General features: G+C 36.9%; 1 protein-coding gene across 15 annotated transcripts; it reads right to left on the bottom strand.

Moving 5' to 3' along the window:
• Nucleotides 1-11,246: 11,246 nt before the first annotated feature.
• Mcf2 (MCF.2 cell line derived transforming sequence) lies at nt 11,247-85,436 on the bottom strand. Of its 15 annotated transcripts, XM_010640512.2 has the most exons (30): nt 85,268-85,436; nt 85,104-85,172; nt 79,794-79,908; nt 78,632-78,722; nt 59,061-59,180; nt 58,146-58,262; nt 56,225-56,374; nt 54,178-54,311; nt 53,738-53,867; nt 50,808-50,927; nt 49,851-50,042; nt 48,670-48,861; nt 47,307-47,478; nt 45,676-45,723; nt 42,670-42,707; nt 42,336-42,368; nt 40,394-40,482; nt 38,943-39,009; nt 38,147-38,262; nt 37,976-38,045; nt 36,292-36,384; nt 25,333-25,425; nt 23,846-23,971; nt 22,911-23,132; nt 19,155-19,247; nt 18,009-18,087; nt 17,421-17,487; nt 16,102-16,211; nt 14,472-14,584; nt 11,250-11,921 (listed from the first exon to the last, which is right to left on the bottom strand). In XM_010640512.2, the coding sequence occupies exons 2-30, from the start codon at nt 85,126-85,128 to the stop codon at nt 11,889-11,891; spliced, it is 3,048 nt and encodes a 1,015-aa protein (XP_010638814.1). In that variant the 5' UTR covers nt 85,129-85,172; nt 85,268-85,436; the 3' UTR covers nt 11,250-11,888. The 15 variants fall into 15 exon arrangements, with proteins under 15 accessions (XP_033616147.1, XP_033616149.1, XP_033616150.1 ...); XM_010640508.2 differs by lacking the exon at nt 85,268-85,436 and having other exon boundaries at nt 11,251-11,921; nt 53,738-53,852; XM_010640513.2 differs by lacking the exons at nt 58,146-58,262; nt 85,268-85,436.
• Nucleotides 85,437-119,770: the final 34,334 nt, after the last annotated feature.

A 119,770-nucleotide genomic window follows, 5' to 3' on the forward strand; every position in this document is an offset into this window, starting at 1 on the left:
AATTATGCTTTGTGCACAAAAATAACATGTGTGTTATTTCTGTAAGTATCTGAAAGAACTTCAGATTCTATTTGCTCAATTATAAGGAAGATATTATATTTTCAAAAACTAAATGCTGGTGACAGTCGCACATATATTCAGCTGTGATTTTCTAATCCATCGATGGACACACATCAAAACATATTTTACTAAACCACAAAATACTATTTGGCTCTATAACATGTAATGTGACAGTAACTCTCAATCCAAACTACTTGATATTAGAGCATTCAATCCAACTCTGTTGTGAACTATTAATCTGCCATTTCAATATAAATTATAAATGCATGTTACTTGAAAGTATCATATATCTTAATAATACTAAAAGTCAGAAGCTTCTAGAGACCAACTAGATCTTGTCTTCTTACCTATTAGCATACCACACCGAAAAGAAATAATTAAATACTTAGAATACTAAGAACATAATAATATATTATGCTTCCATTTTCCAGGTAGCTATACAAAAAAGGATATTGAAAAAGTACACTCCCAGGGGAAAATATTAGTATCTTGGAATTAATAATGTGATTTTCCTGAATATATGTATGCCAACAAAAGTATGGTTAGTCCTACACTTCCTGAAAAATAAGCAGAGGTCCAAATTAGATTGAAGTTGTTGATTTTCTATGTACTTCTCAAAGAATGCTGATATGCCCTAAGTCTACTGGGGCTACAGTAATGGAGTAATTTCGAATGAAAACTAATCAAATATGTAATTTATATGTCCTACAATAGTTAGCTAAACATAATGTAATTAATTTTGTCCTGAATTAAGTATGAGGACATCTGGCTCTACATTGAAAATGATCATAATACAAGTGGCAGCAAAATCTACACTGGATATTCTTAATGTTGAAAACAAATGTCAATACTATATGGCAGTTAGAAGAATACACTTGATGCTTTCACTTCTGAAACTTGGAGGTATGAGCACAAGAAAGATCATGATTTTATAGTAAATACCTTACATGTTATTTCATGATTTCACTGCTTTCAAATTGTTTCTAAGAAATTTATTTTAAAAGATGTATTAAATAGCTCTTTAAGCATGTATTTTGACTCATCTCCCCCACCCTCATTATCCATTCAAGTAAGCACAAAGCAGTTGGCAGAAACAAAATAGCACTGTTCTTTCACCTGGAGAGAAACAAAGGTGTGAAGGTGGCTTCTTGAGAGAAGAAAACAAGCTGTGAATGACGAAATCCACCTCTGTGCTGAGGAAATTCTGTGAATGTCATGGGTACTGTGGGACAAGCCTGACTATAGTGCTGTTCATCTCTAACACTTGTCGGCAACATAATCTAGTTCACATCTCTAATGTAAGTCTTATTTTTATATATACTTATTTTCAAACTTGACTCATCAATGCATATGCTACTGAAAGTTAATTTTCATCTTGACTGGATTCAGAGCCTCCTGGAGAGGCGCTTAGATCAGGGGGGCCTATCCATCGAGTTTTACAGCTGAATGTGCAGTTAGAAGGCGGGGCCCAGTCGGAGGTGGTCACTGAGGATGTGCCTTTGGAGAGCATATCTCTTGCTGGCATCTTCCCTCCGAGTTGTGCCTCCTGGCCACCATGAAGTGAGAAGCTTTCCTTGATCAAGCCCTTCTGCAATGATGTTCCTGCCTTGTAGCGAGCTGACCATGGTATGAATCCCATAATACTGTGAACTCAAACCTCTCTTGCTTTAAGTTGTGGGTGCCAGATATTTTGTCTAGCACTGGGAAAGCTGACCAGTACAATGTGTTAACACAGAATCAGGGAATGGGGGGTGTGATTCATTAGAAACAACTGGCTTTTGGAAGTGTTTAGTATAGATTAAGTATTTTATAAGAGGTATTCATTTCTAAAGTTGTGCTTAATTCAGAATGTGCAATATTTGTATTTGCATATTACTCTTCCGTTATTGTTTTTTAATCTAAGAAATTATAAACTACCTAAAGTCATAAACATATGATGTTGAGCTTGCTTTTAGAAGCTTTATGATCCTGACTTTTCTGTTTACAGCTATGATTCAACTCAAATTAAAATTATTTATTGAGTAAAGCATAGCAATGGAGGTTTCTTTTTCCATATGAATACCCAGGCATCCATGACTATTTGTTAAAACAGCTTTCCTTTGCCCATTCCATTGACATGGCACCTTGATTAAAAATTAACATTTTATATCAAATAATTTCTCTGTTGTGAGGGACTGAAAGTGTAAATAAGGACCAAATATGGATAAGGATATCTATTATACAATAGATAATGTGAAATATAAAGAAAAGATCCAAAGGGGAAGGGGAAATGGAAGGGTAGGGGAAAGGAAAGAAAGGAAAGGAATAAATATGAGAAAGGAAAAAAATAGAAACGAAGTCTTTGTAAATAGGGAGGGGTGGTGGGGTTGAATGGAGGGCAGGAGAATGGGGAAAAAATAAAAACAAGAAGGTACTAATTCCCAATAATTAATGTCAGCATATTGTATATCTAAAATTTACCAATAAACTTAATGAATAAAAAATTAACATTTTAGATTCCACATATGTGTGAAGTCATTTTATATTGCATTTGTGTGCCTGTTAACCAAAGACTGGAGAAGTTAGGAGGGCAATTGGAAAGATGTTGATCAAAGACTACAAAGTTTCAGTTCAATAGGAAGTGTAAGTTTAAAACATACGTTGTACAACATGATGACGATAGTGGATAGCAGTATTCTTTTTTTAAAAAATGTTGAGTGGATGTTATGTTCTTACCACAAAAATGATAACTATGTGAGATCATGCTTAGAACAATGAGCTAGATTTACTCATTCTACAAGTTTTAGAGGATGTTGTACACAATCTAAGTATGGTCAAAACTATACTGAATGTTTCAATTTTTTAAATTTATTACAGCAAACAACATATTGCCATTAATACCCCTCAAACACTCCCCTCAGTTTGAAAACAGTTATCATTGCCACTTTCTGAAGCATTTCTTAAAGGCCTCACTCATGATTTTCTTTAATAGATGTGACTTTTAAAATACTGTAAATGCTACTGAGTGTCATCTAATGGAAGGGCAGACTCATAAAAATGTTATGGTGTGCTCTCATCTGCCTTATTCACCAGACCTGGCACCTTGTGATTTCTGGCTCTTCTCCAAAGTCAAAATGACCACAAAAGGTAAACATTTTGAATCAATTCAGGACATCAAGTCAGCCATAAAAGCATAACTAAAAGAGACTCACAAAAGAGGATTTCCAGAACTGCTTCATAAGGTGGCAAGAAAAATGGGACGGGGCCCAGGATTTAGCTCAGCGGTACTGCCACCTGCCTTGCAAGATCAAGGTCCTGAGTTTGATCCCCAGTACCAAAAAACAAAAAAAGAAAAAATGGGATAAGTGTGTCTGAATTAAAGGATAGTATTTTGATGGGGATTAATGTCAATGTGTCTTTCACTATAATAAATTTTTAAATTTAAACACATGGCACATTTTTCAGTCACATCTTGTACATACAATTTTATCAGTCCATTTAAAAACAAGCAACATTTTAGAAATTAATATAGGACTTTTTCTGAAATCCCTATTTTAATATCAATGCCATATTGTATTGATTACTGTAGTTTATACTGTCTTGAAATCAAGTATGCAAGTCCTCAAAAGTTTCATGATGATTTTTCTGTTTTTGATCATTTCTTTCTCCATATACATCTTATAGTAACACTGTTTTAAAATATTTTTAAAGAGGTCTGGTGAGATTTCAATTTTGATTGCATAAATCTATAGGTCCATTTGTGGGAGATGGATTTCTAAACATTGAGGGTTCCAATCCATGAACATGACTGAACATGACATATCTCTTCTTTTTCAAAGCCAGCTTAAATATATCTTAACAAAGGTCTGGAGTTTTCAGTACAGAACCTTTGTTCATTTATGATTAGGTATATTCCTATTTATTTTGGTTCAGATTGCTAACAATTTTTTTGGAAAATTTTTTTCAACTTTTTGTTGCCAGTTTATACTATTACAATTTATTTTTGTAAAATGATTTTGTATACTATTGCCTCATGAAATTCACTTATCCGTTCTTGTAGGATCTTCCTGTGTGCAGATTTCTTCAGATTTTATACATATACATTATCTGCTAATCATGGCAGAGTTGCTGCTCTTTTTGTCTTTTCCTTGAGTTATTGCAGTGGCTAAGAATGCCAGTACAATGCTGAATGGAAAAGGTCACAGTGAGTATCTTTAGCTTGTTCCCAATCATAGGGGAAAGATTGCAACATTTTTCCCTATTAAGTATTATGTTAGCTGTGGTATTTAAAAAGTGTGTTTTGTCAGACTGAGGAAATTCCTTTTATTTTTGGTTTGCTGAGAGTTTCTCTAATGAATGAGTATGAAGTTTTGTCAATTGTTTTTCTGCATCTATTGAATTGATTGTATATAATTTTCTTTATTTTCATGTTAAAATGTTGAACTGCATTGATTGTAAATGTCTAATGCCGGTATTTAAAACTATTTGTTTCCATCCATTTCTGTCCCTCTTTAGCTGCAGTCGCAAATGTTAATATGTTACTTTTTTTCATTCAATCTGAAATAATTCTAATTTCTTTTGTGCTTTCTTCTTTATTCTATGTGTCATCTACATGAATAGTATTTAATATTCAAATACTTGGAGATATTGATTCCTAACATAATATACGGAGACATTATATGATTCCAATTTTTTCAAACTTATTAAGACTTCTTTTATGATATAACATATGGTCTTTAGTTACTTTTCCTTGTATTTTAAAGACAGTGGTATATTCTGTTGTTGTTGAGTACAAATTTCTAAATACTGTATATATACATCAGTTCTGATTCTTAATTATCTAAATAATTTCATAATTATTAAAATAATTCAATAATCATTGTTGGAAACCTTTCAGAGATAAACCTGATTAGATTACCTAGTATTTTCTATGTGACCCAATATTTACACTGAGCCCTATCATCTTTAGATTTGGTTTCATATTACAAATACATTTGGAACCAAATAAATTACTCTTGCTCTACTAGACTTACTTAAAACAATGTGCTATTAACTGGGATTCAAAGATGAGGCACAAAATAGCATTTTAGAGGAATTATGTGTATAACAATAAAAATCTTGTTCGCTTTTCCTGTGCTGTGTTTTTATACAAAGGTGCCACTTTCCCTATTTTCCCCAAAACAAGACCTAGCTAGAAAATAATCAGCCTTAAAAACTAGAGATGAAAAATGCCAGCCCCAAACATATATGCCAAACTAAGATAATAGTTGTTTATTGAACTTACCATAAACTAATTACTGAAAATATTTTGTAGGTTAACATTCAGATACTCTTTAAGTCAAATCTTAAAGCTCACTTTTTAGTAGCCAAATGCCTAACAATGAGAACACAAACTGTTTTAGTAAAATATAGAACTTTTGTCTTTAAATCTGGTTTTGTAAGTTTAACCAAGAGCATCTCGATATTGAGAACACCATATTGTTTTAAATATAGAAAACTCAACGTTTTAATTATAGCCAAAAACAACTACTTTAGATGACTCATCCTATCAGTTAACACTTTTTAAAGCTATATATTATCTTTGACCAAGAAAATCTCTCAAGTTATGGCACACAGACAATAATAGATATTGCATTTATAAAACCGATTTTTGGTATTGTCTTGGTTACCTAACAACCTGGATGGAAATGTTACCAACTTTAAAGACATCTTTACTCTTCCCAAGTGATTTAAATTACCCCACAGTTAAGCTATATGGACCACAGGTATTTGAGATAATGTCCTGAGTGTTTATCTAAAGACCAACCCAAGTAGAATTTTTGAAGGAAAATGTATACCTAAAAGTTATCACACAGAAATATACATATTAACTTAAATCATATTGTAGCCTTTATGTTATAAAAGTTTATGGTTTTAAGGCCAGGGATTTAGCTCAATGGTTTTTATTCCTCTGTAAAACTTGAGTCTGTCTTTATCTGATGTTTTAAATGAGTTTGTCTACCCTGAAAACCTTTACAAATGTTTTTCTGTAAACTTCAAAAAGGAACAAAAGAAAAAAGGAAAAGCAATTGTTGAGCTAAAACAATATTTTTCTTAAATGAAATATATATATATATATATATACATATATATAACAAGCTATGCTGTGAGTCTAAGCTTTAAAGTTAAGTTTTAAGAGTTATAACTATATATAAGTTTAATACATACAAAGTGACTAATAGGTGCTCTCTTTTATTCAATATATCTTAAGACCTTAAACAAAAAATAATCGTAACTTAACATCTCTTCAACTTTGGTACTGACATTTAAACTATATCTGTTGGCTTTGATTAAACAGCATTTTTGTTATTGTATAAATAAAATACACTTGTATATTGGATAATAAATCTATTTGCACCCATTAACACTGTTTCCTAAACTCATCAGAGCTGTGAAGATGTCCTTAATTCTTGTCAATATAGTTATGTCTTATAAAACCTGTAAAAAGTGTCTAAAATTTTTCATAAGAGCAGACACTAAATATGTAAAGATTTCTATATAGTTGTGATATCAATTATTGCTAAACTCATGGTATATTTGATATGTTTGTGCTTCCCAGGTGTACAGGCCTTCAAAGATATAAATCTGAAATTCATTTTATCATATGGGTGACTTTCATACTAAAGTTACTTATGGTGGTAAACTTTTTCAAGCTTAAGCATCTGGCTTTCCCTTACTTGTTTTCCAGCTACTCGTGATGAAATCTGCATGCCAATCCAAAATGAAACAGCTAGCCAGATGATGTGGATATGTTTTCAGGCTTGTGCTTGTGTGACTGTTATGTAATTGTGTATAACAGTTACAAGTACGTAAATACCGTGTAATCCAGACAATGTCACTAGAATGAGTAGAGACGAGCCATTAATACTCTGTAAAGTACATTTATAAACAATTACATTCCACTTAAATGTCACTTTGGTAACAGAAAATTGTTAAAAGATAACATTTTGGGTGAAAGTTTCTTTATGCCATTTAATATTTTGTAATTAGATAAAGGTACATGACTAAAAAGTTAATTTGTAATAAGTGAAGATTTAAATGCTCATAGATAACAATGTCATCATGATTGTCATGCTGAAATGTTGTATTGCCCTGGATCTCTAGTTTTCTCTGTAAAACTTTACAATTGCTATCTGTTCACATTCTGTGGGGATTCAACTTCTAAGACAACTATGATTAGCAAGGAAATAACAGTTCCTTCATCATGTTATATATTTCAACTGTCCTTGGTGTTCAACAACTGAGGTTTGAAGACCAGGGCCAGAAAGATAACTGGGCTAAGAGTACAGCCAATATTTTGGCCCTGGCCTTCCAAGGTCAACAAGAATCCAAGATATTAGGGAACCTTTTCTACAGGATCTTGAAACTTTGGTGAGTCACCCAACCTCAGGAGCAGTGAGATGGTTAGACTACAGAGAAAAGGAGTCAACCAATGCACAATGTGCCAGAAAGGGGGTCACCAAAGAGAAAAATGGTTTCCATGCTTCCAGAGGAAGCCACATGTTCAAGCAGGGTTGTGACTCATCCAGGAGGCTGACACTGACAGAGGAGCTGAGAGGCTCAGTACATCATCCCAAAAGTAACCCCTGAAGAGTCTTAACTGAACTTGTTACACAGCGAGGGGTTAATTTTGATTAACACAGGCCTCGCTTTATCTTGAGTCTTAAACACCCAGCAATAAAGCATAACCAAAAGGTATATTTTAAAACATCATAGTAATAAAGGCTATATAAAAAGGGGGCTCTAATCACTGACCCCTGCTGTCAGTTTCAAACTACAGTTGTAGCTATATACTGTTATAGTTCAACCAGGCTAGAAAACTACCAGTGGGAGCTATAAAAGCTGAGAAAGTCTTTAAATTCCTTAGCTAAAATTGTCTTTCAAAACTGCAGAGCGCTCTCTCTCTCTTTTTTTTTTTTTTTTTGAGACAGGGTCTCACTATGTAGTTGAGACTGACCTGGAACTCACTATGCAGCCCAGGTTGGTCTTGAACTCACAGTGATCCTTTTGCTTCAGCCTCCCAAGTGCTGGGATTACAGGCGTGCTCCACCATGCCCAGCTTCCATTTTCCTATGGCTAAAACTAGAGGGGCTTCTGCGTTAATCAATAAAATTTGTTGATAAATCAAATCTGGTGGAAAAAATCTTACAAGAAATATCAGATTTACAGATAATCTCCATCAATAGATAGGTCTAGGAGCCAGCTGGTTACAGTCACTATTCCAGTCCTATGAGGGCAGTGTCTGGATGTGGCTCTTTTCCCCAACCTGCCTTTCCATTCTAATGCTCCTACTTTGATTGTGTACTTTAATTTCTTGGAAAAATTTGTTTATTCTCACCTACAGGCTGCCAAACTCCAAGTGATCACGCAGATTGCAACAACAACAAGTGTTCCAGACTCCTTTTGTCAGGATCCACTAGATCAACCCGCTAAAGGGAGCTCCTAACTGCTAACCCCAACATGACTTCTACCCAAGGCACACTAGATTACCTTTCTGGAGAAGGCCTGTGAATACAGTCTCCCCTACACAGACCCTTCTCAGCTTGAAGCAGCTAGATTAAAACTATGCCCATTCTCCCCTAACCATTGTTAGGGATACCTCTTCACAAGGGAGAATATTATAGACAGCTAAGTTAGATAAAAATTAATAGAGTCAAAGAGACTCTGGGTGTTCAAGAAAATCACTGAAAAATAAAGACTTCAGAATTGTGACTGGAGGTGCATCTGAGGAAGGCAGGGCCTCAAGAGAAAGTCACAATGATCAGACATTCATACTTCCCTAAGGGATATGCAGAATTTGAGGCTGTACTGTAATTAGCACCATCCAGCCCATTAAGTCCAGGTATATATCAAACACCTGTGGATGCAGAATACCTGGCCCATCCCTTCCTCAAAATGTTCCCATTTTAAAAGTCATAGATAAGGCAAGGTTAATGATGCTAGCCATATAATCTTGCTATGTGCCCTGCTTCTCTACTGGATCCACATTAGCTAAATGGCTATACTTGTACCCTTACTGGTTGACTATAATTTGACACACATGGTGCCCACATTGTGACTTTGCTGTATAAATTACACCTGAAAAGGGCCTCAGTGGCAACCTACTTGAGAACCCTCTTGTCTCTACAAAGCTGTCTCTCAATAAACCTTTCCTATTCTCACAAAAAAATGCCAGCCTCAATCAGCCTATCCTTGCTTTACCTGCCAGCACTGTTCTCTTGCTTTGTGGCTACTCTATAAGGCTTGGTAAGGCAGGGATAGATTGATGATGGCTGGAATTTTTGATCTATAGTTTTCATGACTAATTATTTTCCAGTTAGGTCTTATTTTGGGGGAAACAGGATAGGAGAGAAATCTATAAGAATCATGGTTTTTATACAGAAATTTTCTGTACTAAGGGTTCGGTTATTATAAAGGAACATTAGATTAATTCTCATTGCTTCATGTCACTTTTGCAGATGTCCTGTGTGCAGATACAAGTGTGTGTGTGTGTGTGTGTGTGTGTGTCCACATGCACACTCTTGAGAAAATAGAAATGCACCCTGGTAAAGTATTCTTGGACAATAAGACTGGTATCTTAAAAGGCCATCCTCAGTAGTTAATCCTAAAGCATAAGACACCACAGTATCTGGAATGTATTTTAAGACTATCAACCTTGTAGAGAAAAGTGTAACAGATTTTAAAAGTTTTATTCACAAATTTAAATCTACTGATGAAAAACGTTAGACATTAGCTAGCATAATACATTTATAGCTTTACTTGCAAAGGCAGAGAAGTTTTTACTGTATGGCAGTGCTACATTTGGCAAAGATCTAGAAATTTTAACCTTCAAACAAATGTTGTACAGTTTGTTCATTTTATATCTGTAATTTCGGCATTCTGAAACCTACAGCCACCAATTAAAATCTATAAACTACCCTCTGGAATCAGACTTTCTTTTCTTCTGTTAAGATTTTTCACCAACCTAAATAATACATGAGTTAGTTGCCAGCAATGACAAGATAATAAAAAAGAAATCATACTTCAGATCAAATTTTCACAAAGCTATTGTATGTATTCAAAGACTTCATGACACGGCTTGGCCCCTTTTAGTAAGCTACGAAGGAATTAGGTTACTAGAAAAAATGATTATTAATTTACTGATCCATTATTAATTTTTACTCTGTGGCATTCCACTCTAGCTTTAGGGTTAAAGTATATCGTCAATATGGAATTTCAGTTCAACTTATTGACACGAGGAAGACAGAAATATTGCACTTAAATTTTCAGAAAAAAATACGGAAGCTTAATTCAGCTCACTTCAGAATATCTGGCAGAATCATCTTATAATTGGTGCTATATAAAGTCATATGCACAGCAATAGAATGATAAAGCTAAAAAGTCAATATTTGAACTGATAAAGAGAATTGTGACTATGTTATAAAGTAGCAAGGCATGATCCCTGACACTTTATGAGCACTCATTAGATATGTGATTAATGATTGACTTAACCAAACAGAATGTGATTTGTAGCCATTCCAAAGGCTAGATGTATTGGCTAAATCATCTGAGCCAAAGATAAATCACAAAAAACCATGCAGGCTCATAGCATTTTATTGTTTCAAAGCATCTTTCGCTCACCAAAGGTTAACATTCCTCTCAGTGAGCTATATAGGCATGGCTGAAGCAATGAAACCGAAAGCCATCCCTGTGATATCTCTGCTGTTGAAGACTGTACAAAAGAGATACAGATAAAGCAGAAACGTTTAATTAGCTACACATGTGCACCATCCAGAAGTCACTGCAAGCATTGCAAACATACCTATCACTGACCCTCAGCATTCTCACGGAGAAGCTAAATGACATCACCATTTCTAATCAGGAGGTCTTCTGAACCTCTCTTCCTGCAGCCTGCTAGGGCTTTATATTTCCCTGGAGACTGTGAAGTTGTTTTGAAAAATTCTATTACAAATTGGATTGTAAAACTGCTTTGCACCACTGCCTGCTCTCTATGACATAAAAGAAGTCACTTAACTTCAAAGTTAATGTGGTAGTTGAAACAGCTTTGCAAGAACAAACTTGAACAGTTCGTGACAGAAAAACAAAGCAGAACCTGGGTTTATATAACCTGAAGAGTTTATTTTTATTTTTAAAAAGAGAATTACAGCATGAAATGTACAGAAAATAATAGAGCACAATTAATTTGTTACATGAATTATAAGCATAAATCCAGAAAAAGAAGGAAAATATTAAATTTTAAATACAATTATTTGTAAATTACTCTTATGAAAATTTTATCTTGGCGCATACAAAAGGCGATAGCTTTGAACAGAATTTACTAAGGGCCCCAAAAGGGTTTCTGAAGTTTGTATCATTTTGCACAGGTTAAAATAATGGGCACAAAAGCTCTAGATCCAATAAAAGCCTGTTAAATAATAATGTTGTGCTTTACTTGACCTTAATCATTTTGCAGCCATAATTTTAACTTAGTTCATAATAAGCTAAATAATCCAAGGCACACGGATTGCATTTGGTTACAAAGATACAGAGAAGAAAGAATTTTAAATCCAAAAGTGTTAAGATGAGAATTTGTCCAGCAGAATATCTTATACATTGAATACACTATTTTAAAGATAAAAGAGTACCATAATTAAAACTGGTTGAAAGAAAAGAAAAAATGATGTGCTGTTGATTCTTTGCAAGTCCAGAAGAAATAACCTGAAAATAACATCCACGTCGTTTGGGCTGAACGTCTTTTGAGCAGTATTTTATCCACATGGGCTGAAGAGCGGGCAGGCAAGAGCTACTTGCCATTTGACATAGTAGCTTCATCAATATAGGATAGCCATATCCGACAGGGGTCTCTACAAGGGAAGTAGAACCCATTAATTCCTTTTTCAAGTTAATGGAGTGAAGCCCAAAGAGAGCAGCTCATTCCAACTTTATTTTGGGATTGGGGATACAATGCACCGCATTGCTCTTTTCTAAGATTTCCTTAGTAGCACAACTCAGAGCATTACTGGAAGAGGAAACTAACAGGTTTCCTGCATTCCCATCCCCTGTGATTAAAACATTAATTAGTTTTGCATATTTACTCTATTTTGTGGCTCTGTAGCTGGAAAAATGCTTACTGAAAGCTCATTTCTCAACAATACCTTCCTTCACAGGTCATCTATAACAAATGCTTAAACACAAACTGGCTTGCTCTGGCTTTTTGATCACATCTGAACTACCTACTACTCTAATCCAGTTCATCCTCAGATAATATTAATTAGGGAAATTAATCTCTTTAGTACTAGTCAAAACCAGTGGTCCTCAGAGTGAGGGAGGCAGATTCTAGGAGTTCCTGAGATCATTTCAAGGGATACGAAAGTCAAGCATTATTTGCTTGTTTCACAGTCATCTTCTCACAAACATACAACAAAAGTTTTCTACAGGCTGCCTGATGTGTGAAAGCTTCGCAGACTGAATGCAAAAGCAGATATGAGACTTTTACTAAACCAGATGCGAAAGGGATTTACAAAAGCATTTAAATGCCACTCTCCTCACTTATTTTTTTGTTTTGAAAACTGTTACGTTTAGTAAAAATGTTATGCATACACATTTACCATGAGTTTATTAATAGTGTAAAAGAAATAAATTTTTATTTCTCAGTTTTAATTTATAGTAAGGGAAACATCATTAGATGTAACCTGTATAAGTAAGAGTTCTTTGGTATTCTCAATTTTTAAGAATATAAAACATTCCTTTATTCAAAATTTGAGAACTGATGTTCTAGACAATTAACTGTACATATCTTGCCATCTCTGAGTCTTAGTTTCCCCCTTGTAAATTACAGGTAAGAGACTCTGGCCTTTCTCACACTAATACTGCTAATATTAACTGAGAAATCATTTGGTAAACTAGAAGCTACTTCACAAATATGTATTATGGTCATCATATTATCAGAAGAAAAACGACTATTACATTTTTAAAGAAAGGATTTCAGAGTCAATGCTGTGCAGTCCTGTGATTACCCATGCTGTTACTCTCTCACTCCAACATTAGACCTTCTGAAATGAATGGGTTCTTCTGAAAAACAACAAGGAGCAGTCCACTGCAAAGCAGTGTTTCCACCCTCCAAGCTGGTGCCTTCTGAAAAGCAGGAATTTCCCCTCAGAGGTCCAAACGCCCCTCTGATAACCCAGTAGGAGTTTAACTACTTGGAAACTATTTCTTCTATGAAACACATTTGCCCTAAGGCAACTTCCTTTAATTTTACAGAGTGCTCTGCTTGCTCTAATATGCTGATATTTGGCATCATTAGCACATTTTTTGAGAACTTGCTAAAATACATTCCCTAGAGGTTAGGAAGTCATTTTTGACATGTAATTTTTATTTCCTATATTTTCCAACCTGGAATCTACACTGATTTCTATGGTATATTTGAATCTTCTTTATTTTCTCATTCTCATTGTGTCTACGTGAAAAACACAGTACTGGATAAAATTACACAGAGCTACACATACACACATAAATAAGTGTATGAAAAACTGGTGAAGTCTATTTGTCTTTTGTTTTTTGTTTTTTTTTTGTTGTTGTTGTTTATTTTTGAGACAGGGTCTCACTATGTAGTTGAGGCTGACCTGGAACTCACTATGTAGCCCAGGTTGATCTAGAACTCACAGTGATCCTCCTGCCTCAGCCTCCCGAGTGCTGGGATTACAGGTGTACACCACCACGCCAGGCTAGTGAAATCTATTTGAATAAGGTCTGTGGATATTACCGATGTCAATCTCCGAGTTTTGAAAATTTACTATAATTATTCAAGACGTTACCATTAGGGAAACCTAGGTGAAGTGTATACAGGAATGCTCTGTGCTATTTTTGCCTAGTTTTTTGAATCATAAATTATTTTAAAATAAAAATATAAAGAAAATCTTACAGACATAAAGAGAAATACTGAAAGAAACACCTTACATTTATTAAAAAAGATAAGGGAGGTCAATTTATAGACATTTGGCAAGATTGACTATTTAATCATTTTCAGTGGAGCTCCCAGTATATAGCTCAGTTGAGTTCTACGTAAAGAAAGAAGTATTTAATGAATACTCATTATAAAATATGCGTCAAGTCAGTTGTGGTGGCGCATGCCTGTAATCCCAGCACTCGTGAGACTGAGGCAGGAGGATTGCTGTGAGTTAGAGACCAGCCTGGGCTACATAGTGAGTTCCAGGTCAGTCTCAGCTACATAGTGAGACCCTGTCTCAAAAAACAAACATAAAAAAAAAAAACGAAAAACAAAAATTATGCATCAAATGTTTTGGCTATGGGCTATAGTTAACGTCTTTAAGATACTGACAAAAGACTGCCTCTAGATGTCCCATCTATTTCATCAATAACACTGCCTCAACAATTTTGATGTCACTACTAACCATTAAGCGTCTTTTTCCCTCTTCACTGCCATCAAAAGTGGAGTAGAAATAGGTGCTTGGCCATTCCTGAGGCTCTTCAGGGTTTTCTGCAGATTGTGACTTCTCAGTCCAAACTACAAGAAAAATGTTGAGTGTAGCCATTACTTAAAGGTGCTGATTCACTATGAGGTGAAAAGTAAACTAATTGGAACACTCTTGCACTATATAACAAAATTGCTCATGAGATTCTACTATTTGCGAATTTCTGAACTTCTGAGAAAATGCCCGAACTGTCACATTCTCCTTTTATTTTTTAGAATGGTTGCACAGGGCTGGGGATTTAGCTCAGCGGTTGAAGGCCTGCCTTGCAAGCACAAGGACCTGAGTTCAATCCCTGGTACCAAAAAAAAAAAAAAAAAAGAATGGTTTCACACTGGGGTTTGTGGGAGAGTTGTTAAAAATATTAAGTTAACGGTTTAGAGAATATTTACCTTTTCTTACAAAATTATATTGGCTACATTCAAACAATGCTTATTAGCTTCTACCTGATATTATTATTTTGGCTTATCTCTCCTACTAGGTAGAAATCATGAACTACACATTAGATGCCCTCTAAAACCCTGAATTGTGGGTGGTACTTAATTTTTTTTTTAAAAATGAACTGACTTACATTAAGCAGTCTAAATTACAAACTACCAGAATCTCATCTTGGCCACATTAAACTATTCACATGAACTTGGAAAAGTCATGGCAATCTTCTCTGACTTGGTTTCCACACCTGTCAAATATATGCACTGATACTAGGTCCTCTCCTGAGTACTCTGGGGGCCAACTTGAAGGAAGTGACCTTTAAATGGATAATGGAAAACTGAGTGAGGTTACCATTACTTGTTTCTCAACTACTGGGAAACTCTTCCAGGTTAAGTATTGAGTACTGGGCACTCTGCTTGGCATTTCCCCTGAGGAGTCTATGCTGCTGATGCCAGTTGTTTAGGGGACCCTACTGTGTGCTTCTACTGCACCTGTACCTCCCTATTGGGACATTTAACACACTTAATCTGAATTGCTTGTTGAATTATCTTTTTACGTTCCTAACTTCATAAACATTTTTGCCAAATGTATTTTAATTAGACTGTATGCCCAATATTTTGCACAATTAGGAGCTTACAGATCATGTTACATTACCATTTCTTGAATTACATAAATGTTTAAAATCACTTCAAATAACACAATTCTCATAAGAACAATAAACATTCCAGTTATAAATGACTTTCTCTGTTAAAAAAAAAAGAGTATTGAAAAGTGTATTGCTTGAGACCAATGTATGTTTTAGTCATCTCTGCAACCTCTACTGCAAGGGCTACCATATTGAACACAGATCAGAATCGTATAGAGGTTGGTCCAAATTCTCATGGCTGGGCCTCAGGCCCAGCTAGAGTTTCTGATTGAGAAAGTCTGGGGCGGAGAGAGCCAAAGAAAATGCCTTTAACAATCAAGTTCCAGGTGATGCTAATGCTCCTGCTCCAGTAGCAACACTTTGACAACCACTGCTCTGTGGTGCCCATCAAATGGAAAGATTTTTCAAATTAGCAATGGGAAATAAGAACTTGCACAGCTATGAATCTCATCTTGGGATGACCATGACACATACCTGCATTTGCTTCTGCCTGAACTGACACGACAGTCTTACTGCGCTCCACCATAGCACCAGTGTGCTCCAATTCAGTTTCCTCAACACTTACAGAAGCTGCCTGTGGTTTTCTGAAACAGTAATGAATAACAGTAAGTGAGCTTCTATGCACTCTAAGAATAGTAAGAAGTTAAACACTGTGTCTTCCACCGATATCATGTGTAAGAACAATGTCTGAGAGTCCATTCAAACAGCTGCATGACAATAGCTCATGATGTACAAAAGCCTAAATCCTAAAACCCAAGCCAGCAGATTCTCTCCTACACAAAGACAGAATGAGGCCCTTCTAGATCCAAGGCAGGTATGTTGTGTATAATCCCCATGGCTCTATGGACTTTTATCTTTAATGAATTAGGAAGGTGTGTATAAATGAAGATTAAGCCTGAAACTGTGGATTAAACCCCATACTGTTGAGTTTGTACCAGCTACTGTTAAGCTAACTCCTGCATGCACTGTAAAATCTTTGCTTTATAATGTAGGATAAAAGAATAGTAGTGTCTTGGGTCCTCTTCACGCCCCAGATGAGCCTCAGAGTGGCACTTCCTCTGACATTAGTTACTTCTGAAAGATGACGAGGAAAAAAGGAAAAAAAAAATATTTCTTGTACGTCATTAAATGATCCCTCCATCATGTAGGTATTGCATGGTTGATCTCTTTGCCAGGACTGGAATCACTGTGGAAACCTTTTCTACATATACACAAGTGTTCTGTGGACATTCTACTTTCTAGGATTCCTAAAGGTAGAATATAAAGGCCATATCTCTATAAGCCAGCAGCAATGTGGGACCTTGTAGTTGTGTCTAAGCTCGACTCCTTCCCAGGATTTAAGCCACCTCTCTAAACAGGAAGAAAGGCCAAATCACCAGTATGTACTCTCCATCAAAGGACTGAAAGCTGGGAGCCAGTCCTTTATCTGATCTCTTTCTACATTCCTACAACTCTTTCTTTAGTCAGATTGAAGGTAACCAAAAATACCTGGACAAGAAATCCATGAGTGCAACCACTTTTACTGCCTGCCTATCTGCAAAGCTTCCTGTGATAATACTAAGAGAAGAAAGCATTTTAATAGATTTGAAAAACAGTCTGAGGGATAACTGTTTATGACCATCAGGCATCATTAAATACATGGCTAGAACTGGGATAACGATGTTTGTGAAATCAGATGAGTCATTGCTAAAATGGCAGGTCTTCTTTTGTCTGAGATACTGTACCTTGTTTCCGATTACACACAGAAAAGATAAGATTGTATGAGTGCTATTTCTTAAAGAATTATCACTTACTCATCATTCTGCTGAGGAGAAAGTTGATTGTGTTCTGTTACCTGATCCTGTTGCATCTGTCTTTTAACTATGAAATACAACAGAGCTTATATAAGTATCATTCAGAAGTCACACTTTTTACTTCCATGAAAGCCAATGACATATTCTCATTCATTTTCATGCTGTGTGTGCACGCTGCTTCCAGGGACTTGAAATAACCAGAGGGAAGGCTAGTCTAACGTTGGAATTGGGAAAGGTCCAAACATCGTCATACTTTATTCAAGAAGACCCAGTCTAGAACTGGGACCAGGTCTCTATCCCAACCTTATCAGGAACCAATTACGTGCGCTCCTAAGCAACTCGAGGGACTGGAAATTAACACAGTCAGATCACTGCGTTGCTTCTCAACTGCGAAGCACTAAGGTTTATTTTGTAGTATAAAATAATCTAAATTACGTTCTGAATCTCAATTTCCCACTTATTTCTTTAAAATCCACTCATTATAAATAGAATAAATATCAGTCCCATTATCTGCAAAAATTCCACAAAATCTGAGGCAATGAGCTGTTATTGTATTTCCTGTCCTGAAGAATACATATTTGAATTTACCTGCCATAAGCTCCTGTTGCTTCAACAAAATATTTCTTATTTCTTTTAACCATGACATCTTCACATCTATATTAGGAGCCTAAAGATGTAAAAAGGGTGTAAGGTACACTTTCTTTAAAAACAATGCTTCTATAACAGAACAAATGTAATTAAATATATCAAACATGATCTGCTCCCAAAACACCATATACAAAGTTTAGCATTTCGCTTCGTAAAACTTCTAAGAAGCTAGCCATCAGCTATCAGATTGGATGAAATAATACAATCGAAATCATTTCAAATTTGTCCTTAAATAGTGGAACAACAATAACTGGGTGAAATACAAAATATAATTTCATTAATGTTTCTCTTTTCAGGAAGGTTATTTTGAAAATATAAATATGTCTGTCTTATTGTGGTGAAGTAAAGCAAGCTCTATTATTCCTGAAAATAAAATTGAAGGCAAAGTAATCTTAGTGACTGATGAAACATGAATGCTTCCTTAAATATCTTCCCATTACTTACAGGAGAGGTTTGTCAAATCTTACCAAGTATTACATCTTAAAGCAAAGCAGAACAAATTATTTTTAGGGATTGTAGTCACTAAGTGCAAAATTAAAGAAAAAGCACTGCACATTTGCAACAGATGACAGCCGCTGGAGGAGTCACAAGGCACGATTCAAAGATTTATTGAATACTGATGGCAACAACTTCTTGCAATACTCTGATTCCTCTCACTTTCCCTGAAAGATGGGAGACTCTGCAGCTCTTCTGGACAGAGCTGTCACGTCCTCATGTCTTGTAATCAGGTGCCCTTTGAATGCTGAGAACAAGAGGAACTCCGAACCATGACAATTCCGTAACTCTAGAAACTTGAGATCAGAGATGCACCAGCTGAGCTGTCGGCTACAGTTGATAAGTCTCCCAGTGTAATTAGGAAAATGCCAAGCACCATATAACACCTCAAATGAAACTACCTTAACTAAAACAAAACATGCTATAGTAAAAAGTGTTAAGTATAGCACTAAAAATACTCAAATAATATGCAAGGGATCTATATGAAAAGAATGAGATATTTTGAAATATAAGCAAACTTATTTTTACCAACTCAAACTTTTATATCTCAATGTAGATTAAGGTTTCTAGAATAATTTTATGATGACCAACCTGTATGATATAAACTTCCTCCTTCCCGCCATACCAGATTTCAAACTTGCGGTTGTCACCTTTTACGTATTCTGTGATCCCAACTTCATCCATCTATAACAAATATATCAAAATTTTGATAAGCGTTTTATTTGGATTATGAAATTACATTACATCTACCACATCATACTCTAAATGGAACAGAATTTATCACAGGCAAAATACATTCATTGAATATTCAATGAATATGAAATGATAAAAAGAACACCTGGCACAAGAACTTAAGTGTTCTCATAGAACTACGCACTTTATAGTTTGGATTGTGAGCTCCATTGCAGTGACTGACACAAATGTTATAAAATCTAAATAGCCAAAGTAGCCCATCTAAGACTGAATCCTATTACAAATCAACTACACACTATTGTAACAAACTATTGTCAAACTAATTAAACATCAGTGAGAGAACCACCTGAAGTTCATTTAAATGATTTAGTTCAAGTAATTATTTGCAGATCATTAATCTTACAGATGTATCACTTATCTCTGTAGAATTCCTCTAAGTTAGATACAGCCATTTTATGGGACAGAGAAGAACCAACCACTATAGAAACTAAAACATCAATCATGAGTCAGTAATATCTTTTTATAGCCACTAAAACTTCTGTATGCATTCTTTCTTATCACAGCTTTTCTTCTCCATATGTTTGTGCTTTCTTTGTACATTCTTCTTCACCATTTGCTGCTGATACCTTGGTTAATTCCATTTGGGGCAATTTTACTTCCTTCTATATTCTCTTTTGCCTTTCTCCTTTTCTTCCAATTCCTATCTAATTATCCGAAGGATTGTCTCACTCTGCTCCACTCATTAGCCCCCTAAATGGCCCTAATTAAAACATAAGTATTAAAGGTAGTGTTAGTCGATTCTCTATTAAGGAAAAGAAAAGCAATTATGCCTGGAAATGAAAGCGCCTCCATCCTGAGTGTAGTCAGCAGTTACTTTGAAAATGTCCCCAAATAGTTTTGGGGTCTTACTATACCATTCTAACCTACTTCTGCTCAAATATTCAGATGTAAGATGAATAATAATGTCACATTCGATCTTTTAAAAAAATGGATTATGTTTCATCACACGGTTTTATCTTAAGTAGTTGGTAAGCTAGAAAGCACACAGGGTTTGGAGTGAGAAAGGGCTATGTGTCTCGCTGTGAGTTGCTGAACTTTTCTGAAATTCCATTTCCTCACTTATAAAATAAAAAGAACATGTTTCATACAGTTTAGAGAAGAATTACATAGCATCCACTAATTGTTCAGATCGCATAATGAGGTTTTCAAATTTGCTGTAGATTCTTTCCCTTATATAAACTGCAATATTTTTATTAGTTTTCACTGCTAACATATAGCATGTGATTATTAAGTGGATTTTGGAGTTGCTCAGGAATGTAGCCATAAGTGCACGTTTGCTAAATTAACGTAATAGGTAATAATAATAAAGCACGAACTGAAGAACTCAGCATATCCATCTGATTAACTCTGACCTTAGAGAGGGTTTTCATTTGCAGATAAGTGGCTCACTTAAAATACAACATGGCCTGATCACGTCCTCAAAATATAGAAGGACATGATCAGGCCCTGGGATTCCAGCACGCTGTGGTGAAGTCCAGACAAGATCTAGAAGACACTCAGTAGCGAAGGGTCTGTGCTGGTCCTCTCCATCAAGGCAAGACTCTGACATAAATCACCCTATCTGATAAGTGCCATATTGAGTAGTCATGCCAGAGATGGCTCAGTGCTGGAGTCTCATGATACACAAGCAAGAGGAAGTAAGTGCAGTAACGCCTGAGAAATATCCTACTTTCCATTTTTTACCACCAGTGCCATTTTCCTAGAAATCCTTGCCTAAAGCCTTGCAGGCATCATTGACTTTTTAAATTGAGGGTATTAGGAATTATCAGAGACTCAAGGAAAAAATTAAGCAGATTTTTCTGCCAGTATCAAGTATAATTTATTTCCTATATCTAATAAGTCACCAAGCCCAAGTTTCTACCTTCCACTGAAATATTTCTCACTCGTTTCTATGGAAACTACTACAGTTTCAATTCTCTCAACTTCATTACCCAACATTGGTCCCTCCTTGCTTTGTACTTGGGAAACATTCTGTTGGCATGACCATAACTATGTCATACTAAAGGTAAAATATCAATAAAAATCAGAAATGTTCCATTAGGCAGTAACTAGCCCCCCCCCACACACAAGTAAAAGGTGAATCTAATCAATCTGGATTAAACCTGCCTGTGAAGGGAAAGTACCTTCCCCAAAAATAAGTGCATGGATAAACCCTATCTGGAAGAGAGTACAACTTCTGGGTACTGAATCCATGTTTATGAGAAACATAAAAGACTCTTAGAAATTTGGGGGATTAGAGGTGGACTGTTAGTATTAAATGAGCAACTGGGTATTTTTGATGAAGATGGCTGGAATTTTAAAGCTGTGAAGCTGCTGTAGAATCAGAAGTGAGGTGGGGAGGTTAAGACAGTAGGAGGATCTGGCCCAGGGTGAGTGTCTTATTACGAGTAACTCAGGGCAGGTGACCATACAGGAAGAATCAAAACCAAGGCCAGTTTCTCTAGTAGCCTCCCTACACGAATACCTCAACCAACTGCAGGACAGCGTCACCCGTCCTTTTCAGAACTGCTGCTGAGAATTCTATCAACTCTTAAATATACTGGTGATGACAAGTATAAAAGAACATGCTCATAAAAAATGGCTACAATGATACAGGTTGGGGAAGTAAGGGCAAGTATTTTCGGTCTTTTCTGACTGTTCTCTAAAAAAATGTTATATCATCTTTAGAATTTAAAAATGGAAAGGTAAACTTCATTGGGTGTAAAAAAATATGAAATTCACCAGTTACAGCCCCACGTGAATGAGAAGTTCCTCGTGTCTGATGGCAAAACCAGCTGGAAGTATTACTGGGCTACCAGTGACTTCCTCAAATGGTACTGCTCTCGTTTTAATACCAAACTAATATTAGGACAGAATGGTAGTTTTTGGTTATAGGAAATAATAAGACAGTTTTGAAGGATAGGACAGAGCAGGTTTGGAGAGAATGTAGCTGTGAGTGCCTTTGGATACCCAGGAAGCATGGCCCTTGGGGATGGAGGAGGTACAGACATGGAGGTGACATATTCTAAGCACATAATATTTCTCCATTTTGAACTGCACTGAAGGAAAGTAGGAAACAATTTCCTCCTCGTGTCTACCGTAACATTAAAAGGCCCCTGGATGGCATGACCAAGAATTCAGTCAGTGCCACTGGCAAGAGAATGTTCATGCAGGAGGCTGGGACGCTCCTTGTTGTTTCAAACTGTGTTCTGCAGGACACTAGAGAGCCCCTTGGAGAATGCTTGGGACTGTAGGAAAAGAGGGAGGAAGGAATCAAAGTTCTGTGCTCCCCCCGCCAATTCAAGCACAGAAGTTCTGCTTTGCCTGACTTCTATATGACTTCTACTTAAGATTTCCTACAAATAAAGCAATGTGTGACGAAAGTATAAAAGCCCCTCATTAAAGAGAAAAATAAAAGAGAGATAATAGGAGAAAGAGAAATAGATCTTTGGCAAAAGGGAAAAGGAACAAGAGATGGGGGTGTTGTGGTTGTTAAGATGTGTTATGTGCATGTATCAACTCCACACAAGGAATGTAATAATTATGTATGACAAGCATGTGCTGATGAAAATTGACAAGTTTTAATATTACATTACACAGTGCAAAGTGTCTTACTTTCAAACAGTGCTTAAAACTGTATGACGGGTATCTATCAGAGCCTTCTCCGGTTTCAGTGCGCCTCTTACAAAACACAAGAGCTTTTTCATAAAGGAAAAGGTGTCGCTGCATTGGTTTGAATCTAGCGAAGTCCTTCATTTTTGTGGCACCTTTCCTGTGTGCTAACCAAACACTGAATCCACCTTGCATTATCATTTTGCCGAGCTCATTTAAATTTCCCTAGAATAGAAAAGCAAAGACCATTAGTACAAGGCAGAGTGACAGTCAGATTCCTGACATCAGCATTTCAGCGTTTCGCTTGACCTACTAAAACCCTGAAGCATAATTTGTATGAATTTATTATAACCTCTTATGTGATACACGCCATGAATCTCAGATGTACAAAATTACTGTGGGGAATGGAGGATAAAAGACTTGCTGTTCTCATATTTTTTCTTTTCCCTTATTTACTTTCCCCTACCCTACCAATAAACTCCATGCAGAGATATTTCAGCTAGACCATCTCTGCCCATCTCTCCACATTGGTGAGTGACATTCACCACCCCAAGTTTCCCCACTGGGTGGAGCCAATCTATTAAAAGGCTGCAAGCTCCGGAGATTTAATCTTTTTCTTTCATCTCTATCCCAGCCTAGAGCAAACAGCAGTTCTGAGACAACAGTCTCCTCAGGGGTCCTCAATACTCCCTTAAGCATGATCTCCCTAGGTCTAGACTTGGGAGTAGGCCACTGAGGACACGGAGAATGTTACAAAGCCATTTGGTTGCTGATCAGAAGCCAAATTTTCACTTAGCACTATTAGTAAAAACGCTAATATTTTGATCTCCATTTTTCTGTCTCTTACATGCTATTTCTCAATTGATTCCAGGAGAGTAAGAAACTGATATTGATATGCTTACTCTCTAAAATTCCCAAAATTATTAAGATTTACTTACAATGTAGCCATTTATTGCAATCTGATGCATAGAGTCATTAACTGACTTCAGTAAATCCAGCATGGTGTCAAGTGCCTCCTGTAACTGAGTAAATCCTTCAGAGTCTTTGCTGTATTTCAACAGCTCCTGTAATTAGAAGTCAGGCATTTAGGTTAATATTAGGCAGGACTGGGGATTTGTTCCACCGCCTGACTTGCAAGTGCAAGGTCCCAAGTTCAATCCCTGGTACAAAAAAAAGTTAATATTAGGCAAATATTAAAACAGTTTGAGAAATAAATGAAGTTGGGATAACATGCTTTCAAGCATGAATTCAAAGATAATGTCACTATTTTTTTTTTGAGACAGGGTCTCACTATGTAGTTGAGACTGACCTGGAACTCACTATGTAGCCCAGGCTGGTGTCAAACTCACAGCGATCCTCCTGCCTCAGCCTCCTGAGTGCTGGGATTATAGGCATACACCACCATGCCCGGCAATGAATCCAAAGATGATGTCACTTTTTTAGAGTAATTTCTTTCATATGCTCTTTGTCACATTAATACTATATTTAATAACAATGTAAAAAAATAGTGACTGAACAGGCCTTGCCAGGGATTTAGCTCAGTGGCACCGTGCCTGCCTTGCAAGTGCAAGGTAGTGAGTTTGATCCCAGGTACCAAAACAAAAACAAAAAACAAAACAAAAAACAAAAAACATTTGGAGCTCAGGAGTAGTAGTTATGAAGACACATTAGAGTTTAACTTTTAAGGCACATTAGCTTTATTACACATGTGCTTTTTTATCCTGAATATACAACCACATTCATTTCATGATACATTCATAATACATACAGCATAGAGATGAAAATACATTTTAAAACAAGTCAAGTTATATTTATGCTTGACACCAAATTTACTGATCCTTTCACATTACACTAGGGGAGTGCCATGTGCATTTTTCAATGAGAAGGTCAATATGAAATCGAATCTCAAAACTATAAAAATATGTTACTCTAGATCTTGCTATAATATCAAAAGTTCTTCAGTACAACACTCTGCATGAATCATTGCACCTTGTATAGAAAATTAAATAGCTAATGCTCAAGATATCTCTGGGTTGATACTTACTGCTGCACCTTGTAGTCATTGAAAATGCACAGTGCACTGATTTTACTGCCAACTCCAGCCTTCCTACTTATTGAGCCCATTAATTTCTAGTGCTTCCAGCCAATGACTTCCTTTTTTATTGTATACCTGATACATAATAGTTACATTTGTTTTGGGGAATTGGTGTACACACACACAGACACACAGAGACACACAAACACGCACATTATATCTTGTGTTCAATCCTTCTGCCTCTCTCTCCTTATCCTCTCCCTCTCCTCAATCTGCTTCCCTTCTCCAAAAAGCCAGTGTACTGGTTTCCCAAAGACTTCCGTTTAAATGGCTTTGTCACATCTGACCCACACAAGTAAGTAAAGAAAGAAACATGCTTCGTGTAATTACCTTTAACAGTAACTGATACTTAGTGATTCGCTGTACTGGCTTGAGTAAATAAGAATCCAGACCAAGCCTGTGATTTAATTTTCTTTGACGTTCCTGTCATTAGAAGATAATTATCAATAAATTTAAATTAAAACATTAAAACATGTACCTGTGAAAATGCCAAGTGTTCATTGATTAGAACCAAAACATGAATATTTCTTACATTTATTTCAAAGAACATCTGGTCAGAAAATCCTATTCTCTGTGGAAAGGAAATTGTAAGTCATGATAATAACTACAGCAAACACTTTCAAATATTTGGAAGGTAGGAAATTCAAGTATTTCAAAACTTTTTTGTATATAAGTTGGTATTGATGTGGAATAATTACAAAGTGACAAAGCAAGGAATTACAATATATTAGTGTGATTAAAAAGTTCTTCAGTATATACAAGAAAATTAATACAAGCCTCAGCTCCACAGCCAATGTCCAGAAAAGGAATAGGGTGTGCTAAATATAAATCAGACTAGGTATGAGAAGTGACTTTTTTAAGATTACAAGAAAAATACAGCCCTAGTCAACTGGTGCTATATTTCCTCCAACTGACTCACTGTACTATAAATATAAGGGTCATGACCCTGGGTCTAGAAACACTGTAGGGCTAATAATTAAGGCAAGATGGAGCTGCTTATGGAAAATGGCCATATAGGAAATGCAGAACACACAGAAAGTGGGAAAGGATATATTTGAATAAGATCCAGGACCCTCCAGTGCATATGAATAAAATCCAACACACAATCCAATTCAAATACAATGCATCAATTTATCATTAAAGATGGTGAAAAGATGCATATTTTTAGATCTCCTCATTCACAAAACCCAACTGAAATAACGGAAAATCTATTTTTCTCCAGGAAAAAGCCCAAAGAAGATGGGAAAAGAGAAAATACTGATCAAGTCTGGGAATTGAAATCCAAACTGAGAAGTGATAAATATCTGAACACGCTGGTGAAAAATGACTATCAAGTTAGCACAGGGGAAAGGCAAGGAATAGCTCAATTTATGTACAGCACATCTCTGCATACTCAGCCCCTGTGCCCTTCACGGAGACTCAGGTATTAGATACCAAATACCTTTGAAAGTAGAAGAAGAATGTGGGGTTAAAAAAAGACGAGTATTCAAAGTATGTTTAAGAAATAATTAGTTAATGACAAGTATGGGTGAGGATGTGGACCAGTGAATGCCCTCATATACAGTTGGTGAGAATGTGAAACAGGACAGTCACTGCAGAAAACAGTCCAATAGCTCTTCAGCTGCCTGCCTGCCTGAGATCACCTGGCTGATGCGCGAGCTCCCGGACTGCGCGACAACAGACCCAGCAAGGACCCAAAGACCCCATAGGGGGTCTCTTCAGCTGCCTGCCTGCCTGAGATCACCCAGCGGACTGCGCGACAACAGACCCAGCAAGGACCAAAAGACCCCAGAGGGGGTCTCTTCAGCTGCCTGCCTGCCTGAGATCACCCGGCGGGTGTGGGACCTCCTGGACTGCGCTACAACAGACCCAGTAAGGAAGGTAGCCACGCGGGCGCCCTTGAAACAACCCCACGACCTCCCCCCCACCCCCGTTCTCAAACCTCCTGATTGGGACAGTCCTTCGACCAACTCTGCAGAGGCATAGGTTCTCATGAAGGGTAGTTTTCTGAGCTCCCAACTTTGAACATCTTTAAAGAAAAGGCAGGGGAAACCTGTAATAGTACTGAGTGGAGTTCAACCCTGAGGGTAGGGAAACTCAAGTTAGGCCTTGTGGACTGTGTTCAGTCTCAGTCGTGGGGAACTGCCATTGGCTAGCTAAGACCAGGGGATTCGGTTCTGCATATGGCTGTACATGTGGTATAATATGAGAACAGAGACAGTCTGAAAGAGGCCCCTCAAATTCTTTTTTTTCCCTCTCTCTCTTTTTTTCTTTTCCTCATTCCACCCTAAAATTTCTTTCTTTTTTCTGTCCTCTCTCTCCTACTCAGTCTCTTGCTCCACCATATTGTCTCTCATCTCCCTTTTTATTCCGGCTCCTGCCCTAACTCAGACTTCTTCTTTTATTATTTTTTGTTTTTAGGAGGGGTTTCTCTTTATGTTCTTTTCTCCAGTCATTTTACCTCACTCATGGCTCTGTACCTTCAAGGGAAGGCAAGCGCCTGTTATTGTTAAGGGGATATATTCTTGTCCTTATTCCTGCACTCTCTCTATCCCCCCTGAAGTTAATAGCTTTGTAAAGATAGTAAGGTAATTCTACAACCTCTGGATTCACTTCAAACCTGCTCTAATTCTTTCACTTATCTAATCCTCTCGTTCTAAGTCGAACCCCCCATCCTAAATGGTAAAGATGCCATATTGAAAAGCATATTCACTGCAAACATACTATGAGCTGCTTCTTGAAATTAATTTAATTCACATGAGTTAAAGGTGATACATTAATGACTACCACAAGTGGTCAGTTGGCAAGCTGTGCCTGATCCTATTGGGCTGCTGAATGTATCAATTGGGACAAAGAGTGGTGATTGATTTAAAGAGTTGTTTTCTCTGATATTATGAAAACGAGAATGTCTATGAGTCATTAGAAACTCAAAAGCTAAAACGCAACTATATTAGGAAGATTTAAGTAATACCCAGAAATTAAAGAAGGACAACCCAACAATAAAAATAAAAATGAGAAAACACTTAAGCAAGACACAAAAACAGATATCCAGTTCACCAATAGCAAATAGTAGGACAAATGAGGATGAAAAGTCTGATAGTGAACCAACAGGACTCCCTGGACCCATAGCACAGGAGGTAACAAAATTGATCAATCAGGCTCTAGAAAAATTCAAATCAGAAATAATTTCCCAGCTAGCCAGAGAGATGATGAGCAAAATAGAAGTCATGATTCGAGACTCTAGAGCAGAAACTGAGAAAAAAATAGATGAGCTCAAGACTGTGATAGAAGCCATGAAGACTCAGCATAAGAAAGACATGGAAACAATGAATGCCCAACAGAGGAAAGAAATGGAATCCATAAAACAGATTCAAACAGATATCCAGGAGATTAAAAACTCTATTGAAAGTGTACGAAACAGAATAAAAGATTGCGAAGATAGAATTTCAGATATAGAAGATAGGATAGCAGTCAGTGACCGTGAAAAAAGAGGTCTATTAAAAACAGTAAGGGATCATGAGAAATCAATCCAACAACTCCTAGACGATACAAAGAAAAATAACATAAGACTGATAGGAATTCATGAAAAAACAGGAGAAAACACAAATGATATAAAAAAGCTCTTCACAGAATTAATGACAGAAAACTTCCCAAACAGAAGGGAAGAATTAGACATACAGATAAGTGAGGCATATAGAACCCCAACTAGCCATGATCAAAAAAAAATCTACACCTAGACATATAATAATCAAGCTTCCAGAAATCCAACAGAAAAACAAAATACTACAAGCAGTAACATAAAAGAAACAGATCACAAAGGAAAGGAAAGCAAAGGAAAGGAAAGGAAAATTTTCAACACAAACCCTTAGGTCAAGGAGAGCCTGGAGTGAGGTATTCCAAGTCCTAAAAGAAAAGAATCTCCAACCTAGACTTTTGTATCCTGCAAAACTCTCTTTCAAAATAGATGGGGAAATAAAATACTTCCACGACAAAGAGCACCTGAGAAATTTCATGAACACCAAACCAGCACTGCAAGGAATTCTAAACAATATCCTAGAAAAGGACAACGAAATTCACAATAACATGAGGCCCAACAGACCAAATCAAATAGGCAAGGCAAGAAACTAAAAGGAGATGGGAGAAAAAGTAAAAAGAGTCAACAAATGGACAAAAACATGACAAGAATAAGTCAAAATATATCAGTTGTAACCATCAATGTTAATGGCCTCAATTCACCAATCAAGAGAAACAGATTGGCAGAATGGATTAAGAAGCAAAATCCAACAATATGTTGTATACAAGAAACACACCTAGTGCAAAAGGAAGTCCATAGACTGAAAGTGAAAGGATGGAAAACAATTCTCCATGCGTCAGGAGTCCAGAAAAAAGCAGGGGTAGCAATCTTATTCTCAGATAAAGTAAATTTCAAACCAAAACTCATTAAGAGAGACAAAGAAGGACACTACATCCTTGTAAAGGGAACAATTCAAGAGGAAGAGCTGACAATCATAAACATATATGCACCAAATATAAATGCCCCCAACTATATAAAACAAATATTAAGTAACATGAAAAACCAAATAAGCACTAATACAATTGTAGTGGGGGATTTAAATACCCCACTATCACAAATTGACAGATCTACTAGGCAGAAAATCAACAATGAAATAATAGAACTGAACCAAGCTTTGGAACACATGGACTTAATAGATGTTTATAGAGTATTCCACCCCCAAAAACCAGAATATACATTCTTTTCGGCTGCACATGGATCATTCTCCAAAATAGACCACATACTGGCTCACAAAACAGGTCTAAATAAATGCAAAAAAATTGAAGTCATCCCCTGTTTATTATCAGATCATAGTGCAATCAAACTAGACATCAATAGCACAAGAAACTATAGAAACTTCACAAGCACATGGAAACTGAACAACACTCTCCTAAACAATCAATGGATTACAGAGGAAATTAAAGAAGAAATTAGACAGTTTTTACAAATAAATGAGAATGCCAATACAACATACAGGAATCTTTGGGACACAATGAAAGCAGTTCTACGTGGAAAATTCATAACATTGAATGCCCACACTAGGAAAACAGAGCGGGCTCAAATAAACAACTTAACGATGAAACTTAGACTCCTAGAAAAACAAGAGCAAGAAAAACCCAAAGCTCGAACAAGAGAGGAAATTATAAAGATCCGAGCAGAAATCAATGCAATTGAAATTAAGAAAACGATACAAAAAATAAATGAAACAAAGAGCTGGTTTTTTGAAAGAATAAATAAAATTGACAAACCCTTAGCTAATCTTATCAAAAAAAGGAAAGAAAAGGCTCAGATCCATGCAATTAGGAATGAAAAAGGCGAAGTCACAACAGATCCGAAAGAAATCCAGAGGATCATGAACACCTACTTTGAGAACCTGTACTCTAATAAAATGGAAAACACAGAAGAAATGGACAGATTTCTAGATACTTATGAATTACCAAAGTTGAACGAAGAAGATAAAAACATTTTAAACACCCCAATCACAATCAGTGAAATTGAAAATGTAATTAAAAACTTACCAACAAAGAAAAGCCCAGGCCCTGATGGATTCACTGCTGAATTTTACAAGACATTTAGAGAAGAACTACTACCATTACTCTTCAAACTTTTCAATGAAATTGAAAGAGAAGCTATACTTCCAAATTCATTCCTGGAAGCAAGTATCACTCTGATTCCCAAACCAGAGAAAGATACAACCAAAAAGGAGAACTACAGACCAATCTCCTTAATGAATATAGATGCAAAAATCCTTAATAAGATACTAGCAAACAGAATACAGAGGATTATTAAGAAGATCATCCATCATGACCAAGTCGGATTTATTCCAGAGATGCAAGGGTGGTTCAACATACGAAAGTCAGTGAATGTAATACATTATATTAACAAAGTCAAGGACAAAAACCATATGATCCTCTCAATAGATGCAGAAAAAGCATTTGATAAAATTCAACACCCATTCATGATAAAAACCCTGCAAAAAATTGGAATAGATGGTCTATACCTCAATTTAATAAAGGCTATTTATGAAAAACCATCAGCCAACATCATATTGAATGGCCAAAAACTGAAAACCTTCATGTTAAAATCAGGAACAAGACAAGGATGCCCACTATCGCCACTTCTCTTCAATATAGTTCTGGAAACATTAGCCACAGCAATTAGACAAGAGAAAGAAATTAAAGCAATAAAGATAGGAAAGGAAGAAGTTAAACTATCATTATTTGCTGATGATATGATACTCTACATTGAAGATCCAAAAAACTCCACCAAAAAACTTCTAGACTTAATTGACAGATTCAGTAAAGTATCTGGATACAAGGTGAATACCCAAAAATCAATAGCCTTTCTATACACAAATAACAGACAGACAGAAAGAGAAATAAGGGAAAAAATTCCTTTTACAATAGCATCCAAAAAAATGAAGTATCTAGGAATCAATCTAACAAAAGAAACAAAAGATCTCTACACTGAAAACTACAGCACTCTGAAAAAAGAAATCGAAGAGGATATAAAAAAATGGAAAGATATCCCCTGCTCCTGGGTAGGAAGAATCAACATAGTGAAAATGGCCATACTACCGAAACTGCTATATACATTCAATGCAATGCCAATTGAAATTCCAACACTATATTTCACAGAACTAGAAAAAAGAATCCAAAAATTCATTTGGAACCACAAGAGACCTAGAATAGCAAAAGCCATTATAGGCAACAGTCACATGGCACCAGGTGTAACAATTCCCAATTTGAAACTATACTACAAAGCCACTGTGATAAAATCAGCATGGTACTGGCAAAGAAATAGGCCTGAGGATCAATGGAACAGACTGGAAGACACAAAAACAAATGCAGATGTACTCAGCTACCTCATCTTCGACAAAGGAGCTCACCATCCTCAGTGGAGGAAAGATAGCCTCTTTAATAAATGGTGTTGGAAAAACTGGATATCAACCTGTCACAGATTAAAATTAGACCCTTATCTTTCGCCATGCACTAAATTAAAATCCAAATGGATTAAAGATCTAAATATTAAAACAGAAACATTAAACTTGCTGGAAAGTAAGTTAGGCAGAACTCTGGAAGACATTGGTATAGGAAAAGACTTTATGAACAAATCCTCAGTAGCACGGGAACTAGCAGAAAGAATCAACAACTGGGATCTCATCTTACTAAAAAGCTTCTGTACTTCAAAAGAAACCATTAGCAGAACTAAGAGACAATCTACAATGTGGGAAAAAATTTTTACCAGCTGTACCTCAGACAAAGGACTATTATCAAGGATATATAAAGAACTCAAAACAATCAGTCCCCCCAAATATAAAGACCCGATCCAAAAATGGGCATCCGAAATGAACAGACATTTCTCATACAAAGAAGTGAAAGCAGCAAGAAAATATATGAAAAAATGTTCCACATCACTGGTCATTCGAGAGATGCAGATGAAAACAACACTGAGATTCCACCTCACCCCACAAAGAATGGCTGCTATCAAGAAATCACACAATAACAAATGTTGGCGGGGTTGTGGGGAGAAAGGAACCCTCCTCCATTGTTGGTGGGAGTGCAGACTAGTGCAACCACTATGGAAATCAATATGGAGATACCTCAAAGAGCTTGGACTGGAGGTTCCATTTGACCCAGCCATCCCTCTGTTGGGTATCTTTCCAAGAGAACTAAAAGAATCATATCACAGAGAAGTATGTGCACCCATGTTTATAGCGGCACAGTTTGTAATAGCTAAATCTTGGAAACAACCTATTTGCCCATCCGTTGGAAACTGGATAAAGAAGATGTGGTTTTTCTATAAAATGGAATATTACTCAGCCATAAAGAGCGAGAGAATAGATTCATTCATAGGAAAATGGATACATATTGAAGATATACTCCTAAGTGAAATAAATAAGTCCCACATGTGTAAATACCAAATAGTTTCCCTGGTGTGAATATTCTGCAACAATGCATAAGATTCTAATAAGATTACTGACATTTAGAAATGGGAGGAAAGGAGCTAAAGGTGTAGGGAAGGTGTGATACGTAGGGGAAGAACAAAAAGGGAAAAGAAAAAAATGTGAGAGAATGAAAAGATGAAAATAAAGTGTTTGTAGATGGGGAGGGGAGGAGGGGGTGAAGGGAGGGCAGAGGTAAGGGGAAAAAACGAGAATCAAGACTTGTCATGTAGAGGTACAAGATCCCAACAATGAATGTAACTGCACTGTATCCCTAAAATGTACCAATAAACTCAATTAAAGCTGAAAAAAGAAAAAAAAAAGAAAACAGTCCAATAGTAACTCAATATTTTAAACATACACCTGACAATTTCACTCCATGTATAGAGTCAAGAGAAATGACAATAGGTGTCTAAACAAAACAGGATTATTCATACTAATCAAAAGGTGGAAATAACCCAAATGCCCATCAACTGATGCTTAGATGTATACAATGTAATATGTCCAGTCAACAGAACCTGATTCAGCCATAAAAAGAATGAAGAGCTAATAATAGAAGATACAACAAGGATGAATCTTGAAAATATTATGCTAAATGTAAAGAGGCAAACACAAAGATCTATACATAGTGTATTATTCCACTGACATGAAAAGTTCAGAATGGGTACATCCATAGAGACAGAAAGCAGGCTGCTAATTGCCTAGAACTACAGGAACGAGGGGATAGCACTGTTAAAAGGCACAGGGTGTTTTACTGATAAAACTGTTCTTAAATTGATTGCGATGGTGGTTAGACAACCTTAAGAATATTACAAAACCACTGCAATGTATACTCTAAAAGAATGAACTTTATAGTGTTTTACTTATATCTCCAAGAAAGCTGCAATCAAAAGAATTAAATGTGCATGAAAATCTAAAATAAAAATCCCTCCAATGACTGCACTACAATATACAATAGGTGGCTACCCACTCCTCCCCTGGAAGAATACATGTTTATCTAGAAAGACTGAAACTGGCTGCTGGATCCTTACACACCAGACAGCCATCTGGGGGATGTAACCAAAGAGAACAGACCTAAAGATACAGGTATTGACAAATACCCTAAAGAAACAAACATCTTGAAACAGACTAGGCAAGAATGAGAATCATGGTCAACAAACACACAAATGTACAGGAAGCTTCCATTGAACCTTTTTGTGCTTACTCCCAATGTAAGTGAACAGGTAGTTACCATCAGACATTTAAGGAAAGTATCTAAGATGAATGACAGGTACCAAGTGAAGGAAAAGAAAAAAAATTTGAATACAGCAGGGGCTATTCTGAAAGAAGATAACTATTTGTAAAGGGAAAAATCTATTACCTTCATATAGATAAATTAAAATATTGAATTTACGAAATAAAAATAAGGTTCTATTAAAAGGAGCTAGGAAACTTGGGAGGCAGAGGCAGGAGGATCTCTGTGAGTTCGAGACCAGCCTGGGCTACATAGTGAGTTCCAGGTCAGTCTCAACTACATAGTGAGACCTTGTCTCAAAAAAAACAAAAAAAAAATGGAGCTAGGAAAGAACAAAAAAAATGTTCTTTTCAAAATTGAAAACATAATGACAAAAATAAAGGCCTCAATAAAAGAGAATAAATCCCAGAAAGTTGAATAAGAAGACATAGAACTACAAAACAAAGAGAAAAGAAATAGAGAACCAGTCCAGGACATCCAACATCTATACAACTGAAATTCCAGAAAGAGAGAATGGGGCAAATTGGGTAGAGGAAATTAAACAAAATAGTAAGAGAAAATTTGGCCTGGATATTCCAAATTCAAAGGGATCACCACAACACTAGCATAATAATGCATATAACACCAATATCTAAATCTTAAGGATAAATTAAGTCCCCATAACCTTTCAGAGGACAAAATTATGTCTCCCACAATGGACCAAAAATTAAACTAGCATCAGATTTCTGAAAAGCAACACTGGAATTTAGAAAAGAATGGAACAAACCTTTCAATTTCTAAAGACAGTTATTTCTTGCCTAGAATTCTATACCCACCCATGCAGAATAAAGACATCAGAAGAAAGACACTGTCGAAAACTTGCCTGCTAAAATAATTTCTTAATAAACAACTGGAGGATTTGTCCTACCAAACAAGAGAATATCCATTTACCTAAACATACTTTTAAGTGAAATAAATAGAACAAATATATTTAAATGTTGTATTATTTCTCTTGTGAAAGTCAACGTGTAAATAAGGACCAAAATGGATGACAGATATTAGGAAGTGGAAAGAAAATGTTCAAATGGGAAGGGGAATAAGGGAGAGGAGAGGGGGAAGGGAAGGAAGAGAAAAGGAGAAACAGAAAATGGAAGGAAAACTGGTAACAAAACTTCCGTAAATAAGGAGGGTAAGAAGGGTTGAGGGGAGGGGAGTGGAATTGGAAAAAGAAGAATCAAGATATCTTATGTACAGGTACAAATTCTCTACAATGAATGATATCATTATGTTTTGCAAAGTGTACCCAGAAAATCAACTTTAAAAAAAACCAAGAGAGTGAAGCAAGAACGATCAAACACTTGACACCTAGGAAGCTGGAGAGCCTATTCGAGTATCTGCAAAGTCATACCAAGATCCTGAGATGAAACTGCAGCAGGCCTAGTGAGCCTAGACAAGCAGCTCACAAAACTCCAGAAGAGAGCTCTCAAAGAATATGAAATTTGGAGAAAATCAAAGTGTATAAGTACACTGAGAATAAATTATTGAAACTGAGAAAAGGTGGGGTAGGAGTTAGGATAAGTAACTAGAAAATTAAGTGAATGAACAGATAATTGCAAGAAAAACAAAAGGGAAGAAAACTATATATCACATGATGCACTGGAGCAAAGAAATTATACAGTATTAATAATTAGAAATGATGTCAATAAAGCCAAAATCCCAATATAGCTATTGGATTTTTGGAGGAAAAAAATTATATGTGTATATATGGTCAAGGGACATTGGGCAGGGAAAGAGGGGCTAAATCTTCATCTTTCATGAAGGAAGGGGTAAGACAGCATGTTATGTGGCGATACAGAGGTAAATACTGAAAGAAGTAGCTAAAAGCACTGAAAGTACTTGTATCTGGGGAACAGAAAAGGTTTGTGTGTGTGTATACGTGCATGTGTTGAAGTAAAACTGCTCTTTCATTTATATGCATATATAATTTATGCAAAGTAGAAAATTAATTTACAAATACAGTAAGATAGATCCTAATATCTTCCAGACAGAATATATACAATACTTGAATAATTACTATACCTTGAAAAAGGCACATTCTGAATACTTCTTCCAAACTGCCTCTGAACTGGGCTTATTCTGACAATATTTTGCATATATCTGAAAATCATCTTTCTGTAATAAAGAGCAAATTCAAATATATTACCAATTTGTGGGCATAAATTTTGTTAGCAAGAAAGGCTGAACAAGAGCAAGTATGGCCAAGCATTATGAGGAAAGTGACCCAAAGAAAGCCTCTTGGCATTCCAAGAACAGCTGGCCCCTTGGACCAGATGACAAAGATGCATAATTACCCAAGTAACTTCAGTACTTGTAGTTCTGAACTATGATAATTGCTTTTTTTTCATAACCATAAGCTAATAGGGCACCAAGAAACATGCTCTATAATCACTTAGTTCCCCATTGAATGAACTTGTAGCTAACTTCCAAGTTAGAGCCTGCAGTCCTTGGCTCATCACTGGGGCATGGCCCTTGCTGCATAATCCACCTGGGCACCTGCCTATGTAATTTTTGCTCCCTGGAATTTTCTCTCCCTAACCCTCATCTACCGGGCTCTTATTCATTCTTTTAACATTCAACTTGAGTTATCTCTTTATAAAGCCATTGTTGATACCTCTAGTCTATGTGAGATATTCCTCTTTCGGACTCCCATAAGTTCCTCTGTATATCTCTAACACAGTACAACTCATCCCATTTTTCCACGTAAACACTCTTTGGCTTGGTATTCACATTGCCTAGGACAGTGCTTGGTACATAGTAGGTGCTCATTAAATGAATTCTATTAAATGAGTGAACATAGCATCAATAAATATTTATTAAACCACTACTTGGTGCCAAGGGCCGTGCTAGCCTTATGAGACACACAGCAGAATATAAGATATGCACAGTCTTTATGTAGTACAATCTGAGGAAAAAATACACTGCTTTTGCTGGAGGAAGCTGGGCAAAAATTTGTGCACAGTTCATATGTATTTAAAGTTAGAACATGTTGAGAAAGATCATGACATAGGCCTTTCTTAGCCTTCTCATTTCATAAACACCTTCTGAGATATCTATTTTGAACTTTTCAATAATTGCTTCTTTCACATTCACTCTCAAATCAAGACCAAATTTACCTTTCAGGAAAAGAAGGAAGTAGATAAGAAGAACAGGGTAAGAAAAAATAATTCTGAAAGAAAACTCTACTGGAGTGAGCACAGTCACTCGGATATCTACTATACTAAGCACATTCTTGGGATGAGGAATAACGAAATTCCCTGAAAGATTTTGTTGAATAAAAGGAACAGTAAGGTCTGTGACAGACACCTCGGTGACTGCAAGCCAAACCAGATTCGGTTCTAACACTTCACATGGATTAGAGGGAAATACCGAGGCATCCTTTAGGCTAAAAATTAAACAAGCCCAAGAGTAGTTTTGCTTAAATGATTCCAATTGTGATTTCTTCATAGGCAGGATGGTCCCTGGATTCCCACAATGACCATTCCTGGGAGCTGAGGCACTGAAGCTTTTGATACCACAGAACACAGAGCGTGCTGCAGGACTCCAATGCAATAGTTTCTGCAATAAAACTTGTTTGGCATTATTTTCTCCAAAAAACATGAAGACATTTAAAAAAACAAAACTACTGTCACCAAATCTGTTCTTATAATGAGTTACTATTCTGGTGGTCCATCTTTATACAACTAAAAAACATCATTAGACTCACTCTTTCCAGGAAACACAGTCCCACTCTTTCTGGGGCATCAGAGCAATTTTCCAGGCTGCTCATGAAAATGCTGCAAAATTTTCAGAGAAAAAAATATGTATATGCAATATAATAAACTAGTTATAGCTCTTAAATTTTTAACGAAAAATATCCAATTGGGCAACTACATACTTGTTATGGAAGTCATATATTTCTGCCATGTTTCCAAAGAGAACATCCTTTTTTTTTCTCAGGAGAGGTGGCATAAGATCGAACATCTTTGGATTATCCATTTCTGCTCTGTAGCCCTATTCAAAATAAATACATGTATCCATTTGAAAAATATTCTCATTAACATTTGCTTGGGCTACCAAAGATATGGGTACAGCAGACAATACAAGGAAGTTGTGGGTAAAGATGTCTGAATTGTACATTCAACTCTCCTAGTCCCTAAATTTAACCATGACTTTTTTTAGAAGGCAGAAAAGGGAAGTCAAGGTTTTCCACTCAATGAGTAAACTAAAATGACAGCTCCTTGACCTTCAAGGTAGCTTGTGATGTTTGAAACAAAACAGAAACCAAATATGAACAATTACAATACAGGTCATCAAACTCTCTTTAAATTGACAATAAGTGTTCTGGATTTCTCAGACCAAATCAACATGATGGCATCTGTGTTAAATGAGTCTTATCCTAGTCTCAGTTCTCTACATCACAATCTCTAAGTAGCACCCTGGGAATAATTAGAACAATCTGCTGTATCCCTAAGAGAACAGCTTCTCTCCTCTGCAATAAATTCTGAAACAACCATTCCCACTACTGAGACAGAACACAAATATGCATGTTTAAATAGCATGCAACCTCAAACAACAGGAGAAATGCCTACTGCTGGAGTGTGACAAGGAAGGGAACAAATATAAAACTGCCTCAACCACTTTCTAATGAATGTAGCAAGGAAAATGGTAAAAGCACAATTTGAGTCACTTACCAACAAAGCAGTATACAGCTCTTGAACGTATACTCTTTCAGTCTGGATCAGCTCATTGAGAACATGCCTAAGATGAAAAAATCATATTTACTGGTTACTCTATCACTTGAAAACTGTATCGCAATGTTTTGTTAGGATTATGAATTGTTTAAGGTAAAAGTAGTTAATGCATATTAACACATGGAAACTACTAACGGTTTTTGTTTTAGCATCAAAATATGAAACTAATTTTATTGGCTGTTAGAATAACTACTACCCACAAGACTAAAATATATTTGAAAGAAAGGGGGATGCTGAAGGGCCATTATTAAGTTAAAAATATTTCCAGATCACTAAGATTAAGAATCAATTTGCTAAAAACTCACAAAACCTATTCCTAAATGTCTGAGGTTTTGGTAATTTTTCGGAGTATATCTAAAACATGAATTAGATTTACTATCCTGGTCTTTCCAAATGTAGAACATACTTAAGTTTCTGTAAAAACTTTTTCTACTGTCTCTATAAAATACATTTTCCTTTCGTTGTGGTTTCCAACTGTATTATGTTTTAAATTCATTTCTTTTCCCTTCATTTAAGTAATCCATTCAAGTCAATTTGTACGTTGGTCCCTGTTTTTCTATCTTGTTTACATTTTAAAGTATTTAACATTTAAAAATCCTTGAAAAAATGTATGTTTATACAACTTGCTGTAAAATGCTGGCAATTTATAACTCTGTGATATGAAATTTTAAAAAGGAATACTCTGAAGACTAGACTACTAATGAAATACTGTACAAGCAAAACAATGATCATTGTTAACATCTACAAAATAGCATCTATATAATCCTTCGTAGATTTGACAATTTCATTCATTTTCACTTCTTATTTTTTAAAAAAAAGTGACGATGTGGCCAAAGGGTATAAACTTTCACTTGTAAGTTAAATCATTTCTGGGCATCTTACATATAGTATGGTGACTATAGTTAATAACACTGTTTTACATACTGGAAATTTGCTTAGAAAGTAGGTTTTAGACACTTAGCTTTCTCACCACAAAAAAGGTAACTATGGTTAGGTGATACATGTGCTAATTAACTTGACTGTATCATATTGACTTCACATATACATGTATCAAAGCATTACATTGTATAATTCAAATATATATAATTTTATTTATCAGTTATACCTCAATAACACTGAAAAAAAAAAGCCCTTTCATTTTCCTTTCCAATCTGGAGAAAAAAGAAGAGATGAAAATTCTAAAAGGGGTTAATTTTCCTCAAATTGATCTACGATAAAGAGATCATAGCTTGGCCAGGACTACGTCCAAGAATTCTGACTTGTCACCTAGTGTCCTTTTAATCATAGCCACGAGGACCCTACTGTGAAAAATGAAAGTTCTAAGCACACTGGCCATGAGCATTGAACCAGGGAGATGTGAAGGTGAGTTTATGTTAATAAATAAAGAATACTTCTTTATAATATCCAAGCTATTGTCATTGTCCAGACTGGAAGATTGGCCAGGACTCCTCTTCTCCCGACAATCATGTACCACTTGTATCTGTAATAATGAAAATAATAGTCAAATTAGTGTTTATGTGTGTAAAGTTCTTCCTCAAGGATATCTAGTTCAAATTAAGTTTACTGTGGCCCCTAACTCTGCAGATAAATTGAAAAATAATGCAATTTTTCCAAAAATAACTTTGATACATACAGTACTACTAAAATAAATAATTTGAGTAGGGGCCGGGGATTTAGCTCAGTGGTGCTGCCACCTGCCTCACAAGGACCCAAGTTCGATCCCTGCACCCCCAAAATAATAATAATAATAATTTGAGTTACTTAGCAAGACAGATTTCAGATATAAATTGGAATTTCTTTTATACATTTTTATTTACTTTGTACTTTTGGGAAATGAAATTATTTCATAAAAGTTAATTTTTCTCAATAACTAAAGTTTATTCACTGAAGAACAAAAACAGCTTTTTGGCCTAAATGAGTTTTGTGGAAAACTTTGTAGAAAATATTACATTCATCCTTGAATTCTTCAATCAAGGACACACAACGTAATTAATCTTTTTTCCTAATGATGCAGTAGCATTATAAACTTGACTGTAATAAAATCTAATGATAGCCTCCAGGGCTAAGACATGTGGAATCCTCTATTCCTTCTCAAAATGTCTGTAACTTGTACATCTCTGTTTCTCCTGTGTGTCACATGTTAATTGTTGCTACAAATGGCTTCCCTGATCCTAAACTGCTGTTCTATTTTGCAGACTTTAAAGGACTTGGACTGGTCTACTGAGTCAGCTGCATGGGATTTATTACGGTTAAATGCTCTGCAGAAGCATTTGAAATGTATTCCTGGGATCGCAGCCATACTGAATAGTTGAGCTTGCCAAAAGCCTGACATCCAAAAAAATGTAACATTACTTTGTGACAACCAGAACCCCAAATGAAATGCAAGGTTTATCAGCTAAATAATATATCCATAAAATGTGACCTACATATTATGAGTATATGTAAAAAGGAAGAAGCATTTATTACTACTTTGTATATATTATGCAGGCATAATCCTAAGTGCTTAACACACAACTTTATAACCAATCCTTACAGCAATTTAGAAAGCTACCATGTTTTTTCCTCCATCCTATTTTATTTTATTTTATTGGTACTGGGAATCAAACTCAGGACCTTGCACTTGGGAAGCAGGCAGCAGAACCACTGAGCTAAATCCCTGGCTCTTTTCTTCCATTTTAAAGCTGGGGAAACTGAGGTTCAGAGATGCTTAGTGTTCTGCCTAAATTCACATGCTTAGTAAGTAATGAAGCATCAAGCCCAGTGTCAGAGTCCATGGTTTGGCACTTATGTTACACTCCTTCTTACAGGGTGTGCTTTGTTACGTCAAGTGAATGAACCTAATTACTGTCACCTTCATATTATAGCTATTAAAAATACTGTATACTCCACTTATCAGGTAGGCATGCACGATTTGCTCTTAACAGTTTTGTGAAATACAGGTGTTGAAAGATGAAGACAGTACTGAACCCTAAGTGTACACGTTTTTTTCCCTAGGCAAATGCACTTATGAAAAGTTTAACTTTTAAATTAGGCACAGTAAAACATTAGCAATAACTCAAAATAAAATGGAACAATTATAACTATCCACCGTAGCAAAAGTTAAGTGAATGTACTCCCTGTCTCTGTCTTTCTGTCTGTCTGTCTGTCTCCAATGAAATTTTCCATTTTATATTTTTGGACCCCCTCTGACCACAGGTAACTGCAGCCATGAGAGGCAGCAAACATATACTATATATATATCAAGAAATGAATGGATGTTATTTTCTGAGTCCATGGTTAGCATCCTTATGGTCCACTATTAGAACCCAGCCTCTGTCACTGTTTTATACTTACAGGAGTGGATTCATTCATGGAGCAAAGGTCCTTCTGTAGAAAGAGGTGACATTACTTAGGTTTACAAAGGAGGGGGGTGGTAAAGGAAACTGGAACTTATATGTGAAGTCCTACAGCAATGATTCTGATCTTTCATCAGGGCTTAAAAAACTGCTCATACATCTGGGCTTCTGCCAGTACTGCAATTAGACACAATGCAGCAGCAAATTTGTCTTCTAGATGAAATAGTCTTTTAAATGTACAATATTAGTGTAGTAAATGCAAAAATTTAAGCACCTATATCAATTGTGTAACTGCAGTGATAGATAATTTTGAATTAATTAATGATATTTACTTTTAAGTTGCTCTGATTTTGTCTCCAAGTCTTCTTCCCTAATAGAGAAATGTCAAAGAATTACAAGCCAGAATTAAAGTCAGCATTTGAATACCTGAATATTTATTAAAGAATTAGTTAATATTTCAACATGTTTAGTATTTTCAATGCACACTATAGAAGACAATGGTTAGATATTGTTCAATTTCAACATCTTATTGAACATGATTCTCTTCAATCATCGTTCCTCCAATTACTTGCCAAGCACAGAGCGAGGTGTTCGTGGTCATTATTATTTGCAGACTTAGTGTTCATTTTGACAGAGAAACATTTAATCAGATTGGAGCTCACTGAGTAAATCAAAATATTTTCAAAAAACCCAAATTCAACCTACTGATTACAGCATCTAACATTTATTTGGCACTTACTACACATGAGGCACTGATTTAAGCCCTATGAATGCATTTCCTTTTCAATCCTCAAACCCATTCCATGAGGCAGGTAACTTCTATTCCCACTCTAAAGATAAGGCACTGAGGTTAGTATCTTCTTCAAGAAGCAGCAGTGTATTTAAATCCATGTAGTCTAGGGCCGGGGATTTAGCTCAGTGGTGCTGCCGCCTGCCTCACAAGCACAAGGACCTGAATTTGATCCCCAGTACCAAAAAAATCTATATAGTCTACTGTTGGAATACATGTTCCTAACCAGTAAACAAAGTCTTTTCAAAGCATGTTAGAATGCTCAAAAAACCCCACTTTATCAAAATTCAAAAATTTATGTTTTAATGCCTAATTTATAAAGGTGAGCCCTTGTATTATTAAGCAAAGTGTCAGATATTCCTAAAAACCTAAGGACATGGCCCAATCAAAGATTCAGCTAAATTCCTAATTCTCTCAGCCACTAAAACACAGTCACCCATATAGGATACATGGGTTCCCTCTCTGTGTGAAAGAAATATACCTTTTGTCCTTTGTTCCTGGGCAGCAGCCCATGTCAGACACAGTCAGGAAAAAGATGTGCTGTTATACTGACTGTGTACTTCATTTTCATTTACTACAGATGAACATTATGCTTATATAATCATATATAAATATATATTAGACTTAGCAGGAATTACCATATAAAATCAGTTTCTCCATAGTGATGTGCACTATTTTAAAGAAACAGATGTACATAGATCTGAACCCATTACATAAGGTAACTCTGAGAACAATAGTTAGTTTTATAAATTAATTCTTGCCAAATACACTTAGATGCCAAAAGAATATATACATGACTTATGAGGAACACATCTTTTTCTGATGTATTCATTCTTTCAACAATGTAAATACAGTCAAAATGATTGAGGGCCTATAGGATACGCTAAGCTCTGTGTCTGGGGATACATGAAGACGAACTTTCAGTCCAGCAAGGAAGACAGAGAGCAGGCAATTGCACTAAAGCCGAGGAGACACAGGAGACTCGTTAGCATGCTGGATGAGTACCTGTACTGGGGGGCAGGGGAGGAGAGCAGGAAGGCCAAGCTTACCTGAAGGAAGTGGCCTAGAGACAGGAAATCTGATGAAGAAGTCGGACATGGCATGGGGACATGGGGACAGGGAGAAGGGAGAATGCTCCAGAGACAGACAGTTTATCTAAATCCAAAGGATGAGTAAGGTATGGAAGGAATGGAAGGAAAGGCGGGCAGGGAGTGTATGGGGAGACAGGGAGATTATTGTAGCCGTCAAAGCTACAGATGGTTTCAACTTGGACCAGCAACGTAGTGGTCAGAAAAGCAGGGGGGATGTAAAGAAGAGAATGAGTCATAGAGTCAGTGAGAAGGCAAAGATCCACAGAACACATAAAGGGTTTTGTTTGTTTGTTTTTGTCTTTTTTGTTGTTGTTTTGTTTTTTGGTACTGGGGATCAAATTCGGGACCTTGCACTTGCAAGGCATGTAGAGGAACCACTGGGCTAAATGCCTGGCCCTCAGCACAAAATTTTGACCAATTCAAGGTGGGGCAGGAGCAAGGAGGAGAGCGAGTGGGGGGATCGCAGTGCCATTCACTGAGATGAGGAAGAAAGTGTCTGCGGTAGAGACTGGTCATTTGCGCTATGCTGAGTCTGTGTTTCCTGGGGGAAATTCAAGGAGGTAAATTGTAAACACCACTTTATAAGCAAAGCTTGGCAGAAAGATCTAAACTAGAGATACATATTGCTAAGATCAAGTGGAAACTGGAGATACAGTTTTAGGAGCTCAAGTTCCGTTTTATATTTTATCCTTTCCTAGGCATGTCTTTCCATGACTTCCCTCTGCACTCTGTTAATTCAACAAATATTTATTACACCTTCTGAGCTGCCAGGCACTGTTCTAGGTGCAAGATTCTATTCAATGCAAAGAAAAAAAAGTAAACAGAAGCAAAGAACAACAAAAAACAGTTTGACTTTTCTTGTGAAACATTAGCCCAGTTTGGATTTGATCAGATCTTATATATATATTTGTTTTGGCAATTAAAAGTCTTAAAGAATGGGTCCAGAATAGACCGTTATAATTCCCATCACACACAGAGCAATGGGGTAAAATGAACAAGGTTTGTAGCATAAGCAACACTTTGCTTTCATTTACAAACCATAACGGGCAATGTAGGAAAACAGTTGTATTTCCACGCCATTTATTCTGCCTCATACATACATTAGGCCCTCTTAAACTGAAGAAAGTCCACAACAAAGAGTTGGATTATAGATGGCATGGGAAGACTCTAAAATGAAAGCAAATCTGATTCATTTAAACATCACTAATTGTTTTTCTTTTTTTCTTTGTAAGTAGTTGTTTTTTGAGAGATATTAAGTTCAGAAGTATAATCTACTTTTCATATAGCCATTTTCTAAGGTAAATTCAATCCTGAGAATAATGGATGGTTGTTATAAAAAAGGGGGGAAAATCACTTGCAGTCAGAACTTTTGCTGCTTTTAGACTCCAAACTGGTTTTTCACGTGTACACAAACTCAGAAATGTACTGATGATAAGAAATATAATAAAGATGGGTACCTTTTGAAAAAAGTTTACATGCTTGAAAGAAAGAGTATCCAACTCCCACTGCAGAAAGAAAGTGTAATGCCATTAAATAAGAATTGCAGAGAGAAAGGGGAAAAAAAAGAAATGATACAAAACAAAATTTTCTTTGGGTGACTCATCACTTGAGTGAGTCTCAGACAGTCTGCTCCTGACCCTGGTGCGTCATTTCCGGAGGAGCTAACCTTTCAGAGCACTAAACCAGAAGCCTTATCCAGGAGGAAGGGAATGTCGGGTTCACTGGGCACTTCTTACACTCTGCACATTCTTTTCCCTTTGTCTTCACAACAGCCCTTTGATGTCAGTCGGTATTATTGTCTCTATTTTACAGACAAGACAACTGAAGCTAAGAGAAGTTAAGTGAACTGCCTAAGGCAGTCACACAGCCGATGGAGGCAGAAATCTAAATGAAGTCTGTCTTACGCTTAGAAATATCCTTCTTCGTTTTCTTTTTTTCTTTTGGAACCTGGGATTGAACTCAGGACCTCACGCTTGCCAGGCTGCTGAGCCATATCCCCAGCTTACTTAGATATATCAATCTGGTCTATTTTTGCTTTCATAGCTGTTGGGTTCCATTCCCTTATTTTTGTTGCGGCTGCTCATTTTCTCTGTATTTTTGATATTTCTGCTATCTTCAATTTAATCAACATTAATTTAAGCTATTATTGATAGTTTTGAGTATACGTATATATTTTGTAACTATTACTTAAAACTTTCATCATCTTAATCTGATTACCTGTTCTCATCATTTCCTTTCAATCTGATTTGTGCATCCGATGAGAAGCATTTTGGTGCTTATTATCCCTGGTTCAAGAATTCTCTGAATTTCAAAGCAGTTCCCTTACACTAATGACATCCCTGCTTTTAGATTAGAAACTAAATTTAGTCCCGTGTTCACCAATTCCACTAACTTATGGCCTCAAAAAACAAATAGCAGTACTAAGAGGCTTGAAAGACAGGTCAAAGAAATCTTTGGGGCAAAAGGTATATCTTATTTTCAGAGCAGTTCTCCATCAGTACAAGGATCATTTTTCCACATAGAACTCAGATAGAGCGTGGATGTTACATTGTTAAAATAGACTATAAAGACTGAAATTAGGAAATGGACTCTGTAATAAGAAATTACCAACAACATCATTCTTTTTACCACTACCTATTTAGAAAACTTATGTAAATTCTATTTAAGTCATTCACACATCAGAAGCACAAGAAACAAATAAGAGTTTAGAGTTCTAATTATTCTAATAATGACGTGTGTGCATCCACACATGTGTACATCAGTTTCAGATATTTTCCTCCACCTTCTGAAAAAGAGTGTGAGATCAATGCTAGTAAAATTTACATACTCATTTCTAAAGCTAGAATACTCAGTCCTGAGATGTTCGCCTTCCTGCACTATTCTGTGTTACTACTGCATTTTAGAACTACACAAAAACCTCAACCTGACTCCTGCCTTGGTCAATATGATTTAAACATGACCAAAGATGTTAAAAGAAGCTTTCAGTTCATCAGGACTGCAGAGAGAATTCAGTATTTACATCAAGAGTAACAAAGTAAACAATAACAAAATGAGAAGAGACAGGGAAAGTGAAAGTAAGATATTTTACCAGGTTTAGGTGAAAAAAATTGTACTCTGGACGGCATCACATTTTCAGGTGTGGGTACCATAAACTGGATTGGCCTCACATGCTTATCTCTCACATTTCTGAAGCCAGCCTGCTGGCTCTCAAATATGCTTCGAATATTTTCAAGCTTGAGCTGTACATTCTGCATTTGAACCTGTAGGTTATATTATAATTCTATGAAATATTTTTTGAAGTGAGGTCAGAACAAACTGTTACATTTCTCAGACTCAGACCAAAAAATCAATTTACAGTTAAAATACAACTAGATGAAATTTAGGAAAGTAACAAAAAGCAAATATATATACCAAGATCTCAGCCAAAGCAATGCGGGGAAGAAATTTATCAAGCAATCACAAAATTGGTCATTGCACGGAGTGATTTGCCCTCACTGGCCAGAAAACAAGGCATAGTATTCCTTTCTATATAATCTAAATCCTGACAACAATCAAGTGAACACTGTCATAGTATTGTGTTGCTTGGAGCAAGTTCTTTATGGTTTTCCAGGATGCAAAGGGCTCTTCACAGTCACTGATGGATAATACATCCTTTGCCCCTCCTAGATGCTTTGCGGCAGCTAGAGTTAAGCTTGGTTGCTTTCAGAGAATCAGGTGGTTAATAAGTACAATCATTTTTCAGATTTTTCTGATGCATCTGTTAGACAGGGGTGGTGAACCTATGGCACGTGTGCTGCAGCGGGCTGTTCATATCAAGAAAACTCTAAAAAGTTTGCCATTGTTGCCCTAGGATGTGCAGCTAAGCACAGCTTTAGATACTGTTGTGACCTTAGGGTTGACTACACATTTTATTAGCAAACAGCATCGAAGATGCTCTTATCTACCCTGTGGCATCTCCAAGGGCACCATACTGAGGTAACCTATAGGTCTCCGCCCTGTTCTCACCAACTTCTGCTGGCTCCCCCTTCCCCAAGAGGACCCAGATCCTTTCTTTATCCTTTTGTTTTCAACCATAAGCCAGATCTGTGTTCCTGTAGTATCTGCAGCTGGCCACTGTATTACAAAGGAAAGATATTTGAGGTAGTGTGCTCTTAACATGAGCTCAAACATCCCACAACACTTCTGAGCTTTTCTCCAAGATGCACATGAAAAATCTATGTGAGTGCTGCAGTATTTTGGAAGATTTTGAAAATAATGGAGTCAAAAATCAAAAAGAAATACACATTTTTGGATTCTTTGATGCTTGACCATGGCACTACTGCCACCTCTCACCCTTAAAGAGAACTGTGTACACGCAAGAGGCCCTAAAGTTATGGGAAGGTCGTAAGGCTCTTGTACTACTCCAAGCATAGTTTCTAAAAAATCTATTTCTTAGGATAAAAGCTTCCTACCTTGAGTTCAGGAGATAAAATCACATCAAATTCATACTGTAGTGATTCCAGGTCATAATTGATAAAGGGCAGAGCCATCTCAAGAAAATTTTCAATGTCTTGAAGGGCTTTCTGAACATCTTCTTTAGACTGAAACTTATCTATCTCCTGATTAGCTAGAAGACATTCCCCTTCATCACAGCACTGAAGAGCCTGGTGAGAGAAAAAAAAAAGAATGAACAAAGAGGAAATAGAGTGGGCATCAGCCCTTATTTCTGTGAATCAGAAATGCTTTCAGAGCTATTTAAATTAAAGATATCTGGGTTCTGCCTCCAGAAATTCTGATTCCATAGCCCTGGGACATAAGCCAGGAATTTATACTTTTCTAGAGCTCCCCAGGTATTGCTGATACCAACAAGGTTGGGAGGCGCTGCATTTATTTCATAACAAGTAATTTCTTCTGCAGCAGGAGTCTGACCATTTTCTCAACACTTTAGTTGCATCTTATTTTCCCCAAAGCAATATCTGAAATATGAAACTCCTAGGAAATACAGTGTCATATAAATGGCTAGTGATTGCCATGGATAAAATCAAAGGTTTCCTTACCCAAAAAAGGAGATGTACAGATTAACATGTTTATGTTCAGATATGATGTAAGTGCTCCTCCTATTTTCCACACCCCTGAGAAGAACAGGTGTGTACAGTCACCTTTCCATTCATTGCTTAATTATAACAGGGGTCAGACCCACAGGGCATAGAGACTATTTTCAAACCATCATACTTTTTTGTGCCATACTATGTGATGCAGAAGGAATTTCGGGCTTCAGCAAAACTCACGCTCGTCTCTGAAAGGTGCTTTGAATGTAAACTATCTCGAATAGAGTCTTCAGAGATATACTCAGCATAGAATGGAAGACATTGCCACCACAGCCTCCGTGTTCACAACAGGAAAGAATTTGAAGTATACTGACTCTGCCATGAATACAGTATGAGCAGATGGACTGAAAAATAATCATCAAACTCAGTCCTTAAGACTTCTTACAAATTTAAATCTAAAGCTATGTCAGACCCTGACCTTAATAACCTCTAAGAAGTTAACAAGTACGCCAAAAGACGTAAGGGCAAAACACATGTCAGGCCAAGAAGATCGAGGAAAACATTTGTAGTCTTTTTCAGAAATGGATCGTTTCCCATCATACTACCTGCTGCAGTAGTTTATGCATCTTGAAGGTCCTGCTGAGCTGTATCTGCTTTGTTTTGATCTCATTAGCCAAGATATCAGAAAGGTAACGGAGCTCGTTGCACCTCTGGCAGATTAAGTCCAGTGCATAATGGTGATTTGCTGCCAGCCTGTGTCCATGTAAGGTCAGAAATTGGGCCTTTGATAACAGATCCTGATTTAAAGAAAGAAAGCAAATAATAAGAAGCAAATTGAACTGAGGAGATACACTGCCTAAACATGATGTGGTATACTTGCCCAGGCTGCAGAAAGCTTACAGTTGCAACATTAGCTTCAGAAATGATGTCATTAGAACCGCTCATGTGTCTAGTTACAGAAATTACAAGGAAACCATCTCGAGTGGAGACATGATTGATTGTTCCTAGTATGTACAGATTTAGAACAGAACTACACATATCAACTGAAGTATACACCTGCCAGAAGAAAGCTAACGTACTTTAGATCGTCCCAGTCTTGGAAATCCCATGACAGTCATCACTGACCTGAGTACTTCTAACACATCTAAAATTAACATCAAAATGACCTGAGCAGCCTTGCCTCTACTCTGCCAACTACTGACAGACCTGCAGTGTCACCCAAGGGCTACATTAAAGAAAAAGGAATTTAGACCAGTATCATTGTGCTAATAACTCTATAAAATGTATTGAAAGATAAAGCATGATAAGCGTTTGCACCACTGAGTCACCAAAACATACCCATTATACTCCATAAATACAGTACACATCTAAAATACAATCTTAGCCGGGCGTGGTGGTGCACGCCTGTGATCCCAGCACTCGGGAACCTGAGGCAGGAGGATCACTGTGAGTTTGAGACCAGCCTGGGCTACAATGTGAGTTACAGGTCAGTCTCAACTACATAGCAAGACCCTGTCTCAAAAAACAAACAAACAAACAAACAAAATAAAATACAGTCTTACCTGAGAATTTTCTTCTAAGCTTTCCAGTTGTTTAAGTTTTTGTTTTATTTGAGTGATACTCCCTGTTACATCGCCCAGCTCTGCTTGTTGATTTAACAGAAGTTCAACTTCAGTCACAAGCTAAAATTAGGAAATACATAGGTTTTAAAAACATGCAAGTTATTATATGGCTTCTCTTTAGGATCAAGTTTTTTAGGAAATGCTATAAAACAAGAATGTCACTATGGAAAAAATTACACATATGGAAAATAGGTTCAGCTATTTTAGTCAAAGAAATAGCAGTAATCTATTAAAATGTAACCTTATGATATCACTGTGTACTTGTGATTTAGAGAGAATCAGTGTGCACACATGCAGTCACAAATGTGGGTGTGTGTTTGCACACATACACTCCCCAGCTCTATGGTGAATGGGCCTGGAAGCAACGATAGCATACCTAGAACTCAGATCTTAATTTTTCTATCATTTCCCAGAAAAAAACAGGGTCACACAGGAAAATGTCTACTTTTGAGATCAACACATAAGACATAGAAGATAAGCTTTGCAATATCTCTATGACAAAAATAAGAAAATGTGTTTTTTTTTAATGTTGGGACATACTACAAGGATAGAGTAGCCAGCTTTGAATACCAGCATTGTTAAGAACAGTAATACAGGGCCAGGGATTTAGCTCAGTGGTTCAGTGGCCTCCCTTGCAAACACAAGGACCCGAGTTCAATCCCCGGTACCAAAACAAAACAAAAAAACAGTAATACATTATAAACTGTGAACACCCATGGCTCAAACATATAAATGAGAAAAAAAGAAGGCTCCTGCTTCAGCACAATGCCTACTGAATATGGATAAATGTTAGAAAACCATGACTTTCCCGCCCCATACTAAAGACTGGTTCAGGGAAGAATCATTAACAGATGTTAAGTCTATGGGTAATTTTCCCTTTGTTTAATTTTATTTTGCAGTACGTAATGACTGCATTCATCATGGGGTGTTGGTACATGTACATAACACATCTTCAGTCTTTTCTCGTCCCCTCTCGCACACTCCCCTTCCTTCTCCCTCCACTTCTTGGTCTCCCTCCCTTTCACAAAACTTCCGTGGAAATTCTCTTAAGGAACAAGATATTGTGCATTTGTTAAATTTTCTCCTCACACATTTTCTACTACTTACAATGGGTGCAGAATGAGTAACTACACTGTAAAGAAATTCAACAATACTCTGGTTAATCAAAATCCACATCGACAATAAAGGACAGGCGGGCATCAGTCACCTCCAGATGTGATACTCTGAGAAGGGCTCATCAGTGTGTAGTGCTCCGGTTGGTCAGATATAGACTAAGCTAATCATGGGAAGATGTCAAATGAACTAAAAATGAAGAAATCTTATTTTTAAAAGACTGTTCTTCAAAATGTTAGGGTCATAACAGACAAAAGAAGACTGTGGAAATGTCCTATATTCAAGAAGACTAAAGAAACAAGACAACTTAGTGTAACACTGGAACCTAGATTAGATCCTGTATTGAAAGAAAAAAGTGTTATAAAGGACATTTTTAATTAATTGACAGAATTGGAATACTGATGGTAGATAATATAAAAGTATTGCATTGTTGTTAAAGGTACCAAACTTCATAACTGTACTGTGGTATAGGAATGAATATACTTATTATTAGAAAACAACAGAAGCACTTAGGAGAAAGAGGCCATAAGATATACAAGTTATTCTCAATGGATCAGAAAAAAATGTCATTTGTCAGAAAAAAAATTTACATACACACACATACACAAATGAGGTAAAATGTTATGTTAATCTTGGGAAAAAATCATACGGATGTTTTTACTTTTCTTATATTTCTAACATTTCTGTAAATTTGAATTTCCAAATAATTTCTGTAAAAAAGATAAGCTTTACACAGAACATATCTGCTTGTCACTATGAAACACAGACTGGGTTGTTGAGATTACAATGTAAGGAAAAGCAAACAATACTGATTAGAGACAGCAATGACTGGAGGAAACAAAACATAATCACAGAACAAGAATGCATAATGGATGCAAATGACATGTAAGTAGATACATGGTTGGTACGCTCACAAAGGTGCTATTTTGCAAGTTTGGGCTGGGGAAGGAGAAGAGACACAGATTACCTGGCTGGACCAAGAACAATTTAAAATATTCTCTCTTTAAGTAAGACATCATGGAAAACATGGCACTTGAAAAGCTGTTTGAATGGAACGCTGGTAGTTAACTAAGCCCTGTGTCCCGAAAGCAGTGGTCCTCTCATACCTAACTCTTCTAGAACAAATTAAATAGCAAGGGAGCCATTCATAGAAAGAAGATAAGCTAGGCATACAAAGAGAGGAAAGAAAGCTTTCCTTGGTGAGCTCCTCAAATATTAGGCCTGTGAGGAGCTTGGACAGGACTGCAACAAAAATGGATGAAAGCCATGTCTCTTGCCAACATACAATGGACAGAAGAGTCCGACTGGAATAGACACTCAGTCTCTTAAATAATGTGGAATGAAACATGATTTAATTCCATCCATCAGGTTCTTCAGAGAAACAAATTCCAGAATCATAAAAGAAGTTTGTTAGATCATAAGGTTAGCATGGATATGAGGGAATTAAAAATCAAGGAGAGCATATTATTTCCTTAAGTTATCACCTAGCCTGAGAATGCTTTATAGCTACAGTAACTTTGAAAAAAAATCTTAAGATAGAGAGCAACTCTATCCCTATCATACATGTTGGCACTTAAGTGCTTTCTCATAGGAAATAACATGAAGAGGAGATGCTTTGGAATTTTAGCAATGGTTTTCTTCATCTAAACTAAAATTTACTTACATTGGTCTTGTATGAGCATCCTATAAGGTGGGGTTTAATATTCAAGGAGAAAGAATCTCTAGCACAGTGGAAAGAAATACATGTTTTAACTCACCTCTTGAAAATCTTGTTCAAACTTCCATAGTTGCAGATACTGTTCCATTTTTAATTGGTGTTTTTCCCAAAATCCATCAAAAGCTGTTTCCATATCACGTACTTGAGCCAGCAATCTGAACAAAGAAAACCTGAAGAATTCCTTACAAACAATAACCTGTGTTGCCGAGACATAGAAAAACCTGGTCTGCACATTTAGAACAGAAAGCAATCATAGTCTGCAGCATTTGCTCTCAACAAAGACAACCAGTGACCACAGAACTCCATTGAGCAAGCATAACTCATCTCTGCAAGACAGCCTGGGAGGGGGAGTCCTCAGATTTCCAGAGGCCCAGAAACACTTTTATACAGGATGGGCTGCAGCAGAAATGTTTAGCTGCATTTGAAAATGTAAAATAAATGAACTCTCCACAACAACAAAAAAGGATAATAAGTACTCACTTATTAATCGTCTTCCAATCGCCGCTTATATGCTGATGACGTTCAAGACTTGAACTGACAGCTCCCTCAGACTCAGGCACTTTCAGGTTTGTCAGCAGAATTTTTCCTTCTTTGGTTACAGCTGTAATATCATTCTGCACAGAGGGAGAAAAGGATACATCAGCCAGTGAGGAATGCAACCTCAAAGGCCACAAGAGAAGGGTAAACACACCTAAGCCGCGCAGAATAGCAACACCAGGGGTAGAATAGCCTTTGGCCTTCACAGGTGTCTAGAAAATCCAGGCACATTTCAGTACCACAAAATCCAGAAGCTGTTAGACTCCTAGAAGGCTTTAGGGATGGATATTACAATAATCGTTTTATAAAACCATTACAGGCCGAAGTACCACATGCTTTTTGTAGCCTCTCCTTTTACTGGTAACAAGTTCTAATCTGTTCCATTCTATTCTATTTTTAATGTGCTCAAATAAACCAAGAGTAAAACAAAAGCTACCACAACAGAAAGTATACAGTTACAAAGAATATTTAATACATATTCCGAACAATGATATATCTTTCTTACTAATCATTTATTATTTCCAATCAATTCCTGCCTTAAGTCTTATTTCACTTGACATTTGGGTTTAATTAAAATGAAGCATATGCCTCTGTTTGGAAGGCTGTATTCTTGGAGTGAGCTAAAAACACAGACATCAGACATCTAAGAGTAATGTAAGATTTCCTTAAGGAAGTCCAAAAGCCCCCTAAAATTTGGATATAAGGGGCCGGGATGTCACCACATGAGGTGTCAGCTTAGTGTGTTTGACACCCTGGGTTCCATCTTTAGCATGGCAAAAAAGAAGCAGCTAAGACTTGTAAAGTGCCAACTATGTGCCAAACACTGTTGTATATCCCTCACATACTACACCTCATTTCAGCTTCACAACAAATGTTCACAAGATATCCATGCATCATCAACCTCATTGTATAAGTAAAGAAAGTGAAACACAGCAGGATCAGCAAACTGTCCAACACCACAGTTTGTGAGAAACAGAGCTTTCTTTTCTTGGACACAGTTTTGCTTTTAGATTGTGATTCAAACATTCACACTTTCTTTCCTCTTAATTGAAACATGTCACCTCTACATGAAGCTGGAATCTGCTAATGCACCCAGCACACCTATTGCTACATGAAGGAGAGTAGTGATATTTGGATACCTGGTACTTGTTGAGATTGCTTTTTCACTTTTTCAGGAAAGTGACCCTAAAAGTACTTGCTCATTATCAGAATCATACCTCCAAATCCTTCACAATTCAACACTCCAGACAGAATTGAGTAGAACAAAATCAATTTCCCACTCCTGGTCTACCGCAAAAAATGTCAAGCATGCAAGATACAGGGAAGCTTGGGCAAATTTGTGAAACCCCATCTCAAAATAAAATAGGGAGGGCTAGCTGGAGATATAGCCCAGTGGTAGAGTGCCCCAGAGGTTCAGTACCCATCACCAAAAATAAACAAAAATAAAAAAAGAAAGGAAGAAAGGAAGACATCAAGTACTAGTACAATGCAGAATATAGAGCTCGTGATCAGTTAAGCAATGTTAGCCTTGGCCATAATGCTAGCTCATGGCAGAGATGAGACAAGCAAGCAATCTCCTTGCTGCTCCTAATTCACACTCTCTGTGATGGGGGTTCAAACAGAACACCTGTCCAAATCTGGGTTCTTGCCCTTGTTTTCCAAATGAGTAGGACTTTTCATTAGAGAAAGAGTATTTGATTTAAAGAAAAAATGACTGTGGATTGCTTATTCTGGAGCATTTATAAGATAGTTTATTTTCAAATAAAAAATTTCATAAGATAATGCACCATATGCACAAAGAAACCTTAGACTCAACATAGCCAGTATATTCGTCTCTGATAAAGTATTATATTTTATAGTTTTTATATAATATGTACATTACTTTTATTTTTCTATATGCAGCAATCAGTGTGAAATGAACACAACAAACAACTTTTTAGAAAAAGAAAGGTCATGCAAAACTTTTGTTTGTTCACTGTACCAGACATACCTTCAACAGATGATACCTTTCAGCACGAAGTGCCAGAGTTTCTTGTATTGAAGGCATATCATCGGGTAGTTCTGACTCAGCCAGTTCAGTTCCAAAAGATTGTAACATCTGAGCCATTTCTTTTACTGTGAGGGCAAAACTTTCTATAGCCTGTAAAAAGCCAGTGATTGTTCTATGAAATTCTGCCATTATATTGTAACTATATTTCTTTTTATTTGGGTATAACAGCAAACATACATGGTATGAACTCTCCTCTGCCAAGGAACTTTGGTATTACCCTTAGCAATCAGCTCTAGCTTTGCATGTAAGGCTCTAAGAAACCAAAAACATGGCTAAAGATCTTCTTGAGTGCCATTTTTCTGATTCTCTGGACTTTTTTTCTTGATACTGATGAAAACTATTTCTTGAGGGCTGGAGATGTAGTGCAGTGGTAGAATGCTTGCCTACCATGCACAAGGCCCTGGGTTCCTTGCCTTCCAAATTCTCTGGGTCCCAAAACAAAAACAAAAACGAATAAAAACTAACTACTTGCTACAGATGCCATGTATTGAATAATTCATTCTATGGTCATGAAAATCACAATGATTTCCTTTTTCTGTCAAACTCTGCAATGGGTAAAACTGCTTTATAATAAATTTAATTCTGAAAGAGAGTTAAGAATAACAAAGATATTTTCTAATTATTTCATATCCTTTATGGAAAGCAGTAGCATTCCAAACTAGATGATGATATAAGGAAATGGGGAAAGAAGGTGTTCCAACAATTCACTGCTGAAGATCTGAAATCATCACCCCCAAGGCTGTATTGCTCTAAAATGGCAAGTAAGGTTGAATTGTTTATTTTGCTTACAAAATCAATTACTACACACAGAAAGATGGACAAAATGTAGTGATCATATAAACCACCATTTTACCATGCAGGTCAAGTCATCTGCTCATTTCTTTCTTTCTTTCTTTCTTTTTTTGTTTTTTTTTGTTTTTTTTTGTTTGGTACCGGGTATTGAACTCGGGTCCTTGTGCTTGCAAGGCAGGCCACCAAACCGCTGATCTAAATCCCCAGCCCCTGCTCATTTCTTTAGGCTTTATAGATTATTAAAGGCTAGATACAGTATTGGTGATTTTGACATTAATGCCTTCATATGGATGAACAGATGAATTGTTGAATGGACTGTGAAATGAACTGATGAATGACAAATAGAGATGATGAAATGCAAACTTGATTTCATGAAACTTCCTTATTTCCTTCAGAAGGGTTTCCATGTCTCAGAATTGGAAGTCAAGATACTTAAACCACAGACTCCCACCTGGAAAGCACAGGTCCCTCATATATTTGTAAACTTCTAAAATAGAAGGACTGTGCTATAAATCCAATTGCCTCAGGAACAGCACCAGGATGATGAAATTAATCATATTACTTGCACTTATTGAGGGTTTTTTTGCCATATGCCAGGCACTGAACCAGACATTTTGCACTAGTTATATCATTTAGTCTTCTCAAAATCCCTATGAAGTAAGGTATTCTAATTCCCGTTTTATAATTGGGAAATGAGGTAAGGTATTCTTATTTCCATTTTATAATTGGGAACTATGATTTGGAAAGGTTGGGAATATCGTCCAAGGTCAGACAACTAAAACTCAGAAATTCTGGGAAGTGAATCTCAACCTTTTGTTTCTACATGGCCACAAGAAGGGACGGGCAGAGTGTGCTCTTATTCCCTAGGCCTCTCCAGTGGCTATCCTCAGAGACTCTTCATCATTTCTAGATATTTCCTAGGGAAGAAAATCAAGAGGTTGAATTATGTATGTATTTCAAAAGTAGGAGCCCCAAAAATCTGTTTTTCCCAAATAGGAAAATTTTCTAGAACTAGATATAAAGGCTAAAACAAACTATAGGCTCTACAGTAAGGGCAAAAGCAACATACATTTCTGAAGATGATCCATTCACTGTGGCAGTACTGCAAGGTGCCGCCTAACTCAGGGGTTAACTGCTTGTCATCAATGTATGTCAGCAAATCACTAACTGAGCTCAGCATAACAACCTATATAAATAAGCAAGAAAGATACTGTTAACTGTCCTTCATGACATCCCTCAATTAAATTGTAAAATGACCTTTAGAATAAATTTACCAGAAAGTTATCTTGAATAAGTGGTTCTAACAATTCTCTCCTGTACAAACCCAATATGCATGTGTGCGGTATCTTTGTCAGGTATTAAGTTTTTCTTTATAAAACGTTTATCGGAAAGCAACATCAACCTGCACAGAAACCACAGCACCTAATTCTCTTTCATCTAAGAGTTTTCATTGTCCATGGCAGCTTGTGACTGAATGCTATACTCACAAAAAAGTAAAGGACTTTATGTCCTTAATCAGAATGTATCAGGAGAGACTGATCTTTCCAAAACTATCAAGATTTAGGAGCACTGCATTCCTAACAATAAAAACATATAAAAATATCTTTTCAAAATAAGACACATGGTACTTTGGAGTAGCTCAGGATGTGAGTTCATGGGAATTCAAAAACATAAAATAAATACTCATTTTTACTAAAAATAAAAGTTCCTGATAACACACACACACAAACACACATACACATATATACACATACATGTAAAACATATGTATTTTTCAAAGAAATTTTTTGTTATAAATTCTTGAACTATTCCTTTTTTATCAACATAAGTAGAAGGCTTTTGGGTATTTACATTTACATTTTTGGAAGGCAAATTTTATTTCATATTCTTTTAAATGCTTTGTGGGCACATGTAAAACAAATACCATGGTACAAAGTTTTCATGAGAATTCAAGAGATAAAACATTTAAATAAGATACTCTTACTGGTAATTTCAGCATGAATTCCTCCTGACTAAATCGGAATCCAATATCTGTGAAGGTTCGTTGAAGAAAACTGGTAGGACGTAAAACCAAAATTAAGTGCAAGTTCCCAGGGAAAGAAGCCTATAAGGAGAAAGAAAGAAAATTGGTAAAATAAGCAGTCCACTGAGCACATATCAGAAAACACAATGATTGAAAGAAATAAACTTTAGAGTCATAAAAGCCATTAAAAGGCCAACATTTTTAAAATGGATATTGATAAAATCTAAAATCATGGTTAACAGGAATAAAAACAATGTAAGGTTACAGGTCAGATCCTGCAGTGCTCCTGGTGTGGAATTTTCTCAGATAAGTACACCCCATGTTACAAAGAATTAGACTCTAAAGCTTCATTTTGGCATTAGTTTTGTTTTTATTTTTTAATTGACATATAAAATTTGTACTTTTGTGGAGTATAATATTGTAATTTGAAACATCAGTTAGTGCGTGCGGGCCCCAGTCAGAAGAATGCCCAGACATCAGCGGCATGGTTACACAGACCCCAGCCAAAGGCCCACCCAGACAACAGCTGCATAGGTAGGAAGGCCCCAGACAGAGGCCTGCGCAGGTACAACCCATAAGTGCTGGCAGGCCCCAGCAAAAAGCCCACCAAGACACCAGAGGCTCGGCCATTTAGGCCCCAGCCATAGTGCCCAGATACCATTGGTAAGTGCGAGCAGGCCCTAGTTAGAAGCCTACACAGACAAGAGCAGCACAGACACACATGCCCCAGCCAGAAACCTGCCCAGACACTACCAGCTCAGGCTCATAAGCCCCAGCCAGAGACCTGTCCAAATACTATAAGTAAATGCACACACATACCAGACAGGAACCCACATGGATAACAGCCAAATGCGGGGATCCAGAAGGCCATCATTCAGAACCCACTAATTGGCGCAGTGGTGAGCAGTAGAGAGAAGACTTCTCTGAGGCTTGTTTAGAAATAAAGCCCACTGGAAGAGCAAAGAGTCACCTCAATAAAGGCTCAGCAGACTACATCAGTTAAAATGAGTAGACACTTAAGCAAGACTCAAAACCAGACTTCCATATCACCAAAGGCCAACTCCAGGGGACAACAAGATGGAACAATTTGATACTCAACCACCTGGACTCCCTCAACGGGCAATGAAAAAGGATCTGGAAAAAAATGAAATCAGAAATAATTTCTCAGATAACAACAGATACTGCATCAATAGTGAAAGACGTGGTTAATAACTTCAGAGGAGATACAGATAAAAAACAATAGAGGAGATGAGGAACATGATAGAATCCCAGAATAGGAAACAAATGGAATCCATAAAACAAATGCAAACAGATATCCAGGAGATTAAAACCATTGAAAATTTACACAGCAGAACGAGCGAATGTGAGAACAGAATATCAGATATAGAAGACAGTAATGTGATTAGTGACTAGGAAAAGAAAGGTTTCTTAAAAATATAAAGGGACCATGAGAAATCAATCCAGCAGCTGCTAGATGATGCAAAGAAGAATAATATAAGACTGATCCAAAAAAAAAAAAAAAGACAAATCCAAACAGAAAAAAAAATTAAAACCATTGAAAATTTACACAGCAGAACGAGCGAATGTGAGAACAGAATATCAGATATAGAAGACAGTAATGTGATTAGTGACTAGGAAAAGAAAGGTTTCTTAAAAATATAAAGGGACCATGAGAAATCAATCCAGCAGCTGCTAGATGATGCAAAGAAGAATAATATAAGACTGATCCAAAAAAAAAAAAAAGACCAATCCAAATCAATGAAGAAACAGGAGATACTGCAGACAACATTTAAAAAAAAACATTCTAAGAAGTAAGGACAGAAAACTTCCTAAGCAGTGGAAAAGAATTTGACATACAGATAAGTGAGGCATATAGGACTGCAATTAGCCATAATTTTAAAAAATCTACCCCAGGCACATAATAGTCAAGATTCCAGAAGCCCAACAAAATAACAAAATACTTCAAGCAGTTAGACAAAAGAAACAAATAACATACAAAAGAAAACCCACCAGAATCACAGAAGACTTCACAACAAAACCCACAAGTGAAGAAGAGCCTGGAATGAAGGAATTTAAAACCCTAAAACAACCTCAAACTTAGATTAATGTACCCTGCAAAACTATCTTTCAAAATTCATGGGGAAGTAAGATACTTTCATGACAAGGAGCACCTAAGGAACTTCATGACTACCAAACCTGCACTCAAAAAAATTTTTTTTAAATATCCTAGGAATGGGCCACAGATTTAGCTTAGCGGTTTGGTGGGCTGCCTTGTAAGCGCAAAGACGCAAGTTCAATCCCTGGTACGAAAAAAGAAAGCATCCTAGGAAAAGACAATGAGGGTCAAAACCTGATGAAGCCCAGCATAATGAATCCATCAGGCAAGCCTAGAAATTAAATGCAAAGAGGGAAATACAAACAAGGAGAAAATATCAACACAAGGACAAGTCAATATATATCAGCTATAACCATCAATGTTAATAGTCTCAATTCACCAATCAAAAGAAATAGAATTGCAGAATGGGTCAAGAAGCAAGATCCAACAGTATGCTGCATACAAAAAAAATACTTAATTCAAAAAGAAACTCATAGACTGTAAAATAAAGGGTGAAAAACAATACTCCATGTGACAGAAACCCAAAGAAAAGCAGGAGTAGCTATCCTAATTGCAAATCAAATCGATTTCAAACCAACCCTACTTAAGAGAGACAAAGTAAGGCCACAAATCCTTGGAAAGGTAACAATCCAAGAGAAAGAGATGACAATTACAAATACATATGCAACAAATACTAGTGAAACCAATTATATAAAACAAATATTAATGGACATTGAAAATCAAATTAGTACTAATACAATAGTAGTGGGGGACGTCATTATCTCACTGTCACAAATAGATCAATTAGACAAAATACAAACAAGGAAATACTAGAACTCAATCAAACTCTTGAACAAATGGACTTATCAGATGTTTACATAGCATTCCACCCCACAAAATCAGAACACACATTGATTTCGGCTACACACAGGTCATTCTCCAAAATAGGCCATATACTTGCTCATAGAACATATTAAAGTAAATGCAAAAAAACTGAAGTTATCCTGTATACATTATCAGATCATAGTACAATGAAATTAGAGATCAATAGCAAAAGGAACCACAAGAACTTCATAAACACATGGAAATTAAACAACACATTCCTGAACAGCCAATGGATCACAGAGGAAATTAAAGAATAAGTTAGTTTATACAATTAAATAACAATGCCAACAAAACATACCGGAATTTATGGGACACAATGAAAGGAGTCTTGATAGGGAAATTCACAGGAGTGAATACTCATATTAGAAAAACAGAGTAAGCTCAATTACACAACCTTATACTGAACCTCAAGCTTCTAGAAAAAGAAGAGCAGGACAAACCCAAAGCTTGCACAAGGGAGGTAACTGTAAAGATCAGACCAGATATCAAGACAATGAAAACTAAGAGAACTATACAAAAACCAGCAATGAAACAAGTAGGTTATTCAAAAGAATAAACAAAATTGACAAACCCTTAGCCAGCCTTATCAAAAAAAGGAAAGAAAAGTCCCAAATCCGTGCAGTTAGGAATGAAAATGGTGAGAATTACAACGGACCCACCAGAAATCCAGATAATCTTTAATACCTACTTTGAGAACCTATATGCCAATAAGATGGAAAACACAGAAGAAATGGAGAGGTTTCTAGACACATATGAACTATCAAAGTTGAATAAGGACGTAAAAATTCTAAACTACCCAATATCAATCAATGAAGTTGAAAGCATAATTTAAAAGTTACCAGAAAAGCCTGGGTCCTGATGCCCTCACTACAAGACATGTAGAGAACTATTGCCACTATACTTTAAACTCTTCAATGAAATTGAAAGGGAAGCAATACTCCCAAATTAATTCCTGGAAGCAAGCATCACTGTGATCCAAAAAGAAGAGAAACACCCAACCAAAAAAAAGAACATAGGCCAATCTCTCTAATGAACATAGATGCAGAAATCCTCAGCAGGATACTGGCAAACAGAATGCAAAAGATCATCAAGATCATACACCCTGACCAAGTGGAATTCACCCCAGGGATGCAGGGATGGCTCAACATATGCAAATCAATAAATGTAATCCACTATATTGACAGAGTCGAGGACAAAAACCATATGATCATCTCAATAAATACAGAAAAAGTGTTTGACAAAATCCAATAGCCATCGTAATAAAAACCCTACAGACAATTGAAATAGATGGTCTTTATCTCAATCTGATAAAAGCCATCTATGAAAAACAACATTCAATAGCATACTAAAAGGTCAAAAACTGAAATCCTTCACACTAAAATCAGGAACAAGACAAGGATGTCCACAATCACTACTTCTGTTCAACATAGTTCTAGAAACATTAGCCACAGCAATTAGAGAAGAGAAAGAAATAAAAGCAAAAAAGACAGGAAAGGAAAAAGTTACTCACTATTTGCAGAAGACATGATACTCTGTATGGAAGACCCCAAGAACTCCACCAAAAGTCTTCCAGACTTAATAACCAAATTCAATAGAGTAGTTGGTCAACACATAAAAATCAATAGCCTTCCTATACATGAACAACAGACTCACTCTGAGAGGAACTGGAAAAACAACTCCTTTCACAATGGCATACAAAAAAATGAAATACCTAGGAATCACTCTCACAAAAGAAATCAAAGACCCCTGCTCTGTAAACAACAGCACTCTGAAAAAATAGATCAAATAGGATATCAGAAAATGGGAAGACATCCTTTGCTTCTGGGTAGGAAGAATCAATATAGTCAAAATGGCCATATTTCCAAAAATGCTACACAGATTTAATGCAATCCCAATTGAAATTCCAGCAGCATATGTCACAGATCTTGAAAACAATCCAAAAATTCATTTGGAACAAGAGACCTAGAATAGCAAAAGCAAATTCTAAGCAATAAAGACAAGGTAGGGGGTATGGCAATCCCCAACTTGAAACTATACTACAAAGCTACTGTGATAAAAACAGCATGGTACTGGCAAAGAAGCAGAAGGGAGGACCAATGGAACAGATTAGAAGATGCAGAAACAACTCCAGAAACACTCTGCCACCTCATCTTCAACAAAGGAGCCAAATACCCTCCCTGGAAGAAAGAGAGATTCTTTAATAAATGGTGATGGACAAATTGGGTTTCAACTTGCCAAAGATTAAAACTAGACCTGTACCTCTCACCATGCACAAAACTAACACTGAAATGGATTCAAGATCTAAATATCAAAACAAAAATACTGAACTTGCTGGAACAGAGACTATGCAGAACTCTTGAAGACTTTGGCATAGGAAAAGATTTTATGAACAAAACCTCAGCTCCACTTGAACTAGCACAAATAATTAACAAGTGGGATATCCTTATTAAAAAGCTTCTGGACTGCAAGAGAAACCACCAACAGAGCTAACAGACAACCCACAGTGTGGGGGAAAACATTTTTTCCTGCTGAACCTCAGACCAAGGTATATCTAGAATATATAAAGAACTTTTAAAAATCAGACCTCCCAAATTTAAAGACCCAATCCAAAAAGTAGGCATCTGAAATGAACAGACATTTCTTAGACAAAGAAGTAAAAGCATCAAATAAACATATGAAAAAAATGTTCAACATCACTGGTCATTAGAGAGATGCAAATGAAAACAATGCTGAGATTCCAAATCCCCCCAACCAAAGAATGGCTGCTATCATGAAATCAACCAATAACAACTGCTGGTGGGGTTGTGGGGAGAAAGGAACCCTTCTTTACTGTTGATGGGAGTGTAGACTGGTGCAACCACTGCGGAAATCAGTATGGAGATATTTCAAAAAAAACTAGGATTAGAGGTCCCATTTCTCCCAAGTATTCCTCTTCTGAGTATCTTCCCAAACAAATGAAAAGAATCATACCACAGCGATATACACTCACCCATGTTTTTAGTTACACAGTTTGTAATAGCTAAAACTTGGAAACAGCCAATTGCCCATCAACTGGAGACTGCATAAAGAAAATGTATTTTTTCAAAAATGGAGTACTACTCAGCCATAAAGAATGACAAACTAGAGACATTTATAGATGAATACATTGAGGCCATACTCTTGAGTGAAATAAATAGGACATACGTGTAAATACCAAATAGTTTCTCTGGTATGAGAAATTGAAAGTGTAAATAAGGATCCAGATATAATAGATAATGGGAAAAAGGAAGAAAAAGTCCAAAGGGGAAGTTGGAAGTGGGAGGGGTAGCGGAAAGGAAAGAATGGAAAAGAATAAATACAAGAAAAGGAGAAAACAGAAACAAAGTCTTTGTAAATAGGGAAGGGTGGGTGAAGGGAGGTCAAGGGAATGGGGAAAATTAAGAATCAAGATGCATCATGTAAAGGTACAAGATCCTAATGATGAATGTCATCATACTGTATACCTAAAATGTACCAATACCTTTAATGAATAAAAAAAAACATAATTATAAAAAGCCCCAATATTGTAATTTGGTAAATGTCTACAATGTTTAATGATCTAATTAGGGTAGTCATTATTTCTTTTTCCACAAATATTAACATTTCTGTGTTGAAATCTTCAACTTCTTCGAGTTATTTTGAAATGTATAATTAGTTACAATAGATTATAGTTTACCTGCTGTGCTATATGACATCAGAACTATTTCCCCTTCTCTAATGACACTTTGGTACCAATCATCCGACCTCTCTCTACCTGCTTGCCCCTCCCTGGCTTTCCTAGCCTTTAGGGGACTCTATTCTACTCTTTACTTCTATTTGTTCAAATTTTAGTTTCTGTTGATGAGTGAGAACACAGTCTTGGTCTTTCTGTGCTTGGTTTACATCACTTCACAGAACGCCCTCTAGCTTCATCCATTGTCACAAATGACAGGATTTTTCCTTTTTATGGCTGAATAATACTCCATTGTGTATATGTGACACATTTATCTACTTATCTGTTGAACTCCTATGTTGGTTCCGTATCATAGCTATTAACAGTGCTACAATAAACATAGGCATGCAGGTATCACTGATACAATCATTTCAGTTATTTTAAACATACAGTCAGGGGCCTGGGATTTAGCTCAGAGGCACTGTGCCTGCCTCGCAAGTGCAAGGTCCTGACTTTGAACCCTGATACCAGAAGGGGGATTTTTGGATCATATGGTCATCTTCAGTGTTGTGAAGAAATGTTGTATTATTTTCTACAATGGCTGTACTAATTTATAATTTATAATCAACAAAGTATAAGAATTCCCCTTTTTGTACATCTCTGACAGCATTTGTTGCTTTTTAATCTTTTAGATGATAGCCATTTTACCTGGGATGAGATTATATCTTATTGTGGCTTTGACTTGCATTTCCCTGATGATTAGTGATGTTGGCCTTTTTTTCATATATGTTATCCATTTGTGCATCTTCTTTAAGAAATGGCTACTGAGATCATTTTCCCATTTTTAACTGCACTGGGTTTTTTTTTGTCATCGAGATTTTTCAATATTCTGGATATTAATCCCTTGTTGGATGAACAGCTTGCAAACATTTCCACCCCCTCTGTGGATCATCTCTTCTATTTGTTCACTGTTTCTTTTGCCATGAAATTTTTAGTTTGGTATAATCTCATTTGTCTGATTGTTTTTCTTTTTCTTGCCTGTGCTTTTTGAGATTATACCCCCCAAAAATCTTTGCTTGTATCAATGTCTTAAGTGTTTCCCCCATGTTTTCTTCAAGACTAGGAGTATAGGATCATCAGCCTTTAGAGGGAAATTAAAGCAAAGTATATCACAAGTGTTTCAAACATGCTCATATTTTAGGCATGCTGTGATACTAGCAATTGAACAAAGATATAAAACAAAAATTAACAAGCTATTTTGAGGGCAAGTTGTTTATGAGGACATTCTCTTCTTCCTGCAACAATTGTGTTGTGGACTTGAAAGTAAAAAGCAAAGTCTATTAAAAACAGAGAAAATATATTTCACTTAAGTGGAAAACCTAAACTCCTGGAGAAGTAATACTCACAAATAGGGGTCATAAAATTCAATTTGAGATGGTGACAGAAACCACACACTATTAAGTGGCATTGAGAACTATAGCAAGGGAAAGAGAACTGAAGGAGATAGTCACAAGTAAGTAAATGAAAAGAGCACAAAATTAAATCAATAAATTAAACAATAATTATAAACAGGCTCATAATAGAATGGTTGTCTATACACAATTCTCCCATGCAGCCATGTCTTTAACTTTCCCCTGCTTTTGAGAAGCCAGATTCCCCTATTATTCTAAACATTGTTCCAAATGAGACGAGTTATCTTCCTACATGAACCTTCCAAAACACAATAATTAGCTGTGATGAGGAGTTTTAGTATACAAATTTGAAGTAAGCAGGATATAATCCAGCCCAGGATTTTTCAATCTAGTGTTGAGGAAAGAAAAATTTGAGGCTGCAGAGCTACTGGTAGCCTGACCTCTGCTGCTGGAGAAAGATTATTTCAAGTCAACAGGTACACAAACATGGAAGGAAGATGACAAGAGAGTTAGAAAGATAATGTATATCCCACCCTCAAATACGTATACAATGAGTATTTTATTTTAATGTTAGCCATGATACAGATTTCTCACAGTTATTTCAAGAATTAAAAGAAATAATGAATATAAAAGTACTTTGTCAACTCTAAAAACATTAAGGAGGTAGTTTTTAAACAATTATCATAGATTCTTAGATCTAAAAAGAAGAAAAAGTTTGGGTAGAAGACTAGAAATGCTGACAATGGTTTATTTAGTAGGAGAAGTTGACAGGGACTTGTGGGGACTCCGAGCCAATTTTTAAAGTGAGATCACTGATTCGGCTTCTAGATCATTTACTTTCAGTGAATTGGCGAGGTAAATCCTGGGTAAATTACCAGTATACTTATCATACTTACCTATCTTGAAGGCACCACACTGTTGCCAGTATTTAAAGCACAATTTATTTTATTCTTTCAGGGATTCCAGGTTTCATTATCTTTTTCTCTCTGAGTTTCCTAAATTTCATACTGTCCGGTACTGCCCTTTAGGAATGCTCTAGAAGCAAGGCTGTAGGGGTGACCAGCTTCAAGACCAGGATACTTATCTACCTTCAAAATTAGGAGGGGGGGATGAGAAGAAGCTATGGGAACAGAGAGGGCCATAGGATAATTCTGTGCCTGTGGCGAGTCCCTGGTCTCTACACTGCCACTCTCGGGACAGCAAGGTTGTCCCTACATCCAGGTCCATGGACAGCTGATCACATAGGTGGGACCAATGTAGGAAAACAAAATCACTGTCCATTAGGAGCAGACAGTCAAGAAGTGATGTTAGACCAGGGTTGGGAGTGTTTAGCTGCTTATATGGTGAATTTATGGTAAATTCAGGGATTTTATGGTGAATATTTACAAAATCAGTCATTACTCTATTTGATAAAGTGGCTTGTTTTAAATATCGACGATGATATAAATTGCTTCTAAAGATACTTCTGCATTCTAATCAGATCACTCTATAAAATCTTGTTATCAAAATGTTTAGTGATTTATTCATCACAATAAGCCCACTGAAGCCTGTATTATTTTTACATATACTATCAGAGGATGAAAACTTCATTTCTTGCCTATATAATTACTTTTAAAATGTTCTTCATTATAAAAAATTTTAGAATTACCATTGTAGCTATTCTGCTAACCTAATAGCTACTCTCAAATTTAGTAGCCATTTGGGGGCAATAACCAAGCAGCTACTAAGCAACTTGGTGGCACTTGAACAATCCACTTGATTTGTCAGTTGTTTTAGAAAACCAAATTATACTGTTCAGATCTGGTATAATGTACCTATCTTTCATGCCCACAAGTGAATCTGATGTACTTGGTCTTTCAATCCCAAACCTTAACAGGTGCTTATCAAACTGTCATACTAAAAGTGAATCTATAACCTGACATTAATTACTGCTTTTCATCACATTATTTTATGAAAAATATATTCAGGTTACAGGAGATACATATCTGACTTCTCGAAGACTTAAGGTAGGGAAAGGAGTTTGCATAGTAGTACTCAGTTAAGGGTGTTAATATTTGTTATAGGTTTATTCTGAGAATTATGCTCACAAAATTATCACAACACTATGAAGTATTACATGCAATAGGTTTTATTTTGTTCTCATTTCACAGTTGGAGAAACTGAGTATTGTAAACAGAGTAATAATTCCCCATGATGCCCAAACTTATATGTTACTTTACATGGTAAAAGGAACTTTATAAATGTGATTGAGAATCTTGAAACGAGACCATCCTTCGAGACCAATGCAACCACAATGATCTTTATTTACAAAAGATACAAGTCTGAGGTACAGCTCAATGGTACAAGTGCTTGCCTGACATAGAAAAGGTCTTGGGTTGAATCCCCAGCATCACAAACAGAAGAAAGCAGGAGAGACAGAGGCAATATGATAACAGAATCAGGGGTCAGAGTGATTGAGGGATAGTATCCAGAAGCTGAAAAACATCAAAGCAAAAAAGACTGTCCTCCAGAGCATGCAGAAGGAGCAAAGCCCAGCTGACTTTTATTTTGTTTGAGATAGGGTTTCCTACTGTGTTACCCAAGGTACTAACTCTATGATCCTCCTGCCTGTGCCTCCTGAATAACAGGGATCACAGGCATGTGCTAGCATGTCCACCTGGCTTCTTGTTTGTTTGGTTGCTTGGTTGGGTTTTGTGACAGTATCTTGCTATGTTGCTCAGGTTGGCCTTGGACTCACTATGTAGCTCAGGCCAGCCTTGAACTCACAGTGATCGCCCTGCTTCAGCCTCCCAAGTGCTGCTAGCGTACTCAGCTGACTTCTTGATTTTAACCCTATGAGACTAATCTTGGCCTTTTGACCTTTAGCACCATCACAATAAATTTGTATTCTTTTAATCTACTAAGTCCAGTAAAGTTTGTGGGATTCTAATATAGCAACGACAGAAAAACAGTACACAAGTTTTGTGAGGTTGAGTAATTTTTGAAGATTTTCTACCTTACAAGAGCCGGAATGAAAGCCCAGGTTCACCTGACTGCAAAATCAGGCTCTTCATCAACAGAAAGAATTTGGAGAAGCACAGTGGGATGATGCAACGATCAGGTTCAAGGTTAAAATTCTAGGCTGCAACCTAGAGCAAAGGCAACAACCCTCAATACTTATGCTGTTAGGTAGACGGTATAAAGCAGGCAGATGTTAACTAAGCACAGCCTAACTGAGGTGGCAATAACGAGGGACACTGCTGCTGTTTGGTGAGGAGCCCCAAGAAGTGGTGAGCACTGTAGTGACCACAGAGCAAAGGAAAAAGGGAGCATTCGCTACTCAGCTCCAGCTACATGTTGGCAAGTGGGAAAGTGGGTCTGCCACTGCCCTGGAGTGGTTTCTCAAAAGAGACCACAAACCCAGATTTCTATGTGAAACCCATATTTTTAAAGAGTAGGGAACAAATTAAAAGCCTGTTAAAACAGCGTATAGTAGAAATAAACATATCCGTGGGCTGTCAGCTCTCAAATTCTGAATGAAAAGGCTTCACACGTCTGAACTAGAACATATCTCAATCTGAATAATAGATTTATTTCCCTTTCTGAGTGTCCACATCATATGAGGAACTGGACAGGACAGAGAATTCTTAAAAAGTGTTTAGCTTGGCAAGCCATGCGGATTTAAGATTGGTTTGCACATATGTGTGAGGGCATACATGTACTTATACGGAGAAAGTGGGTCTGCTCCATCTACAGATGTTTGTGTCAGTAAAAATTTCAGGATAATCCATTCAAAAGCTAGCATTTCAGTGAAAATCCAACAGCTTATGATTTCAGAACCATGCATCAGCAGAGCAAATATAGTCCAAGATCACTGAGCTTTCCTGTTTTGGTTTGAGAACACTACATTTCTAAATATTTTGGTATGCCGCTTTAAGAATCTCTAATCTGTAGGTTATATAAACATGAAGAAGCACAATTTCTATTTCCCCCATTACCAAACTCCAGATTTTAAAAACAGAAATCATTTTTTGAGCTCTTATCAAAAAAGCAGAGATGTGGTCAAGGGTCAGTCTTGTTTTATTTTGTTAGGTCTTTTTTCTTTCTTTCTTTCAGAAAAGACTTTGCATGAAAAAGGAAACAGGCATGAGGGGGGCTTGCAACATGTGACTACTTAAAGGCATGTCTCTAAAATGGAATACGCTGCCCATCATCACAGGGCCCAGAGCCTTGAGTCCAATCCCTGCACAGGCCCCAGGCCAGCCCTCTGCAGTAGCTCTTACTGGCTCTTCAAGGAAGCAGGAAAAAAACAAGCTTCCTATCATCTTTTGCTTCTGGAGAACAAATATCTGCTTCTTACCCACTCAGTGTCCAGGTGCATGGTCTCTCAGCAGCCACAACAGTAATGATAACTGCAACAGGCATAAACCTGATGCTCTGTTACACTATGAAAGTCCAGAAAGCAACCTCACTGATTACGCCTTTGTGTAAGAATCTCTCCATAGGTTTCAGTCATTCTAGTTATTTCATTTAAAATGCTTGAAGAGACTTATGAAACATAAAATTTAGTTTACTTACTATAAAAGCAATTTTTATCCCTATAGCTTTTCTTTTTTCAACCTCTAGGGCAAAGAAAGGCAACAACAACAATAGGTACCACTGCCTGAAAGCCACTCCACGCATGCCAGGCTTGTCATACACGGGCAGTAAGGTCAGGATCACTCCGTTTTCACAGATGAGCAAACCAAAGTACAGTCCATAGGCAGGGGCACCAAGGTCTATCTGGATTTTGAGGGCAGGCTCTTTGCAGACACTTAGCACTTCATGCGCTGAATGCACAACCAGATTTACTGTTTGCCATTTAGAAATGACTTGACCTTGACGTTATAAAATGGGCCCAATAAGAATGTTCCACGCAAGGGAAGGGAAACAATTTGGCATTGTGGAACCGAATGAATAGAAACTATTACAATTTCCTATCATGGCAGAGTATAACACTGAGATATTAATAAAGGATTGACCTTGATAAGGTCTGAACTATCTCTTCAGAACATGTTGGGGCTGTAGAGAACAGTTTGCAACAGCATGAACCACTTCCGCACTCTTCCCCCACATCCCTATCTTCAAGGTACAGAAAATACAAGTTACTTTACATGTTGCCAACCAACTTGCCAAGTGAACACAGAGCATGTGACAGTCCCGAGCAATACTCCTTCCTCGAGAGTTGTCATTTTTGTTGCTTATCTTTTTCTTCTAATCTCTTCCTCTCACTTACCTACAATCACTATCATTTCCACCCAGCAACCAGTTCAATCCTCCCCAGAGACTTTAAGTTCCACCGGAAAATCTTTTTAGAACTATTCTAGCCTCCGGGATCAGCCTAACTCCAGAGATCCTTCAAGCCAGAACCTTCCTGTCACTGGCTGGGGTTCAAATTGTCCACCTGTGTTCAAGTAAGGTCTATCCATGTAAGCAAAACAAATGGGACTGCCACCATAGTTCTGGGCTTTGGAAATAATGTAACGTATTTCATTTCAACGCCTCTCTTCCTAGGGACCACTTAAAGTAATTGATTTATGTGGAAAAAAAACAGAAAAGGTAAAAGAAATAGATGCTTTTATTTAAGGTCCAAACAAATGTCATCACCTCCTATATAAGGCCTCTCCCTCCAGCTGGGAGTTCTTTTGAAACATTTATTTAAGAGCATATCCCACCTCCGCTACTTTAGCACAGCTGCTATTCCATAATTACCACTGCAACCTGTGTTACAGGTAGCATAGTGCTAGATAAATCTATTCAATGAGTACCTGTGTATTTATTTGTGTGGATATTAATGTGTATATATGAAACTAACTTTGGCACAGGCCCTGAGAAATCATCTATGTATATAAATGGATTAAGAACTTGCTAAAAGTTCATGTCAGTTACCTCTGATAACAAAAGTTCTAAGATCAGTTCTATACAATACTGAAAAACATACACAGGCATTTCTTATGCAACATCGATGTTTTGTTAAGTGTCTAAAATAATCACAATACAGAATCATGTTTACAGCTCATATATAATTTTGTCCAAATAAAGAGTTGCATCCTAACTATAATTTAAAGGCTTTTGTGCTGTTTTATCAGAAAATAAATCATGTACTCACCCATTGATGTTCCCTGTCATTCAACAACAATAAAATTCTTACTTTCCTCATGTTACTTTCTCTTTAAAATGTCACCTTTTGCTATGGCTAATTTTAAGCTAACTTTTCAGTGTATGATGTCTCAGTCTTTTTGTAATGAGCAAGTTTTTATTAAACTATAACATCACTAGCATGTTAAATTTTAAAAGAAAAAGAGTGGGATTTGAAGCCTTGTTGATAAGTTCGTTGTTAAATTAGCTAGTGTTATTTCAACATTTCCCAAGAAAGATTTAAAGATCATGTCAAAAAAATCTCTAACCTGGGGCTGGGGATTTTGCTCAGTGGTTCTGCTGCCTGCCTTGCAAGCGTAAGGTCCCGAGTTCGATCCCTGATACCAAAATTTAAAAAAATCTCTAACCTGAGATAAGTCAGTATATGAATGAATTAATGAGTGGAATATTTTGGTAGAAGAGTGTTTAAAATGTATCTGAGAAGAGAGATTTTCAAATTCTAGCCTATACTGAAAAGTGAGTCTCTTTCCTTGCCCTTAAAAGAAAAAAGTTGTCAACAGGATAGAATTTTGCATCTTTAAAGTTTATGTTTGATCAAGAATTGAACCCATAAAGATGTCAAATCAGCAGACTTTAAAATTTTTTACTTGTACAGTAACACCCAGAGAGAGCTGCCTTCATAAGTGCAGATGAAATCACCTCCAGCCTTGTCCATGATACCATACTATACTTGACTATGAGAAAAGGAAGGGTAAATTCTTTGGTTCGCTATTACTTTAACTCATAATTTAAAGCTATGCTACCAAATGATTCAAAATTGCTAATATATTCTAAGCAAATGGCATGATGATTAACCACGCTCGTTCATAAACTGGATGACATTTAGATTTTGAAATGATACTCTCCCTGCTCCACTTCCTTAAATTGCCCTATGGCCAGTATCACAGAAGCACATCAATGCAATCCATGCAAATACAAGACTCCATCCTCTGTCTGTCCTTAAAAACCCCAGTCAGCAGTTTGCGCCACAGCGCTCTGCCGCAGCATCCCCGCAGCACTTGAACTTGGGAACAGGCTTTCCAGGACTGCAGGCAGAACCCTTACCGCATTCCTTCTGAACCTCATCTTGCCTCTCGGGGGATTTGCTTCTGCCATCTCGCCTATACACAATTACACTCTTCTTCTCCAACTGTCAATGCAACATTGATGAAATCTGAGCAGCTTCTTGGGTAGTATTTAAAAACGGCAGCTGCTTCCATTACCACCCCAGGCAACGCTGCAAAAAAAAATCCACTATCCCTGATTAGTCAGCTGACAGATCCTTCCCTGCTGCTCACTGTAATTCACAGCTGACACTTTCGGTCCCGCAATTACTTAGCCTGATTGAACCTGGTGGATGAGCTCGCGCTGGACTGCTCAAGAATATTGGGCATGTCCAGAGAGTGGAGGAAGGAAAAACCCACTCTCCTCCTCAGAGCCGTCTGGATGGGACTGGCTTTCTCTTCTGCGCAACTGGATTTTTAAGGTGGAATGCCAGGGATCTTTGTGAAGGTAGTATTAGCTGATCACTCTGATGCCTGTCCTACCTGCATCTGGAACTTCATTTCAATTCTGTATACCACTACTTTTAATTAAATTCTATTCTGAATTTAAGCATTTGAAATGTTAGAGTTTATGAAATTTTTTCCTGATAATAATCTAGAAAGCACGTGTACTTTCTAAGATGGGCAGGATCCACTCCCAAATCAGTTTTCCCTCAAAATAGCTTGAAGAGAGAAGTCTAAATATTCTCGCCAAAAAGAAATAATAAATGTTTAAGGTGATAGTTATGCTAATTACCCTGACTTGATCATTACACAACGCATATATAAATCAAAATATCGCATGTTATCCAGTTAGTATATACAATTATTAGGAGTCAAATCGAATTTGAAAATATGTCCTCTCATTAATTATGAAGTATAACCTAGCTGCTTTCACTTATTTTGGAATCCTAATTTAAGACCTTCAAATGGAATTGTATGATTATTTCACAGACACTCATTTAAAGAAATACACCACAGTTACCTGTCTACATGTGGTACCTTTCACCAGAAACCCTTTCCGAATACCAACTTTTGCTCTTGAAATTAACTTGTATTCATATTCACCTTTATTTCAGAGACCAACAGGTATCGATGGTTGATATATGATGAATGTGCTGTTGAGTATGTGTATAGAAATTACATCAAAAACAGACATATTTAAAATGTTCAAAAGACACAGCTAAAACAATCTATGGCTATTTACATGTCAAAAATAACCCCTACTCTTGACCAGCACCATCAATCCAGCAGAAAAGAAAAGGACCTTGAGCTCTGAGCTCTTTTACTGAGCACACAGTAGCTCAAGCTTCCCCACTGAGAGAAGTAGCAGCCTATGGAACACAGAAAGGAGTAATCCTGCCCAAGAAATGAGTCATTACCCCGATACTGACCTTTAATTGATAGGATGGAGACCTAATCTTACACCTCTCTCATGAGAAAAAGATCTCTGTCCCAAGTAACCTATTTGATTAATAGAAGTAAAACTTTACCAAAGGACTAGTGTCATGTGCCCATTAGTCAGGCAATGCAAATTAATTTAATCAAACTGGTCAGTGTCAGTGTTGGGCAAAGGTAAAAAAAAAGCTAGGCAATAAAACAATGCTTTCTTGCAATGAGTGCTACAATTACTATAGAAGTATCGATTATAGGCATAAACCAAAATGTATTAAACAAACCCAAAGACCAACCTAAAAAGTCACAACAAGGGAAATAGCTTTTATTTTATTTAGCCCCAGAGCTAAGGTTCAATAATCCATGAAAGATAGATTTATGCACTCCAAATAAAATGTACTTTTTGCTGAAAAACACTGAATTTAGTTATATACTCAAGGGCCATTTGGAAAATGATAGAAAATAGCAGGTAGAAAGGGTACCAATAAGCACTTATGAAATTCCAATTTTTGCTCTGGATCTGTTGGTTTCTTCAGTTTGACCTCTGATTTATCACATAACCATCCCAAAATGCATATATCAATTTAATCCCATCATGTATATGACAATTATATTAAAACCTGCCTACCGTAGTTAAGTAAGAAGTAAGGAGAATCAACATTACTTAATCAATACAAATGCTTTTGGAAAAGAAAAAAATATACAAAGGAAATTTTTCTATTTTATTTTAGTAACTTGTTTGGTTCTAGTAGTCTCTTTTCTCCACTGTTTATGATTACGCACCTCTTTTAAACAAATAAATAAGAATACCCACTTTGCTAACTTGCCCAAGAAAAGGAAATTCACGCTGGATATGAAAAACCATCTCATTCATTTTACCATGTGAGCGCTAGTATGGAGAGAGTGTCTCACTATGCTGATGGGGCTGATCTCGAACTCCTGGGCTCAAGTGATCTTCCTGCCACAGCCGCCAGAGTGCCCAAGATTATAAGTACATGCCACCACGTCCGGGTTTGAGTGCTAATAAATTTTTGTGTTCATTGACAAAATAATATAGCAAAAAAACAACAACAACATTGACTCAGAAGTCCAACAGCCTAGATTTTTGGCCTGCCTTTGAAATTAAATCAACTTCCTCCAGTGAGCAGTGAGCGGGCCTCCTGTGTCCATGAGGGGACAAATCAAGACTTTTCCATGGCAGGAGTAGGACACTCTGGTGTGCTACTGTACAGCAGGGTGACTATAAGTAACAATAGTGCACTGCCTAGTGTACTGTAGAGCCAAACAAAAGATTAATAGGATTTAGGGAGGTTTTCTTTAAATAAGAAGGGGTACAAGAGATGGAGGGATGGGGAGGGAAGGAAGGGAAAGGGATTTAAAGAAAACTGAAGAAAAACCTGGAAATAGGGGAGCGAGTAAGGGGAAGAGGATGAAAACAGAATAAATATGTGGTGCACACGTACAAACTTCCCACAATAAATGGAATAATGTACTGCAATATGTACCAATAAATACCAAAAGAAGAAAGGAAAAACCTAGAAGAAAATATTTTCAGTGTTTTCACTACAGATACATAATAAATCTGTGAGATCTGTTTACCCTGATTCATATATAAAATGTATACAAGTATCCAAACCACAAGACACCGCATAAGTAAGTACAATTTTGAGGGTTTTATATATCAGTTAAAAAACTGAACTTCCCACTGGATCACATATTGGTTACTTACCTGCTTTCAGAAAAAAAAGTTAATGAAACAAAAAAAATGTTATGTACAAAGAAAAATTTTTCAGGTGGTTGATGATGTTGGAATCTTAAACCTGACTCCCAGCAACTCTGGTCTGATAGAGGAAATGGGCCACACGGAACTTCCACAGACAACTGCACTTTTGTCAGCTCAGAAGGAGGCTGAGAGTTCCTCACTTCCCTCCTTTTGGATGGGAGGGCTTACTGGGGAATTGAACCCAGGGCCTGTCTACTGAACTATATCCCCAGAACTTTCTTTTATGTTTTTAAATTTTGATACAGAGTTTCACTAGGTCACTAAATTATCCAGGATAGGCTAGAGCTTCAGATTTTCCTGCCTCAGCCCCCCAGAGTGCTGGGATTACATGGGTGCACCACCATGACAGCATCGATGTGACTACATCCTGAAAGACTAATAATGTAAAAAACCATCTTGGCTGTGTCCAGGATTATATTTCCCATTTACTAGTACCTGGGATTGAACTCGGGTCCTTGTGCTTGCGAGGCAGCAGAACCACTGAGCTAAATCCCTGGCCCCTCTTTTTGCACTCTCTCTCTCTCTCTGTCTCTCTGTCTCTCTGTCTCTCTCTCTGTCTCTCTCTCTCTCTCTCTCTCTCTCGTCTCTGTCTCTCTGACTTGGGAAGCTAAAAAACGAGATTCCAGTGTGGGAGATACATTATTTCAAAGGTGACTCACTTTCCTACCTTTTCCTGGGAAAAGAACAAGTCTAGAAAGATATACACCAGCCAAAGTGATACAATACACTTATTTGTGGGTGTTTGGACTACTTACTATTGTTTTAAACTTTCTTCTTTACACTTTTCTGCATATAATAAGTATACAATATGGGTATTTCCATTTTTTAAATTCCCATAAAAACTTGCCTTTCTCTGAAAAGACACAGAACCATAAGGCTTTACTCATTCATAACCTGAACCACTACCTATTCAATCCTTCATATTCAGTTTGACATTAGGCGAATTGTTTGCCACAATCTACTCTAAAAAATCTTCTTCCTAGTTTCCCTCCTTCTTATCTCATGCATTTTTATCCCCATCGGTATACATATAATCCATGTCACAAAAGTATGAAGTTTAATGAAAAACAAAAATGAGTACATATGTACTCACTGAGATTTTTTGTAGAGAGATTTTGAGAGATGACCACGTATCCAATCTCCGATCCACAATAAGGGTGAACTGGGAGTTAGGCTCATTTTGCCTGTAGGATAAGAGAAAAATAATAATTTCCTGTTAGCAATAACCCAAATCTGCAATATTCATTTTTATTTTTTAATGTTTCTTTCACATTTGATGTTTAAAGACAGATTTGGAATTGGAAATCTATTAAAAGTGCTTAGACAACCAATCTAACTCTCTGTTCCTCTGCTCTCTCCTTAAAATTTTCTTTTTCAACACTACTGCCAATCTTTAAATAGGAAAAGCCTGATGTTATGAAGACAAGATCCTAAAATAGAGTGAGAATACTGAAACCTTGGGGATGGGCAAACCCAAAGACAGCCCTCTTTCATGACATCAGATTTAACTTTTCATGGCAATCTATCAAAAGCTAATAAGGGAAAAGAAAAGAAATGAGAAAATGAAAAAATGGAAATAAAGTAAATAGGGAAGGGAGGAGGGGGTGAAGGGAGGGCAGGGGTATGGGGAAAAATGAGAACCAAGATCTGTCATGTAAAGGTACAAGATCCCAATGATGAATGTAACTGTACTGTATACCTAAAATGTACCAATAAACTCAATGAGGAAAAAAAAAAGCTAATGAGTGGGCTGGGGATTTAGCTCAGTACTTCCAACACCTGCCTCACAAGCGTGAGGTCCCAAGTTTGATCCCCAATACCAAAAAAAAAAAAAAAAAAGCTAATGATCTATTCATACAGAAAAAAATACTGTTACATACAATTTTCTATCTCTAGTCTGTTCCTTGAGGAAAGTAAGTTTAATGGATAATCTTCAACAAGCATACTATAAATTTACTCTAGAATTTGATTTTTTGTCCATAAGGCTCGTCAAATGTTCCAAAACTAGATTTACATTTTTCTTATTCTTCGGGGCTAGTAATTGGAAAATGCTGCCTTTAAAAACTTTAACTTCAACATAAATAAAATCTCTAATACAGCTTTCTAAACTTTCTACTTTAAATGCATTCTACTTCCAAAAAATTCTAATTATCAATTTGTAGTAATAATAATAATAATAAGCCATTTTTCTGTTACAATGTTCAAATGGGCATTTAATATAAAGAAAATTGAAACTGCATAATGAAATACTATACCTTACAATAGATGTCAGATAAGTGAGCACTTTTGCAATGACTTCTTCTGGTATACATTTGAAGTTACAGTTTTCTGGAAATGTAATGATCCAGGCATTGTCCTTTCCCTGACCCCCTAAAACAGTAGAACAAAAGCAGCCAAATTAATTTATATGACAACATAAGGAAGAATAGTTTAGATTTAAAGACTGTTCGGAGCCAATGAAGCTTCTTTCAGGATGATGACCTCCACATAAAGCAAAACAGCACCAAGCTCCTAACACTTTAAACAGCGGCAGATTTCATGAAATGTGTATAATAAATGTGGCCGAAGAGATAGCTGATACCCCAAGTTGCACAACTAAATGAAACTTGGAAGTAACTATGAGCCTAAATTCTAAATGAGTGATTGACAGCTTGACAAGTAGAAAGCTGGATAAAAAGCAGCCTCATAAAGTCAAGGTGAGCATGAATAAATACATGGCATGATCCATAGGAAACAAGTAAGGATCTAATATGTTTGTGAAAGAAACAACAGAAAAAATAATAGCAGCAGTGGTATAGGGAACATAGAAAGATCACAAATTCTCTGTGCAATGAAATTCAATGTGTAACCTGCCTGGGGCTGATGTACAGGTGGAAGGGGGAATTAAGGCAGCCTCCAGGCCCCATCTCCCAACCTCCTGCCCCAGGAAGCTGCAGCAGTTGCATCCAGCAGTGCCTCAACTACGTAGGTGACTACAGCCAGCCCTGCGGAAGGGGAGATCCAGGGCTTGTAGGTGCCCCGAGCTCCTGTCCACAGAGCTCTAGAGCAGAGATGAGTGTTACTGGAATTCTTGGTAGCAAATAAATAATCCTGGGCTTTCGTTTGGCGGTAAACTGTCACCTGTCCATCCGCCTAGACCTGTAGTTCTACTCAGCCCAGAGGATGAGATACATTGAGGATGAAAGCCACCTAAGTGCAGAAATGAGCTTTATAAGTATTAAAGCAGCTGGCCTAATACCTGCACACAGAGGAGGCACTCAATAATATTAAGTGCCAAATGGAGTTTGAAAATTTATCTTAGGAAAAAGTTGCGGGGAGATTTTGAATTGAGCTCACTGATTGAAACTTTTGATAGATTTATTTCTTATTTGGCTGAATTTAAGTGACTTTGTAAAGATTTTTTTCTATTCAATGTGAAATAAGAATATGACAATTGTAAAGGAATTAAAGTGGAATGAGAAAAATATGCAACCCAAAAGAAAGCAGAAATGGAGAAAAATAAAAACAAATGACAGAAAGAGAAAACAAACTGCAACATGGTACAGTGGACCCTTAATTTACGAATTTAATTCATTCACAAGAGCTAGCTGTAACTCAAGTTGATCAGTTGAAGGCACAGGCTACCCTACACAGCCTTCAAAGTCTCTCTCCTACATACAGGCAGATCCCAGTGTCCTGAGAGAGACACTGGCCCAGGATTTCTCAATGAACCCCACACAGGAAAGGGTGTTGTAACGTTCCTTCCAGAACTCTACAGGGGTTAAATCTGTATCTGAAACCATCTGGAAGCACAAGCAACTTGCATTCTGGTTGCAACTCAAGATTTGGTTGTTAAGTTAAACCTAAAATTATGGTCAGATCCCCAAGTTGTTCATATGTAAGGGCCAGTCATAACTCGAGACCACTGGGGATTTCAATGTAATCATATATTTAATCATATAAAATGTAAATAATCTAGACATTACATTTTGAAGTCAGAGATCATTAAACTGGATTTGAAAAAGCAAGACCCAACCATATGCTGCCTACAAAAAACACACTTTAAATATACAAGTATAAATACACTAAAAGGAAAAGGATGGAAAAAGACCTACCATGCTAATACTGGTCAAAAAGAAGCTGTTTAAATCTAGACAAAGTAGATTTCTGAGCCAAGAATATGACTAGATAATAAGTTCACTGAGAGGACATAATGCTTAATGCTTGTGGATGAAATACCAGAGCTTCAAAATGCATGAAGAAAATACTGATAGAGCTGTTAGGAGAAATAGACAAGTCCATAATTTTACTCAGAAATTTCATCATCCATCTCTCAATAACTGATAGGACCTGAAGACAAAATTTTGTAAGGCTATTATCCACCTGAACAAATTATCAACCAACATCACCTGATACTCCAGCCAATAAAAACAGAATATATATTCTCTTCTAGTTCACATGGGAAAACATCAAATTAATCATTTGCCTTAGTCTTTATTAAGAAAAACTTTATTAAGAAAATCTCATTCCCAAATTATCTTTTGAATCAAACCAGGCAAAATCATTAAATCAAATGATGATTATTTTCAGCATATGAATATTTTAAAACTAGAGAGCTGGGTGAAGGTAACTGTTGAAAATGATAGTATCCACCCACGAGTTTGCAAAGAATTCAAAAAAGAAACTGTACTACTCTGAACCAAAAAATTTACTAAATCATTAAACAAAGAACCTCTAAAAACTAATTATATAAATAGTATATAGCTAATTATATATACTGTGTATATGACTAACTATACATTTGCCAAAAAAGCTAGCTGAGCACTATAGTTAAGGACAAAACTATGTATCAAAGGAAATGACGTATGATTCTTCTAAGGGTAAATTATCACAGACCAATCTACACACTATCACGAATTCAGAGTACCTATAAGTACTGTACTAGAAAACTTCTTCACAATTTATTTTTTGGGGGGGCACGGGAATCAATCAAACCCAGGACCTTACACTTGCAAGGCAGGCGACGGAACGACTGAACTAAATCCCTGGTCTAGATAGTAAACTTCTGAGAAGAGAACAAAAGAGATATTTATATTCTAAATTGGGAGGTTTTCATTATTTTTCTCCATGGCAATCCTTTCTTCCAAAGAAACCACAAGCAGAAGCGATTTAAAAACAAGTACAAAAAGCCCACAAGGAAAACTGTACAGAGCATCCAGAGCAGGGTGGGAAGCCCTAAGAATGTCTGTATTCAGAACACAGTTTAGAAAACACTAAGATCTAGGGGTGTAGCTCTGTGGTAAAGCTCTTGCTAGCATCCATGAGGCCTGGGGTGCCAACCCCAGCACTCCCTCCACCCAAAGATTATCATTATTCTCTGGTGTTCTGGATTGAGTGGGTGGGTGTGTTTTGTTTTGTTTTGATGGTGCTGCGAAGAAGGCTAGGACCTCATGCATGTTAGGCAAGTGCCCAGAAGACATTGACAAGCTTAAATAAAATTTCCAGATTTTAAAAATGAACATAAGATACCACTAAATTTACTAAGACAGAAGAGTAGTCCACATTTATACTCGAGGCATACATTCTAAGATCCCCAGGGGCCTGAAACCAGATAGGATCCAATCCAGTACAAGTGTGTTTCCCTATATTCCGTGCAGGGTTGCATATAGGAGCTCAGTTAATCTGTCCGTCCATGCTCTGCTACATGATCTGTTTTGGCAGTGTGGAAAGCGGAACCCAGGGCCACTACAGGCCAAGTGCTGGATCCCTGAGATACATCCCCAGGCTCTGCATCACTATTCTTGTGCTTTAGGGCCCCTACTAAGAAAAATAAGAGTTACTTGAATATAAGCATTGTAATACCACGTTGGTCAATGTGGTAACTAAGATGGCTGCTAAGTGACTAAAAGTCTGGTTATTTATACAGCATAGTTATGCTGCAGAAAAGGAGATTCACATCCTAGGCAGGACAGAGTACTCTAGAAGATCTCATCACCTTACTCCGAATGCCATAACATTAAAAACATGAATTGTTTATTTCTAGAATTTTCCATCTAATATTTTCAGACCACAGTTGATAATGGGTAATTGAAACTTCAGAAAGCAAAACCACGGGTAACGAAGTAATACATGTCATATATTTTTGTCTTTTTAAAAAAAAATCAATAGAGTCTCATTAATTAAATCACCACTGAGTCACACTAATAACTAATTATAATCATTTAAAAGTAGAGGCCAGACTGAAGTGTCCAATTAGGATTGCCTATAAAGTAAATGCTTGTTTAATAAAATGAGCACATAGATATCATTTTAGGGGAAATAGATATCTAAAGGGAATGTTAGTTTCTTGTATTCTCAACACACAAGAAGTGCTCAATTTACATAAAAGTGATGCAAATAATGGTAATTTTTTCTTTTCTCACTTTACTATGACCACGTTTAATGATATCCTTCAAATTATTCTAATATTTAAGAAGAATTTGTTTGTTTTTAAGTACAATTTTCCCAAGAATCTGAGCAGCAGCAAAAGGGGTATGGTGATTACCACAGTGATGCCTCTAAAAATAGAGAACGTTACTTAGTGGCATTATTCGTGATAAGGCAGAAGCAACAGCGGTACTGTATCAATGGAGGAATGAATAAACAAAATGCAGTACATACACACAATGGAATATCACTCAGGCTTAAAAGAAAAGAAATTCTGGCACATGCCACAAAACGGATAAAACTCGAGGACATTATGCTAGGTGGAATCAGCTGGTCATAAAATGACATATACTATATGATTCTACTTATATCAGGTCTCTAGAATCATCAAATTCACAGACACAGAAGGGAAAATAGTGGTTCCCAAGAGATAAAAGGAAGGAAATGGAATGGGGAGTTGCCGTTTAAGAGATTCAGAGTTTCAATTTTGCAAGATGAAAAGCATTCTGAAGTTATATAGTGGTAATGGCTGTACAAAAGTGTGAATATACTTACCCCTGTGGAACTGTACTCTTAAAAACAGTTGGAGTGCTTATGATTTTTATTAGTACATATTTTCAGTACATAATATTTATTATATATATTTACAGTAGTCAAAAATTATATAAAAGACACATATTTGAGAAAACTAAATTTCTTTATCATGTATAAGTGAAATCCTAAAAACAAAATTAAACACCTGCTGCTCAATTCAGGCGACTTGCTAACATTTGCAAAAAACCTTCGAGTAATCAGAGCTGGTGTGGAGGAGAGAAAAGAAACCACAACTGCTACCATCTTACCCAGCCCGCACCTATCTAGGAGATAGCCATATTCCTCTCTCATGGGTATCTGAAGACTTCTCTGAATGTTACATGTACAAGAGTGGTAAGGTTGGTCTTAATCACACATTTAAACATCTGTAAAACCTCTAAATAGTCTACAAATGTCCATTTGTTCAGCAACCAGGTATAAAATATATTAAAGTTTATTACAATGATGCTTCTTAAATTGGAAGGAGAGGGAGAGAGAGAGGACAAACTATATAATACATGGCAAACCAACTCTGCTGATCAATTCATCCATTTATCTGCACTAAATACCTGAGGAAGGTTGCTTACCAGACAAGAAGGCGATGTCCTGCATTAAGAAATGACTGATGTCCTTCACGTGGATGATCAGCTCTCTTTCTATGAAAAACAAGAAAGGGGAAGAAACAACACTTATGTTAAAGCACAGCTAGAAACATCCATGGTTTCTCCCGGTGGACAAAAGAACTCCGTACCGGGCTCCGGCAGATCTCTCTCCACACACACCTCTCAGCTACAGGGCAAGGAAATCTGCGTCTGAGAATAGCACTGGACACAAAGGACAAGTAACCAAGTTCTCGATATCTCTGGCCAGAATGCAAGCTATTCTCATGAGCCAGAAAGTCAAGGGCAAAGATGCCGAACTCCAGAGCATCCGGATTTATGTGAAGGATAGTCGGGTGGAGACATTGTAACACACTGTCTTGTACTTCTGATAATGCTGCTTTTCTTTCTACAGAACTGTAATACAATCAACAAGGAACTTGTAAGATCTTTTATTGTGCTGGGTCCTTAAAATACCCCCGAAGGAGGTTTATTAATTCCTTTTTACACGTCAGGAAGAGAGTCTGTGAAGAACTCAGTGTATGGGCTATCGTGTGGGCTTCTGAGGCACACAGGCCTGCGTTCAAATCCAGTTTACTGCATTTGCTAGCTGCACAAACATGGGCAAGTTATTTAGCTTCTCCAAGCCTCAGTTTCCTCATCTATATACTGGACATAACAATATCTACCTCACAAGATGCTATGCCAATGGAATGTAAAATAGCTGGCATAACAGCAGGTGCTCAGTGAAGAACAGCATGCCAACCCATTTCTTACCATTACATATGGAACAGTGTGTGGCCTTGTTCAATATGTTTTAGCCGTCTCAGGTCTTACGTGCTAACTTGAAATGTTCAAATCTACTGAACTCTATGGGGGCCAAAAATCAAACCTGCCTTTGCTCCATGAACAAGGATAACTTATTAAAAGAAAATAGGTCGCCAAACCATGCTATTTGGGATTGTTAGCTTTAACACCTGTGGTTCCACGTCTCTTCCTAATGCTATATTTTCCACCTACTCTCTGCCACAAAGAGCGTGCAAAGTCCTAGTCTCTAGTGGTGTCAGGTGGGGAGTGCATCACCGTTCCTAAGGCTCCTCAAATCATACCATATAGATACAGTTTTTCAAGATCAATCCTCTTCAAGGGAATTAAGCAAGTTCTCAGGGAGTCAGATTAGGCAGTAGAATACGGTCCCTGTTACAGAATGAGTGACACAGATTTGAAACATAAAGCAATTAATTGACAAGGTACGAGTCATTAAAACTTGAAAATGATCAGAACATATAAATCAATTTTTAAAAAAGTAATTAACATACAGATTTATATTTGTGTTTAGGTTCCTCATATATCCCAGGCCAAAGCAGGAATACTAACATTTGCAATGATCCTTTCAATGCAACGTGTTTCCTCACATAAAAGATTATGTTTAAGCAGTCGTGAATATGTGACCTATTGATATTTTTAGACCTGGATACATGGAAGAAGGATTATGAAAAGAGAACTAGAACTACAATTCTCACTGCCCTCATGAGCCTACAAAAAGTGACAATGTGGTCTGTGGTTTAAATGGAAAAGTATTCAACATTAAAATATTCCGGCATAATAACAGATCCCAATTTCTGCCCCATTTGATCAGTAGAAACACCTGTGAAGATAAGTCAAAGAATTTTATGTCTGATGGCAGATCTGAAAGTACCACTAAACTACTCAGTTCTTCCCATATCCCTCAAGACTCTTGCATAGCTATAGAATCTATGTCTACTTACATTTGGACATTCAGGGAATGAGAGGACTCAGGGCATAAAATAAAAGGAGGGTGGTCAGGAGTAGGAAGACCAGGGCCAGGACCTCATGTTAGCTGAACCACTGAGCTGCTCTGTAATCACGCCCCACCTCTCCCCCCGGCCCACATTTTAGAAGCCCCTCTCATTCTATGAGATCCAAAAGCCTGTGAAATTCACAGATATAGAAAACACTTGGTATTTTTGATTCCTAAAATGTCTCCCACAGTCGTGCCAATAAAATAACATTTCCATACTAATAGAAAAGGATGAAATAATGATAAGAGAAGATGTTGTTACTTTAAGAAAAAAACAAATCTCGGTTTGGAAATAAGAATGAAGGGAAAAGAAGCCAGGAGAAGCAACAGAATACATAAAGTTATCACTGAGCAGCCTCAGAGGACAAGGTGGGATTGTTGCAGAGAACAAAAGAGTAGCAGAGAACTAGATAGGAAGTCGTCTTGCTTCTTTGCATTTCCGTAGATACCCGCCCAAATCCAAAAGCAAGGACAAATATAATTTAGAATGTTTGTTTCTCTTGCTGATCTTTTAAACTGTTTTATACCAGAGACTGCAAAATAAAAACCCTAGCTCACTAAAGCTGGATCAAGCCCATATTACAGCAGGTTCCTTGTTGGGCAGATAAACATTTCATAGGAAGGTTTTTAAGCTGTTCTATGTGGGAAGTTCAATTTAGCACAAATAAAAGGCTTGCATTCCCCTTACTTTGGACCAGCTGTTAAGCCCAAAAAGGGTTGGTTGAGAAACCAAACTAAGGGCTGTAACTCAGTAGCTAATCTGACAAACACCACTTAAAACAGCCTAATGGAGCATATCTTTATTACCTCTGAAGAATCTCCTGTTCATACCATGAAACAAAATCAGGCATAAACTGGAAACCAACGACAAGGAAAGCACTTGCCAAATTATCCATCCTACCATATACATATGACAAGAAAGCAAGAGTCAGACTCCTATTACCTTGACATAAATGACAGAAATACCATTAATATTTCTTTTGTAACAAAAAATTTAGTTGTACAAATGAGGATACAAGCCAGAATTCAAATATGAATTTTTAAAGTTCTTATATTCGGGATGATTCACAGAGGGAAAGAAGGTAGGTGCATCCATGCAATCAGTTTCTCCACTTTGAGGTCACCTGTAGAAATACAGGCAGAACAGGTGTCACGTTGATACATGGTGTACTTTAAAATTCACAGATTTATTTTTTGCTCATTCACTTTTTAAACAAATATTTATTGAGCACCTAGTATATACCAAAGGCTATGCTAAGCTGTTTTTAGATGGATGTTCTGGGGGAAAGTAAAGGTTCACAATCAAGTCCGTTTGTGAAATACCGAAGACTAAACCCAGCAGTATTTCCCAGCAAATACCCATATACATTGTGGCTCCTTCAGTATGGCCTATATATGCAGCATTTTCCAACCTATTTGATCAAGAATTCCTTTGGTTGGTTGGCTGTTTTGTGTTTTCCTCTGAGAGAAAGAAGACAAATAAAAAGTAACAGGAATGGCTATAAATACTCCATATAAAGAAGCACTTTGTTCTCAGTGTTACAGGTATCTGCAGATGCAATGACTGCCATCCGAGCTAGAGAAGTCCTTTCTCATGCAGTACCAGTCAAACAAAGGCCAAGCAGCTCTGCACTGAGCTCATCACAGAGGACACTCAATCATCTAGCTGGGCTGGAATCGATGATCTCTCAGGTCTTATTTCTCCGAGATTCTATGCCTCCATGATTGTAGTGTAGATTGCCATTCCAGGGAGCTTAAATTCTACTGCGCTTATTAATGACTCCTATGGAGAAAACGATCATTTAAAAAATTAAGTAAATTGGTATCTACAAGCCTCCCCATTTTATCAGAAGTGTTTTTACTTCACATCCTGGAGTATCATAATGATCACTGCAACCACTGTGCTTTGATTTCACAGAGACACCCTCTAGAGTCCATGAATGCCCTCTCTGGGGTTCTTATTCATATTCAATACAAGGACTTGAGTTCTGAGCCATGATGCACAAGCATGCCACTTTGTCCAAGCACAACAGGCCCGTGGTAAATAAACTACTTCAAAGTGCAATGCCCCTATTCACACATGCATTTCTAAAATCGAGAGGCAAAAACGGAATACAAATAAAAATAGAGAGTAAAATAAAGGAAATGTCAACCAAAAAAGATCATGGCAATCAGCCCATTGCCACCACCAATATGAGAACGGGGTTTGAGGGGAATGTGGTAAATGATTAACATTAGATGGCATTTACAGAGCCGCAAGCATTTGCCAGGCCCTGCACAAGACATTGTAAATGTCGTTTCTCTGGTCCTAGTAACGATCCTCCAAAGTAGATATTAATACAACCCTCTTCTTACAGGTGACAAAACAGGCTTGGAAAGGCTACTGTTGATAAATTTATTCAAAAGACTCAGATCAAACAAGTTCCAGGTGTCAAGTACAGCTCATACTCAAACTAGAATTCAGTAGATTTAGAAAAGCTTTTACATTGTCATGTGTCTGGTTCCCTAACCTTCAGACAGGCCGTCTAAAATCTATACTCAGAAGCATATGCTCAATTAGCTTCCATGAAAATTATTAACTAGCTGTGCCTTCACAACTCACATTTTCTCCCAAGGATGGGTTTCATCCCTTATCAAGAATGTTTATAAACAAATTTTTGCAAGAAACTTCATTATTTTTACAGCCTGGAATTCTTAACAGTGATGCCTACTTCTAGCAATCATGTCTTTGAAAGGTCCCTGTTGCTGGTGTATAAGATAGATAAAATTAGATTTGATTGTGAGTCTTAAATCCTGCTACAAGGCAGATGGGATTCTATGAGTGTAATTTTTTCCTTTCAAGTTGAACGACAGATACTCTATACCATCTGTAAACAGTAATGCCTTAGCACATGCAGCAAATTGAAATGATGCATTGACAAATGTTATGCTTTAAAAGGTGGAACAAATAAAAGGATAATTCTGAAACTATCATGAAATGGATTCCCATTAGACTACAGTAGAACAAACTACATAGTGCTTTGTTATGCAATAAAGGTACAGTATGAAAGACTCATAAATCTGTACTAGCAATATAAAACCAAGATTCATGCTAAAGCATTCTTCTGTTAACATCTAATGGAGCCTCTTTCCAATCTGTTATAATTCACTTCAGCAAACATCTATTGAGATCCTAGTTGATCCTCTCTGCTAGGTATTGTGGCCCATGGAAATATGAATACAGCTCTTCACCTCCCAAAGCTCAAAAATTAACAGAAAGTATAATATATAAAGTAGTGGCCATAATATACAGTATAGTACATGCTATACGAGAAATACACGATACACAGTATGTGGAAGGAAGGGGTTGTTACATTTAAATTATAGGAGAGAGGAAAAGGAAGGTTTCACTGATGTTATAGTATGTGAGCTGGGCCTTGCAATTTAAGATTCAAATACATGGACAGAGAAACTGAGAAAGAGATTCCAAGTGAAAGAAACAAGGCCCCAGTACAGGAGTAGGTGAAGGAATCAGGGACTCTATATGGAGTGATGTAGTTTGAATACAAAGCATGGCCTAGCTAAAGTGAGAAAGCAAGACTAGAAGCAAATAGTAGAAACTTACATAGGCTCCAGAGGAACAAAGCAGGCTTCTGGATGGCCAATGGCCACCAATCCAGAACCAACTGACTCAGCAGCTCAGATATTGTCCAGCAGGCAGGCCTGCAGGAGAATAGCAGTGGTGTAGAAAGTGGTAGATTTGACAATCAGTTACCTACTATCATTCAGTATAATCCCAGGCAATGAACTGAAGTTTCCCTAGAATTCAACTTGTGCTGAGTATATAGAACAAAATGTGTAGGAATTGCAGGGGAAAAAAGAAGGGGAGGGCTCTTTTTCATGAGCTATAAAACTCCAAATAAAACTTGGCAGGAGCGCTATTTTAAAGTACTCACTTTTTCAAATATTAATATTAATGAAATCTACATGTATCTTAGATCTGAATGGTATCCTTGGATTGGACTTTTTTATTGTGTTCTTCCCCAATCTGTGTGCTAAGTGCCATAGAACTAATTAAATATAATCATAAAAGTAGATGCATGAATAAAATAAAGGAGAGATGGTCGGAAATAATAAGGCAAACTTTTGGAGATAAAAAGGAGGGTGGTAAAGAAAAGGGGAGTGAAGATATCACAACTAATTAAGATATATGCATACACCAATTCCCTAAAATGAGCACCCTAATCATATATTGCCAACATATGCGAGTAAAATTATATGTATAACAAAAAAGAATGAAAATAGGAAATTTGGAATAAAAATCCAACTTCTTTATACTTAAAAGATATATAGAGATACATATATTTTATAATAATATTACCTATGAGTATGATCATATTCTAAGTCCACCTAGCAAATACTCTCACCCCGGATAATCTTGGGGAACCCCAACACACAGTCATTTTTCAAAAGAAGCAAAGTTATCTCTACTCAGAAATGATAGGATCTTGTATGCACAAACTAGACACACATACATACACAGACACACACACACACACACACACCTGTTAAAACGAATAAACAAGTTTAGCAAGTGTGCAGGATACAAGATCAATATGCAAAATCAATCGTATTTCTACTGTGCAAAGTATACATGCAAAATTTATACTATGAAAATGACAAAATATTATTGAAAAAATTAAAGCTCTAAATAAACATAAAGTCATCAAATGTCCATGGATTGGAAACCACTATTAAGGAGGCAATACAACCCCAATTGTTATACTAATTCAAAACAACTCCTACGAAAAAATCTAGCTTTCTCTCTCGTATAAATTGACAAGGAGGTCCTATAACTCACACAGAAATGAGGGGCACTAGATTAACCTAAGAGATATTGAAACAAAACTCAGTACAAAAAAAACTTGATTCCAAAACTTAGCATAAAACTACAACAAATAAGACAGTGTGCTACTAGCAAACAGATAGCTATAAAGATCAACGGAATGAAACTAAAGTGTCCAAAATGTAGCCCGTATATTTAGACCTGATTGACTTTTGAGAAGGACGAGCTCACTCATTGGGAAAAGAAGTCTTTTCAACAAATGGTGACGGGATATGTACAGAAATTTACTAAAACTGGATAAAACACTGCGGTGTGAGCTAAAACAATGTAACTATTAAAAATAAAACACAGAAGTAAACATTTGCTTTAGGCAAAGATTTCTTACATATGACACCAAAAGTACAAGTGACAACAGAAGACAAAACCCAGATAAATTGGACCGTACCTAAATTGAAAAAAAAAAATTTTGTTATTTACTTTACTTTGCATGCAGTACTAGGGATTGAACCCAAAGCTTTGGCAATAAGCTCCATCCCCAGCCTTCCTTATTTTTTATGTTGAGACAGGATCTCACTGAATCTTTGAGTTGCCTAGGCTGGACTTGAATTTGCAATCCTCCTGCCTCAACCTCCTAGAGTGCTGGGATTACAGGTATATACCATCACTCCTAGATATAATTAAAACGTCTGTACTTTAAAGGAAATTATCAAAGAGAAAAAATGACCAGAAAGTAGAAAAATATATTTGTAAATCATATACCAGGTAAGAGAACACAGAATACATAAGGTATATTTACAAATAAATAATAAAAAGACAAATAAATTAGAAGTGGGCGAAAGATTTGGGTAGACATATCTAACAAATAAGACATCTAAGTACAATTAAGTACATGTAAGGATGCTCAACATCATTTAGTTACTATGGAAATGTATATTAGAAGCACAAGAATACCATTCCAAACCCATAAGGATGGCTCCAATAAAAAATATGGACAATAATAAGTGTTGGCAAGTATATGAAAAAACTGAAACCCTCATATACTTTTCCTAGGAATATAAAATGGTTCAGCCCATACAGAAAACAGGTTTGCAGTTTCTCAAAAATAAAGAGTCGTCATACAGCCCAGTATAGTGTAATTCTACCTCAAGGAATAGGAGGTGTGTTCAAACTATACAGTGAATGCTTAATAAAAAATGATTTCTGTAAAAGACACACTGCCATGGATCCCTACCAAAATTCTCCCCTCATTCCAAACATATTTATCCCATTGTTCTTGCCATGTTCTGAGGCACTTCTGGAAGTTCTTTCATGAGTGTCTTTAAAAGGTATGATTTAACTGTACTGTATCCCTAAAATGTACCAATAAACTCAATTAAAACTGAAAAAAAAAGAAATTTTAAATTAAAAAAAAATACAGTGAATGCTACCACCAAGTGTCATCCAATACAAAAGTAGGCTCCTAAAAACATGCTGTGTCCTCATTCACAGTATTCACCTGATCTGGCACCGTGTGACTTTTGGCTCTTTCCCAAAGTCAAAATGACCATGAAAGATAAATGTATTGAACTGATTCATGTCATTGCAGTACCAAGGACAACACAACTAAAACACAAAAAAAGGATTTCCAGAACTGCTTCAAAAGTAGCAAAATCATATGAGAAAATGAAAAAATGGAAATGAAGTGTTTGTAAATGGGTAGGGGAGCAGGGGGTGAAGGGAGGGCAGGGACAAGGGGAAAAAATGAGAACCAAGACCTGTCATGTAAAGGTACAAGATCCCAGTGATGAATGTAACTGTACTGTATACCTAAAATGTACCAATAAACTCAATGAGGAAAAAAAAGTAGCAAAGTCTATAAAATAAGTGTTTCAAGTGAGGGGGAGTATTTGGAGGGGATTCATGGCAATGTGTTTTTCACTGTAATAAATTTTCTAAATTTAACAGCCACCAAAATTATTAATAATACTTCATATATCCAAGAGAAATGAAAACATCTATCTATACAAAAATTGTGTTTAAATGTTGAGAAATATTATAAAAATTGAAAGATTAAAATAAATGCCCACTAACAAAAGAATGGATAAAGAAAATGTTAAATATACATACTATGAAAAGTTATTTGGCAGTAAAGGAATGAAGAACTGTTATGTACTATATGAATAAACCTTGAAAATTTATACTAAATGAAAGAAGACACAAGGCTCCATATTATATGATTCCATTATATGGGATGTCCTGAACTGGCTCATAGAGAGAGACAGAAAGGTGACTGGAAGTTGCTTAGGGCTATGAGGAAATTAAGGAAATGACAGCTAAAGCGTAAAGGGTTTCTTCCGAGGGTAAGGAAATGTTCTAAAATTTCTTGCAATGACGGTTACACAAGGCAGTGAATATGGTGAGCAATACTGAATTTAAATAGCTCAATTACATGGTATGGTATGTGAATTATATTTCAATAAAGCTATTACAAAAATCAAGGGAAATTTATCATTTGTAAGAAAATAGTTCATTTGAACAATGGAGGCATTTTGTCCATTTTTCATGTCAAAAGAATTTAATCATAAAAACAAATCTATTTTAATAAAAATATTTAAAAACACAAGACATAGGTTCAACTTTTAGAAATGTACACTAAGAGGAAAAGGTGAAGGCTATATATAAAAGAAAACTACAATGATTGCGCAGTCCCAACAGGTTGGCACAATAACTATATATTCATGTTCTTCTCCTGGGTAATTAGACACACATTAAATTCTGGGTTTTTCTAACAAATACCTATTTCTTTAAAAAGCCATGTACATAGTGCTTATGCATGTGTATTTCAGAAACAGATTCTTTGGCTCCTAATTCCAGCTCTGCCTTTTGCTAGTTATAGGACCCTGAGCTTTTACCACAAACATGGTAGGAATATTAGTACTTAGTTCACAGACTTATTATAATAAAGATTATAATATCTATAACGCATTTACACCAGTGCCCAGCATATGTAAGTGCTCAATAAACGTTAGCCACTGTTATGAAAAAATAACATCATCAAAGGATTTAATATAAAAGTGATGATTCATGCAACAGTTGACTATGAAGAGTTTAGCATTATAGTTATGCAAAATTTTTAATTCTGCACCTTCTTCTCCAAATAATCACAAACTACTACAGCATGAGAATGACAGGCTCATCTTTTTCCTCTTTAGGTCAGTCCCAAATAGGGAAATGGCCCAATTTTTTTGAATATAAAAGCTTGAAATTCCAAATGTGAAAAACATGGAAGAACTTCATTTATTGGTCACATGGGAGACTAAAAATCCTCGAAAGCCTTCCTGCTATAAAATATGAAAATAATACGGGCAACTTAACACAAAGTCTGAAATGCGAAAACAAATCATTAGATGTGGCAACAAAGCTCAAAGAAACTCTGAGATGGCATTCAATGCATATCTAATATTAAAATAAATATTTGGAAGTGTCGTCTGAGTACCTAGGTTTGTATCTATCAGCCACTCTAGTTATTCCTCTATTTGTTCTTTCAGCGAACCTTTTGGTAGTTTCCTAGCTTGTGCAAGCCCTGTGCATTGCTGAGCTACAGAAACCAGTTAGTGAGCAACTAGCCCAGATCTCAGGGCCCTCTTCATCAAGTAGGCAGTTCCAGCCCAGAGTGATAAGTGTTACAGTTGTACTAAGCACACAGCGAAAAGACATCTGGAGCCAAACTGATAGCATGCATCACACAGAAGAAATAGGGAATAAAGTTTATTTCCTAGCCTATGATGAATATTACTTGAGAGACCTTTAGCACATGACTTTTAGAACATGGCTCAGTACTGTTTTAAGGCTGTCTTACCTGGACAAGGACAGTGGTACCATAGCAAGCTCCCTGTCTTTGTATGAATCAGACATATTTGCATGTGTTGCACATCAAAGGGTAACCTTTGTGAATACTGATGCGTATTTGTATATGTGTGCTCCTATGATGTGAAGACATGGAAAGAGTAAGTATTGTGATTAAAGTAGAGGGTTTGGTAAGTTTACACTCCCTCTTTAATACCACTTGCAAAGCCAATGTGTGAATTGAAAAAGTTGAAACTGATATAAAATGATACAGATCATACCATGGAGGCTTTTCTAGCTCTACTCTGGGGCTGAGCCTCTTTGGGGACTTGATCATGGGTCTTTTAAAATTTACAGTTCATAAAAACTGACAAAAACCTTTGCTAAATGCCAGATCTATGATCAAGGGGCTTTTTAAAAAAAAAAAAAAAACATTCACCTCAGCCAGGGGTGTCATAATCCCAGCATTCCAGGAGGCGTAGTCAATTTAGTGACTGGGCAACTTAGTGACTTGGTAAAACCTTGTCTCAAAATAGAAAAGTAATAAAAAGAGTGGAGACATAGCTCAGTGAGAGGCCCTGGGTTCATTCCCTAGCATTGTACAAACATGCATTGGTAGCAGTTCCAAAAGTATACACTGTAGCTGGTCCCTAGGTAGCTCCCCCAAGTAATCTCAGCTACTCCGGATCTGAGGTGGGAGGATCACAAATTCAAGGCCATCCTAGGAAATTCAGCAAAACCCTGTCTAAAAGTAAAAAAATACAAAAGGGCTGAGGCTATAGCTCAATGGTAGAGCAACCCTGGGTTGAACTCCTACCAGTATCCCCCCAAAAGTAAGCTGGGTATGGTAGTGTATGCTTTTGATGCAAGCACTCTGGGAGGTTAAGGCATTAGGAGTTTCAGCCCAGCCTGCTCAACTCAGGGATTTAGCAAGCCACTTTCTCAACAGGAAAAAAAATAGCACTAGGGAAACAGAACAGTACCGGGAAAAAAAAGCATGCATTGTCATGAAAATACATAACTGTCATTGAGAATTAGATTTCTGGGGTAATTCTGAAAGCACAATTTTAAAAAATTATCATTACACTATTTTGAATGCCCTGGATTATTCCTTAACAATAGAAAAAATCAACTAAAGGGGCATATTTTCAGTTCTTCAGTTTCTCTTTTTAAAATTTTTATTAGTATGTATTTGCAGTGCATAATGATTACATTCATCACAGTTAGTACATGTACATAACACATCTTTTTTCATCTCTTTCTTCCCTTCCTTCCTTTCCATTTCTTGGTCCCCTTACCTTTGGAAAAGATCTATCTTCCTGTTTCCTATTATCTTTCATTTTACTCTTTAACTAATACATATATTTAGGTGTCTCATATAAGAGAAACTCTGTGATAGTTAAGTCTGGTTCAATTTGCTTAACATTTTGGTCTCAATGTGTACTATTTCATTTGGCCAAATCATCATCATACAGTACCCAACGTGCAAATGAATAAAGATATGTCTGAATTTGAGTTTAATGATATAATGATAGTCCCCAACCACTGTAGCCATAGCCAGCAACTGAGTAATTCTAAATATATTACCTTAGCAATCAGTATTTACTTTAGTCTCTTTTAAATTTTCATTATAACATCAGATCTCTTGAGAACAGCTATTTAAGGTATAACCTATAAAGTAGACAAGATGACCCACTAACATCAGCACTCACCTACCCATAGACATATGACTAAATATCAAATCTCTTACTACATGGCAATTCATTTCTTCTTATGTTCAGAAAGCCTAATTTTGAAATAGGAAACATCTGCAACAATAAATTCAATTAACGTGACTTCCTTTGGTTTATCATACATGCAGAAAAACACAATAACTTAGTGGTTTTTTCAATGTGGTAGTAAAGGCAACAAAACTGACCCTCTTTTTTAAAATGACCAAAAAAAAAAGCACCCCAAAATAGGACTACTGCTTTTTGCTCTGTGACTAATCCCAATCTGGATTGCAACGGCAAACTCAAAAATGGTTCCAAATATATCTACTCCTTCAAAGTGTCATCAGTAAGCCTATGAATACACATACCTAATCATGCAATTTCGTTGTCGAGAGGAAACAGTGAAAATGACTCTCAAATTTTCCTGTCATCAGACTGGATAGTCAACAGCTACTGCTTTGACTTCACTATGATGAAGAGTGCGAATGAAAAACAGATGACGAGGGAATTCTTGGTACCCAGGAACTTGAAGAACACTCCTGGCAGCCAGGCACAGCGACACATGCCTATAATCCCAGTATTCTGGAGGCTGAGGCAGCAGGCCAAGGCTCAACTACATAGACAGACCTTGCGTCAAACACAAAACAAAACAAAGAACACTCCTTACTGATAGCAACAGCCAATGCTGATCCAGGCAAGTGACATTTACGAGGGAAGTTTAATTTCTACCAAGGCTTCCAATCACAATTTATTCAAAATTCATATTCCAGTAGCATTAGTTTTCTCTTTCACCTAGAGCCTTTAAAAAGTAAGGCATCATCAATGATTAAAATGAAGCTAGCAACTAATTACATATATATCACTTATGCATATAATATATATTATACATAAAGTATATATGTAGCTTTATTTTAAAACTCAATTTCCAGTACTAAACGTGTAGATCAGTGGTAGATCATGTGTTCAACATGTCCTGGGACCTGGGCTTAATCCCCAGCACCTCAAAAACAAAACTCCCCTACATTTCCATTGAGGAATATTTCAGACATAATAGTCTTACTGTTTTGGTCGGATTGTTTTGGGAAGTTGGAGGTGATACTTAAATTTTTTTTGATGTCCGAACTTCCAGTTCTTACTAAAGGATCACTTGAATATTAAGACTTTAAATTAATAATGGTGACACTGACGTTATTTTTAATGCAACTTGTTCTTTACAACCATAAATGTATTTCAGACAAGCACTATTAATGTATTAAATAACTCATTTGTTAGAATTTCATTTCAATTTTAAGTAATTTTCTGAGTGGCTGGAGAAGGTCTGAATAGAAAATTGGTCCAAGCTACCACAAAGAAAGACAGAAAGTAGCTTTAAAATTTTATCTGCTTATTCAGACACAAGCAGTGGGCTACTGGGTATAGAATGTATCATTCCCAAATACCCTGGCTTCTCTGTGGGTTTACTGAAACTACAAGTCCATTGAGGCAAAACTGGGCAAATGCTTTCTTTGTGCTGAGAGATGCTTTTTGTGATCTAAATAAAAGAAACATTTAAGAATCACATAACAAAGTGATTATATACGGTATATCATTCCTTTCCTGTACTCTTTCATATGTATCAAATATTTCATAACAAAATAACTTTTAAAGGGGAAATAGCACAGTAGTGAGCTGCAGCAAAATTCAGCCTCTCCCAGATCCAAGACACTGGAAAACAACAAATTTGGGAAGAATTTTTTAAAAAAGAGAAGAACTATAGATTGCTGGCAATCAGGAAGGAACTGACAGGAACCTAACAACATAGAGAAGGGAATAAGACAGCGTGGACTCTCTTCTTGGCTCCCAGTTCCCAGCTCGTGGATTGTGGGGAGGGGAACCTGGCTCTGTGGAGGCCAAGTGAGCAGTGGGGGATCAAAGGACAAACAGTAGTGGAGGACGGGGCCAGCAACCCAGGCTCCAGGGAGAGTACAGGTTATTGTGATCTGTAGGCACAGAGCAATGTTGTGCTCCGAGGGGACTCCTTCCACACAGCAGGCAACAGCTGAAGAGGGATCTCAGTGCATGCACTGGCCATATTGCCAGACAGTGCTTGGTTAAGCACTATTCTGAAAGGGGTGGATTGTTTCCATCTGGGACTCGGAGCAGCTGGGGAATTGCTTTACTTCAGAGTTCCCAGTGTTACTCTCCCCCAGTGATGGGGTAATAGACAACCACAGGAGACAGCCATAGACAGGGAATGGGCTGGAAAGAGATCCTCTCAGGGGTCTCAGCTCCAGCTAAGAACAATAGTGGCCCCAATCCCAATGGTTGGAGGGCAAGCCCAGCTTGAGGTGTACTGGGTCTGAAAGTGCTGGCACTGAATACTTGAGTCCTCACCCTGCTGCATGCATCTGGCACTGATCTGTGCAGTCTCACTGCCTTCCTTATCTATCAGTACAAGCGAGGACACACTTCAGCTTGGACACCACCACAGCCTGGAGTAATAGAGGAGCCTCTGGAGTATATTTTGCCAACCCACAAGCCACAATGCTAGGCAGATAAAACCATGAATTGCCAGACTATAAAACTGCAGATCCTGGAAGGAATCCACTCATTCAAAAACACAGAGAATTGTGTTTTGTTTTGTTTTTGTACTCATTCTTTTTCTTTTTTCTCTTTTTTATGTTTTCCTATCCCTCTTTCTTCACTAGTTTATTGGGGTTTGGGGAGTTTCACTTTGTCCTTTTTCCTTATTTATTTTCCTTCTTTCTTCCCTATTTTTCCTTTCAATTTTTTTTATTTTATCCTCCATATTATTTTTCCTTTTCTCCTTTTTTTCTTTTATCTTCAATTTCTCATTTTTGTTACCTTTGTCTAATTCTACAAGTATCCTTCTACTCTTTAATAGAATTGTCTAAATTCTTTCTCCTCCTTGTCTCACATTTTTATTTATAAAAATTTTTTTCTTGCATTTCCCAGTCCCAACCCCAACCCCTAACTATATCTTTAATAATATAACCATTAAGCTTTATTCATTTTTGGATAGTTAACTCTATATTATTATTGTTGAATTCGTTTCTCTCATTAGTTGAGACATAATCAACACATTTACTACATATTTGCTGTATTTCAATATCTGGGTTCTCTTAGTGTTTATACTACAATTGCTGATTTCTTTTCTGGGGTGAGGATGATACATTATTGGTTCTTATAGTATTCCAATATACAAGTTGTCCTGGACAATATTACTGTTGTTTTGCTTGATGTTGCCAGGATTGCATAACTGTTGCTATTAATGGGTTTTATCTACATGTCAATACCCAGATTACCTTTGTGACATTAGCAATACTGTGGTCTATTCGGAGAATATTGTGTTGGGCCAATTATACTGCATCTTCCCCTCCCAAATTAACAGAAGTGGTTTGATTTGGGGACAGAGAATATAGTTTGCCATGCCAACAATACATCATTAAAAAGCAGACTAAGAGATCTCCACACTTGCAAAGTATTTCATCTGTAAGGGCCTACTACCCTAAGCACAAAACAAATGGCAAACAAACAAACAACAAAATTCCTCCCACAACTCCTAACTCCCCCAAAGCCAACCCAGGGGGCATTGAGGTAAAGAAAGCAAAAGTCACATAGCCAAATTATTCAAAAGGATAACAAAAAGAGCTTAAAAAAGATCAATGAAGTGTTTGGCGGGTCACAGAAAATATAATTAAAAAGGTAAAGAAAATAAAATGATCATGGAGCTTACAGAAGATACTAATAAAAAGCTAGCTAAATAAACTGATTCAAAACATGAATGACCCATTTAGCAAAGACTTAGTGTCCATGAAATGGTTGCAAAAAGAAGTCCAGGAGATAACAAATTATATTCAATTATATAAATTTGTTGCAGAAGCAACAAAAATGAGGACAAAATGTCAGAAATTAGAAGATATGGAAGCCTTGAAAGAACAATTACACAAAGATGCCTTAAAAACAAGTGAACGTGAAAAATGTTTCCCACAGCTACTAAATGATGCAAAGAAGATTAAGAGCAATTGGAAAAGTGAAAAATTAGAAGACAGCACAAATAGCATTTAAAAACTGCCTATAGAAATAATTGCAGAAATCACTCCAAACGTAGAAAAAGACACAAACAGTTTCAAATTGGGAATTTTTTTTTTCGCTTTTTTGCTTTGAGACAGGGTCTCACTATGTAGACTACGTAGTTGAGACTGACCTGTAACTCACTATGTAGCCCAGGTTGATCTTGAACTCACAGCGATCCCCCTGCCTCAGTCTCCCGAGTGCTGGGATTACAGGCATGTGCCACTATGCCCAGCTCAAATTGGGAATTGTTATACCCACTGCCATGTCTCTGTTGCCTAGGATGGCTTTTGCTATTCTAGGCCTCTTCTGGTTCCAAATGAATTTTTGGATGCTTTTTTCTAGTTCTGTGAAATATACTGTTGGGATTTCAATAGGGATTACATTGAATCTATATAGCAGTTTTGGTAGTATGTTGATTCTTCCTATCCAGGATCAGGGGATGTCTTTCCATTTCCTTATATCCTGTCTGATCTCTTTTTTCAGAGTTCTGTAGTTTTCAGTGTAGAGGTCTTTTGCTTCTTTCATTAGACTGATTCCTAGATACTTCATTTTTTTTTGGTTGCTATAGTGAAAGGAATTATTTCCCTAATTTCTCTCTCAGTGAGTCTGTTATTTGTGTACAAGGCTATTGATTTTTGAGTGTTGACCTTGTATCCAGCTACTCTGCCAAAAGTGTCAATTAGGTCTAGAAGTCTTTTGGTGAAATAGGAAGAAAGGGGCTAAAAGGTGTAGGGGGAGTGGGAAGGGTACATGAAAGGAAATAAGGGAAAATAAATAAAACATGAGAAAATGAAAAATGGAAATAAAGTATTTGTAAATAGGGAAGGGAAGAGGAGATGAAGGGAGGGCAGGGGTAAGGGGAAAAAAGGAGAATCAAGACTTGTCATGTAGAGGTACAAGATCCCAATGATGAATATAACTGTACTGTATATCTAAAGTATACCAATAAACTCAGAGGGAAAAAAATTTTTAGAAATAAACATACAGGTAAGAGAGAACTATAGACCACAAATATCCACTATCAAAAGATAACCTCTTCATGTCACATTGTAGTCAAAGTACTAACATAGGGCCAGAGTCTAAAAACTGTTAGAGAAAAATAACAAATCACTTATAAAGGTAAACCCATTAAAATTACAGCATTCTTCTCAACATAAATCTTACAGGCCAGGAGTAAAGTATTTCAAGCCCTAAAAGATAACAACTTCCAACCCAGACTTATATATCCTACAAACCTTTCCTTCAAACTTGATGGAGAAATAAGGTATTTCTTTGACAAAAAGCACATCAAGAAATTCATGACCACCAAACCAGCACTCCAAAACATTGTAAAGCATATCCTAGAATGAGACAATGAAGTCAATAATCCCCTCCCAAATCTAATAGAATGGATACACCTGGCAGGGTGATCAGTTACACAGTATGAAGGAAAAAGAAGTCAAAAAGAAAATCAGCAACAGGAAAATAATGTAATGCTAGCGATAAGTCAATACCTTTCAGTAATAACTCTCAATGTGAATCATCTCAATTCCCAAGTGAAAAAAAAAAAAAGATTGGCAGAACATATCAAGAAACAAAATTCTGATTCAACATGGCTGATTAGAGGAGGAGTCACATCACAGAGGCTCAAAGAAGACTGACTGAGAAAGACACACACACACACACACACACACACACACACACACACACACAAACACACACCAGATTCCAGATTCTGGCTGGAGAGAGAGGATACACAGACCAATGGTATCCTAGCAGTCAGCTCAGCTCAAGAGCCCACCTTCCAAGACTGCTGGCAGAGTCATGATCATTTGCACACAGACCCTGGCACAGCCTAATGAGCCTGCTTACTTGCCCAGACTGTCCTCAGAATCACAGGCAAGTGTACCTGGCCAGCCTAGAACCAGCTCTGCAGTTCTGCCTGCCAGCTGAGTCACAGGTAGCACACCCAATCACATAGTACAAGCGCCCAAACAGAGGCCGAGTCTGTTCTGCCTTTGCCTTGCATTCCAGGACGCCACCCCAGTCACCAAAGCATACTGCCATCTGTGGAGAACAAAGGTGGTCTCCTGCAACCAGAATGCAACTAAGGTAAGCGCAAACACACAGACACAACGGCATAGACACCAAGAAGGAATTACAGCTGCTGCCAACACTGCAGACACCTCCACCAATGCTCATCGAGGACAAGAAAACTTCACATACACTTTGGGCAGAGTGGCAGGGACCGTGAACTCCAATGGGTGTACACACACACACACACACACACATACACTCACACACACATCCCGAAGCATCCGCAGACTCCTAAGAGTGAAGAGCTGAACAGTTCAACACCAGTCACTGCTATCTTTTGCAGACTCCGAGCCAGTGCATGAAAGCAGACGCCTGAGAACCCATGCCAGAGCACAAGCACATCCCTAACTCTGTGGTCCCTCAATTGCCACCAAACCTGCCTGCCAATTCCGCCATCATGCCTAGGGAGGCTTAGGGGTAGAGATCCTAACCCAGTAACTGGGACAGTATCAGACTCTGCCTGGAAGCCAGTGGAATGAAGTCCTGAGACTGTGTTAGCTTCAGTTTTGCAGTGGCAAGGTCAAAGGTGATATTGGTGGGGCTGCATATCATCATGCCACAATCCACGCAAGAAGGGACCTGTGTGATCACACAGGCTCTGCTGCAAAGTAGAATGAGATACATTCTCTTGTTGGAGTATTTGAACTGAGTTCCTGTTGGATATTTTCTGTTTTGCTTTTGTTTGCTTTTTGTTTGTTTTGTTTTACTTTTGTTTGCTTTGATTTAGTTGGTGTCTATGTTCTCACCCTGTACTCATCTCCCTAACTAGTTTCTTCACTTCAAGATCCTGTGCAGTACTATTATCTTTTTTCTAATTTTTCCCACTTTTTAACTTCCTCCTCTCAAGTTTTTTTAGTTTGAAATACTCTGCTCTCTCTCAGTCACTCCTATCTTCAATAGAAGATATTGACCCTCCACCCTCCCTATCCTATTTCTTTTGTTCATCTTTATGTTACATAGTCCTGTCCTCCCATGCCTCTTTTCTACATTACAGATATACAAATTTATCAACAGGTGCTGACAGACACATAGCTTTCCACAATCCCAAAGTACATCTTCCTCCTACATCTCATCCTCACTCCCACAAATATCTTCTTGAAACCCTCAACACTAATCCCTCAACCCAACTGAAAGTACTCAAACAGAATCTGTCCCCATATCAAATTTCTTTATTTTTATGTATTATTTTCTACCAAACTCCCACCTTACTTATTTCCACTCTTCCTTCACTGACCTTCAGTCTTTTCCCTCTACTTCTCTGGTCCCAGCATAAAACAACTGTTAATAATAATTGAACATAGGCCACAGAGAGTACTGGTAAAGGGTAAATTATTAATGCAAGGTCTATCATATAAGCAGATCTGCTGATGCTTTTATAACCAGAAGTAATTCTTCCCTCAAAACTCATACACAGAGACCAAATCACTTAAATAGCAGAAGGAGTAAATACTATATCTGAACATACAAAGCTGAAAATATATCATTGGAAAACAGTGTATTACTAAAGGCACTTTATATACATTACAAGTTCTCCCCATCCTGCTAAACCTCGGCCCTTAGTACCAAAAAAAAAAAAAAGAAGAAGAAGAAGGGAAAATACAAAATGTATATACATGCACACACCATCATGGGAAAACAAGGCAATAAAAGATTCCCAAGGCAAATCAAGGCGGCACAAATGGAAGGGAAAGAAAATACCATGTAACAAAGCTCTATGAATTGTTTAAAGAAGAGATGAAGAAACATGGTGAGTTCAAAGAGGATATGACCCAAAACTTTATGAAATTGAACACCCAAAATTCCCGATGTGGATTTGGAAAAAACAAATACAAAACAGGAAGAGTGGGAAAAAGAGGTTCAAAACATGAATGACAAATTCACCAAAGATATAGAATCCACAAAAAAGTATCAGGGAGAAATGCCAGAATTTAAAAACTGTTTAGAATCCATAAATTGCATAAATGACCAATGTGAGGGCACAGCATCTGAATTTCAGGACAAGGTGTTAGTGAAACTATGACAAAGTACTCATAAAAACCTCAAAAACATAAGAAAACAAGAAAACGATCATCTAACAACTAGACAAAACTAAGAAGATCAAACTAAGGTTAAGTGTAATTAAAGAAAAGCTAAAAGATAACAAATAACTTATTTGTTTATAGAAATCATAACAAAATTTCCCAAATATGAGAAAAGAGCTCAACATACAAGTAAGCAAGGGTTCCAGAACACAAATCAACTATGATCAAAAAAAGCTCTTCCAGACATATTATAATTAAAATGATAGATGTCCTACAACAGCAATGACAAAATTTCAAAAGCAGTTAGAAAAAACCCAAAATAACACATATAAAGGTAAACTCATCAGAATTATAGCAAATTTCTCCACACAAGCTATAAAGTCCAGAAGAGCTTGAAGTATTTCAAGCCCTAAAAGAAAACAAATTGCAACCTAAGGTTAACATTATCCAGCAAAACATTCCTTCAAGAATAAATGGAGAGATAAGGACGTTTCATGAAAGAGAACAACTCCAGAGATGTATGAATATTAAATCAACACCCCAGAAAATACTCAGTAATACCTTATACCAAAATAACAAAATGAATAAAGCAAAAAACCCAGATGGAATGAAAATATTGAACAAGATCAACAGATAAACAATAACAACAAAAAATGACAGCCTAAAAAGGAGTCACCAACAGAGAAAGACCACAGTGATAGTAATCACCTCTCAGTAATATCGCTTGACATTAATAGCCTCAACTCTCCAACTGAAAGATACAGATTGGAAGACTAGAACAAAAAACAGAATCTAACCACCTGCTGCATTCAAGAAATTTATCTAATCAAAAAGATATTCATAGACTAAAAATTAAAGGATGAAAAACAGTAGCATCAGAACCCTGAAAACGAGTAGGGTTTTGCTACCAGTAGGGAAGCAGTTTTAACCCAGAAGTTATACATACTAATTAAGAGGAAAATTCAACAAGGAGAGACAATGCTTATACATATGTATGCACCGAAAACTGGAGTACCTATCTTAATGAAACAACTGCTGCTGAATATAAAACATCAAATAAATACTAATATATTCCCAGTGGGGTGTCTTAATACCAACCTTTCACAGAAAGATCTGTTAAACAAAAACTAAAGAAGTATTAAAGCTGAACTACACACTTGGACATATAAACTCAACAGATAACTGGAGGGCTGGAGATTTGGCTCAGTGGCACTGTGCCTGCCTCACAAGCACAAGGTTCTGAGTTCAATCCCTGGTACCAAAAAAAAAAAAAATCTAGAGAGTATTACACTCTACTAAAATATACTATACATTCTTCTCTACAGCATGTCGTACTTTCACCAAAATAAATCAAACACTGGTTCACAAAGTCTGCTTAAATAAATACAAAAGAATCAAAATCACTCCATGTTTACTATCAGAACACAGCAATGAAAATAGAAACCAACCAAAAAAGAAACCACAAAAACCTTAGAAGCCCTTAGAAACTAAATAATACACTTCTGAATACCCAATGGGTCACAGAAGAAATCAAACAATTTCTGGAAATTAATGATAATGTCTGTACAGCACAGCAGAACCTCTGGGACACTACAAAAGCAACCTTAAGAAGGAAGTTCCTTGCCATCAATTCTCACATAAGGAAAACAGAGAAACCTCAAATAAATAACCCAATGAGGAACCTGAAGATACTTGAAAAATAACAATCCAAGACCAAATGGATAGTAAGGAGGAAAATCACACAGATCATAGTGGAAATCCATGAAACTGAGAATAAAAAAACAGTGCAAAGAACCAATAAATCAAAGAGCTGATTCTTTGAAAGAATAAACAAAATAAACTCTTAGCAAAATGTACCAAGAAAGAGAGAGAAAGGACTCATTTCAATGAAATTAGAAATGAAAAAGGAAAAAACAGACCTTGTTAAAATCTAGAAGATGGTTAGTAACTACTATGAAAAACTGTATTCTGACAAATTGGAAAATCTTGAAGAAATGAATAGATTCCTAGACTCATACAAATTACCAAAACTAATTCAAGAAGGCAAAAAATGATGAACAACCCAATAATAAGCAATAAAACTGACACTGTAGTAAAAAAACCTACCAACTAAAAAAGTCTAGGACTTGATAGGATCACTGCTGAACTCTACAAAAACTTTAAGGATGTCATATGAACAGTACTCCTCAAGCTCTTCACTGAAATTGAACAGGACAGCCGGGGATTTAGCTCAGCGGTTTGGTGGCCTGCCTTGCAAGTGCAAGGACCCAAGTTCGATCCCCGGCACAAAAAAAAAAAAAAAAAAAATTGAACAGGACAAAGGTGTCTAAATTCATTTATAGATGCTGGCATCACTCTAACCCTAAAATCAGACAAAGATCCAAATATAAAAGAAAATTATAAGCCATTCTCCTTAATGAGCACAGATGCAAAAATCCTAACTTTAGACAAAGTAGATTTCAAGCCAAAACTGAGTCGAGGAGACAAAGAGGAGCACTACATATTGGTTAAGGGAAAACTCAGTAGGAAGAGATAACAATTATAAACCTATCTACTAAACACCAGTGCACCCAGCTTCATTAGCCAAACATTGCTGTACATAAAAAACAAAATTAGAAAAACACCATACAATTATAGTGAGGGACCTCAATACCCCACTGTCACAAATAGATGAACTAGATAAAAAAATCAACAAAGAAATATCAGAATTAAACCAAACCTTCAAACAAATGGACTTGATAGATAGCTACAGAGTGTTCCATCAAAAAAAAAAAAAAAGAAAGAAAAAAAAAACACAGACGATAAATATCCTTAGCAGCACATGGGACTTTCACTTTCTGAAATATAAAGCACACGCTAGCCCATAAACATAAGTAAATGCAAAAGAATTGAAAGTATAACTTATTATCAGATCATAATGTAAACAAACTAGAAATCAAAGGCAAAGGAAACCACAGAAATTATGAAAACTAAACAACATTCTCTTAATCAATGGATCATTAAAGAAATCAAGGAAGAAATTAGACAGCTCACAGAATCACACAATAATTCCAGTACAACATCTATGGGACAAAATGAAAGCAGTCCTTAGGTTGGGAGTTTACAGCTGTGAATCCTCACATCAGAAAAACAGAGCAAGTCCAAATAACCTAATCATGCACCTAAAAGTCCTAGAAAAATAATAATAATCCAAATCCAAAGCTAGTATGAGGAAGCCAATTACAAAGGTTAGAGAAGAAATTAATAGAATTAAAACTAAAAAAATGCAAAGAGGTGGTTTATTGAAAGAATAGACAAACCCCTAGCCAATTCTAGAAAAAAGGAAATAAAGGATACAAATCAATGCAATTAGAAATGAAAAAGGCAAAATCACAACAGACTGCTGAAATCCAGAACAGCATTTGTAACTACTTTGAGAACCTGTATCCCAATATGATAGCAAATTCAGAAGAAATTCAGAAGAAATGGATAGATTCCTAGATATATGTGAACTACCAAAGCTGAACCAAGAATATATAAAAATATCTGAATTGCCCAATACTAGGTAATGAAATTAAAGAAGGAATTCTTTAAATTACCAATTAAGAAAAGCCCAGGTCCTGAATGATTCACTGCTGAATTCCACAAGAATTTTAGAGAGGATCTAACCAACACTCCTCACACATTTTCATAAAATTAAAAGGGGAGGAGTACTCCTAAAGTCATTCCTGGAAGATATCATTACCTTGATTCAAAATCCAGAAAAGGGCCCAACCAAAAAAGAGAACTACAGGGAAACACTTTAATGAACATAGAGGTAAAAATTCTCAACAAGGTACAGGCAAACATAATACAAGAAATCATTGAAAAGATCATGCATTATGAACAAGCAGGATTTGTCTCAAGGATGCAGGGATGGTTTAACATATACAAATCAATACATTTAATACACCACATAGAAGCAAGGACAAAAACTACAAGATCATTTCAATTGATGCAGACAAATCTTTTGACAAAATCCAATATATATTCATGATTTTAAAAGCCTGAAGAAAATAAGTATATAAGGGCTTTATATCAATCTGATAAAAGTCATTTATGAATAACCAATGGCCAGCATCATAATAAATGGAGAAAAGCTGAAAGCTTTGCTTTAAAATCAGGAACAAGAGAAAGAGCACTACTATCTCCACTCCTGTTCAATTTAGTTGTCAAAAGATTAACCAGAGTAATCAGGCAAGAAATAAAAGTGATACATAGAGGAAAAGATGTCAAATTATCAGTATTTGGAGATGTCATGATTCTCTACAGAGTACAGTGAAAAAATTCCACCAAAAGTCTCCTAGAATTAATAATAAACTCAGTAACATAGCAGGATACAAACTCAACACACAAAAATCAATAATGTCCCTGTACAACAATAATAAACTTCACTGAGAAAGAAATTAGGGAAACAATACCTTTCACAATAGAATCAAGAAAAATTAAATACTTAGGAATTAACCTAACCAAGGAAGTGAAAGATCTCTACAATGAAAACTACAATACTCTAAAAAAAGGAGATTGAAGAGGATATCAGAAAATGGAAAGAAATTCTGTTCCTAGAGAGGCAGAACCAGTAGAGTCAAACTGGCCACACTTCTGAAACAGAGATGCAGATTTAAAACAATCCCAATAAAAATAACAGTAACAGTCCTCATATCACTAGAGAAAACTATGCTAAATTTCACATGGAACCAGAAGCGACCTAGAATAGCAAAAAGCAATCCTGCACAAGAGCAAAGTAGGAGGCATCAATATCCCACACATCAAGTTATACCACAGAGCCACAATGATAAAAACAGTATGGTATTAACAACAACAGCAACAAAAGAAATGTGAATGAATAGACTAAAACAGAGGATGCAGAAACAACTCCAGGCACATTCAGCTACTTGATCTTTGACAAGGAGTCCAAACACTTATGTTGGAAGAAAGATAGCCTCTTTAACAAATGGTGCTGGGAAAACTGGCTATATGCATGCAGAAGATTGAATTTAAATGCTTATCTCTCACCATGTACTAAACTAAAATCAAAATGGACAAAGATCTAAATATTAAAACAGAAGAAACACTTAACCTGTTGGAAGATAAAATAGGTAAAAACCCTCAAAGATATAGGCAAAGGCAAGGACTTTCTGAACAAAATCCCAAATAGCACAAGAAATGGCACTAAGAATTAACAAATTGGATCATATAAATTAAAAGGCTTCTTACAGCAAAGGAAACAACTAACAGAATGAAGAGACAACTACAGAATGAGAAAAAATTCTGCCAGCTATTCCTTGGAAAGAGGACTGATACCTATAATATGTAAAGAGCTAAAAAATATTTGCCCTCCTAAAAGAAAAGAGTGAATCACAAATGGGCAACTGAAATAAACATTTCTCAGAAGAATTACAAAGTGCCAATAAATACATGAAAAAACATTCAACATTGCTGGCTGTCAGGAGCCATTCTACACAATTTTGAGGAAAAATCATTTCACAATTAAATTAGGATTAGGCCTAGTCTCCTTGCCTACAGGCTGGGTGTGACATGATGGAAATATAACTTCATTTTTGCCTCCAATCACAGCTGAAACCTCAATGGTCCCATGATGCTGTGACACTCAAGAGCAAGACTACATCAGCTGAAGACATCCTAGTTCCTTGAGAACTGAGTAGTAAGAGAAAGATTTCACCTGTGGAGGGACAAATTCCTTTTCAACTTAACTCATCCCCTACTGCTGTAAGAACTGTTTGCTCATGTTACCATCCTAGTCAACATAAGCTTATCATCGACCTAAGATCCTCATCAGCATAAGATTCTCATGGTCATAGGACATCTAATATTTTCTCTGATTATAAAAGCCTTGTCAATTTAGGATTGTCACCACCCTCTGAAGTCATCAGTTACTCCCTACTAACCCAGTAAATAGTGGCAAGCTCAGGTTGCCTTCCTCTCTGTTGTCCAGAGCAGCATTGATCTGGTCCAGAACCCAGCTTCTTCTCTAAGTCTCATTTCCTGTCTTTATTCTTTATTTCACCTTGTGCTGTCATGGCTCACAGGAGACCAGGACCCATTGCAGGAGTTCTGGTAACGTCACTTTTCCTTGTTCCCTACAGCTGGCCATTAGAGAAATGCAAATTAAAACAACACTGAGATTATATCTTAGTCCACTGAGAAAGGCTATCATCAAAAAATCAAAAATAACAAACACTGGTGAAGCTGCAGGGGGCGGGCATGGACACTTTACATTGTTGATGGGAGTGTAAATTGCTGCACACTTATGGAAATTAGTATAGACATTCCTCAAAAAACTAAAAACAGAAATTCCATTTAATTTAGCGATTCCTCTTCTTGGTTTCTTCCCAAAAGAGTTAAAGTCATAATATTACAGTGATGTGTGTATATCCATATCGATAGCACCACAATTCATAAAGCTAAATCAATGAAATGGCCTATATGTCCATCAACAGATGAATGGATAAAAAAATGCAGCAAATATACAATGGAGTACTATTTTGCCATAAAGAAAGATAGTAAGAAAGGTAGTCATAGGTAAATGGATACACCCTGTGACCACAATGTTAAGTAAAATAAATCAGACCCACAAGGTTTCTCTTACAAGCTAAATCAGAAATATAAAGAACAAAACAAAGACAGATTATAGGAAGTATGAAGAGCTCTTTCAAGAAGGAAGAACAAGAGATGGAAGAAGTGGTGAGGGAGAAGATAGAAGGGAGATTTTAAAAAAGAATTAAAAAACAAAAAAAATAGAAGTAGAGCCTTTGTAAATGGGAAAGGACCAAGAGTTGGAAGGAGCAGGGAGGAATGGGAGGGGAAGTGGACAAAAAAAGAATTTAGATGTTATGGGCATGTACCAAATCTAGAAGCATGCACTAATAAAAAGTAAAGTTCAGTCTGGGATTTGGCTCAGTGGTTCCCACGCATGGCTCGCAAGCGCAAGGTCCTAAGTTCAATCCCTGTTACAAAAAAAATAAATATATAAATTTCAAAAATTTCAAAACCAAAAGAAATAAATCATATACCCTATATTTCTAATCTTCTTAGAACACTGTTTGCACTGAAGGGTTCTAGCATTACTTAAAGGCAGATTTCCCCCTAGACTTTGTCATTATATAAGATATTAGTTCCATATTGCTGCTTAAGGTATGTTAATTATGTTAGACTTTGGTAAGTTGTAAAATTATCTTAAACAATATAGATAAAATCTGGCAAAATTGAGAGAATATCTTTATATATCTAAATCTAAATTCTTGTATTCTTACCTTATTCCATCTAATATAAGTGTTAAACACTTGTTCTGATTTCCCAAGGTCTTTTAACTTGATAAACATATGGGACTCTTGTTACTAAACAAATGCAATGTAGACTATGTATGTTTAATACATATGAGTACTACAATGCCTGAGGATATTGTTTAGTATTTACTTTTAAACTTTGCATTTTATTTTTTAAAATAAAAATATGATTCTAAACAAGAAAAAAAGGCGAAGAATGAATAACGTAGGACTAAAAAAATGTTGCATGAGGAAAAGTGAGCTATAATTGATGGGTAGGAAGTGACAGTGAGAAGACCTCCACCCTAGAGCTTGGTGTCCAAGACTGCTACCCCCTGACCATGTCTGTCTGTGGAAACCTTTTCCATTAGCCCTCTTCCGATTGGTAGAGACTGCCAAGTTTTCCCTCGCCAGTAGGAGGTTGCCTTGGTCTTGGGAATTCAAGCAACAACTGTTGCCTAACTCAGAGACCCAACCCATGTAAGTTAATTTTGAGAGGGACTGAATCATTCTATAAAAAAGTTCATATGGAAGCCAGGCATGGTGATGCTGGCTTATAATCCCAGCACTCTGGGACAACACACAAGAGGATTGCAAGTTTGAGCCCAACCTGAGCAACTTAGTGACTTAGCAAGACCCTGTCTCTCACAATCAATCAATCAATCAGTCAATCAGGGCTGGGCATGTACATCTGTGAAAAGACTCTGATTTCAGTTCAATCTCCAGTAATGCAAAAAGAGAAGAAGAAAAAAAAAACACCAAACCAAAGACTACATATGGGATGATTTGCCATATGTAAAAATAGAGATAAATGGCTTTCCTATCGAAAGCATATCTATTGCAGAGTGGGTTCAAAAACCATCTGTCTAGCCACTGCAACCTACTTTCCTAAAAGACGCCTTTCTAACACAAGGAGGGGAAATCACGCATTTGAATGACAACTAGTCTTGTTCAGCCTGTAAAGTTCTGCACAGTTTCCTGTTCAGTGATATCAAAGCATGTGCCTCTCATTTTCTCTGTTACCTTGCCCTGATTCTACATAAACTTGCCTGCCTGTCTAAAGGTGAATTATGAACCCTAAGGCAACTGAGTCAGTGATGGTATTCTTTATTTTGATTTGTGTTTTTGTTTTCCCTTGGAATAACACTGGTTAATATGCTTATAGCTTTTTATGCTTATAGCACGGTTTATTATGCTTATAGCATGGTTTCTAGAAGAATTATCATAATTGGAAGGTATTGATAAATTGTGATTCTTCTAAATTCACAATGAACTAAAGATGAGTAGTTATCCAACAAGAACACCGGTGGACAGAATGAACAAATAACTAAATATAAGTACCCCACAGTTGGAGAACCTCAATTTGTACCATTATAAAACTGAGATTTAAATAATCCCTATATTGGGCTACACATTCAATGCAAAACCTAGCAAAATCCTAGCTGGCATTCTACACAGATAATGACAAGCTAATCCTAAAATTCATACAGATATGCAAAGGACCTGAAAGAGCCAAGACAATCTTGAAGAAACAATGTTGGAAAATAGACACTTCTTGTGTTCAAAATTTTGTATAAAACTACAATAATCTAGATAGATTTAATAATGGACTTAAAACAGGTCAGTGTAATAGAATTGAGAGTCAACAAATAAACCTTTATATCTAAAGTCAACCAATGTTCAGCCAGGACGCCAAGACATTTCAAAGGGGAAACATTTTTTCCAACAAATAGTGCTGAGATACCCGGATATAGGCATGCAAAAGAATGAAGTTGGATATCAACTCAAAATGGATTGAAAACTTAAGTGCAGAAGCTAAAACTTTAAAACTCTTCAAGGAAAACATTTGTAATTCTTTGTGACTTTGGATTAGGAGATGTATTCTCATACTTGACACCAAAAACACTACTGATAGAAGAAAAAAATAGTAAATGTAACTCCATCAAAATTACAAACATTTGTGCTTCAAAGGAACTATCAAGTAAGTAAAAATATAACCTGAGGAATGGGAGCAAACATTTGCAAATCAAACATTTGATAAGGATCTCTCAAATTCAGATGCATTGGGGAAATGCAAATCCAAACCACAATGAGAAACCATATTACACGCACTAGGATGTCTGGAATAAAAAAGACAGATTAATTAGTACAGAGAAGGATGCAGAATCCTCATACATTGCTGATGGGCTTGTAAAATGGTGCAGGTACTTTGAAAAGGGTATGGGTGCCTCCCCCAAACTAAGCATACATTTGCCCCATGACCCAGTAATTTCCACTCCTAGATATATATCAAAGATAAAAATGAAAATACATATCTACTTGTGTAAGAATGCTCCTAAGAACATCTATGATAGTCAAAAGGCAAAAACCACCCAAATGTCCAACTCATGAGTGGAAAGTTAAAATGTAGAATATCTGTATAGTGCAATATGCAGTTATGTAAATGAATGATATACTGGCACGAGCTATGACATGGATGAACCCTGAAAATGCTATGCTCAGTGAAAGAGGTCAGTCAAAAGAGATCATGTATTTATGATTCTATTTATTTAAAATGTCCAGAATATGTACAGCAATAGATACAGAAAGTTGTATTAGTTGATCCCTGGAGCTAGGGGGAAGGGCTGTTGCGAAAATGAGAGATTGCCAATGGGTATGTGGTTTTTTATTGGATGAGGGACATACTCTAAACCTAGACTGTGGTGTGGTCACCAAATTCAATGATAATACTAAAAACCACTGACTTGCATACTTCAATAGATTAACTGTATAAATTATCTCAATAAAAGCTGCTTTAAAACTGAGCTCAGGTATAACTACATTAGGATTCTATTCCTTCTTGCTCCCCTTTTCTAGGGATGGCTGTCATTCCTTTTTCAGAGTGAGGGGAAAAAGAAATTGACCTGGAAATTGGGTATGGTGGTGGCACACAGCGATGATCTCAGTACTCTGGGACACAGAGGCAGGAGGATTGCAAGTTCGAGCCCAGCTCAGTCAATTTAGTACTTAGCGAAATTCTGTCTCAAAATAAATTTTTTTTTCAAAATAAAACTTTTTTAAAAAGGGCCCAGGATATAGCTCAGTGTGACAACTCAGGATTCAATCCCAAGTACTGCCAACAATTTTGGTTTTTTGCTGGAAAAATTTTGGCTTTTTTGCTGACACACCCTGGCTCATCATTTTCCAGGGACAGAATGCACATACCTAAATTCCATTTGCTGCTAAAAAGCTTTCTTTCCCAGCATCCCCCCAGTTAAAATAGACAATTTATTTGTGTGCAGTGGTGGGGATTGAACCCAGGGCCTCCTGCATGCTAAGCACATGTTCTATCACTGAGCTATGCCCCCAGCCCTACAGCTAACTTCTTCATGACATAAGTTGCAGTATCATTAATTAATCCTTTTAAAAGGTCAGAGAGAAGACAATCTACCCTTAAGAATAAATTGCACTATATTAAAACGTTATTAGATTTGCTCTCTGGGGTGCCATAGAAGGATAAAATTCAACTACAAGTCCCAAACTTCCCTCTGAATGTAAAATGGTCCTTCCCTTCCCTCCAATTTGCCATCAGCCTTTCCAACAAAATTGTTTCTTTTAAAGAAAATTTTACCATGTATTGAAAATGACAGGGGTAACTGAATAAAGTTCTTCTCAGTTGGAAAGCAGTTACATGGCTGCTTAATATCCCACTGAAAAAAGAATCAGATGGGATGGGATTCATGTGCAACATGGACTTAAACCATAAGTAACTAAACTACAGAGTTTCCTGTAACCACAAAGAAAGCTTACTAAGTACTAAAAGCTACAGAGCTTCCTGTTTGGAGAGCTTTGAACACAGACTCTGTCAGCATGGACTAAGTTGGTTCCAGACTGTGAGCACCTGAACCCGAGTCAAGGTGACCTTTCACCCAATCTGACAGCACAAACATTGAGCACAAACCACGAAAATGATTTGCCATTTTGCTTCTACATGGCGCTTTCCTCCCTCCTCAGGTACATGCTGCCTTGGGGAAGAGCCACAGGTCAAACCCACATCTTCATAGTATGCGAGGTACAAACAATTGTCTCTTTTGAGTGATCTCTTCTCTCTCCATACACTATGCCCCTCATCCAGGCTTCAAATACTGTCTATAAGTCTGCGATTCCATAACATAGATGATTCCATAACATAGATGCCCAGCCCACCGCTCTTCCTTAAGATGCCAGGCTGCCTACTTGACAGCTCCACGGGAATATGATGGGGACCTCACAGTTAACATGCCCTACATCAACCTTCTGGTCCTTGCAGGATCCTTTGGAGAGCTTTGAACACAGACTCTGTCAGCATGGACTAAGTTGGTTCCAGACTGTGAGCACCTGAACCCGAGTCAAGGTGACCTTTCACCCAATCTGACAGCACAAACATTGAGCACAAACCACGAAAATGATTTGCCATTTTGCTTCTACATGGCGCTTTCCTCCCTCCTCAGGTACATGCTGCCTTGGGGAAGAGCCACAGGTCAAACCCACATCTTCATAGTATGCGAGGTACAAACAATTGTCTCTTTTGAGTGATCTCTTCTCTCTCCATACACTATGCCCCTCATCCAGGCTTCAAATACTGTCTATAAGTCTGCGATTCCATAACATAGATGATTCCATAACATAGATGCCCAGCCCACCGCTCTTCCTTAAGATGCCAGGCTGCCTACTTGACAGCTCCACGGGAATATGATGGGGACCTCACAGTTAACATGCCCTACATCAAACTTCTGGTCCTCCTGCAGGATCCCAATTCTCATTTCTGTCAATTGCTTGCTCTGGTCAAAAATCTTAGCGTCAACCCTGTCTCCGTTCTTTCTTTTATACCCCATTCCCAAACCATCAGCAAACCCACGTGGCTGTATCTTCAATTGATCCAGTGTGTGATGTGTGCACCCCCTGCACTGTCACCTCTGTGCTTCTAGCTGCTGTTGTCAACCCTAAAAGTCTGCCCGCTGGGCCCAGTGCCTTGGTATCCTCTGTATCCTGTGCTGCACACAGCATCTAGGGCCAGCCCTGAATACAGAATCCTTCCTTCACTTGGAACCTCCCCACAGCTCCTCAGTTGACTCAGGGTAGGAGGCGAAGGCTTCACCGAGCCCTGAGAGATCCAGACCCTGTTGAAACTATGTCTTTACCAAGCACAGGCACTGGCAGACTGACAGACAGACAGACAGACACACACACACACACACACACACACACACACACACACTCAAATGCAAACACTCACTACGCTTCAGCCACATGGCCCCTTCCAGTTACTTGAACTTAACAGTTATCTCGCCCCAGACCCCTCAGCCTGCCACACTGCCTCCCCTCCCCCAAGCTCACTGTGGGCTCAGTTCCTCATCGCCTTTAGCTTTTGGCTAATGTCCCCTTCCCAGGGCTGAAAACAATAAGAAGTCAGTCGGATTTTATTTCCCACATACACATCAAACGAGGAGAAAGTTTGGATGAGAAAATAAATCAGAAGTTGCCACTGTGACACCTGACTCTTGTCAGGAGCCAACTCTGGAACAAGATGTGAGTGTAACAGAGAATGGCCCTTACTTTGTGGACCACCAGACTGAAGGCGCCTGTCCTCATACGGGTGGCCTGTGCTTTGCCCTGGGGCAGGGAAGGGATAGCTTGTTAATTGAGCCTTCAGAGGACAGTTGGCTTGAGGAGATGCCAACCATGGACAAGAACATTTACTTTGAATCCCAGGGGCATCTTCTAAGCATGCAGTGTTTCCTAGTGCCGAGCGCTTACAGATGTGCCAGAGAAAGGAAAGGGGGAAATGTAGCTGATAGTTCTGATCATCCTTACTGGTGTGTCTTTCGAGAAAGTAAAGTATTATGGTCTTGCACGCTGTATTGTCTCAGCATTATACAGATCTTACTAACAACTTACTTCACAGCATCAATCCTCCAGAACCCAGGCAAGAAACAGAAAGGAAAATGAAGAGGTTTTATGCAATCGGAAGAGATATCACGGAGTCTCTGTACCATACTAGAGTTCATATGCATTAGAAGTAGATTCCTTGCAGCACTACTCACAGTCTTTTTACTCATGTTCTTCGACAGTTTTAACCAATGTGGTTATTTCATTCCCTGGCTCCTAACATGTGAACCAGAGCGATGGAGGAATAGAAAGTAACAGCTGGTTTGCAGAAACACATTAACAGCAGCAAGAAATGACAGCTAACAGAGAAGGGATGTTGTGGAAAGATTAGCAAAAAAAAAAAAAGTATTCCAAAGTAAGGGTTAGCAGAACAATTTGTACCCACTTGGCCCATTTTCTGTAGGGACACACGGCTGTCCATTGGAGGCAGCGCTGCACACAGCACATGAAAACGACAGATGTTATTTTAAGTACAATCCTGAGATCTCAAGAAAGGATGTAGCTATTTCCAGGTTCAGGGGTTAGGAAGGTAAATCATCTTTTTGAAAAGGTTTCCCTCCTAAAGGGCTAGAAACTTGAGAGATTTTTTAAAAAGTCAGGCACTAAAAATGTTGAATCTTTACCAGGCAAGATGATGCACACCTGTAATCCCCTAGCACTCTGGGAGGCGGAGGCAGGAGTATTACAAGTTCAGCACAGCCTGGGCCAATGTAATGTAGCAACATAGCCAGACCCTGTCCCAAAATTTAAAAGTAAAAGTGGCTGGGGATATAGCTTGGTGCAAAGACTCTAGGTTCAAACCTTAGTACCACTGCCCCCAAAGTGCTAAACCTCAGATATCCAGAAAAATCAGTACAATGTGGTCTGATGAAGGGCTCATTATTGTCGGAGTACATTTTGATATCATCCTGGAATGTACATGGAATAGGTAAATATGGATGTGATTTACACAGCTCAAGCTAAAATCTGAAGGAACAAAATCTGCAGTTAAGTAATCGTATGTTAACTTCTGAGTTGTCCCAGGCTAACTTAGAGCAAAACAGTTTGCATTCTTCCATAGATTTACAGGAAGAGCCAGTGCTAGGA

This window comes from Fukomys damarensis, unplaced genomic scaffold, assembly GCF_012274545.1.
Source record: "Fukomys damarensis isolate Sample0158 unplaced genomic scaffold, DMR_v1.0_HiC HiC_scaffold_39, whole genome shotgun sequence".
NCBI lineage: Eukaryota > Metazoa > Chordata > Mammalia > Rodentia > Bathyergidae > Fukomys > Fukomys damarensis.

Excerpts from the sequence above, each read along its gene's own strand:
- Mcf2 (XM_010640512.2), bottom strand. The coding sequence starts at position 85,128 with ATGCAGGACATCGCCTTCTTGTCTG. Across the intron at positions 45,724-47,306 it reads ATTTTTTTCACCTAAACCTG|TGGGAGTTGGATACTCTTTC; the intron begins GTAAAATATCTT and ends TTCTTTCTGCAG. Across the intron at positions 14,585-16,101 it reads TCAGGCAGAAGCAAATGCAG|TTTGGACTGAGAAGTCACAA; the intron begins GTATGTGTCATG and ends TTTTTCTTGTAG.